Source organism: Misgurnus anguillicaudatus, chromosome 22, assembly GCF_027580225.2.
Source record: "Misgurnus anguillicaudatus chromosome 22, ASM2758022v2, whole genome shotgun sequence".
In the NCBI taxonomy this organism is placed as follows: Eukaryota; Metazoa; Chordata; class Actinopteri; order Cypriniformes; family Cobitidae; genus Misgurnus; species Misgurnus anguillicaudatus.
The window spans coordinates 14,961,091-15,105,269 of NC_073358.2; the positions used below are offsets into that span (position 1 = coordinate 14,961,091).

General features: G+C 40.7%; 5 long non-coding RNA genes across 29 annotated transcripts; 2 read left to right on the plus strand and 3 right to left on the minus strand.

The window, feature by feature from the left end:
* Positions 1–9,683: 9,683 nt before the first annotated feature.
* Positions 9,684–12,299, minus strand: LOC129434486 (uncharacterized). 2 transcript variants are annotated; one of them, XR_012365274.1, is made up of 5 exons: positions 11,595–12,299; positions 11,214–11,275; positions 10,908–10,970; positions 10,684–10,799; positions 9,684–9,854 (listed from the first exon to the last, which is right to left on the minus strand). It is a non-coding gene; the product is annotated as an uncharacterized lncRNA (long non-coding RNA). The 2 variants fall into 2 exon arrangements; XR_012365273.1 differs by having other exon boundaries at positions 11,214–12,297.
* Positions 12,300–16,368: 4,069 nt separating this feature from the next.
* LOC129451105 (uncharacterized) lies at positions 16,369–30,943 on the minus strand. Of its 3 annotated transcripts, XR_012365276.1 has the most exons (5): positions 30,533–30,943; positions 28,843–30,099; positions 27,326–28,253; positions 27,141–27,220; positions 16,369–16,549 (listed from the first exon to the last, which is right to left on the minus strand). It is a non-coding gene; the product is annotated as an uncharacterized lncRNA (long non-coding RNA). The 3 variants fall into 3 exon arrangements; XR_012365275.1 differs by lacking the exon at positions 30,533–30,943 and having other exon boundaries at positions 28,843–30,448; XR_012365277.1 differs by lacking the exons at positions 28,843–30,099; positions 30,533–30,943 and having other exon boundaries at positions 27,326–27,741; positions 28,088–28,226.
* On the minus strand, positions 17,023–25,996 carry LOC129441595 (uncharacterized). Of its 20 annotated transcripts, none has more exons than XR_012365617.1 (12): positions 22,107–22,457; positions 21,477–21,564; positions 21,000–21,031; positions 20,871–20,909; positions 20,685–20,768; positions 20,492–20,580; positions 19,576–19,662; positions 19,435–19,524; positions 19,113–19,170; positions 18,881–18,983; positions 18,678–18,799; positions 17,023–17,216 (listed from the first exon to the last, which is right to left on the minus strand). It is a non-coding gene; the product is annotated as an uncharacterized lncRNA (long non-coding RNA). The 20 variants fall into 20 exon arrangements; XR_012365614.1 differs by having other exon boundaries at positions 21,457–21,564; XR_012365619.1 differs by having other exon boundaries at positions 21,494–21,564; positions 22,218–22,456.
* LOC129440173 (uncharacterized) lies at positions 21,439–26,235 on the plus strand. 2 transcript variants are annotated; one of them, XR_008643048.2, is made up of 4 exons: positions 21,439–21,572; positions 22,488–22,629; positions 23,014–24,410; positions 25,886–26,235. It is a non-coding gene; the product is annotated as an uncharacterized lncRNA (long non-coding RNA). The 2 variants fall into 2 exon arrangements; XR_008643049.2 differs by having other exon boundaries at positions 25,889–26,235.
* A 26,044-nt stretch (positions 30,944–56,987) lies between the features above and the next one.
* On the plus strand, positions 56,988–106,262 carry LOC141358983 (uncharacterized). Of its 2 annotated transcripts, none has more exons than XR_012365578.1 (3): positions 56,988–57,498; positions 105,557–105,707; positions 105,817–106,262. It is a non-coding gene; the product is annotated as an uncharacterized lncRNA (long non-coding RNA). The 2 variants fall into 2 exon arrangements; XR_012365579.1 differs by having other exon boundaries at positions 105,557–105,697.
* The last annotated feature ends 37,917 nt before the right edge of the window (positions 106,263–144,179 follow it).

A 144,179-nucleotide genomic window follows, 5' to 3' on the forward strand; every position in this document is an offset into this window, starting at 1 on the left:
GGTGTGTTGACCTCCACGGCAGCCGGAACTGGTCTGTTTGTCTCAATGTCCTCGTGTTTGAGGACGAGACAGGGAGAGAGAAACAAAATCCTATTAGCGTAGGGGCCATTCACATATAATGCAAGTGTCACACAGTGTTGTGTTTTAATATCTGCTCGGTTCCAGACAGGCTAGCTATTGCGGCATTAGTAAATTACCCAGACGAGTTATGTGAATGCTTTGTTCCATACAAGCTAACTTTTGCGAGATAAGTATAATTTACTAGACAAATTATGTGAATGCTTTGTTAAAGAATAATTCCGGTATTAAACACTTTGAGTCTCATTTCTGGTTTGTTTTTGATGAACTACAGTGATGGTCACTGAAATTTTAACAATGGGTCGTGTCTTGACTTTTTGACTTGTTTAGAAGCGTCTCTTGACTGCTTCAGAATGGAAGTCAAGGGCCATGCACATGTCATTAAAACAACACTTAAAGGAATAGTCTACCCATTTGCCATACCAAACCATGTTACTACCCCAACTTAGACGAATCAATACATATCCATCTTTTTTCGGTGCGTGCACTGTGGAGCGCGTTGTGGATGTGTTGGCATTTGGCCTGGCCCCATTCATTCCTATGGTACCAAACAGGGAAGCCACCAAACACGTCCGTGTTTTCCCTATTTAAAGACTGTTACATGAGGAGTTATACCAGTAAGTATGGTGCCACAAAATAAAACTTTTTTTGGTACCATAGGAATGAATGGGTCTAGGCTAAATGCTAACACATTCACAACGCGCTGTACAGTGCACGTGTGGCACATGGTAAATTATAACACTGGTAAAGGGCAACCAGATTAGCTGCCCATTTAAGACCGACTACGCCACCCCAAGTTGGTTAAAGGGGATTTTACTCTCGACCAGAATAAAGCTCACAGGTTCAAATTGGTGGGGTCAGGTATGAGACACAAAGCTTATATAAAAAGATAATTTATTTAACATTAATAAAGCACAGATGCACTTCATAGCACATCACCAACACATTCACAAAAATAGATTTTAATTCAATTATAATAAACACACAAATTGGGGATCGGCATCCAGCTCCTCTCAGGAATAAGTCCACAACTCTCCTATCTGGAATAAAGAGAAAAGCCACAGCAAAATACACATCCACCACACGTGCACACAAGCACAGACACACTGCACCTCAAAATGGAGCACGGCAATCAGTGAGGAAGAGTACCACCACCGAGAGTGAAGGGAAACAACTCCTAATTTCTTCTGCTTTCTGCCGCCCCAATTCTAATAAAAAAAAAGAATACAATGTCAAAAACACCTTCATACACTTTATCAAACGGTAAAGCAGTAAAGCAAACAGTCCCGGCTGAAAGCAAACAGGAACTACAAATCTACCGCTTATCAGCCGGACAGTTTCACAATAAATACTCCGATGTGCATATACTCAAATACAACATGCACATTTACACACATCCTTAACCGACTGTAACCGTATCTGGTAAAGCACGCCACGTCGGGGACAAAGGGAACTTCAGCCCCGCTGGCAAATAATGCAGACAAGTGTATGAAGATACATACTTTAAACAAAACTCCAAACAAAAAGAAACTAAACAAATAGTAATGACTTAACTAAATATATACATTTAAAGGGCCATTTCACCGTTAGGAACATTAATCTTTATGGAAAGTGAGTCATATTTGTAGTCAAAATGTAACATAAATGTAGAATTTTGTGCCTATTTGACAGAGAAAAGACAAAATGTGACTTTAGAGCACATTTGTATGAAAAACTACAACTGCCACTATGCACCACAATGCACAGCTCTGCAAGCCACTCCCATTACTCGGAACACGGCTCAGACATGCTATTATGTACATAAATGCCACGTTAGTAAAACAAAGAAAATAGCCACCACCACTGTGTCTGACTGACACCAATCATGATTTACTTTTAAACGTGATGTTACATTGTGGTACACACAATAACACTCTGGCCTGGTGTGTAGCAAAGTCTTATTCAAACAGTAACGTGCGGTTTCAGATGCGCAGTACAAATGTCTTTCCAAGTACTTAAAAAAGTGTATGCATTTTAAATGTTTATTTAGTTTTACCAATTTTCTTTTTGTCTCTACTGTAATTACATTTGTGTTATTATTTGCCTCACTGCTCTCACAATATAGACATATAAAACACTGCTCAGATATGCTATTGTGTACATAAATGCCACGTTAGTATAACAAAGAAAATATAAACACTCACTTTAGTCAGACGTCCGTTTAACCCTCCATCCTCCTCCACACAAACGCGTCCCCTCCCTTACGAAAATTAACCATAGTTTTACTACAGTTAAGACCAAAAAACCATGGTTACTGTAGTAAAACCATGGTTACCACAAAATAACCATGGTTTTGACAACCATGGTTTTCAAAAACGATAGTTAAACCATGGTTAGTGTAGTAAAACCATGGTTTTGCTCATAGTAATCAATTGACCAAAAAACCATGGTTACTACACTTTTACCACAATAAAACCATGGTTAATTTTCGTAAGGGCTGCACAATATCTCCACAGACGCGCTGCCTCAGCTCTTTGAGCTTGTGCTCGTAAACCGAAACACGTCTTTGAAATAAGCACGCGACCAGAAACATTCACAAAACAAACGTCCATATCCTTATCTGATCCAGAAATCTTAAACCGAAAGCAAACGGCGCGAGTCCGTCCAAGCTTATATACTCCGCAGCGCGTCTGCTCGTAAACCGAAACATGTCCGTGAAATAAATGTTCCAAACGCGCGCAAAGTTCCTCTCTTGCATAGAAACCTTCACCAAACAAACGTCCATATCCTTATCTGATGCAGAAATGTTATAAAGAAGCCACACAGCGAGAGAACAGGCAAGCTTCTCTACGCAGCAGAGGCCGATGGTTGCTGCTTCTTCACCGGGCTCCTCTACCCAGCCGATGCCCAGGCTCCGGCCTACTCCTCGGGCTTCTGTTCCTCCATCTGCCTGAGCTCTTTGCAGTATTGTGGCTCATAAAGGTGCAATGTACAGCGGATTAGAGCATCACGCTTGTAAAATCACCCTCTTCCATGTAATATTGATTAACTTCCACTGTTATTGTAACATGAATTCTGGCTCGCTCCACAACTTCTGTTTAGCTTAGCTTAGCATAAAGATGGCGGCTGGTCGTTTTTTTTCGGTCTGTGTTCGTATATTTTCGTAAGTCCCACCCACTTATCTGTAATTGGTCTGAAGCGTGAGTGGGTCCCACCCATAGCCCCCACCTTGGAAAAATGAGGAATGAGTGTCTGTAGTCTTTCACACTCAATAGAGATACAGGATTTCCTTCTTTCAATGACGCAAAATGACGATTTTTACATCATTGAAAGAAGGAAGTGCCTCACGGAAATCAGTATTTCTCGCCTCTCAGGGGAAACTGAGGGAATGGTGCACGACCATTCAAAAACATGACTGGGGTTCTAACAGTACAAAGCTTAATGCAAATGGGTGAAGTTTCCCTTTAAACAACCAAAACAATTAAGAAAAAAAGAAAAGAAACTTTAAATCACAAAAATAAAGAAAAACATTTACAATTTCTCAAGAAAGTGGTTACTGAAAAGTAGACGGACGTCAATCGTATTATTTGGAGTAGAAATACACGTCCTGGATCGATACGGATCACAGTAATAATAATCAGCTTAGGCTGAAATTAACACAGACAGTCAGGGAGTGAAGAGTTGGTCCGGAAACAACAGGTAAACCGATCTATCCACAACCACAGGCAGTTGGAAGATCAGCAAAGGGGAATAACAGTGTAGGTATCTTAATCAAATCCAAACGGAGCAGCACAGGGTGGATAACGCACACGCATAGCGGGGGGAAAGAACCCAGCACAACCCGCAGCAGTATAAGCAATAAACCCAGTCCGTCAGCCCACCACAACACGCTCCAGGCGTCTAAAGAAACAAAGAAAGAAATAACTAACAAACACTTACCCCATACACAACGTGCTACAATTTAAAAGGCATACCTCCGTGAATGAGACCGCCGCACAGATTAACAACGTGCCAGCTGTTCACATGCCCTGCATTTCCTCAGTCCACTATAAAAAATAAGGCTTGTGTCATAAAACAGCCTAAAAGCCACCGTATCTTAGCAGCCTACAGCCTTACCTCTCAAGCCACGATACACCGGCAACCAAACAAAACTGCAGCGCTTAGATGACGCAGATCCGGGTGGCACACGGTCACCCTGAAACGGTAACGTTTAGATGACGCACATCCGGGTGGCACAAGTTCACCCCTTTTATCTCATACATAACGAGGCTCTCCCAGAGTTGCTAATTACCATTAACCCCTTATGTCAGCGTATACTGCCACACACGCATTGAAAAAAGATAGATATGTATTGATTCGTGAAGTTGAGGTAATAACATAGTTTAATATGGCAAATGGGTAGACTATTCCTTTAACATTCATTTTCAAAACTATGCTACTCACAGAGTGGTTTGTGGTGTTCATTGATGATTAAAAACAAATATATCAGAGCAATGTATGATTTCAATCCGTGTTATTTGCTATAGTGGATCTATTTTTTCAGACACCTCACAACCACCTATATACTTCCGCTCTATATTTGAGTCTGAAGCATTAGCACACTCTTGACCACTTGATGGCGACAACCACTTTGCCTTACAAGGATGCTGAACGGAACTTGGTGTCTAGCGTATAGACAGTCACAATCGAGCTCAACTTCAAACCTAAGGCTGGTCACTGAGCCATCAAATATGGGAAAAATTTGTGCCCTACTCCGAGGGCACAGTTGCTCTGCTCATGCTAGCATTCTGAGAGAAACCGAGCGAAAACACTACAACCAGATGTAAACAGACCCCTTTTCCATTTCTGGCGGTAGAGTGATATATCAGCGAGCAATGAGTCTTCCAAGAGAAGTCAATGGAATTTTACAAAATGCCAAATAAAACACGACAGAAACTGTATTTCGCTACACAATTTGTTTTTAATCATCAACGAACACCACGAACCACGAGTAGCACCCCTTACGAAAATTAACCATGGTTTTACTACAGTTAAGACCAAAAAAACATGGTTACTGTAGTAAAACCATGGCTACCACAAAATAACCATGGTTTTGACAACCACGGTTTTCAAAAACCATAGTTAAACCATGGTTAGTGTAGTAAAACCATGGTTTTGCTCATAGTAATCAATTGACCAAAAAAACATGGTTACTACACTTTTACCACAATAAAACCATGGTTAATTTTCGTAAGGGACAGTTTTGAAAATGAAGGTTAAGTGTTGTTTTAATGACATGTTTGTGCAAGACCCTTGACTTCCACTCTGAGGCAGTCAAGAGATGCTTCTAAATGAGTCAAAAAATTCAAGACACGACCCATTGGCAAAATTACAGTGTCCATCACTGTAATTCATCCAAAACAAACCAAAAATAAGACTCAAAGTGTTAAATATCAGAATTATCCTTTAATGGACCATTTCACCTGTAGAAACATTAATCTTTATTGAAAGTGTCTCATATTTGTAGTGGAAATGTAACATACATTTCGTATTTGGTGCCTATTTGACTAAAAAAGGGGTGTTTGTAGTCTCACCACCTCAACAATATTGGACTTCCTTCTTTGAATGATGCAAAATGATAATTTTTACATCATTGAAAGAAGGAAGTGCAACACTGAAATCTGTATTTCTCCTGTCTCAGGAAATGATGCATGACCATTCAAAAACATGACTGGGGTTCTTAAGATACAAAGCTTAATACAAATGGGTGAAGTGTCCCTTTAGATTTAAAGTGATTGACTGTGTCTGATTCACAGACATCAGTTGGCAAATCATTTCAGAGCTTAGCAGGGGTGGTAAAAGTACTCAAAAGTTATACTCGAGTAAAAGTATTTATACCCAAATAAAAAATGACTCCAGTAAAAGTAGAAAGTCCTCCAATCAAGCATCACTTGAGTAAAAGTACAAAAGTATCCAATTTAAAACGTACTTAAGTACCGAAAGTAAAAAGTAAATATTATAAAAAAAATGTATAGCAATAATTAGGCAGATCAATTGTTTTGGCAGCATGGATGGAGAACCAGTTGTGCTTACTAGCCTCCAAGCAAACACATACTGTTCCCCTAATGTTCAAATATGGTTCCCATTTGGTTATTTATGGGAACCAAATAAGAACGTTCCCAATCCCTGCAGGTTATTTTTAGGTTTAATTTTATAACCTAACGAGAACCTTCCCAAAACATTTCCTGTAGGTTAGACTATTTTTATTTTTTATAACCTAGAGAGAACGTTCCCTGTATGCTATTTTTTTGTATAACCTAGAGAGAAGTCCCACTGCTCCGTATGTATTCACTACTGCTGCTATCCACCCATTTTTTGGAAATTAAGTGAAAACATCATTAAATCCATTGTATTCTTTATTAGTGCGTAAGTCGTGCGCGCTCCACTACTCCAGCAAGCGCTTCTCTACTCTGTTCCTCCAGCATGCGCTTGCGAACGTAGTTTAATTTTACCTCAGAAACAAACATTATTTTACTGATTTCTTTTCTTTCTTTCGTCATTTAGTAACTTAAATATGAGAGAACAAATATATATTTTAGTGGTTTTCGATCGTAAAGTCTATATATGAGGAGAATATGATGTTAAAAGAAGCTTTTGATTGATGTGAAACGGGGATAGCTAAAGTTAAGCGGATAAACTGTGGTAAGATTTGTTAAAGTGAATGAAATCTTTTTGTCTCAGAGAATTAGCTAATTATTTTATCTTTTTCTTCATTTAGTGACGTTAACTTAAATATGTGTGGACAAAAATATATTTTAATGATTTCCAATTGATTTGACACGTATTATAAAGAGAATATGATGTTAAGGAAAAGCTTTGAACATTTTATCTAAAAACGGATTGGCGACTAACTGCAGTGGTAAGATCTGTAAAGTATTTATTTATCTGTGAATGAATATCTGTTTTAAGTCCTCTATATTGTGTTGAAGTTATAATTTATATATTTTATAAAATACAATGAATGTAATCTAAAAACAATATGTGATGCTGAGTTTTTTTATTATTAAAAATAAGCTCCAGTTCATGTTTTCTGAACAATAAACACTGTTTACATGATTTTTAGTCTAATTATTTGCATTAAGGCATATCATAATATTTGGTTAGGGGAACGGCAGCGAGAGCTGAACCTTCACCTGTTTCTGCGGTCATCTTCCACTTCGCAATGCGCGCCGAACTGACTGCTGAGCATATGCTGGCAAAGAGCTTGTGCGCGTTCTTTTTTTTTTCAAAAGAAAACCCAGTTTTTCATTGGTTTGGAAAGCCAGTGTAATAAATACTTGGAGCGGGCATGGGGAAATGTATCGGAGTAAAAAGTAAACTTTTTCTTTTTAATTGTAGTGGAGTAAGAGTAAAAGTAGATGCAAATAAAACATACTCAAGTAAAGTACAGATCCCCGAAAAAAGTACTTAAGTAAAGTAACGAAGTATTTTTACTTCGTTACTTACCACCACTGGAGCTTAGACACTTTTGATATTCTAGGGATAATTAAGAGACCAGAATTTTGCGACCGCAGTGTACGTGTCGGATTGTATTCTGATATTAATTCTCTAAGATACGAAGGTGCTGGGCCATTTAAGGTTTTATTGGTGATTAATAGTATTTTTAATTGTATGCGATATTTGACTGGTAGCCAGCATGACATGGGCATGAATTAAAACAATATTAAATTAAAAGATTAAACTTAACTTACATCATTTTTACACAGAAACCTCTTCAGCGTCAGCAAGGTCGACCACATGGTACATGACCTCTGTAAACACAAACATGGATAGACATCATATTAAAAAAGAAGACAATCATACAACTTTAAAATATATTTTGACTCCAAGCTTCTTTACAACAGCATATAACGTTAGTTTATCTTAAACTTAAAGTGAAGCTGGCTTGGTTACTAAACAGAATAAAGTTATTAAAACAGGCTTGCAAAATAAGCAGCATCTATCAGAACTAACTTACAGCAATGAGCTTTTAAACAACAGAAGATCGTCTATATCGTTTAAAATAGCAGAAAGAGCCATTTGCTACAGTTAGCAACACAATCTTCAACACAAGTAATCTTGCAGTTTTATTTTTAAAGTTTTAAACATCGAATTGATTCGTTTATCAGGTATTTTGCATGTAACTTTGCTCACTGAAAACCCGCATGTTTAAGTTCCTAACGTTACTATGTACAGTGTATAACTTACTCTTAATGTTTCCTGTGTGTGCTTTAAATTAAAACACTTCTCGCATAAAGACAAAAATAATCACAGTGAAGAACAAAATAGGAACAAATATGGAACATATATGCGCGATGTAAAGGAATGAAAGTCAAACTTACCTCAGCCGTACTGTTCAGCACGAAAACGAGTCAGGACTCAGTAGCGGTTTGAAATAATGCCGTTGATCCTGATTGGTGGGAATGAATGGGTGGGTGCAGGTGCATTCTGGGAATTTGAGTCTTTTGCCCTGGCGTTGGTACTGCTGTAGCATGCTGTTGTAGATGTATTTTGACTACAATTTCCAAGATGCATTGGATGTTTTTTTTCTCATTATTTTGGATCCTCTGCTGGCACTTTATGTACTTTTTATAATCTGCGTTTTCACACTGATTTGTTCTTTATACTTTATCAAAAATAAAAATATAAAATATTTTTATAAAATGTATAATGTTTACAAAACATGTTTAGTTGACAAACATGTTGACAGTTATTTTGAGTGATGCTCAGATTTTCTTAAATAAAAAAAACCTTTATCAATTGAATTACATTAGCATAATAATACATGTATTTAGTAAACACTTGTAGATATATAATGTTTTTATCCAGTTTTTATGTTATGTGCTGCCTTGAACCCCCCACCCAGCTTTGAAAACAGAGACAGCACCTCTGTCATTAACCCTTCACACCTCACAACCAGCACTCCTTATAACCAGCTGTGAGGATTCCTAGAAACTTCCACCAGTTCCTGTATACATCCATATACACAAGGTTTCTGGATGTTTCACGGGTTTACTTGTGAGTATTACGTTTCCAAGCACTCTGCCTCATTTATCTGGCAAACCTAAGGTTTAGCAGGGATTTCCCATCCGTATTTGTCCGGATACAGCTCTTTTCATGCAGTGTCCCAGGTAGCAAACAGACGTTGGCCCAACGTTTGTTGTTGTGTTGGGCCAACGTTGGGTGCTGACGTTGGCCCAACGTAATTTTGTCCGTTGGGCCAACGTTGGGCTAACCATGTTACTGGACGGCCGGCAGACCTTCTGCCAACCTAAAAAAAACCTTACCAACCTTCTGCCAACTTAAAAACCACTAAAACAACGTTGGGCCAACGTTAGGCCAACCATGTCATTGGACAGCCAGCTCCCAGCTAACAAAAAAAGGTCCCCAGGATGTCCCCTAAACGTCCTCTGCAAACGTCCCACGGACGTCATTGTGTAGGGTACCCGTTATGTCGAGCGGATGTCCGTGAGGACGCCTCCGGACTTTCACAGGGACGTTCGCAGGACGGTCAGCAGACTTTCGGGAGTTTTAGGGGACGTTCGCCTAAAGTCCTCAGCATGTCATTTTATTTCCCTGCTAACCAATGAAAACAGACACGAGAAACATTGTATACCACAAAGTACTTTTATTTTAATCCAACAGTTGTAATTATGCTGTGCTCCATGTTTGTGTGTGCGTGCACGGTGCCCGATCTCCCATGCGCCTCAGTCAAACTCGCTTCAGCTGCGTGTGTGTGCGTGTCTCTGCGATGTCAATTCTTTCCGCTGTCTTCTAACCTAAAACAACGAAATGAACACATTCAGAAGTTAACTAATTATTTTTGGATATGTTTAAAATGTCTTGCAAAAAATCCCTAGCAAAATGTTTAAAGGGAGCCAGAATTCTGTGCTTAAAATAGAAAGCATGCACAACTCTCTTTTACCTAATATTTTATGTTTATGGTATTATTGTTGGTGTGACAGTTCACTCAAAGTAAAGGTGGGTAAATTTGGACATATGGTACCCATTTTAGGTCTAAATGCAAATCAATCTCGATATGAATTCTGAAAACCAGCTAAAACCAGCACAAGCTGGTTGACTGGTTTTAAGCTGGTCTCTCAGTCTGGTATTAGCTGTTCAGGAATGTGTAGCAGGATTTGTTTTTTTTGGCCACTTTATAGCTGCAGGCTAGAAAACTAGCTGACCCACCAGCTTAAACCAGCTTGACTAAGCTGGTGGGCTGGTCTTAGCTGGTTCAAGATGGTCCTCCCACCCTGACCAGCTAAGACCAGCTACAAGTGAACATACACACCTTAGAGAGAGCATAGATCACACAGAGTACAAAAATATTTTACTGTTACGTAAAATAATGTAAGTTGTCTTATTTATTGATCTTTGATATTATTGTAGGTTTTGTTGTGGGTTCAGGGCATCTTGAAGTATACTATGAATAAGTGTCAGATAGATCTATGGTTATATTCCAAAGAATCAAACATGTATCTTGTTTTAAAAATAGACCATTAACTATTAACTTATTCTTATTTACAACATATTTACTTTCAAATATATATACAAAAACATTTGGGAAAAGTTAGCAGTGACGTGTAATGTTGTTATGACACATACCATCTTTTGAAAGTTAGCTTGGCTTGCTCATTGACTGATGTTTTTCCGACCACTGCTGTGATGTTGTCCTGAATTTGGTCTACTTTCAGAATGATTCTCCAATCCAAGATTTCTTTCTAGGATTTGTTTTGAAACAGTAAAACATTACTAACTACACAAGTACAATAAACAAACAGTAAGTCTGCCTATTAATATTTTAAGATAAAAATAACAAAATAGTGTACCTGATTCTTCGAATGGCAGAAATTGACTGGTGTGCTGCAGTTGTGATTGTGAAGGACATGGAACTGTGAACACAACCCAGATTAGAAAAAAATAAAAAATTGATGATGTAAGTATTGTAGTAAATGTTGTAAAATGTTGAATGCTCTATCATTTTTAAGTCACTTTAGGTGTATGCTAAATGAATAAATAATAGAAATAATGTAATCATCATTATACTACAAATACTGACTGAGACTAACTTATATGTTTTTAATTCCACAGAAGTATGACTATTTAAATGACTGTTAACATATAAATGTACTCACAATAAGGTGCCTCAGACAATATCATAGCATCTTTTTGCTTTGATGTACTGGTTGCTCCTCATCTAACTCAGAAAAAACAGGAGAAAAATCAGAATGAAATAATAATATGATAGTAAATCATATTGTGACCTTTTAGTTTTACCATGGCTCCTCAGCTGAAAAAAAAAATACTAAAAACATTAACATGGACCATGTACACTTTAGTTTAACGTTTAGCATTTAACAATCAAATATTCAACAGTTGGATCTTTTTTAAAGTTTTTACTTACACTTGTGCAATTGCTGTCAATAATGATTAATTCACATAATGATTAAAAATACACAATGATTCCCACTGTTTAAAATCATATGTAACAATGAATGCAATGACAATGATATCACCTTTAATAATGATTTCACCTTCAGATAATTTACTGTCCTGCTGACCGGTGAAAAAAAATGGATTTAAAGAAAATATGTATAGAAACATGCATTTTTCTTAATCATTCCAACTTTTTGTTTTGTGTACTGACAATGTTATCCAGGGCAGGACTTACCAGGGTGGTGTCACGTTCGGTTTAACACCGGATAGTGGAAAATAAAGAAGAACCCAATTGCAAAAGATGTACAAAAATAAACTCTGATTTATTATAAATAAACTGAAACACCCACGAGGGGGTAAAACGGAAAGGAACAAAACAATGTAATGGAACACAAATGACTGGAACAGATACACGGGAACCATAACACTGGGAATATACAATAACGCACGCACACCACACAGAGAACACAAGGGCAATATAAAGACACCACATCAATGGGGAACAGGTGAACATAATTAATCACTTAAGACATGATTACATAAGGGAGTAGGGTAAAAGTGACAAGACACTGGGAACACGTGTTACACATACATGATGTGAAACAACACGTATTCCCACATAAACACAATGCTGCCCTGGTCCTGCCCTCTGGATAATAACCAAGGTCAGGCAAGACCATGACAGCCACACCACACTGGGGAACACGTGTCACACAGAAATAATGTGAAACACACGTGTTCCCACAAAACACAATGCTGCCCTGACCTTGCCCTCAGAACATAGACCTGAAACAATACTAAGGTCTGGCAAGGTCACGACAGCAACAAGACACCGGGAACATGTGGAAGCCACACACAGAATGTGGTCCCACATGTCCCCACACAGAACATGATACTGCCACGGTCCTGTCAGATGCACTCAGACCTACATCTAGCACAGATGTCTGGCAGGACCGTGACAGTACCCCCCTCTTTAAAGGCGGATCCAAGACGCCATGAACAAAAAAAAAATAAAACATTAAACACGAGGAACGAAAGACTGCACAACAGAAGACAACCACGACAACATTACTACAAACAACAAAGGTAAACACGCATATGTGACAAACGGGTTGGGATGGTGTAACAAAAACAATACATGATGAAGGGGAGGCGGGGAAAAAACAGGGGGAACAAAATGTCCATGGGGAACATGATTATTAAAGTCCCGCGGCTGAAAAGCCGACTGATGACGTGTCCCCGGCTGCGCCGGCTGGTGACGTGTCCCCGGCTGCGCCGGCTGGTGACGTGTCCCCGGCTGCGCCGGCTGGTGACGTGTCCCCGGCTGCGCCGGCTGGTGACGTGTCCCCGGCTGCGCCGGCTGGTGACGTGTCCCCGGCTGCGCCGGCTGGTGACGTGTCCCCGGCTGCGCCGGCTGGTGACGTGTCCCCGGCTGCGCCGGCTGGTGACGTGTCCCCGGCTGCGCCGGCTGGTGACGTGTCCCCGGCTGCGCCGGCTGGTGACGTGTCCCCGGCTGCGCCGGCTGGTGACGTGTCCCCGGCTGCGCCGGCTGGTGACGTGTCCCCGGCTGCGCCGGCTGGTGACGTGTCCCCGGCTGCGCCGGCTGGTGACGTGTCCCCGGCTGCGCCGGCTGGTGACGTGTCCCCGGCTGCGCCGGCGGGTGACGTGTCCCCGGCTGCGCCGGCGGGTGACGTGTCCCCGGCTGCGCCGGCGGGTGACGTGTCCCCGGCTGCGCCGGCGGGTGACGTGTCCCCGGCTGCGCCGGCGGGTGACGTGTCCCCGGCTGCGCCGGCGGGTGACGTGTCCCCGGCTGCGCCGGCGGGTGACGTGTCCCCGGCTGCGCCGGCGGGTGACGTGTCCCCGGCTGCGCCGGCGGGTGACGTGTCTCCGGCTGCACCGGCGAGTAACGTGTCTCCGGGTGTGTCGGTTCCAAGGCCCTCTTCATCCTTCTCCTCCTCCCTTTTGACACAGGGAGTGCCGGTCCGAGACTGGCCCCGGGAGTAGTATCCAGCACCGAGGAGACGGGAGTCGATCTCCCCATCCTGACAGCTCCGGTCATCATGATCCTCATATTGGACTGAGTCTGGCGGGATCCATCCGATCCGATCGGTCGCCGCCTGGCATTACCTTCGGGCCCGCATACGAGTGGGTCATAACACTCGTAACCCGACTCGTATGCGGGGCGGGATCTCCTTCCCCGTATCGCCAGGCGGCTGCCAGCAAACATCCCTGCTGGGTTCAGTTGGGTGCGTGCGTTCTGTCACGTTCGGTTTAACACCGGATAGTGGAAAATAAAGAAGAACCCAATTGCAAAAGATGTACAAAAATAAACTCTGATTTATTATAAATAAACTGAAACACCCACGAGGGGGTAAAATGGAAAGGAACAAAACAATGTGATGGAACACAAATGACTGGAACAGATACACGGGAACCATAACACTGGGAATATACAATAACGCACGCACACCACACAGAGAACACAAGGGCAATATAAAGACACCACATCAATGGGGAACAGGTGAACATAATTAATCACAGGGAGTAGGGTAAAAGTGACAAGACACTGGGAACACGTGTTACACATACATGATGTGAAACAACACGTATTCCCACATAAACACAATGCTGCCCTGGTCCTGCCCTCTGGATAATAACCAAGGTCAGGCAAGACCATGACAGCCACACCACACTGGGGAACACGTGTCACACAGAAATAATGTGAAACACACGTGTTCCCACAAAACACAATGCTGCCCTGACCTTGCCCTAAGAACATAGACCTGAAACAATACTAAGGTCTGGCAAGATCACGACAGCAACAAGACACCGAGAACATGTGGAAGCCACACACAGAATGTGATCCCACATGTCCCCACACAGAACATGATACTGCCACGGTCCTGTCAGATGCACTCAGACCTACATCTAGCACAGATGTCCGACAGGACAGTGACAGGTGGAGGCCCCTGGGCTTGAATAAATTTTGGGCCCTACACTCTCAGAACAAAAGGTACAAAAGCTGTCACTGGGACGGTACCCTTTAAATGGGTCCTAATATTTACCATTTAGGTACAGATATAGGTTTGTACCCATTATATGCGCTCTTTAAGGTGTACTATTTGAAAGGGTACCACCGCAGTGACAGCTTGTGTAAATTATCTTCTGAGAGTGCACATACAGTAAACAACCTAAAATAAAAAATATATCATAGAACTATATTATAGGGAAGTTTCCTGACAGGGTTTAGATTAATCCAGCACTAGGCCTATTGCTAGGTTATATCAGATCATTCAAGTAGTTTTTACAAACAAACCATACAAAAACATTACTGGTGTGCATCTTGAGACAAAACAATGGCAATGATATATGTTAAGATATATCAGTGCAAGATGTGTTTAAATTAAGACAGATCAAACATGCATTTTAGTCTTGGACTAGGACTATATCTCTAAAGCAGAACATAAGCCCAGTCTAAAATTAAATCATGTATTTTTAGGGATGTCACAAATCCAAATTAATCATGCACATTAAAAAATACCCCATAACAACATTTAAAATCATTGTGTTAGACTTAGCTTAAGAAAAGAATAATAAGTCTTGATAAACATTCACCTTATTACACACCATATAATGTTATAAACATAATCAACAAGTGTATTTTTTGCAAATAGCGTGCAAGTAGAGCAGTGTTTAGAATGAAAAAGAAAAGATTTTAGGATGTTATTTAATAATTATGACAAGACCATTATGTAATATTAGACACCAAAAAACCAAAGTGGAGAAGATGATCATTCATTAATTTTTGCGTCTGATATGAACGTAATACATTAAAACCTTGAACGTAGATATAAAAATGAACACTTTTCAGAAGTTTAAACTGTGATTCTGTTAGCAAACATGGTGAAAGAGAAACTGCAGGTAGGCTAGCTAGTGGATTATATCAAAAATCATCAGGACATCAACATGGCCATGATTTTGTGTATCCTCACCTCCAGATGAAGTAATAAACTGGACTGATGATTTAAATGTTGACATGTGCGTTGTTAACTCTCCGGATTTTGTTATGTTTCGTAGCTCTGCTCCACTCGTTCACGTCTCCACAGGGACTGTTTGGTACAGTGTCGTTTGAGCTGCAGACTGCGAGCAGATTGGATTTCATTTGGCGCTACGCAGACCGCTTGGTGATGTCAAAGTACCGTGAGAGCGATTAGAAAGCAGACTTCTCCGTGTGATTTCCCGGATCGCTCTCGCGGTACTCTGATGTCATTCATCTGGCTGTTGTTGAACCACATGAATACACCCGTCTGCTTTACAGTCACTTTTGCGCCGTGATAATTTGATTTCATATGATGATCGGATCGCGCAGTGCCGCATGAAGTCAAATGCACCAAATACCAAATAGCCGACTGTATATGAGGTTCAACCCGCCAAAGTAGCAAAGTGGAGCATGCGAATGGTGAGTGATTCAGATGTCAATTTATGAATGAATGTGTGGTTTGTCACACACTGTTAAGTATCCTCACGCTTTTTTAAATGGGTATACGGAAATCCTTGACCATCCCTAGTGGATATACTGCGTATACACGGCGTATCACGTTAGATTTTCAAATAAACAAGAAAAAACAGAGTTACAAGACCATAGTCTACTCTAGTAATCTTTTTCATACTGACTCGCTTCATTTTCGCGTTGCTCTTTCTCGTTATCTGTACAGCTCATTCATGACTCCCATTTCGCGTATGCGCTATTATACTAGCATCTATGGGTTTCAAAAGCAGTAAACTCAGCGCGTCATATTCAGCACCAAGATGATTGACATATATATTAACGAATTAAATGCAGCACCAAACAATTCCGCACCAACCAATAGGCTGTAAAATACAAAATGAAAACGACTGAACAAATCAAACGAACGTAAGCAAGCACGGAGGCCCCTATTGGCCGGGGCCCCTGGGCTCAAGCCCAATCAAGCCCAATGGTAAGTCCGGCCATGATGTTATCTCTGTTGAGTCCTTTTGCCCTGGAATTCTCTTTCTGCAAACAAAAAAAAGTAAATTTAAGTTGTCTTTTAACACTAATAATGACTTTCAGTGTGAACCCAGCTAACAAAAAAAGGTCCCCAGGACGTCCCCTAAATGGCATCTGCGAACGTCCCCCGGACGTTATCGTGTAGGGTTCTTTTGACGTCCTGCGAACGTCCGCAAAAACGTCTTCCGGACGTTCAAAATGACGTTTTGGGGACTTTATTGACTTTTAGGGGACGTCATGGGGACCTTTTTTGTAAGCTAAATAACATGCTAAGCACTTTAGGCGAACGTCCCCCGAACGTCATCGTGTATGGTTCCCGTTACGTCGAGCGGACTTCGGCGAGGACGTCCTCCGGACTTTTGCGAGGACGTTCGCAGGACGGTCAGCGGACTTTCGGGACTCTTAGGGGACGTTCGCCTAAAGTCCTCAGCACGTCGTTTTATTTACTTCCTAACCAATGAAATCAGACACGCTAAACATTGTATACAACAAAGTTCTTTTATTTTTAATTAAACAGTTGTAATTATCCTGTGCTCCGTGTTTGTGTGAGCGTGCGCAAGCTCCCGTGCGCGTGCCGGATCTCCCGTACGCGTCACGCGCTTCAGCTGCGTGTGTGTGCGTGTCTCTGGCTGTCTGCTGGACTCCGATGTCAAATATTTCCGTGGTCTTCTAACTTAAAACAACGAAACGAACACATTCAAAAGTTAAGTAGTTATTATTTATTGGGGTGGTTTCCCAGACAAGGAGCTTAGGACTATGTCTCAGTTTAATTATGAAAATATAACTAGTTTTAACAAACATGCCTTCCTAAAAACATTACTTGTGTGCATTCTGATGTAAAACAAAGGGCACTGATGTATTTTAAGATATGTCAGCACAAAGATATGTCAGTTGTTTTTAGGTTGGACAGTTCTTTCATTTATTTTAGTCTAGGGCTAGTCTAATCCCTGCCCGGGAAACCACCCCAATATGTTTAAAATGTCTTGCAAAAAATCTGTAGCAAACATTTAAAAGGGAGACAGAATTCTTTGCTAAAACTAGAAAGCATCCACAACTCTCTTTTACCTTAGTATTTAATGTTTATGGCATTATAGTTGCTGTTACAGTTCACTCAAAGTAAAGGTGGCTAAATGTGGACATACAGTACTGTGCAAAAGTCTGCATGCCACCATTAGATTAGTTGTTTTTGCAGTTGTGTAGTGATCATATATTTATTTCTCAGTCTCTTTACTAGAATACAACCAGAAAATACAGGAAATGTGTATGTAGTATTAAAAACAGTATAAAAGTTTAAGCTGAAGTTTCAATTATTTAGGGTAAACTCCCTTTCAACTTGAGCAATAGCAGGCAACTGCAGGATCTCTTACACATAAATACAATTAAATCCTTTCTAATTCTAATCGAATGACTTCAGTCTCCTCAAAAAAGCTCAAGATGTGTTTTGTGCCAAAAGAATTCACTAAATACTGACTGATGTCTGAAGACGACATTTAGTTCTGAAAATTGTTTTGTTTTTAATTTTGTGTACATATTTCCTGTATTTTCTGTTTGTATCTCAATAAAAAGAGTGAAAAATAAATATGGATGGACATTAAAATTTTGCTAAAACAACAAAGCTGGTGATGGTGGCCTAAGACTTTTGCACAGTACTGTATGTTACCTATTTTATGTGTAAATGCAAATCGATATGAATATGAATACTCCCAGTATGGTTTCAGCTGGTCAGGCTGGTGTAGCAGGATTGTTTTACAGAGGTTTTGGCCACTTTGTAGCTGGTCAGGCGGGAAGACCAGCTGACCCACCAGCATATACCACCTTGGCTAAGTTGGTTGGCTGTCTTAGCTGGTTTAAGCTGGTTCTTCAACCTGGCAAAACTGGTACGTCAGATGGTCTTCCACCCTGACCAGCCACAAAGTGAACATACACATCTCAGAGAGAGAGCATAGGTCACACACACACACACACACACACACACACACACACACACACACACACACACACACACACACACACAGAGTATAAAAATATTTTACTATGACATAAAATAATATAAGTTGTCTTTGATATTATTGTAGTTTTTTGTGTTAAAGGCATATTGAAGTATAATATGTAGAGTATATTCACACAGACTCACTATAATTCATTGTTAGTTGCAAGTTTGAAACTGAGCTGCTGAAATTCGCCCTGTGTAACTGTAGCATCCTCCTAATTCCCATCTCCCAAACTGCCTCCCCTCTGAAGAAACAGATAACGAATCTACAAACAAAAACAATCCGTAGTAAACATGGGTAAAACGTCAGCAGTGACTAGTAATGTTGCATGTGTTATTGCACATACCATCTTTTGAAAGTCAGCTTGGCTTGCTGCATTTTTCCGACCACTGCTGTGATGTTGTCCTGGATTTGGTCTACTTTCAGAATGATTCTCCACTCCAAGATTTCTTTCAAGAAGGTGTTTTGAAACATTAATAACATTACTAACTACACCAGTAAAATAAATGAACAATATGTCTTTCTGGAAGAAAATCAATATCAATAATTTAAGATAAAAAAATAACAAAATAGTGTACCTTGATTCGCTGGTTGGAAGAAATTGATTGATGTGCTGCATTTGTGATTGTGCATAAACTGTAAACACATTCCAGATAAAAAAAAACAATAAAAACAATTAATTGGATTTTAAAATTGATGATGTAAGTATTGTAGTAAATGTTGTAAAATGTTGAATGCTCTATCATTTGTAAGTCACTCAAGGCATATGACAATTAATAAATTTAAATCAAGTAATCATCATTATACTACAAATACTGTAGACTGAGATGAAATATATTGTTTCTTAATTCCACAGAAGTATAACAATTTAAATCACTAATAACATTAAAATGTACTCACAATAAGGTGCCTCAAGCAAACATCAAAATATCTTTTTGTTTTTTCTTACTGGTTGCTCCTCATTTAACAAAAAAAATACAAGGAAAAAATCTGAAAAGAATGATAATATGAAAGTAAATCATAGTGCCCTTATAGTTTCACCTGGCTTTTCAGCTGAGAAATACTCCTAATTGCTGTTAATAATGATTCATTTTCTTCACTTTTAAACTGGAAATCTTATCTTCAGGTCTAGAAACAACAAGACAAAAAAGAACTATTTGATATTATTAAGAAACTTACACAATGATTCCCACTGTTTAAAATCATGTAACAATGAATGCAGTGACAATTAAATCACCTTCAATAATGATTTTACCCTTAGATAATTTACTGTCCTACTGAATTGTGAATAAATGTGCATTTAAAGAAAATATGGATAGACAACATGCATTTTTCTTGATCATTCCAACTCTTGGTCAATATACATTACTTTGCAAGTGTCTTAGGCCACCATCACTAGCTTTGTTGTTTTAGCAAAGTTTTAATGTCCATCCATATTTATTTTTCACTTTTTTTATTAAGATACAAACAGAAAATACAGGAAATATGTACACAAAATTAAAAATAATTTTTTTTTAGAACTAAAGGTCTTCTTCAGACATCAGTCAGTATTTAGTGTGACCTCTCTTGGCACAAAACACATCTTGAGCTTTTTTGAGGAGACTGAAGTCATTCGATTAGAATTAGGATTTAATTTTATTTAGGTTTAAGTGATCCTGCAGTTGCCTGCTATTGCTCAAGTGGAAGGGGAGTTTACCCTAAAAACTTGACACATCAGCTTAAACTTTTATACTGTTTTAATACTACATACACATTTCCTGTATTTTCAGGTTGTATCCTAATACAGAGACTGAGAAATATAGTGATATATGATCATTACACAATTGCAAAAACCACAAATTTAATGGTAGCATGCTGGCCTAAGACTTTTGGACAGTATCTCATACAAACATTGTATATTTGGCTTGACAGTATATGTTGAGGTTAAAAAGAAGTTTGGTATTACTTTGCACTTTACCTGTGTGAGAAAATAGGCTACTCTGACTGCATATATTGTCCACAGCTGTTTGTCCAGAATGGCACATTGTTTATTTTGGTCTCAATACACTTCAGATAAAAACAAGCATGTTTGATTATTTTTATTTTTTATATGTAGCTGACCATGTTGTTCATGTTTATTTTTATTTTATAAAACATGGATAAAATCTTACCACGTTCTTTCACTCTAACCACAAGGATGGTGCTACCTCAGCCTTATTTTGTTCAGTAAAATGGAGCAAAACAGCACAGGAAACCTGTAAGTAAAGTCCATATAAATCTGTAAGTTCAGCTTGCAGTCCACAAAGGCAATATACACAGTTAGCCTTAATAGAGGACCATTGGCTTTATTCTCAAACCTTAGGCTAAAATTGTTTTCCAATGTTTTTTCCCTTTTCCTGGAAATATGTAGGATGTTTAATCTTAGTTTTTCTCAAACCAGTATCAATATTACAGTATAAGATAAGCTGATCTGGTGCTGAACTTACCTTTTTGGAGGACATGTTTAGATGTTTAAAGGCTGAGAAAACAAAATAAAGAAAGTAAATATATATATATATATACACACATCAAAATATATAAAAGAATATAAAAAAATTAAGCTGCTTAAATGTTACCCAGATGTACCCCCAACCGTCCCAGAGATTTTATGTATTATTATAAGAGATTTGATTCGATTTAAGATTTGTATTCAATTGCTACCATCATAAGGTTTAACCATACACCAGATAAAGGTTTAAAAATAAAGTCCAAACCATATATTCATAGGCTACATGCATTCAGGCTGATTCATTATGCTGCACAGTTATTAAAAAAATTGAACCACATCTACAAACTTATTTTGGTGATTTAGCCCACAAGTTACTTGAACTGGCATGTCCATTGTTTTTACAATGAATTAAATGGCTATTTTTTTACTGCGTTTGGCACAGTATTCAATCCTACACGTTATTGTACTACAGTACAGTAGGTGGCGGTATACTGTAGTGTGCTGTTCATGTCCGCATCGTCATACGCGCCAGCACCGCTGAAAGACTGCAGGAACAGAAACCCCTGGAAAGGTAAGTTAGGCGTTTTAATTTAAACCTTAAAATGCTTTGCTTTGCCATTATTAAAGAATCAATTCAGACAGAATCTCGCGCACGCTCTTGTAGGCCGTTTCTCAAACGGAAGGCTGCATCCTCCGGAGGTCGAACATGCAGGCTGCATACCTCATCAAGCCTGATTTATTTATGTTAAATGAGCATTACATTCGCAAGACATACGCATATTACAACAATTTACGATTAACTAAGAATAATAGTCAGCTTTATAATTGTTAATATTCTTAAGTCTGACAGTCTTGATGACGTATACAGCCTACAAATGCTACCTCCAGTAGCCTTCGGATTGAGAAACGGCCGTAATGAGCTCGCGCAGTAACTTATATTAATTATTACTTTATAACATTTACTCAAACACTGAAACAAAGTAAGCGAGTAACTTAAATATGGCTACAAACCTCGAATAAGTTATTTACCATTTACAAACCTCGAATGAGTTATCAAACTGCCCTCTTGAACCAATATTTACTGTATATGGTAACGAAATCTTACCTTGTAACGAAAACTTGACGAAATTACTAACTTATCTAACAATTAACTACAAAATAAACAGGATGTGTATAAAAAATGACGAAATTTAAAGGAGCTTTTGCTTGTTCCTACCATCGAGACCGTTGTGTCAGTTGAAGTATGACGTGTGAGGCCTCGTGCCAGATAATTCAAATGTTCTCGCGTGCAGTCAGGGCCTATACTGGCACGTTTTAAAGAGATATGCTGTCATCTTTTCTTTTACAACACAAGTTGTTTCTATATTAGACACAACAATAAAATTAATAAAATTTGTGATTTTTTTTTTGTTTGTCTAAATCATAATTGCTGTGTGTTGTACAACTTGATAATTCATAAAAGTATAACAAGTGTTTGTTTTTGTAGATGAGTTCCCTATTAAAGAGAGGCTTGATGCTGTTTACTACACACTCTTAGGCTGATTTTGGATTATTTGTCTGTGAAGACACAGTAGTTCAGTTTCTGAATCCCATCAAGAATGAAGACCTGCAGGCCACCATATTGAGCTGTGAGTCAAAATTTATACTTTTATAACCATACCGGTATATGACATTTCAGTGTAGTGCCATTTAAGTTTCCCTGGCTAAAATAATTTAATTTGGTAATATTTGTTAATACGATTATTAATAAGTTATATTTTTATATTTGACTTGTATAGCAAGTTATATAGTTATATTTGTTTGAACAAATAAGGATATTGTTAATAACATGCTGAAATGGTGAGTTTTCTGGCTATGGTTTTACAGGATGTTTAAGAAGGGGAAAGAAATAATAGGTAGCTTGGTTAATTTCATTAACATGCATAGTTCATGGGGAAATTGTTCAGAGAAAGCATTCAAACACAACCGAACATCTGATGCTTTTTACTGTCTCATGCTTTTCTGTGTTCCAGGGTCTGATGTCATGATATGGCGCTTTTCCAATGTAGGGTACAACTTGGCTCGGCACGATGCAGCTCAGCTCGCTTTCGTTGCTTTTCCAGTACAGTTTAGTATCGCTTCAGAGTGGGTGAGATTATAGGCAGGGGTGCACATAAGGGTGTGTATGCGCGATTAGAAACAATTCCAGCGTACCAACGTCGCTGGAATTTTGTTACATAGTTAGCTAATTTACTGCGACATCTCGATCACTCCCCAGTGACTGGTCCCAGTATAGGTCATAAACCCCGCCTCCCCCATGTTATTCAATGGGACTTGAGACCTGTTAGATACAAAATAAACTTCAGTATGTAAAACGTTTTCTCTTTATTTATCCACCGATAACATCCGCTCCAACACGAGCACTAAAACAACAACCGGCTTTCCGCCCGGGCTTCATAATAAGAGTCACCTTTTAGCTTCCGTAAAAGGTCATGTGAAATAATAAACAATATTTAGCATAAAGCTATAATATACATAAACACATTTTTAATGTCTTAAACTTAACAAGACCAACTAAACAATTAAATTACACTTCAATTATCTTTTTTCCGAAGCTTGTTTTTGTCATTTACTGTAGGTTTTATCATGCTGATGTAAATTCAAGTGTTTGTTTTTAAAATAAGTTTGTTTTTAGTTAGTTAGTTAATGCTATAAAAACGGTGGTGTCACGTCATGATTGACAGCTGTGTATGCACATTCTGGGAGAGTGAGGGCGGGGCCTTGATTTCGCGGCTTTACTTCCTGCTCACTACTGCACAGGACTGGTCCCGAAATTGCTACTGCGCAGACTCAAAACCCAAGATGTCAGCGGCGACACTGGCGGCTTCACTTTTCACCAATGGAAGAGAGCAAGCTCTCCAGGTGCTCCTTTTAGAACTAGGACAAAAAAAAGTTATGTGCACCCCTGATTATAGGCTTATTGTTACAGTTGCGTCCCCTCTACTGCCGTAACATCATCGTAAATGCGATACAAACACACACACACACAACATGGAGCAACAGAGCATATTAATGGAATGTAGCCACAAAATCAAAATTGACAGCCACAACTACATTTTCCACTACCTCTCTCACATGACAGGTTCTGTACAAACACCCATGTCATCAGTACCTGCACTATGCGGACAGAACATTTAAGCCATGACGCCTATATTTTTGGTGCGTTTTGGATGCGGAGCCATGCGCAAAGTTACAAAAATGCCATGCAGACATAGGCATGGTGGTGTGCTCTGCATTTTTGTAACTTTACACATGACTTCACATCCGAAACCCATTACTCCTCACCCAAAAGTGAGCTGTGCTGAACTGGGTCATACTATGCAGTGGAAAGGCGCCAAAAGTGTCCTACTTCGTGGCTTGAAGGATTTAGGTAGGCAAATTTATTTGACACATCACAACCTAAAACTTTATAAAAAAAAGTTTAAATTTTTTCTTGCAGTGTAAACACGGCATTTTGATCTTAACATTTATTCACATTTAATGAGATATAGAGATTTTTATCTTTCACAGATGAATGCATTTGAGTGAGCCGTTTTTATGTCTAAACACCGCGGTCCACCATACATGAAAGTCACCATCATGTTTCTACAGTAGCCCAAGACGGACAAACTGTTCTACAGAGCGTGTTTTGTCCATACGTTGTCTCAAGGGCTCATTATAGCAAACATACATGCAGACCGCTGGTAGGCAGTTTCCACGCGTGTAACCACAGAAGCAGCTTGGCTAGTTTAACTCACAAATGAAGAAACAGCAGATTGTTGTGTATGTTTTGAGAAGACCAACAGCAGTGGCGGCCGGTGACTTCTTTTTTTGAGGGCACTCGATTCGAAGTTCATCACAACATGTATGTAGCCCGTCATGTGTGTGGTTTCTTTTTTCAAAATATGTGTTCTGCGCCCCGAGAGATCCTATGTGCATCACGTGTCACGTCAAAACAAGTGCCCGCTGCAGACGCATCCAAAGGGTCCATAATAAAAGAGACACTCACGATTGCCAGATACTCACATAATCTCATGCGTAATCAGAGTTTACTGTTTAGGGAGTGTCTTGCATGTATTTTGTGAACGTGAGTGTCTCTTTTTTATCACAAACGGTTTTGACGCGTGTGCAGCAGGCACCCACCATGACAAAACACGTGATGCACAGGATCTCTCAACACGCAGGACACATATTTTGAAAAAGGCACATGATACTCCGTACACTTATTTTGAATTAGCGCCCCTCGGATGAGGAGTAACGAACGCCACTGACCAGCAGTAATGGAAGTAAATAAACAGCGAATCGTTGCAGTTTAAGTAAAATCACTCCTCAACCTATCTTTGTTCTCACCATAGCAATTGGAAATTTCTATGATGCAGTTTTTTACCTGATGAGAGGGGTTCTAATGGACCAGTAACAGCGCTTGTAGTCCGCGTAGAACTGAAGCACTGTTAAAAATCAGACTACACAGAGCTACGCTCAGGCTAGGGATAACCTACGGTGTAGACCTTACGCACGCACTATAACATGGGCTTCAGACAATGACATTTTTGTCCTGTGGCAGCTACCATAGAATCTCATTGCGTTTAGAAATTGAGGTTGATTGCTGTTTGCAATTTCACCGCTAGATGCCACAACAAAATATAATACACATTTAACTTTTTGATTTTAAATATGGATTAGCAAATGCTGAAATTAACATGAACTAAGATTAATAAATATTGTAGAAGTATTGTTTATTGTTAGTTCATGGTAGCAAATGCTAACAAATACAAGCTTATTGTAAAGTGTTACCATTGCAATTTGATACTAAACCTAAAAATGTGTAAATGTCTTACCTGTATCTTTTTCACTGTTCTTTTCCAGCAGTTTCAGCGTTGGACTTGTAATTCTGCGTGTTTGGCCTCTTTAGCACTTGCTGTTTGAAAGTCATTGCTTGCAACAGATTGAGCGACTGTCATTCTGCATTTCTGTTTGCATTGGTTTGCTTGCATTTTGAATCCTTCGCAATAATAACTTCGCAAAAAGTTTTACATTTGAACTGTAGTTGTAGATTCAAGTTTGTTTTTCCTTGATATAATGTATTTATATAGATTTTTACAATTATTTATCATGCAGTGCTTCATATATGAGAAAGACAACGCTTGAAGAACCACACAACACTCATATTAATGTATGTGTCATATTAATAAAAATAAACAAGTCTTTGCACTTCATTTATATTTAATCGAGTGATATGTAACTTCACAATGGTGGATTCTTTAACTATTACATGAATATGTGCATTGTGATTTCGATTTATTGACCATAGTTATGTCTTAGGAATAGTGGGGAAAATCATTTACTAAAAAAGACAAGGTGCCAGATCTTTCATTTACTTAAATGCAATAAAATTATAGTACAATTGTAAGCAGCTTTAATGGAATCTATGTAATATAGTCAGTAAAGGGTCGATATAAAGGCCACGTTTTTAGCATATAGTTTATAAATTAAGAAAAAAATTCTTAATATTAGATACTATAAATTACGATTTTCATTAGTAAAGCCATACAGCATTTTTACTTTGATGTTGCATAAAAGGGTAACTCTAAGTGTAACTTTCTGCCTTATGGTTAAATGTGTAGTATGGGTTTATATTAAAGCTTCGAGTGGTTTCACGTCCCCGGAAGGTCCGCCAGCGAACGTTGTCTAGCGGACCATATGCGGACGTCACCGGAATGTCCGCCAGCGAACGTTATTTAGCGGACCTTATGCGGACGTTCCCGGAAGGTCCGCCAGCGAACGTTATTTAGCGGACCATATGCGGACGTCCCCGCAAGGTCCGCCAGCGAACGTTATTTAGCGGACCATATGAGGACGTCCCCGGAAGGTCCGCCAGCGAACGTTACAATGCGGACCAATTGAGGACCTTTTGCGGACCTAAGAGGACATTCGCGACGTCCGGGGGACGTCCCCTGTTTGCTGGGAAGAACCTCACTTTTTTTACAGCGTCAATATTTACAGCCTCAAAATAGAACAACTTTGGTCAATATATATCATATAAACATTGTATATTTTGCTTGCTATTATTTTATGACCTTGATTGTTAAAAAGAAGTTTGGTATTACTTTGCATACTTTACCTGTTTGAGAAAATACTCTGACTGCATATTTTGTCCACAGCTGTCTAGAGTGGCACATTGTTCATTTTGGTCTCAATACCCTTCAGATAGAAACAAGTGTCTTATTATTTTTTTTTTTTAATATATGTAGCTGACCTTGTTTTCATTTAGCATTTGTATTTTATAAAACATGAACAAAATCTTACCCCATTGTTCCACTCAAACCACAAGGATGGTGCTACCTCAGACTTATTTTGCTCCGTGAAATGGAGCAACATAGCACAGAAAACCTGTAAGTAAAGTCCATATAAATCGGTAAGTTCAGCTTGCAGTACACAAAGGAAATGTACCATTGTACCAAAATTTATAGAGGACCATTGGCTACATTATCTAACCTTAGGCTGAAAATTGTTTTCCAATGTTTTTTCATGTTGCACTGGAAACATTTGGTTGTTTAAATCTTAGTTTTTCTCAAACCAGTATCAATCTTACAAGGCAAGGCACGTTTATTTGTATAGCACATGTCATACACAGAGGTCATTACAGTATAACATAAGCGGATCTGGTGCTGAACTTACCTTTTTGTAGTACACATTTATCAGATGTTTAAAGGCTGAGAAAACTAAATAAAGATAAGTTAATATATATACACATCAAATTATGTAAAATAATATAAAAAGGAAGCTGCTTAAATGTTAAACTGTTACCCAGATGTACCCCCAATCCTCGCAGATAATTAAGAGCTTTTTTATTATTACAAGAGATTTGATTCAATTTAAGATTTTTATTCAATTGAACTGTATGCTACCATATAAGGGTTTAACCATATACCATATAAAAGCATATAAAGGTTTAAAAATAAAGTAAAAAATTCAGGCTGATTCATTATGCTGCATAGTTATGAAAAATTAATGAACCACATCTACAAACTTATTTTGGTGATTTAGCCAATTTTTACAATGACTTACAGGGCTATTTTTACTGCCTGTGCCACAGTATTCAATCATACACGTCATTTTACTACAGTACAGTAGGTGGCGGTATATTGTTTTTGTCCGTATCGTCATACGCGGCAAGCAAGTACACACACAGTACGACTGAAGTGTCACTGGAAGACTGCAGGAACAGAAACCCCTGGAAAGGTAGGAGTTTTAATTTAAACGTTAAAACGTGTTTAATCATCACGACAGTAAATGTTTGCTTTGCCATTATTGAAGAATCAATTCAGACAGAATTTCGTGCACGCTCGCCCTCGGTACACATGTAGGCCGTTTCTCAAACGGAAGGCTGCATCCTCCGGAGGTCGCATAGGCAGGCTGTATACGTCATCAAGCCTGGTTTATTAAGTTAACTGAGCATTACATTCGCAAGTCATAAGCATATTACAACAATTTACGATTAACTAAGAATAATAGTCAACTTTATACTTGTTAATATTCTGAAATAAGACATGCGACCTCCAGAGGCTGCAGCCTTCCGCTTGAGAAACGGCCGTATGAGCTTGCACACTTTACCCGCTGCGTATGGATGAAAGAGTATATTAATATTACTCTAAAACCTTATACATTTACTCTAATATTGAACTAAAGCGAAGCGTACATACGATACCAAAATGTACTAACTTAAATATGGCTAACAAATTTCCTGTACAAAGGAAATACAAACCTTATCAAACTGCACACTTGAACCAATATAAATACTGTATATGGTAAAGAAATCTTACCCTGTAACGAAAACTTGACGAAATTACGACCTTATCTAACAATTAACTACAAAATAAGTGGGATTTAGTATAAAAAAATTCGAAATTTAAAGGAGTTTTCCCCTCTTTTACCACCGTCTCCGTTGTGTCAGTTGAAATATGACGTGTGACCAGAGCCGGATTAACGCAAAGGCAAACTAGGCACGTGCCTAGGGCCAGATTTGCAGGATGGGGCCCAGACAGAGGGGGAATTTTTTTTTTTTACAAATGTCCCATCTACAATTTCGTCGCTGTCGGGCGGAATCCTATTATCTTTAAAACCATTATTTTTCAGGAAATTAAAAAAACGCCGTATTTTTAAGTTATTAAACATTGTATCGTTAAAGACGAGCTTTATGACTCGGGAGCAGGGAGATACGAACTTATGCTCTCATTGATAAGAATGGTACGGACACAGACGTCGCCGCTGCCAGCAGTGTTCAACAAATACTGCGGTCACATTGAGCCTTGTGACAAGAGACGATGCCTCAATAGTTAACCAAAGCTGACTTTAGTTGCATACAATCTTACTAAACTCGATTTTAAAGGTTTACGATCTATAAGTGATGCAATACAAAACACGATGAGCGGACTATGCTGTCTAATAAGTGGAAATTAATCTGCTCGCAAACTTACCTTCGTGGCTCACGGGCTTCCTTCTGCACAGAAGCATTACAGCTATCGAGTTTTAATAAATGTACTTAAACCTAACTATTTTCACTTGTTAGTGCCTAACAAACAGAAGTATTATATTAATTAAACAGCCATTTTATCTCCAATAAATAAAACCTTTACTTGTGTTTAACATGCACAAAATCATTTAATGGTGGTATGCAAAACATTCATTTTAATTTAAAATTGAATTCAATAAAAACATTGCTAATTGTGTTTTACACGCACAAAATAATTTAATGGTGGTATCCAAAACATTCAATTTAATTAAAGTATTATATTAGATACATTTTAAAACTTCAATGCATGTATGATAAGCCTATGATACGTAAATATTTAAAATACATCAATAACTGATATCATAGGTTAACACAGATAAAATCATAGTTAAGTCTTTCTTTATTAAGCCCATTACTGAGTGTATTTGTGTTTGTGAGTTTGCATGGGACTGTTGTTGTCTGAGGTGGTGACTCGGATGGGGACGACAGTCATCAGAATGGTTGATTTTCAAGTTCATCGTTCCACTCTGTACCTGACAGAGTTTCTTTAAGGACACAGACATGGTTGCTGCAAAAAATAAATAAATAAAGGACAAACGATCATTTCCCTACGTTATATAAGGCATGTTTACGTATAATAATGAGGCAAAAAAAAAAAAAAACAGTTAGCTTGCATAATAATTCATGACTGTAATGGCAGAACTAGCGGGGTCAAGATTTTTTTTCTTTAAGCCCCAGTAATCACGTTAGATATCTCACCAAACATGATAACAAAACCAATGGATAGTGGCTAACTAAGTCAAATGCAAGCAATATGTGCTTTAAATTCACTTCACAAACGTGAATAGCGTAAAGAAAAATCTAGCAGCCTCAGAAACGATACGTTAGACTTTAGTACTACCATTTCTTCGAGATAAAACTGTTATACATAATATAAAAACTGTTATTATATAATTCATATAACTGAAACATAAATAACCAGTGTTTTATGGGACATTTACCTCAGTGGACGTGTTGCTCGACGAGGATTTCGTTGCGATTCTCAATCTTGAAGAGAAATATGCAGCGAAGTTCTCCCGCGGATTACTGACACCTATTGGTTATTTACTGGTACTACTGCCTTAATAATGACACTCCCAATGGATAAGGTGAGGATAATCAATTTAATAGCATTTAATAGAGCCGTGTAATGACGTATAAATAATACATTTACCAAAAAATAGTCTGATAGACTGGTTAATATACAACACAAGACTTAATTTGGCATACAAACAATTTGTAACCAAATACTAGGCTATGTAAAATGTGAATTAACTTTTGGTAAGTTTCAGATTTCAATTCATAAATAACCTCGATGGGGGGGCCCCAAAAAATGCAGCCTGCCTAGTGTAGTCCATTTATTTAATCCGGCTCTGCGTGTGACGCCTCGTACCAGATAATTCAAATGTTGTCACTCGCTATAGACCCTTTGCAAACACGTGACCTAGACCACGTGACGACGCCACGCTGGACGGCAAAATCACTGACGCACTAGGTTGATTAGTAATAGACGAGCAGGATTTTTTATTAGTTTTAAACAGTTTAAATATATATTACACTGAAATACATGGCTTCTTATATTAAGGAAGTTGTTGTGCCGTTATCGGTCGAGGTAGGGCATTTGGTAGGTCCTCACAAAAAGCACTATTTAGAGAAGTTAGAGATAGCGGGACTGGATACCGACCCTTACCTTCTTCCTCCTTCAATTTTCACGGACCTCATTAAACGCCGAGTCTGCCCGACTTCAGCCCGCATGATTTTTACCACTATGTGGTAAACGGGATATCCCCACACACTGGTGCTGATCTTAAGGCTTTTAAAAGTCTGCAGAGCTGCCAACTTCTGAGTTCAGCTTGGAGTGAGATTTTTTTTGGGGGGTGGGGGTTTGTGGTAATAATTTTTTATATAAGTCCTAACCATTTGGCAATTGATAATAGTGTGGATTTTAGCTATTTCTGTGTTAAATAGTTGGGAAAGACTGAGTTAAAATGGTTCACAATACAAATCGAATCATATTTTAGAAATTAAATTGAAATAAAAGCTTTTACTGAATTTAAATGCCTGGGATTAGAGTCTTTACTATTATTTTATACACTTCTATTATGCTTTCCTTCTGATAAAAGTGCCAAAAAAGTTCAGTTAAAATCTAATGAATAGGCTACTGGTCTCTGTAAAATGTATAACTGCAGATAACAGCAGCTTTGATTCAGTTTATCCACTGAGAAAGAGAAGCGTAAAGTGATGATTTGTGATTGGTGATAGAGGGACTGTCACAATCAAATAAACCAAATGAGTAGTTTAATATTAAACTAAAGCAACAGATAATGTGTATGTCAAGACCATATAATTATATTTCGTATATATTATTGTTTATAGATGTCAAAAATCAATTGACTTTTTTCTCTTTTATTAAAACCTGTCACCGCAAACATCACGCAGGCTTGTACTGCTTGCAAACATGCACACGCGAGTGATGGTTGATTAAAATAGCTGTTTTCTGAGGGTATCTGCGTGCGTGGAATCCGGGCAGGTCTCTGCTTTTCATTCAGACCTTGACGCTTTGTGTGTTCGACTGGTGCGGAGCTGACTGATCGGCGTATGACATCAGAGTAACGCGAGAGCAAAGGTAAAGGCGGACCCTTTTGTAACATTTCGACTTGCTCTCGCGGTACTCTGATGTCCTCGCTGCCGAACTTCCTGCGCAGCGCCACATAAAGTGAAATACAAATACTCTTTGCAGCAAAGTACCAGCAACATGAGAAGGTGGCACGCAAAAGACAGTGAAGGTACGCTAAAATATAAAAGTGTCAGTACTGCGAGCACTGGTTTAGCTACTTACATCGTGAAAATGGATGTGTGGCGTGAAAATGGGGTCAATTGCGTGGGTCTCACGGTGAATGCGTAAGAGTTGGCAGCTATGAAATGTATGGTGTCACTGCAGCATTAAACAATAACATTCATGTAAAAATAATGTATTTATGCCACTTTTTTGTAATGGTAGGTGCATCATAGCAACACGAAATAACCATTTTATGACCCTAACGAACACAAACACGTACTTTTTCGGCTTGCCGTCCGTCTACAACATAGCACTTCCGCCGTCCATCATGGCGTCCATAATTCGCGCGAGTAGAGCGTGACGTCACGTGCAAGGGGTCTATAGACGGGTTGCACGGCGACGTCACTAACTGGTTGCGCGCACAACCGAGAGGCAGAAAGAAGAGACGTGCATTCAGCATTGTGTTGTATGCTAGTAGTGGTGTCTGTAAGTCAAAATGCCAAGAAATTGTTGTGTGGAAAAAGTACCAACAGAGTCAGTGCTGGGTGCCTGATGTTAACATACCAGTAGATGGGACTATTACGTTGCTAGCCTAACATTATAATTCATGCATGTATCACAGTAACACTGCAAAAATAAAGACAGAAAAACAGATCCAACTAAAATCAAGTTTTATTTATATACAAACAATAAAGAACGCTTCAATAATTAAGGTTGTTGCAGTAGCGGATCAGCTCACCAATCGGGCTTTCTGCCTCCTTGATGCGCGCGCACCCTGCAATGTTTGTAAACTTGCAACCCCTCTATAGATCTATCTGACACTTATTCATAGTGTACTTCAAGATGCCCTGAACCCACAACAAAACCTAAAATAATATCAAAGATCAATATATAAGACAACTTACATTATTTTACGTAATAGTAAAATATTTTTGTACTCTGTGTGAGGTGTGTATGTTCACTTTGTAGCTGGTCTTAGCTGGTCAGGGTGGGAGGGCCATCTTGAACCAGCTAAGACCAGCCAACCAGCTCAGTCAAGCTGGTTTAAGCTGGTGGGTCAGCTGGTTTTCTAGCCTGACCAGCTAGAAAGTGGCCAAAAAAAAAACAAATCCTGCTACACAATCCTGAACAGCTAATACCAGGCTGAGAGACCAGCTTAAAACCAGTCAACCAGCTTGGGCTGGTTTTAGCTGGTTTTCAGAATTCATATCGAGATTGATTTGCATTTAGACCTAAAATGGGTACCATATGTCCAAATTTACCCACCTTTACTTTGAGTGAACTGTCACACCAACAATAATACCAAAAACATAAAATATTAGGTAAAAGAGAGTTGTGCATGCTTTCTATTTTAAGCACAGAATTCTGTCTCCCTTATCTTTAAAAATTTTGCTAGGGATTTTTTGCAAGACATTTTAAACATATCCAAAAATAATTAGTTAACTTCTGAATGTGTTCATTTCATTGTTTTAGGTTAGAAGACAGCGGAAAGAATTGACATCGCAGTAAACCCAGCAGACAGCCAGAGACACACCAAGAGACACGCACACACACGCAGCTGAAGCGAGTTTGACTGACGCGCACGGGAGATCGGGCACGCGCAAGGGAAATCATGCACATGCACGGAAGGTCGTGCACGCACGCACAAACATGTAGCACAGCATAATTACAACAGTTGGATTAAAATAAAAGTACTTTGTGGTATACAATGTTTCTTGTGTCTATTTTCATGTTTTCATTGGTTAGCAGGGAAATAAATAACGTGCTGAGGACTTAGGCGAACGTCCCCTAAACGTCCCGAAAGTCCGCTGACCGTCCTGCGAACGTCCCTGTGAAAGTCCGGAAGACGTCCTCGCGACGTAACGGGTACCCTATACAATGACGTCCGGGGGACGTTTGCAGAGGACGTTTAGGGGACGTCCTGGGGACCTTTTTTTGTTAGCTGGGCTGGCTGTCCAATGGTTGGCCCAACGGACAAAATTACGTTGGGCTAAAGTCAGCACCCAACGTTGGCCCAACACAACAACAAACGTTGGGCCAACGTCTGTTTGCTACCTGATACTGGCACATGATAAAGAGGCTGTCATCTTTTCTTTTACAACAATGGAATTAATCTTGATCTTAATCCTGATTCTGATGCAATGTTGTATAACTTGACAATTCATTCCACATGTTTACTGGATAGAATGGTAAAACATGAAATGCTGCATGAGGGAAGTGGTGGGCAATTGCAGCTGACCATACCAACGTTGGCCCAACGTTGTATTTCAGTCAGATAGGTTGGGCCAACGTAACCAACCAATATTGACGTTGGCCCAACGTCTGTTTGCTACCTGGGGTATAGCCTACATTTTATTATTCTAACGTATTTTATGAAAGTACTCTGATATGCAACTAAAAATACACTTATTTTAGAGTGTACTGTATAAAGTGTACAGAAGTCACACTTCTAATGAAGTGAGATCATAGTACGCTAAAAAAGTAAATGAACAATTAATTTCCAAAAAATATACTTCCCATAAGTATATTGAATTGTCACTCTAAGTATGTCAAATTTAACACACTTAAAAAAAATAAACTTCTATACAATTTAAAATACATTGACAACAAAGTAAACTTTCAAAAAGTACATTTGAAAAATAATTTAATTACTGGAAAATTAGTATACTTATTTTTTGGACTCTTAAGTTGAAATAATTACATCTTTTTGGAAGTATACTTTCAAAAAGTACATTTAAAAGATAATTTAATTACTGGTAAATAAGTATACTTATTTTTTGGACTCTTAAGTTGAACTTAATTACATCTTTTTTGAAGTATACTTTCAAAAAGTACATTTAAAAGATAATTTAATTACTGGTAAATTAGTATACTTATTTTTTGGACTCTTAAGTTGAACTTAATTACATCTTTTTTGAAGTATACTTTCAAAAAGTACATTTAAAAGATAATTGAATTACTGGTAAATTAGTATACTTATTTTTTGGACTCTTAAGTTGAACTTAATTACATCTTTTTGGAAGTATACTTTCAAAAAGTACATTTAAAAGATAATTGAATTACTGGTAAATTAGTATACTTATTTTTTGGACTATTAAGTTGAACTTAATTACATCTTTTTGGAAGTATACTTTTAAAAAGTACATATTAAATACTCTTTAAATTAAGTACAACAAGTAGAAGCATACTTGTTTTATACTTCATGTACTTCAATTATATTTCTAATACACTAAAGTATAGTACTTTTTTACCTGGGTAAATAATAATAATAAGAAGAAGAACGCAAATAATTACTCAAAAAGTATAAATGCAAAACGAGTGACTAACAAACAGGGATAAACGGGCAGACTGACATAAAAAGAAAACAAATTAATATTAAAAAATGCTAAGCATTTTAAACTCTTTACATAGACATTGTATTTGATTAAATCAGTATTAAAATACACTCTTATAATTGATATATTATAATTGAATTATCTCTATAACTGTTATTAAATAAATGCTTATGTATCTGACTCAGAAAAGAAATATCATGAGATTCAATTACATTAACATTATAAACTGTTACACAACGTAGGCTACTTCTGAATCTGAAGACGCTTGAGGCATGAAGAATCATGAAACGATAAACTGATTGTTGTAAGATCCAACATTGCGGGAATTGCTCTCTTGATGCATCTGAAAGTCCAGCACCAGCAGACTCGCTAACAAATAGTGCAGTTGGCTTTATACTGTACTGTTTTCCACTGACAATTTCCAGCCTGTATTTGACTTTACCCACTTTCGTCGCTATCATCTCAGCTCTGAAACTTTCGGACGTGGACGCGAGCTGCCTCCAGCCTCCGCCATCGCATTAATTTAAAACCGGACGCGCTATTTTCTCAATTACTGGATGATTCTGTATTTTAAAGGACGAGTGTCAACCCTACTGATGGAATATTTGCGCAAACAGAGATGTATGTACGGAGTGCATGAATGTTAATAAAGTGCAAAGCCTTTATTGGTTTTTCAGGGTTCTTACACCTTTTCCAACATTAAATTCCAGCACTTTTTCAGCATTTTTCAAAGTGCATACTCATGATTTTTCAGCACTTTAAAACTGTGGTATATTACATGTTGACACATTTATGTACTTTGTTGTCACAAAGAAGGTCTCAGAGTCAAATGCAAGTTCACAATGTTTATTTAGAAAAGGAGAGATGTGCAGAGTAAAGTCAATGTTCAAGAAGACCACACACGACGATTACCCTCGACTCATTCTGGATGTAATCACTACTGCCGGTATGAAGCATACATGACAGTAGGAGAGAGTGAGCCGGCACTACAGGAATATAGTCCAGTTCAGATCTTGAAGAGAGAGAGCCAACCATGTCACAGTCGATGACAACCAGCTCGATCACCACACGCAGCAGAGGGTATGAATCACGCACAACTGAAGGTGGATGGCGGAGATGGAGATGTTAAATCCAACATGCAAAGACTGGAGATAATCCACTGCGGATGCAGATGTAGCTGACGCAACCCGGAAGTAGCCTGAATACGAAGCGAACCAGCTGTACCGGAAAACCATCAGAGATATTAGATAATAAAAGAGTCTTAGCTCTCCTCCAAGTGCGTCTGCACCTGCGCACGAAAGCTAACGCAGACGGAACCACTGCCTCGGGCTCCTGTGATGGAAACAGGGGAGATTGATAACCGATGGAAAGTTCAAACGGGGACATTAGTAGACGCAACGGGAAGAGAATTATGAGAATACTCAACCCACGGAAGCTGATCGCACCAGGAATTCGGATATTGTGACAACCGACAGCGAAGCGTTCTACCGAGATCCTGATTAGCCCGTTCGCATTGCCCATTGGTCTGCGGGTGATAACCAGAAGACAAGCTGGCCGTGGCACCAATCTGTCTACAAAACTCCTGCTAAAAACGAGAGACGAACTGAGGACCCCTATCTGACACTACGTCAGTCAGAATACCGTGTAACCAAAAGACCTGATTGATCAAAACCTGAGCCATCTCTTTGGCAAAAGGAAGTTTGGGTAAGGGAATAAAATGAACCGCCTTAGAAAAGCGATCCACCACAGTTAGAATAACAGTGTTACCATTAGATGCCGGTAAGCCGGTGACAAAATCAAGGGCTATATGAGACCAGGGGCGGGAGGGCACGGGCAAAGATTTAAGCAGACCAGCCGGAGGAAAAGTAGATGCTTTATTACGAGCCCAAACCGAACAGGCTAATACAAACTGTCTGACGTCCGCGGTCACAACGCTGCTCGTGCGACTCGTGACTAGGCTCCGTGTTTGATGTTTGTTTGTTTGCTTCTTATATCAAGTTTTTGATGTTTGTTTGTTTGCTTCTTATATCAAGTTTTTATATTTAGGGTTTTGTAGTTCTGTTTATTTATTTATTCATTCATACAAGATGGCTAACTTTTGGGTAATTCTGGGCCTCTTGGTGTTTACTTTTCAACCAATATTGGCTATGTGGACAATGCCGACAACGCAGACTGGAGCATCAACAGTGAAAAATCTGGTCTACTCACGTGGACTATTGCTGGATTTGCGCCCGCTTGCTGCATTGCCGACTATGGATTCAACACTTTTTAAAAATGTCCCGAAATGTCTCTTGGTTGACATCAATCGGAAGAATTTTAAAGTAAAACGGAGGAAAAGGGGTTCGAGAGGAGGATTACTCAAAAGGCTTCGGAGAAGAGGTAGTAGACTGCCCTTACCTGCTATCATATTATCCAATGTTAGATCCCTGAGAAATAAAACTGACGATCTTTCTGCGTTGATTACTTATGACGGAGATTATCGTCGCACAAGCCTCTTTTGCTTTACTGAGACATGGCTCTCCCAGGAAACAGTGGATTTTCACCTTGATGGATTTACTTTGATTCGGTTTGATCGAGACACTTTTAAAACTCAGAAAACTGTTGGTGGGGGCCTGTGTATGGCCGTGAATAACAGATGGGCAACAAACTTTACGCTGAGGGAAACCGACTGCTCTAAACATTATGAAATTATGATGGTTTCCTTCCGACCACATTATCTCCCTCGAGAATTTACTCAAATAACAGTGATTCTGGTGTACATCCCGGGACCTGATTTTATACTAGCTGCTGAATGCATTACAGATATTTTTAACAATACTGTAAATCGAGTTGGGGATCAGCCGGTGTTTTTGCTCGGTGATTTCAACCGATGTGACATCACTACACACCTGCCGCATTTGGAGCAATATGTAACGTGTGTTACCAGGCTTGACAAAACATTAGATTTGTGCTATGGAAACATACCTAGTGCTTATATCTCTAAGGCACGCCCGCCTCTTGGTCTTTCCGATCATAATGTTGTTTTGCTTCTACCTCGATATAAGCAAAAATTAAAAACTGAGAAAGTGCAAACAAGAACCGTCCAGGTATGGGACTTTGAATCCACTGAAAAACTAAGAGGATGCTTTGAAGCAACAGATTGGGATGTATTTGTTGAGGATTGTGGAAATGATGTAGATATGCTTAATGCTTCCATATCTGGGTATGTAGATTTCTGTGTTGACAGCGTCATTCCTGTAAAAAATGTGAGGTGTTACCCTAATAACAAGCCTTGGGTTACAAAGGATTTGAAACACTTTTTAAATCTCAAAAAAATAGCTTTTTTAAATGGAGACAGACATGGTTTTAATAAATTAGAGAAAGAGTTGAAGTTAAAAATTAAGCAGGCCAAACAGCAATATAAACACAAGGTAGAGGAAAAGTTTACAATGGGCAATGCACGGATGGCCTGGCAGGGTCTAAATACTATGATGGGAAGAAATCAGAAGCGACACAATATCCAATGCCCTGACTCTTCCACATTTGCTACTGAACTGAATCAATTTTATGCCCGTTTTAATGAAAATCAGAAATCAGAAGCGACACAATTTCCAATGCCCTGACTCTTCCACATTTGCTACTGAACTGAATCAATTTTATGCCCGTTTTAATGATAACTATATAGATGAGCCCTGGATTCCTACAGAGCACTCTAACTTTCTTCACATAAGAATTGAAGAACAAAATGTGGGAAAGGTTTTAATGACAGTTAAACCACAAAAGAAGTCAGGGCCAGATGGAATAAAAGGCAAGGTACTGAGGGAGTGTGCATCTCAGCTGAAGGGTGTACTGACACAACTTTTTCAGCTGTCTCTTGATTTTAATGTTGTACCACAGGCATGGAAGGAGAGTACCATCATTCCGTTACCGAAAAAAGCGCATGCTAAAGCGCTTGAGGACTATAGACCAGTGGCTTTGACATCAGTGCTCTGCAAATGCATGGAGAGAGTAGTTTGTCAGCAGCTCTCTCAGGCAATTGCCGACAAACTTGAACCTCTACAATTTGCTTACAGGGCTGGGCGCGGAGTAGAAGATGCCACCCTCACTTTGCTGGATAGGGCAGTAAAGCATTTGGACATGACAAACTCGTACATTAGGATTTTATTTATGGACTTCTCATCTGCTTTTAATACAGTAAATATAAATACACTTTTAAGGCGTTTAGAGGAGCTTCAGGTACATCAAACTCTTGTTTTATGGATTAATAATTTTTTACGGGACCGTCCCCAACATGTGATAGTAAATGGTAAAAATCAGAGAACGTAGTTTTAAAATCTGGTCTACCACAAGGATGTGTTTTATCCCCGATTCTTTTTTCCATTTATACAAATGAGATCACCTGTAATAATGAGAATCTGATGCTGATAAAATATGCAGATGATATGGCACTCTTGGGATGTATAAAAGATACTCAAACACTGGATATTTATTTTGATTTTGTCAATTTTATCACAGCTTGGACAAAGGATAGCTCTCTCCAGCTTAATATTAACAAAACCAAAGAAATGTGTTCCGGTGGAATTAACACACAATCACCTTTTAAACCTTTGATAATTAATGGAGAAGAAGTCGAGCAGGTGGGATCCTTTAAATATCTGGGTACAGAGATTGACTCCCAGTTTAAATTTGACAAGCACTCCGACAATGTCTTTAAGAATGCCTATCAACGTCTAGGCTTATTGAGGAAATTGAATAGCTTTAACATTGAAAAAGATATTCTGGTGGTGGTGTATAAATCTCTTATTGAATCTGTATTTACTTTCAACATTGTATCCTGGTACAATTCTCTCACTGTTAAATGTAAAAATAGACTTTCTAGGATTATAAATATAGCAGGCAAAATTATTGGTGTGAAACAGGTAATCCTGTCTGATCTTTACATTGTGGCAGTAAAAAGGAAAGCATCTGCTATTGTGACAGACTCTGCCCATCCTCTTAATAGTTCCTTTGATTTACTTCCGTCTGGCAGACGATACAAAGTACCTTTGGTGAAAAAGGCCAAATATAAGAACACTTTTATTCCAACGGCTATTAATATAGCTTGAGTGACCGGATGGAATTCAAGCGTAGTTCAGGCAGACCACTGATCGCTAACTACTCCAGCTGACGCTCAGCTGCTTAATCACTCTCACCTGCTTTAATCAACAGTATTTAAGCAGTCAATCAGACGCTCTGTAGCTACTCTGTCGCACAGACAATTTTACCGAGTCTGTAGCACAGACATTTGCATAGCAGATTGTAGACTGAGCCAGTACTCATGCGATCGATAGAATTTTATTCCTTACCCTTTTCGGCGTTACCATGGCTTGCTCGGAATCGGAAGATGTTGCAATACTCTCTGTGGAAGTGCCGGAAGACATCCATTCCGTACAGGTATTAAGATAATTTGTGCGTATATCTCCTGTCAAGCCCAAAGAACTTATGTTTCCGTGATCTTTGAACGCGCTTTTCAGTGCGTGAGCTTTGAGTTTGTGCACGTATGCGCACTGGAAAAAGTTCACTTTAGTATCTTTGTCGCTCAAATAGTCTAAAATCGCTATGTCACTGATAACTTTCTTATCAACAGTATAGCAGGATGTTCTATTAACAGCATTTCATGCAATATTTAGCAGTTTTACCATATTTACATTTACGTATTTACAGCAGTAGGCCAGTAACGTTAGACCAATGTGACTACAAGCAAGGAGTATGTCCGTCATTCGTTCCAATTCATTTCGATATAAATCGTTCAGGTCACCTTGTAGTGTCAGTGTATACATGTTGTTTTAATTGATTGCCTCAAAATTCGTCAGTTAAAGTTTTACAGCATTTCGTGTCTTACACTTGATTTAACGTCCCGAAGGCAGTCGCTCTACGCATCTTCAACAAGCATGTAAGCATAAGAAACCAGTGTTGCCAACTATTTTCAATGGAAAGTAGCTAAAGCTTGCTTGGAAAGTCGCTAAATGTCGCTAGATTACGTCATTGCGTCATTTGCATAACAGTGACGTCATCACGTCACATTTGCATTCTTACTACACTGGCTTACTACATTATTTCACGTTTCTCTTTCTCTCTGAACTGTCAAAAATGTTATTTTAAGACACATGAATGCTTGAAAATGTTTTCTCGTTTGTTTATCTGCTTATGTTCTCATAAAACGAATGTGTGTATGTTCATGTTTATATGGCCAAACAGTCCAGTTTCAAAACATACACTGATAAATGATGGAAAACGTTTACGTGCCCATTAACGCGTCAGCTCCGTACAGTTTGTCTGTTCTAAATGTGCTGCTGCTCAGCTCCCTCAAGTACATTTATTTTATGTACAGTGATTCATTTTATTCAAAGACCATTTTATATTTATATCTCGCATTAATGTAAGCCATCGCGGGATCCGCCTGCTCCGGCTTCCCGCATGCACGTTTATGCCGTCTGGACGCGGATAGATAACCACTTCTCCTGCCCTGATTGCAACTGGGAGAGACTCTGCTCTGCTGCGCAAGGACTAGACCGCCTGTGAATGCTTTGGGTCGGGGGTGGAGCCCACAGAAGCAGCGGTAGCTGCTCATTGAGAAGAGTGAATGTCACGTAAAAAGTCTCCAACAATGCCAAGATGTAAGAAACATCTTGCACGCGTTATCTTGTGTTGGGGGTCCGTTAATTAATGATTAACTAATGTCAACCTCAGCTGTCCTTCATTTTATTTCTCTCCTCTCAACCTGCCTGTTCCAAATCTGATGAATATCAGGGAACCGCGTTCCCTTTTGAGGTATGCTACCCAACATGCCAGGAGCCGCGTACTCCGAGACAAGCAGTCTCTAGAAGTTATGCACTCAACTACGTTGTTGTGTTTGGGGGATTCATGCAAAGGATGCATCTTAAAGGTGCAGTATGACAACCGAGCCCCTTGATTCCTCAGCCTTTGGCCAAATTCAGATATTTGTTATAATATATAAATATATTATTTAATTTTGGTATTCTTAAGTGGTCCTGACTGAAATATAGCTTGAGTGACCGGATGGAATTCAAGCGTAGTTCAGGCAGACCACTGATCGCTAACTACTCCAGCTGACGCTCAGCTGCTTAATCACTCTCACCTGCTTTAATCAACAGTATTTAAGCAGTCAATCAGACGCTCTGTAGCTACTCTGTCGCACAGACAATTTTACCCACCACCTCCCCTTCACCTCCAATATCTCAGTTTCACAACCATTGCACCCCTTTTAATTATTTTCACGTGTAGCATACTAAAATGTTGGTTATGACAGGCTGGGGGATTCATGCAAAGGATGCATCTTAAAGGTGCAGTATGACAACCGAGCCCCTTGATTCCTCAGCCTTTGGCCAAATTCAGATATTTGTTATAATATATAAATATATTATTTAATTTTGGTATTCTTAAGTGGTCCTGACTGAAATATTTTAAATAGAAAATAGGGGAGATGTTTATTTATTTTTTTAATTGTGTACTTTGTCTGCTGTATTGTGTGGTTGTTAGTTTGTTTGTTGAGCCTTTTGTCTAAAGTCAATTTTCTACCCCTGTGGGGATAGACAATAAAGTTATTTGAATTGAATTGAATTGAGTCATAGAAGGCCACCAAAAACGCTGACGGACGGCAGCCAACGTTCTCCGAATTCCCGGATGTCCAACAAATTTGGACTCGTGACCCCACCGGATGACATCAGAACGTAAATGCTCAGGAACCCATAAGCGACCCGCTGGGCACCCCTCCGGAACTTCCCCTCCCGGCCGGCCTCTCTCACACGTTGTTCGATTTCCCACACGAGGGCACCGACCACTCTCCCCTCCGGGAGGATGGTCTTAGTCCGCTCCGAATCAGACTTCTCGAACAGACGGGAGAGAGCATCAGGTTTCGTATTCTTCGATCCAGGCCGGTACGAGAGGGTGAAGTTAAAACGATCAAAGAAAAGTGCCCAACGAGCTTGCCTAGATGTTAGTCTTCTGGCCGAACAAATATACACAAGATTCTTGTGATCCGTCCAGACCAGAAACGGCTCCGAGGTTCCCTCCAACCAGTGACGCCACTCACCCAATGCGAGTCTAACCGCCTACAGCTCCCGATTCCCTATGTCGTCATTTTGTTCTGCTGGGTTTAACCAGTGAGAGCAAAAAAGCGCACGGATGCACTTTCCCGCCAACAGACGATCGCTGCGATAAAATGGCGCCTACCCCGACATCAGACGCATCTACTTCCACTATAAATTGTTTAGCCGGATCGGGAATAGAGAGGACAGGCGCAGAGATGAACCGGGACTTTAAATCATCAAAGGCCTCCTGTGCCTCCCTATTCCAACGGAAACACACATTAGGTGAAGTGAGAGCGGTAAGAGGTTTAGCGAAATCTGACCAAAATTTCTGATGAAACGCCAATAAAAATTGGCGAATCCCAGAAATCGCTGAAGTTCTTTCCGAGTGTCAGGTACTGGCCAATCAGCAACCGTCTTAACTTTAGCGGGATCGGGACGAATCTCTCCCTCTGCAATGACAAAACCCAGAAATAAAACTGACTCTTTGTGGAACTTGCACTTCTCCGCCTTAACAAAAAGCTGATTCTTTAAAAGCCGTTGCAAAACCATGCAAACATGCTGAGTGTGTATCTGCATGGAGGGAGAAAAGATGAGAATGTCATCGAGATACACAAAGACAAATCTGTTATTCATGTCACCCAGCACTTCATTGACCATGGTCTGGAAGACAGCCAGAGCGTTACAAAGCTCGAACGGCAGAATGGAATATTCCCAGTGTCCCGAAGGTGTATTAAAGGCTGTCTTCCACTCATCGCCCTCTTACGCAGATCTAACTTGGTAAATACGGGCGCTCCCTGTAACAACTCGAATGCTGATGACATTAATGGCAAGGGGTACTTATTCATAACAGTAATGTTATTCAGCCCTCGATAATCAATGCACGGACGAAAAGACCCGTCTTTCTTCTTAACAAAGAAAAATCCAGCACCGGCTGGAGACGAGGAGCGGCGAATGAGACCGGCTTTTAAAGCTTCACTAATGTACTTATCCATAGCCTCTCTTTCTGGTTTAGATAGGGAAAAAATACGACCCTTAGGCGGAGAAGTGTTGGGAAGGAGTTTGATTTCACAATCATACGACCGGTGAGGAAGCAGAGAAGTAGCCCGGGCTTTACTGAATACCTGATGCAGATCAGAGTAATCCGCCGGGACCCCTGAGAGATCGACAGCCGGAACCTGGGAAACAGAACAAGAGACAGGGGAAGGAGCAGGACCAAGACACGAAACATAACACGAAGATTTCCATGACAACACAACATTGTTCTGCCAATCAACGTGAGGATTATGTTTGGATAGCCAGTAATGACCTAAAATGAATAAAATTCAATCTCCTCACGATGATTGCCAGAAACAAACAAACTCACAGGGGGTGTGCGATGCGTGATCACAGCCATATGCTGACCCTTCAATGTCCAGGCAGACAGAGGAGAAGAAAGAGGAATAAATGGAATACCCCAGGTCTTGGCCAACCCAGCATCCAAGAGACAGGCCTCCGCACCGGAATCCAACAACGCCTGTGAATGGAAAGAATGGTTATAACTCACAATGACCGTTAAAGTGGTACTGCTTACGGTAGACTTAAATGACGATGCGCCCGCCGAGACTCCCAAACATCGGCGGGCGGAACCCTTTACCGGACATGTGGCTGCCATGTGCCCCGGCTTTCCACAATAAAGACATAGTCCATTTAACAGACGACGATTTCTCTCACCAGCAGTGATGCGGAACTTGCCCAGTTGCATGGGTTCCTCGGTGGGCATAACAGAAACAGACTCCTCTGGTTCAGAGGACAGATGACGAAAAAAACTGCGAAGATCTCTTTGACGATGACGAGTCTCGACCCTCAAGGTAGATGGCAGCCTCCAGTGACGTGGGTGGCTCCCAAAGTGCAATCTCGTCTTGAATGGCAGGAGTGAGACCCTCGAGAAATTGAGCCCTTAGTGCGGCATCGTTCCAGTTGCAGCTAATGGCAAGCGTCTTAAACTTGATAGCAAAGTCAGTAACAGAGGCATTACGCTGCCGTAATCTCACCAGTTCGGCCGCAGCCATGTCTCCCTTGAGTGAACGGTCAAACAGACTCAACATCTCCTCCTCAAGAGCCTCAATGAAAACGTAAATGGAGCCTTAGCCCCCCATGCAGCCATACCCCAGTCTCTCGCTCTCCCGGTGAGTAACGTCAGGACATATGCCACCTTGGACGTAGATGATGTAAAGCGACGAGGCTGGAGCGCAAAGACGAGAGAGCACCGTTGCAGAAAGGACTGGCAGGTGTTGGGATCGCCGTCATAGATAGGAGGTGTCGCCGTGTGTGGCTCCCGCTCAGTCGAGGCGGCTCCTCCAGAGGTAGAAGATGGAAGTTCACCGAGTGGGGTAACTCGGTCCAACCGCTTGCGTAGTTCAGTTAGTTGCTCAGACAGAAGATTGAAATCTCTGGCCGCTGCGTTCAGCAACGATAAATGCTGTTCGATGACCGCCCCCTGCTGGTTAAGGGCGCTCTGTACATCCAAACTCTCCGAACTCGCTGACTCCATAGGTGGCACGCTCATTCTGTTACAAAGAAGGTCTCAGAGTCAAATGCAAGTTCACAATGTTTATTTAGAAAAGGAGAGATGTGCAGAGTAAAGTCAATGTTCAAGAAGACCACACACGACGATCACCCTCGACTTACTCTGCATGTAATCACTACTGCCGGTATGAAGCATACACGACAGTAGGAGAGAGCGAGCCGGCACTACAGGAATATAGTCCAGTAGGGGTGTGCAGCGGAGTCAGTATTCTTATCTGTATTTGTATCTGTAACAGTCTCAAAATTATTTGTATCTGTATTTGTATTTGGATGGAACCGGAAGTGGGCAGGTCTTAAACCGGAAGTTTGTCATATTACATTAAAATGGCACTTTAAATGCATTTTTGCTTTTTATTATAATTATAACTTAAATAACTGTAAATATTTATTACAAATAATAATACAACATTTTTAACTTGATTCTCGTTAGTAATACTCATGGAAAGCAAACAACTCATTTTTAAAGCCTCATACAGCTTGTGCCTATGTGCTATGCATATTTGTATTGTAGCATTAAAATAACAAACTTGAAAGCACGTTGACAAAACTGTAAGCTACATCACCTTTAAATGTTTATTGTGCCTGTCAGCACAGTTCCATGAGACCCATTCTGTCTAAATGAGTGCGATGTTTTCAGAAAAAAATAAGTAGCCTACATTAATCCCTCATTTAGCGATTCAAATATAGTAATTAAACATCTAAAATGATCGTTATTTGTAAGTTTTCTAAAAGAGTGAAATATAACCTAATACTACTCATATATCAATGTCTGACATGAGTGACATCTTGGTTTCGGGTTTAAAAACATGCAGGAATTTGAAAATAAAATGCAGGACTTGCTTGATGTTTAAAGAGTTATTAAGGGGGATAAAGTTCGGGAACTGATTTATGTTAAAAAGTTATTAAGATCGACAAACTCGCGCTGACTGACAGATCCGAAATGCAATGCAGAGACACGCAAGTGGCGCAGTATATGCACAGAATAGTTAAAAAACATCTGTTTTGATAAGAATTTATGAAAGCATAATAAGCATTACAACAACGTTACAACGTACAACATTACGTTTGCGCGAATATAACGAATTGTTAAAAAAAACTTATAAATCTTTATCTAAATAAATAAATAATCAGATATTCGTTTAAATTTTCAAATAACAGTATGTTCTATTAAAAATCAGTTTTGACTTAGTTCAAAACCAGCAACATGATTTAAAACAATAATGTAATTAGAAAGATTTAATTCAAATGTTTCAGTTGTTATTTGCTTACTTTATTTTCATGTTAATTGCAATTCATGTCATAGTAATCTTCAGTTTAAATTTTGCTTTAAAATGTAACATTTTCATATTTTTATCTATTTACTTATTTATTTTATATTCACCTAGATTGACAATAAAGCTTGCTTCGACTAGAAGTAATTAAAAGATCATCTACCGGAGTCACACGGAGATACAGAGTTATTAACGAATATTTTATTATCAGAGTACATTTTATCAAGGTTTTCTGGTCTAATTAAATAAAACGGAAAAAAAAAACTAAAAGGGTCATTTTTACAGTTGGGTTAAAAGAAGTTTGATATTAGCAGCGTTTTTAAGATTTTAAACTAATTCCAAAACAGCTCGCGTTTCTAAATAAGGGTTGCGCCGAAAATGTCATTTTATAGATTGCACTCATTTACTTCACACACATATTATTCGTGCTTTAAGGGGTTTATAATTTAGAGCTGTTCCAGTAAACACGTGATAATGTCTGGCCGAATATTTTCTCTGTTATTCGGATGAATTCGGTATTCGTTTTGAAGCTATTATCCGTGCCCTTCCGAATAACGTATTCGGCTTCGTGCACAACCCTATAGTCCAGTTCAGATCTTGAAGAGAGAGAGCCAACCACGCTCACAGTCGATGACAACCAGCTCGATCACCACACGCAGCAGAGGGTATGAATCACGCACAACTGAAGGTGGATGAAAGGCGGAGATGAAGATGTTAAATCCAACGTGCAAATACTGGAGATAATCCACTGCGGATGCAGATGTAGCTGATGCAACCCGGAAGTAGCTGGTGTACCGCCTGAATACGAAGCGAACCAGCTGTACCGGAAAACCATCAGAGTTCAATAGAGTTCAAGTTCATTTAATCCACAATGTTCGATACCTGGAGATATCCACTCACGGGTGAAGGTGATAGCCGATGAAACCCAAAAGCAACTGGTGTACCGCCTGAATACGAAGCGAACCAGCTGTTCCGAGAAACAAACAGAGTCAATAGAGTTCAAGATCATATAATCCACAGGCGAGTAAATCCCGGACGAAGACGAGCCTCTGGATGCCGAAAACCAAACCTGGAGTAACTAGAGAGAAAGCACAGAAACGTCTGACAAGACAAGACAAGGCAAGGCAGCAAGACTGTGACCTATACAATGAGCGCGCAATGAGAGACAGGACGGCATGCAATGTAAAGAGAAATGTAAACAAGACACCACCGGTGAACAATTACCGAAATGAGCGGGCGGGGCTAGTGAACACATGAGGAACCGTCACCACAGGTAAATAAACAAACACATACCCCACACACAACCATCGATCACCCAGAAGTCATGACACTTTGTTACATTAAAATCTATTTTGCTATAACCTAAAATGACATTCCAACTTTAAGGAACACATGTTTAAAATCCATCACCTGTCTGTAAGTGCACATGGCATCCTATATAACCTAGATTAGTTGATAACAAATTACAAATAATAACTAGACAAATCACTTCAATTTCAATAAATGCTTTATTGAACATCCGTTTTCTGTCTTCTGTTTTTTCTGCTTTTAAACAAATGCCATAACACTATCAATAACTTAAATTGGCATTATAAGTGCCCTTTGAGGTGCTGAGTTGGAGAAAAATGGCAATGAATAACATAAGTGCAAAAACAGCTGTGAAAATAGTGCAAAAATTATACTGTAATACAGACAGTTCAAAATATGACTGCAATGAACAACAAAATTAGTAGTGCAAAAAATACATAGTTAGCTTGGCCAAAGGAAAGGCCAAACAGGTTAAGACCTATTAAGGACTGTCCTTCAGTTTTTCGTTTAGCTGTTTCTGCCATAACACTATCAATAACTTAAAATTGGCATTGTAAGTGCCCTTTAAGGTGTTGAGTTGGGAATAAACTGCAATGAACAACACAAGTGCAAAAAACTGCAATGAAAATTGTGCAAAAATGAAACTGCAATAAAGACAGTTCAAAACGAAACTGCAATGAACAACAAAATCAGTAGAGCAAAAAATATATAGTGGGTTTAACCAAGGTTATGCCAAACAGGGTAAGACCTGTAGTATTAAGGAGTGTCCTTTAGTTCTTTCAGTTTTTCGGTTAGCTGTTTTTATAAAGTCTCCAGACTTTTTTCCTTTTCCTTTGCTGCTCTTTGAAGACCATTGGACTGAAATTAAGCTTAGTTTTCCATGTGATTCAGCTTTCTCTGCATTGTCAATTGTCATCAGCAGACTTCAAGAGGACCCTCATATCCTCCTCTAGTCTCTTCTTTTTGGATTTTATTTCTGTTATCTCTGCCATTAGTCCTTTTCTCTTTTGTGCCTTCTGGTTATCTTGCTTTAGACGTCTTTGGTCATCAAGATACATGTGATATTTTTGACTGGCAGCAGCTGCAGAGAGGAGTAGTTCCTTTGTGTAGGCTATGTTGAGAAGCCCTCCAACACTCCGCACATGGTCATAAATAACTCTCTGGGAAGTCAATGAATGTTCTTTGAGGTTCTCCACCATCACCTCCTTGTTGACGGAAAACCCTCTCTCAACAGAGGCTTGGCCATGTGAAAGGATCAGAAGTTGTTTCACTACCTCCCATAGATGGTGAAACTCTGCATTGTTGGATAATTGTTCATGGTAGAATACATCCAAACTTCCACTTTCTGGGTTGAACTTTTTAAAGGAATCTGATGCTGTCATCAGGCTGTATTCATAGAAATTACCAAACTCCCTCAGAATGTCATCACAGCATTTCTCTTCAATGCGTTTTGTATCCACAAGGAGCCGCAGAACAGTGATGACTTTCTGGGTGCTTACCTCTTTGCTCTTGATGAACACCCTTGGATCCAGAACTGACAAGCTTCTTACAAGAGGATATTTGAGTAGAGCCTTTTCAAAAAGCATGGAGACCATCTTTAGCAAAAACAGCTTGCAGTTTGGCCTAAACTCCAGCCTAAGCCTCCCAGCATCTGGGTTCTTCTTGATGTGCTCCTCCAGGGCTTGCTCTGTGACAAATCCTACTTTTAGTTTGGTAACATCCATGTGGTTGACTGGGTCAGCATATTCAACTTGTAGAAGCTTTACTGGAGTAGTTGCATTCTTCATTACACTCGGCTTGATACATTTCTCCATTAGACTCCTAAGCATATTGGTAAGATCACCACTCGTGAATGGCAACATGGGTTTGTCTGTCTGGTATAACGTCAAAAATGGTTTTATTTTCTTAGCCACCATTAGAAAGAAGTTGAGCTTTGCTGGGAAGAGGTCATCTTGAACAATCTTCTGAGCAGTCCTAAATGATTTAGAAGTTGGTTCTGTTACAGTTCTTGCTTTAGCAGCTTGGATATACATTTTCAGAGAAGGCAAAATCTGAAGGGCACGCTCAGCCACCTCCACATTTTCCAGCCATCTATGATTACAGCAATCAAGAGGGAAGTATATGGAACCAGTCATTTCTGTATAGTCCTCCCTACGAGCTGGTACATCTTTTTGAATAGCCATTTGAGGCTTAAAAGAGCATTTCCCAGCTCCCAGTTTGTGGATGCACACCCTGCTCTGAAGGAATTGTTTAGTACATGCAAACCACAGCTTCCAACATTAACCATTTTCCTGCATGTTTGTTCTTCTATGTTTTGCTGGGCCATGGAGAAGAGCTTCCAGTTTACATTTGGGCCATCCATCGACAGCTGAATCAGAGTGTGGAAGCCAATATCTGAACATACTGTCTCAAGCTTGTCGTACATTTGTTCGGTAGTGTGGTGGCCCTAGAAAAAAGATGTCAGATACCTTGAGGTTACCCGATTATCATTCCAGAATCTCAAGTGAACGTCAAGCTGATTTTTTTCATTTCCCGATTTAAACTTTCATCAAATAGAAGAACATAACCAGACTCTTTCTTGGCATTGGTCTTCATCAGGGAGGAGAAATGAGGAGCTATCCCAAACACTGTGAGGTATGCTGCTTTATTTTCCCCACATTTGAACTGTTTTGCTATGGTACTGTCAGGAAACATGGCTTGGAAAATATACCCTATGTTCTCACATGATTTGTATGAATAGTGGCTTGTTACTACTTTTGTTGCTCATGCATATTTCTGCTTTCAGTGCCGGATTAGAGCTAACAAATGTTTTTATGATTCCTTGAGAGTTGCTAGTTGACTGCAGTGGATTAGATTAACCTGGGGGTGGTAGATGTGCAATTCCTATTGGTACCCCACTGGCTGCTTCCACTGCACTGGCTCTCCCTACACTGCTGCTTGGATGTGTAGATGTATCTGTGCTGCTTGATGAATTGCTTGTGTGCTGAAAAAATCCCCCAATGCAGGGCCTGGATGAAGGAGTCTTCTACTTAGAACTTAATATAATGATGCATGAATATAACTTAGTATGAAGATAAAAATACTGTTAATGTAGCATAGCTTTTTAAGTATATAAATCAAAAATAAGAATGAACAAGGAATTACTTACAGGGTAGTGCCACAGTATTACAAGAAATTTATTATTGTTGCTTATGGCTCTTGATATTGTAAAGATTATGCTTATATTTTACAATGAGGTTAATTTGGTACCACTAGCTAATGTATTAAATAACTAACTATAACCAATGCATTTGTTACAGTATTTATAAATCTCTGTTAATGTTACTTAATAAGAATTTAGCTGTTAAAGTGCCCATATTATGACTGCTTTTTCACAAGTTAAATAGGTGTATGAGTTCCATAAAGAATGTTTCAAAAGTTGTTTGCTCGAAATAGCTTATAGGAAAAGATTGTTACCCATCTCTAGTAGCCTCTGTTTCAGTGCATTTCAGATTGTGCCATTTTGAGCTAGTCATTACATATTTATGAGCTGCTGCTCCTTTGATCACGCCCCACTACTAACATTATGTGCCTGTGTGCGTGCTCAGTGGAATCGTGAGTGGTGCAGGCCATACTGTGTTATTATTAGGGGTCAAGCCCAGAATGGGCGAAGACCCCTATTGTATCTGTTAGTTTTCTTATTATTTATTCTTCTTTATTATTCTTCCTGTCACCTTGCGGTCTATGGCAGCCCATAGAACCGTACGTAGGAAAGTTATGAAATTTGGCACACTGATAGAGGACAGTCCAAATAATATCCACAGCAAATTTGGAGTCTCTATTTCAAACCCGCTAGCGCCACCAACAGTCCAAAGTTGCATTTACATTTTTGCTTATAACTTCTGACCCGTACGTCCTAGAAATTAAATTCTTGTTTCCTCTGATTCCTTGGCTCAAGACGATTCGACTGGACCCTATGACGTCATTTTCCGTCATAATAATTTTCCCGCCATTTTGAAATATTTATAAAACCTACTTTTGCGAACTCGTCCTAGAGTTTTTGCCGGATTGCCTTGAAAATCGGTATGCACCATCTAGAGACACTCAAGGCAAAAAGTTATTAAAAGAATTTCGATAAACCAATCCGTTGTCATATAGCGCGTCAACAAATTTTACATAGAGCGCAAAAAAACTGATTTGAGGCTGTATCTTCGCCAAACTTAAGCCTATTGACACGATACTTTGTATTTGTGATGCCAGTCAGGAACTAAGGACGCATGCAGAGTTTCGTCACAGCGCCACCTAGTGGTCAGACTTATGTTTTACACGCCTATAACTTTGGCTCCGATTGACGTATTTTCACGGGACTTGTTTCCTTGGAGTTCTGAATAGTTGCCGAGTCCAACGATACCAAACATACCAGAATTCGCCTTACGGTTAACCCTGCGCAATAAAATAGCGCCTAAAAAACATGCGTGAATATCTCCGCGAGCGTTATTCTGATCGACTCGAAAACACCATAGGAAGAAACTAACGTTACCTTCTGAACAAAAAGTTCTATAGGCATTATATTAAAATTTTCATCAGAAATGGCCGAAATTTGTGAAAAACGAAAAATTACCTTCAAATTTTGTGTTTTTTACACTTAAATGGTTATAACTCCGCAATGAAATGGAATTTTTTCACCAGATTTGATACGCTGATGTATGAGCAGAGTCTGAGGCCACACAATAAAATTGGTAGGCCTGCACCACTAGGTGGCCGTATAATTGAACAAAATCTTTCATATCTAGCAAGCCCTATGGTCAAACAAATATTTTATTGGTAATCTACAGTGTAGAGTCATAAAACTAGCTAGATGTAACACAGTCATGACCTGAGGTCGCATGCAAAATTCTGTCATTGTGCCACCTAGTGGTTTTGAGATAGAAAATGGCTATTTTTGCCTAAAACTACTGCAACAACACATCTACAACCATAAGTCTTCATGGATTATTCCTTCCATGGATTGAACAATAATCACTGGTGGATGTCCATTTACTCACTAGCAACCAATGGGAATACCTTATCAATAGTTTTTGCAAGAGATTTTTCTCTGCATCAGAACATCGTAAAGACATGGGGATGGTCTCTTTTGACTCATTTAACTTGTTATAACATGATGTGACCCATGTTTTACCACTGCAAACACCACTCACATGTCCTTCAGTGCTCTAATGTTCCATGATTGTCAATAACAGAAGGACGATTGCTGTAGACAAGAACTTAGATTATTTTTTGTTGATAACTTTTTTGTTTTTTCATCTAAAATTATTAGGTTTACCTAGGTTCTTCAATCTGCTTATCCAATCTCAATTTTACATCCTTTTGTGGCCTTTTCGGCTTGACCCCGGCATTGCTGCTTGCAGCTATATTTTTTATATATTATTGTTAACGGGTTATGTTGCCAACAGACAAATCAAGCAGAAAAGTATCACTAATAAGTACACTGTAGGAGAAGAAACTCATCATGACACACAATGATTCCAGAGTAAATTGTGATGTAGCAGTTCCAACAATACACTCGTTTTCCCTGGACAATGCTAACTTATTTCCGTTATAAAACATTTTCAAACGCATTATTTTTGCAAATGACAGAAATTTAGACCCGGCTGGGGATGTATACTGCTTGTGGGCCGCGTGCTAACTGCTAGAAGCTAGTGGGAGGTCCGGACCGTAAAGTCTTGGGGGTAAGTTGGCCTCGTCAGAAAAGCCGGGTCGGTAAGGCCCGGTCTCGGTAATTTTGCAAAACACTTTTAGTTTGGCAAAGCACTATTACTTAGTTCATGTAGAATTGTAAAATAAAGCCGTTAAATTTTTTTTAACTTTCGAAACCACACTGCAAACTCTTTAGCCTGCAAAAAATATCTATATAGCGTACTGTCTACAAACAATAACATATACATTTAAAAGGTATAATTTATGGCATTATCAATGTATGATCTCTGTTTTGAGATACAGATGCTCATAAATGTAACTTAGTATTTTGTGACAGAAGATGACAACATGCAAAATATAACGTGACTTCTTACCTTTTGTGTTGATATAGCGATCGCGAATCGAATCCAGTCTGTTTCAGATGTGTGAATAATCCATGAAAGTCCAATAAAATACATTCAATGACCATTTTTGTCCACAAATGTATATAATCCGTGAAAGCTAAGTACATAGTCTGTTGTTTACATCAGATTTCGCATGAACATCTTATCTCCTACAATCTAAGGAAAATTTGCGTCGTAACACACTGTATATGAGATACAATCCATAATATCCAAATACCGCTGTTATTTCCGTGAGACATGATAACAGTACAGAGGATATCAGCGAAGTGACTGCTCTGTGCTGTCTAGCTCCCTGGTGGGTGGAGACCTGCGAGTGGGGTGGTGGGCGGGAAAATTCAAACTGAATGTGACGAAACGGCTAGTTACGTTACAACGGAGCTGAGTTTGAACAATGTTTTGTTTTATTGCGACTGTATACAATTGAATGATGAATGATGTCCCATATGAACAAAATGACGAAGTATGTATTGTTTTTACGTTTCCATTGTTCAATCGCGCCCGCGCCTCTCTCTCTCACACACGCACGCACACACTCATATCACGTCTCTCTCTAACAGTAGTTGCGCATTACGTTTTATTTATTTTTATATCATGTATATTATATTAAAATGTCACGTGTCCTGCTACTACTGGCACTTACAGGACATCTTGCTGATGTGAAGTTAGCTCTGTCTGTCCCTCATCATGACCAGGCTGTGGATTCTCAGGCTCGATAATTCAGGCTTGCGAATACAAGAATCCGTGGACCAATCAGGTCTAGTAGCTAGTAGGCCGACTCTTCTTCCTCGCTTTTTTACACGTAGCATAAAATAAGTGATTGTATTAGTGCCCCTGCTGTTGGCTGTTCATATTGTGTTATTAAACTTTTTTGCCGACGGCCGGGCGACGGCCCTCCGTTGAACGGCCATTCTGGACTTTTCCAGAACGCACAGATTACCAATCCATTCCTGCAGTAGTCTGATGCTTCTTTGTCAATTTATATAATCTACAATGATCTAAATAATTGTTCATTAGGATCTATTAGCATTTCCTAAAAGACTGTATCCACAGTCTGTAACTAAAGCAAATAATTTTTTTTTTTTTTTGTAAAGTTGCCCGTCAGCATCTTTTGTGAGATCAGATTCAGAACTATTATCAAAGCATACATAGAGTTTAAAATTAGTAAACAATGTTTTGACTTCATTTTTTTCATAAATTGGGTAAGTCATCTAGTGGATAATTGCGTTTTTTATGCAAATGTTTTCTCTTAATTGTCAAGGGTGGGGAAAGAGTTAAAGCAATTAAAGCAATATTAAAGCAATCAAAAACATTACTGATAGAGAATCCAAATAATTAGCTGGTAGACAAACATGGTCTAGCAATAAGCAGCTACAAGCTGGACATATCAATTTAAATTTCAAGCCAACATGTTCGTTTCCACGAACACTCTATCAAATTCAGAATCTGAAACAGCTCAGATTTACTGCTTTTTTTACAAACCATTTTTATTCAACTGACAAAGCAACACTTGTCAAACTTGTGAAATTGTCCTCTGGTGTCTACCAGCCATAAGTTTCATGTGACATATATGTTCTGTCAGGAGATAGGTGGGAAGAGCGTTCAGTGTCAGTGGTCCTTTCTCTTCAATGCATGTATGTGTGCGTGTGTTTCAACCCATGATCGACATAATGTACAAGGGCAAGTTGCATTTACTGCTGAAATCAGCTCAGTCAAGCTGAAAGGCAGCTTTCATCTCCACATTTCTACTGTACATCCACATAGAGAAGGGATCATCAGAGTTGAAGCTCTAATGAATGGATAATGGCCTGTGATAAGCCCAACCTCATGTCTGCTCATTAACATGCAAGACGTTAAGAAATGAGGATGTTGGAACTCTCCGACACTCAAATTGAATTCTCTTCGTGATTGAATTACATATTTAGGTAATTTCTATTTAATGGTGTTTCATAGATGTGGTCAGACAGGGCCGGCCCTGCCCAGATAGCAGTCAGTTCCGGGCCGATTCTGGCTTTTTTCCGCCAGTGTCGGCTGAAAGCCGGACAGATTTTTAGTGTATGCGCCAGAACTGGCCCAGATGAGGAAATAGTATACCAGTAGTAAACACTATTTATAGCTTTTGGCCCGAGTGTAAGCATACTCAGCTGAAGTCCGGGTCTACTAAAGTAGTGTCTCAGTGTAATCGGGCCGAAGCTGGCATTGTGTAGTTGGACTGACTACATTGCATTGTGCCTGGACCGATTACGGTTTGATAAGATACTGCCAAGATGTGCATGATGTCAGAAATTCAGTATGTGGCCCGATGCCAGTGGAACTGACACATGCCGGTTGTAATGCTGTTTGGCGGCAATTTAAAAATGTTTATGCTTCAGACGGACAGTATACAGTACACGGCCCGATTCCGTGATGTGGCAATCAGCCCTCTAGCTGTTGAACGGCAACATCACGACTGCTGTTATGATTTGAATCAAGCAGAGCACAAAGCTGAGCTCCCGTTCGACACAGACACCATCATCAATAACTGGTAAGTCACTGATTAGGGCCCGAGCACCGAGGAGCAGGCCAGAATGGCCTGCACCGTGGGTGCAAAGCCCTATTGTTTTTGCTCCGTTTATTATTAGGGCCCAAGCACCGAGGAGCAGGCCAGAATGGCCTGCACCGTGGGTGCAAAGCCCTATTGTTTTTGCTCCGTTCATTAGGGCCCGAGCACCGAGGAGCAGGCCAGAATGGCCTGCACCGTGGGTGCAAAGCCCTATTGTTTTTGCTTCGTTTATTATTAGGGCCCGAGCACCGAGGAGCAGGCCAGAATGGCCTGCACCGTGGGTGCAAAGCCCTATTGTTTTTGCTCCGTTTATTATTAGGGCCCGAGCACCGAGGAGCAGGCCAGAATGGCCTGCACCGTGGGTGCAAAGCCCTATTGTTTTTGCTCCGTTTATTATTATTTTTCTTCTTCTTCTTCTTCTCCGAAATGGATCGCATTTTTGAGGGCCTAAACATACCCAAAAACTCATGAAAATTTGCACACGCGTCAGAAGTGGCGAAAATTTACATGTAGTATAGGCGTCAGAAGTGGGCGTGTAAAAATGGCTCGATAGCGCCACCTGCAAAATTTCAAGAGAACAGCCCCACCACTACGAAAAATGTACAGATACGAAATTTAGTGGGATCATCTATTACTCCAAGACCTACAAAAAAGTCTCTTGGAGCGAAGCTCTAAACCCCAGAGGAAGTCGGCCATTTTGAATTTTCTCTGTCATTTTTTGACATTTCCAAGCGTCGTACTTTAACGAACTCCTCCTAGAGATTTAATCCGATCATCATCATATTTGGTCAGTATCATCTTAAGCCCTTTGCAATGCTAAATTGCGGAGCTTTTGACTTTTCATTGGAGGGCGTGTCCGTGGCGACCTGGCAAAGTGTGATGTTTCGCCATGAAACAGGAAGCTGATGTAATTCAGGCATACATTGTCCGATCTGCCCCTGACTTCACACGTTTGATAAGGGTCTTGGCCTGAACACATCAACATGGCATAATTCAGTAACACTCATAGCGCCACCTAGAGGCAGCAGAAAATACCATGTTTTATGCTGTGACTTACTGCTCTTAGATATTTAACCATATCAACATCATATTTCACCAGTGTAATCTCAAGACCTTGTGTGATGATAAAAAGCAATGACCTTGACTTTTCATTAAAGGGCGTGTCCGTGGCGGCCTCGCAAAGTATCGCTTAATGAATCGCATTTTTGACAGGCTAAACAAGCTTAAAAAGTCATAAAACGTTGCACACATGTCAGAAGTGGCGAAAATTTACATGTGGCATAGGCGCCAGAAGTGGGCGTGTAGAAATGGCTCGATAGCGCCACCTGCAATATTTCAAAACAACAGCCCCCCACTACAAAAAGCATGCAGATACAAAATTTGGTAGGATCATCTAACACCTCAAGACTTCGCTGTGATTTCTGTGCAAATTTTGTCATTTCCAGGCTTCGTACTTTAACGAACTCCTCCTAGAGATTTAATCCGATCATCATCATATTTGGTCAGTATCATCTAAAGGCCTTTGCGATGTTAAATTGTGGAGCTTTTGACTTTTCGTTGGAGGGCGTGTCCGTGGCGGTCTGACAAATTTCAGCGTTTTCGCCATGAAAGAGGAAGTTGTTATAACTAAGGCATACAATGTTCAATCTGCCACACACTTCACACGTTTGATAAGAGTCTTGGCCTGAACACATTTCAATGCAAATATTCAGCTTCAGTCATAGCGCCACCTAGAGGTAGCAGGAAATGCCATGTTTTACGCTGTGATTTACTGCTCTTAGAGATTTAATAAAATCATCATCATATTTGGTCAGACTGATCTTAAGCCCTTTGTGATGATAAACTGCGAAGATCTTGACTTTTCGTTGAAGGGCGTGTCCGTGGCAGCCTGGCAAAGTGTGATGTTTCACCATGAAACAGGAAGCTGTTGTAATTTAGGCATACATTGTTTGATCTGCTTCAGACTTCACACGTTTGATAAGGGTCCCGGCCTGAACAAGTCAATATAACAATAATCAGGTACCGTCATAGCGCCACCTGCTGCACACAGGCGGTGTGGCACATCAATTTTTCTTAGAATATCCACCTATATTTACCCACTTTAATTCATATCCCCCTGGTTCACTGCATTACTAATGCCATAGGGTAGCGGTGCACATGCGTGCGAGGGCCCTTCCATCGCTGCTTGCAGCTTTAATTAGGGCCCGAGCACACCAGGGTGTGAGGACCCTATTGTTTTTGCTCCGTTTATTATTAGGGCCCGAGCACACCAGGGTGTGAGGACCCTATTGTTTTTGCTCCGTTTATTATTAGGGCCCGAGCACACCAGGGTGTGAGGACCCTATTGTTTTTGCTCCGTTTATTAGGGCCCGAGCACCGAGGAGCAGGCCAGAATGGCCTGCACCGTGGGTGCAAAGCCCTATTGTTTTTGCTTCGTTTATTATTATTATTATTATTATTTTACGAAATGAATCGCATTTTTGAAGGCCTAAACATGCTCAAAAACTCATGAAATTTTGCACACGCGTCAGAAGTGGTGAAAATTTACATGTGGTATAGGCATCAGAAGTGGGCGTGTAGAAATGGCTTGATAGCGCCACCTGCAAAATTTCAAAAGAACAGCCCCCCCACTACGAAAAACGTACAGATACGAAATTTTGTAGGATCATCTATCACCCCAAGACCTACAAAAAAGTCTCTTGGAACTAAGCTCTAAACCCCACAGGAAGTCAGCCATTTTGAATTTTCTCTGTCATTTTTTGACATTTCCAAGCGTCGTACTTTAACGAACTCCTCCCAGAGATTTAATCCGATCATCATCATATTTGGTCAGTATCATCTAAAGGCCTTTGCGATGCTAAATTGCGGAGCTTTTGACTTTTCATTGGAGGGTGTGTCTGTGGCGGCCTGACAAAGTTCGGCGTTTTCGCCATGAAACAGGAAGTTGTTATAACTAAGGCATACAATGTCCAATCTGCCCCACACTTCACACGTTTGATAAGAGTCTTGTCCTGACCACATTTCAATGCCAATATTCAGCTTCAGTCATAGCGCCACCTAGAGGTAGCAGGAAATGCCATGTTTTACGCTGTGATTTACTGCTCTTAGAGATTTAATAAAATCATCATCATATTTGGTCAGACTGATCTTAAGCCCTTTGCGATGATAAATTGCGAAGATCTTGACTTTTCGTTGAAGGGCGTGTCCATGGCAGCCTGGCAAAGTGTGATGTTTCACCATGAAACAGGAAGCTGTTGTAATTCAACATACATTGTTTGATCTGCTCCAGACTTCACACGTTTGATAAGGGTCTTGGCCTGAATACATCAACATGGCATAATTCAGTAACAGTCATAGCACCACCTAGAGGCAGCAGAAAATACCATGTTTTATGCTGTGACTTACTGCTTTTAGAGATTTAACTATATCAACATCATATTTCATCAGTCTAATCTCAAGACCTTGTGTGATGATAAATAGCAACGACCTTAACTTTTCGTTAAAGGGCGTGTCCGTTGCGGCCTCGCAAAATATCGCTAAATGAATCCCATTTTTGACAGCCTAAACGAGCTCAAAAAGTCATGAAACGTTGCACACGTGTCAAAAGTGGCGAATATTTTCATTTGATATAGGCTTCAGAACTTGGGGTGTTAAAATGGCTCTATAGCGCCACCTACAAAAATTCAATAGAGCAGCCCCCCCGCTACGTTAATCGCACAGATACGAAATGCTGTAGGATCATGTATCACCCCAAGACCTACAAAAAAGTCTCTTGGAGCAAAGCTCTAAACCCTACAGGAAGTCAGCCATTTTGAATTTTCTCTGTAATTTGAGTGCAAATTTTGCCATTTCTGGCCTTCGTATTTTAACAAACTCCTCCTATAAATTGAATCAGATAATCATCATGTTTGGTGAGTGTCATCTAAAGGGCTTTGCAATGCTAAATTGCGGAGATCTTGACATTTCAATGGAGGGTGTGTATCTAGCGGCTTGCCAAATTTCTGTGTTTCTCAATGAAACAGGAAGTTGTTCTAACTCAGGTTTAAAATGTCCAATCTGACCCACGCTTCACAAGTTTGATAATTGTCCTGTCTTGAACACATCAACATGGCAATATTCAGTAAAAGTTATAGCGCCACCTGCTGGAAGCAGGAAATGACATGTTTTACACTGTGATTTACTGCTCATTGAAATGTATTCAGATCATCATCATATTTGGTCAGTCTGAACTTAGGGACTTCACAATGATAAATTGTGAAGATATTGACATTTCGTTAAAGGGGCGTGTCCGTTGTGGCCTGTCAAAGTTTGATTTTTCGCCATGAGAAAGCTGTTGTAACTCAGACATGCAATGTCCGACCTGTCACAGACATCATACGTTTGACAAGGGTCCTGGCCTCAACACATCAATGTTACAACAATCAATTACAATCATAGCGCCACCTGCTGCATAAAGGAGTAGTGGCACTTCAAAGTTCCTTTGAATATCCACCTATATTTATCCACGAAAATTTCAATCCCCCTGGTTTATTGCTTTACTAAGGCCATAGAGTGGCGGTGCACATGAGTGCGAGGGCCCTTCCATCACTGCTTGCAGTTTTAATTATTATTATTATTTTTCTTCTTCTTCTTCTTCTTCTTCTCCGAAATGGATTGCATTTTTGAGGGCCTAAACATACCCGAAAACTCATGAAAATTTGCACACGCGTCAGAAGTGGCGAAAATTTACATGTAGTATAGGCGTCAGAAGTGGGCGTGTAGAAATGGCTCGATAGCGCCACCTGCAAAATTTCAAGAGAACAGCCCCCCCACTACGAAAAATTTACAGATACGAAATTTGGTAGGATCATCTAGCACCCCAAGACCTACAAAAAAGTCTCTTGGAGCTAAGCTCTAAACCCCACAGGAAGTCGGCCATTTTGAATTTTCTGTGTCATTTTTTGACATTTCCAAGCGTCGTACTTTAACGAACTCCTCCTAGCGATTTAATCCGATCATTATCATATTTGGTCAGTCTCATCTAAAGGCCTTTGCGATGTTAAATTGCGGAGATCTTGACTTTTCGTTGGAGGGTGTGTCCGTGGCGGCCTGACAAAGTTCAGCATTTTCGCCATGAAACAGGAAGTTGTTATAACTCAGGCATACAATGTCCAATCTGCTCCACACTTCACATGTTTGATAAGGGTCTTGACCTGAACACATTTTAATGCCAATATTCAACTTCAGTCATAGCGCCACCTAGAGGTAGCAGGAAATGCCATGTTTTATGCTGTGATTTACTGCTCTTAGAGATTTAATCAAATCATCATCATATTTGGTCAGATTGATGTTAAGCCCTTTGCCGTGATAAATTGCGAAGATCTTGACTTTTCGTTGAAGGGCGTGTCCATGGCAGCCTGGCAAAGTGTGATATTTCGCCATGAAACAGAAAGCTGTTGTAATTCAGGCATACATTGTCCGATCTGCCCTATACTTTACACTTTTGATAAGGGTCACGGCCTGAACACATCAATATAACAACAATCAGTTACAGTCACAGCGCCACCTGCTGCACACATGCGGTGTGGCACATCAAAGTTCCTTTAAATATCCACCTATATTTACCCATTTTAATTCATATCCCCCTGGTTCACTGCTTTACTAATGCCATAGGGTGGCGGTGCACATGCGTGCGAGGGCCCTTCCATCGCTGCTTGCAGCTTTAATTATTATTATTTTTCTTCTTCTTCTTCTTCTTCTTCTTCTTCTCCGAAATGGATCGCATTTTTGAGGGCCTAAACATACCCGAAAACTCATGAAAATTTGCACACGCGTCAGAAGTGGCGAAAATTTACATGTAGTATAGGCGTCAGAAGTGGCCGTGTAAAAATGGCTCGATAGCGCCACCTGCAAAATTTCAAGAGAACAACCTCCCCACTACGAAAAACGTACAGATACAAAATTTGGTAGGGTCATCTATCACCCCAAGACCTAAAAAAAAGTCTCTTGGAGCTAAGCTCTAAACGCCACAGGAAGTCTGCCATTTTGAATTTTCTCTGTCATTTTTTGACATTTACAAGCATCGTACTTTAACGAACTCCTCCTAGAGATTTAATCCGATTATTGTCATATTTGGTCAATCTCATCTAAAGGCCTTTGCGATGTTAAATTGCGGAGCTTTTGACTTTTCGTTGGAGGGTGTGTCCATGGCCGCCTGACAAAGTTCAGCGTTTTCGCCATGAAACAGGAAGTTGTTATAACTAAGGCATACAATGTCCAATCTGCCACACACTTCACACGTTTGAGAAGAGTCTTGGCCTGAACACATTTCAATGCCAATATTCAGCTTCAGTCATAGCGCCACCTAGAGGTAGCAGGAAATGCCATGTTTTATGCTGTGATTTACTGCTCTTAGAGATTTAATCAAATCATCGTCATATTTGGTCAGACTGATTTTAAGCCCTTTGCGGTGATAAATTGCGAAGATCTTGACTTTTCGTTGACGGGCGTGCCCGTGGCAGCCTGGCAAAATGTGATATTTCGCCATGAAACAGGAAGCTGTTGTAATTCAGGAATACATTATCCGATCTGCCCCCGACTTCACACGTTTGATAAGGGTCCCGGCCTGAAGACGTCAATATAACAATAATCAGGTACAGTCATAGCGCCACCTGCTGCACACAGGCGGTGTGGCACATCAGTTTCCCTTTGAATATCCACCTATATTTACCCACTTTAATTCTTATCCCCCTGGTTTACTGCTTTACTAATGCCATAGGGTAGCGGTGCACATGCGTGCGAGGGCCCTTCCATCGCTGCTTGCAGCTTTAATTATTATTATTATTTTCCGAAATGAATCGCATTTTTGAGGGCCTAAACATACCCGAAAACTCATGAAATTTTGCACACGCGTCAGAAGTGGCGAAAATTTACATGTAGTATAGGCGTCAGAAGTGGGCGTGTAGAAATGGCTCGATAGCGCCACCTGCAAAATTTCAAGAGAACAGCCCCCCCACTACGAAAAACGTACAGATACGAAATTTGGTAGGATCATCTATCAGCCCAAGACCTACAAAAAAGTCTCTTGGAGCTAAGCTCTAAACCCCACAGGAAGTCAGCCATTTTGAATTTTCTCTGTCATTTTTTGACATTTCCAAGCGTCGTACTTTAACGAACTCCTCCTAGAGATTTAATCCCATCATCATCATATTTGGTCAATCTCATCTAAAGGCCTTTGCGATGTTAAATTGCGGAGATCTTGACTTTTCGTTGGAGGGTGTGTCCGTGGCGGCCTGACAAAGTTCAGCGTTTTCGCCATGAAACAGGAAGTTGTTATAACTCAGGCATACAATGTCCAATTTGGCACACACTTCAAATGTTTGATAAGAGTCTCGACCTGAACACATTTCAATGCCAATATTCAGCTTCAGTCATAGCGCCACCTAGAGGTAGCAGGAAATGCCATGTTTTACGCTGTGATTTACTGCTCTTAGAGATTTAATCAAATCATCATCATATTTGGTCAGACTCATGTTAAGCCCTTTGCCGTGATAAATTGCGAAGATCTTGACTTTTCGTTAAAGGGCGTGTCCGTTGCGGCCTGGCAAAGTGTGATGTTTTGACATGAAACAGGAAGCTGTTGTAATTCAGGCATACATTGTTTGATCTACTCCAGACTTCACACGTTTGATAAGGGTCCCGGCCTGAACACGTCAATATAACAATAATCAGGTACCGTCATAGCGCCACCTGCTGCACACAGGCGGTGTGGCACATCAGTTTCCCTTTGAATATTCACCTGTATTTACCCAATTTAATTTATACCCCCCTGGTTTACTGCTTTACTAATGCCATAGGGTGGCGGTGCACATGCGTGCGAGGGCCCTTCCATCGCTGCTTGCAGCTTTAATTAGGGCCCGAGCACCGAGGAGCAGGCCAGAATGGCCTGCACCGTGGGTGCAAAGCCCTATTGTTTTTGCTCCGTTTATTATTATTTTTCTTCTTCTTCTTCTTCTTCTTCTTCTTCTTCTTCTTCTTCTTCTTCTCCGAAATGGATCGCATTTTTGAGGGCCTAAACATACCCGAAAACTCATGAAAATTTGCACACGCGTCAGAAGTGGCGAAAATTTACATGTAGTATAGGCGTCAGAAGTGGGCGTGTAAAAATGGCTCGATAGCGCCACCTGCAAAATTTCAAGAGAACAGCCCCCCCACTACGAAAAACGTACAGATACGAAATTTGGTAGGGTCATCTATCACCCCAAGACCTTCAAAAAAGTCTCTTGGAGCAAAGCTCTAAACCCCACAGGAAGTCGGCCATTTTGAATTTTCTCTATCATTTTTTGACATTTCGAAGCGTCGTACTTTAACGAACTCCTCCTAGAGATTTAATCCGATCATCATCATATTTGGTCAGTCTCATCTAAAGGCCTTTGCGATGGTAAATTGCGGAGCTTTTGACTTTTCGTTGGAGGGCGTGTCCGTGGCAGCCTGGCAAAATGTGATGTTTCGCCATGAAACAGGAAGCTGATGTAATTCAGGCATACATTGTCCGATCTGCCCCTGACTTCACAACTTTGATAAGGGTCCAGGCCTGAACACATCAACATGGCATAACTCAGTAACACTTATAGCGCCACCTAGAGGCAGCCGGAAATACCATGTTTTACGCTGTGACTTACTGCTCTTAGATATTTAACCATATCAACATCATATTTCACCAGTGTAATCTCAACACCTTGTGTGATGATAAAAGGCAACGACCTTGACTTTTCATTAAAGGGCGTGTCCATGGCAGCCTCTCAAAGTATCGCTAAATGAATAACATTTTTGACAGTATAAACAAGCTCAAAAAGTCATAAAACGTTGCACACATGTCAAATGTGGTGAATATTTTCATGTGATATAGGCTTCAGACCTGGGGGTGTAAAAATGGCTCTTTAGCGCCACCTACAAAAATTCAAGACAGCAGCCCTCCCACTATGTTAAATGTACAGATACGAAATGCAGTAGGATTATGTATCACTCCAAGACCTACAAAAAGTCTCTTGGAGTCATGCTGTAAACCACACAGGAAGTCAGCAATTTTGAATCTTCTCTGTAATTTGAGTGCAAATTTAGCTATTTCTGGGCTTCGTACTTTAACGAACTCTTCCTATAAATTTTATCACATCATCATCATATTTGGTCTGTGTCATCTAAAGGCCTTTGCGATCTTAAATTGCGGAGGTCTTGACATTTCGTTGGAGGGTGTGTCCGTGGCGGCCTGCCAAATTTCTGTGTTTCGCAATGAAACAGGAAGTTGTTCTAACTCAGGCTTAAAATGTCCAATCTGACTCACACTTCACAAATTTGATAAGTATCCTGACCTGAAAACATCAACATGGTAATATTCAGTTAAAGTTATAGCGCCACCTGCTGGCAGCAGGAAATGGCATGTTTTACACTGTGATTTACTGCTCATAGAAATGTATTCAGATCATCATCATATTTGGTTAGTCTGAACTTAAGGACGTCACAATGCTAAATTGTAAAGATCTTGACATTTAGTTAATTAGGCGTGTCTGTGGTGGCCTGGCAAAGTTTGATGTTTTGCCATGAGAAAGCTGTTGTCACTCAGGCAGGTGTGGCACATCAAAGTTCTTTTGAATATCCAGCTATATTTACCCACTTAAATTTAAACCCCCCTGGTTCACTGCTTTATTAAGGCCATAAGGTGGCGGTGCACATGCGTGCGAGGGCCCTTCCATCGCTGCTTGCAGCTTTAATTATTATTATTCTTCTTCTCCGAAATGGATCGCATTTTTGAGGGGCTAAACACACTCGAAAACTCATGAAATTTTGCACACACATCAGAAGTGGCGAAAATTTACATGTGGCATAGGCGCCAGAAGTGGGCGTGTAGAAATGGCTCGATAGCGCCACCTGCAAAATTTCAAAAGAACAGCCCCCCCACTACGAAAAACGTACAGATACGAAATTTGGTAGGATCATCTATCACCCCAAGACCTACAAAAAACTCTCTTGGAGCTGAGCTCTAAACCCCACAGGAAGTCGGGCATTTTGAATTTTTGCTGTGATTTCTGTGCAAATTTTGTCATTTCCAGGCTTCGTACTTTAACGAACTCCTCCTAGAGATTTTATCAGATCGTCATCATATTTGGTCAGTCTAATCTAAAGGCCTTTGCGATGTTAAATTGCGGAGCTTTTGACTTTTCGTTGGAGGGTGTGTCCGTGGCGGCCTGACAAAGTTCAGCGTTTTCGCCATGAAACAGGAAGTGGTTCTAACTCAGGCATTCAATGTCCAATCTGCCCCACACTTCACATGTTTGATAAGAGTCTTGGCCTGAACACATTTCAATGCCAATATTCAGCTTCAGTCATAGCGCCACCTAGAGGTAACAGGAAATGCCATGTTTTATGCTGTGATTTACTGCTCTTAGAGATTTCATAAAATCATCATCATATTTGGTCAGACTGATTTTAAGCCCTTTGGCGATTATAAATTGCGAAGATCTTGACTTTTCGTTGAAGTCCGTGGCAGCCTGGCAAAGTGTGATGTTTCGCCATGAAACAGGAAGCTGTTGTAATTCATACATACATGGTCCGATCTGCCCCTGACTTCACACGTTTCATAAGGGTCCCGGCCTGAACACGTCAATATAACAATAATCAGGTACAGTCATAGCGCCACCTACTGCACACAGGCGTTGTGGCACATAAATTTTCCTTTGAATATCCACCTATATTTACCCACTTTAATTCTTATCCCCCTGGTTCACTGCTTTACTAATGCCATAGGGTAGCGGTGCACATGCGTGCGAGGGCCCTTCCATCGCTGCTTGCAGCTTTAATTTTTTTTCTTCTTCTTCTTCTTCTCCGAAATGGATCGCATTTCTGAGGACCTAAACATACCCGAAAACTCATGAAAATTTGCACACGCGTCAGAAGTGGCGAAAATTTACATGTAGTATAGATGTCAGAAGTGGGCGTGTAAAAATGGCTCGATAGCGCCACCTGCAAAATTTCAAGAGAACAGCCCCCCCACTACGAAAAACTTACAGATACGAAATTTGGTAGGATCATCTATCACCCCAAGACCTACAAAAAAGTCTCTTGGAGCTAAGCTCTAAACCCCACAGGAAGTCGGCCATTTTGAATTTTCTCTGTCATTTTTTGACATTTCCAAGCGTTGTACTTTAACGAACTCCTCCTAGAGATTTAATCCGATCATCATCATATTTGGTAAGTATCACCTAAAGGCCTTTGCGATGGTAAATTGCAGAGATCTTGACTTTTCGTTGGAGGGTGTGTCCGTGGCGACCTGACAAAGTTCAGCGTTTTCGCCATGAAACAGGAAGTTGTTATAACTAAGGCATACAATGTCCAATCTGCCCCACACTTCACATGTTTGATAAGAGTCTTGGCCTGAACACATTTCAATGCCAATATTCAGCTTCAGTCATAGCGCCACCTAAAGGTAGCAGGAAATGCCATGTTGTACGCTGTGATTTACTGCTCTTAGAGATTTAATAAACTCATCATTATATTTGGTCAAAATGATTTTAAGCCCTTTGCGATAGTAAATTGCGAAGATCTTGACTTTTCGTTGAAGGGCGTGTCCGTGGCAGCCTGGCAAAGTGTGATGTTTCACCATGAAAAAGGAAGCTGTTGTAATTCAGGCATACATTGTTTGATCTGCCCTATACTTCACACGTTAGATAAGGGTCCCGGCTTGAACACGTCAATATAACAATAATCAGGTACCATCATAGCGCCACCTGCTGCACACAGGCGGTGTGGCACATCAGTTTACCTTTGAATATCCACCTGTATTTAGCCAGTTTAATTCATAACCCCCTGGTTTACTGCTTTACTAATGCCTTAGGGTAGCGGTGCACATGCGTGCGAGGGCCCTTCCATCGCTGCTTGCAGCTTTAATTAGGGCCCGAGCACCGAGGAGCAGGCCAGAATGGCCTGCACCGTAGGTGCAAAGCCCTATTGTTTTTGCTCAGTTTCTTCTGCTTTTTCTTCTCCGAAATGAATCGCATTTTTGAAGGCCTAAACATGCTCAAAAACTCATGAAACTTTGCACACGCGTCAGAAGTGGTGAAAATTTACATGTGGTATAGGCGTCAGAAGTGTGCGTGTAGAAATGGCTCGATAGCGCCACCTGCAAAATTTCAAAAGAACAACCCTCCCACTACGAAAAACGTACAGATACGAAATTTGGTAGGGTCATCTATCACCCCAAGACCTACAAAAAAGTCTCTTGGAACTAAGCTCTAAAACCCACAGGAAGTCGGCCATTTTGAAATTTCGCTGTGATTTGTGTGCAAATTTTGGCATTTCCAGGCTTCATACTTTAACAAACTCCTCCTAGAGATTTAATCCGACCATCATCTTGTTTGGTCAGTATCATTTAAAGGCCTTTGCGATGTTAAATTGCGGAGCTTTTGACTTTTCGTTGGAGGGTGTGTCCGTGGCGGTCTAACAAATTTCAGCGTTTTCGCCATGAAACAGGAAGTTCTTCTAACTCAGGCATACAATGTTCAATCTGCCCCACGATTCACATGTTTGATAAGGGTCTTGGCCTGAACACATTTCCATGCCAATATTCAGCTTCAGTCATAGCGCCACCTAGAGGTAGTAGAAAATACCATGTTTTACGCTGGGATTTACTGCTCTTAGAGATTTAATCAAATCATCATCATATCTGGTCAGACTGTTCTTAAGCCCTTTGCGAAGATCTTGACTTTTCGTTGAAGAGCGTGTCTGTGGCGGCCTGGCAAAGTGTGATGTTTCACCATGAAACAGGAAGCTGTTGTAATTCAGGCATACATTGTCCGATCTGCCCCATTCTTCACACGTTTGATAAAGGTCCTGGCCTGAACACATCAACATGGCAATATTCGGTTAACGTGATAGCGCCACCTAGAGGCAGCAGGAAATGCCATGTTTAACGCTGTGACTTAATGCTCTTAGAGATTTAACCATATCAACATCATATTTCATCAGTCTAATCTCAAGACCTTGTGTGATGATAAATAGCAACGACCTTGACTTTTCGTTAAAGGGCGTGTCCGTTGTGGCCTCGCAAAGTATCGCTAAATGAATCACATTTTTGACAGCCTAAATAAGCTCAAAAAGTCATGAAACGTTGCACACGTGTCAAAGGTGGTGAAAATTTTCATGTGAAATAGGCTTCAGAACTTGGGGTGTTAAAATGGCTCTATAGCGCCACCTACAAAAATTCAATAGAGCAGCCCCCCCGCTACGGTAAACATACAGATACAAAATGTGGTAGGAGCATGTATCACCCCAAGACCTACAAAAAAGTCTCTTGGAGCCAAGCTCTAAACCCCACAAGAAGTTGACCATTTTTAATTTGTAATTTGAGTGCAAATTTTGTCATTTCTGGCCTTCATACTTTAACAAACTCCTCCTAGAAATTTAATCAGATAATCATCATATTTGGTCTGTGTCATCTAAAGGGCTTTGCAATGCTAATTTGTGGAGATCTTGACATTTCAATGGAAAGTGTGTCCGTGGCGGCTTGCCAAATTTCTGTGTTTCTCAATGAAACTGGAAGTTGTTCTAACTCAGGTTTAAAATGTCCAATCTGACCCATGCTTCACAAGTTTGATAAGTGTCATGGCCTGAACACATCAACATGGCAATATTCAGTAAAAGTTATAGCGCCACCTGCTGGAACCAGGAAATTACATGTTTTACACTGTGATTTACTGCTCATAGAAATTTATTCAGATCATCATCATATTTATTCAGTCTGAACTTAAGGACATTACAATGATAAATTGTGAAGATCTTGACTTTTCGTTGAAGGGGTGTGTCTGTGGTGGCCTGGCAAAGTTTGATGTTTCACCATGAGAAAGCTGTTGTAACTCAGGCATGCAATGTCCGACCTGTCACAGACATCATACGTTTGACAAGGGTCCTGGCCTCAACACATCAATGTTACAACAGTCAATTACAATCATAGCGCCACCTGCTGCACAAAGACGGTGTGGCACTTCAAAGTTCCTTTGAATATCCACCTATATTTACCTCCTGAAATTTCAATCCCCCTGGTTTATTGCTTTACTAAGGCCATAGAGTGGCGGTGCACATGCGTGCGAGGGCCCTTCCATCACTGCTTGCAGTTTTAATTATTATTATTATTATTATTTTCCGAAATGAATCGCATTTTTGAAGGCCTAAACATGCTCAAAAACTCATGAAATTCTGCACACACGTCAGAAGTGGCGAAAATTTACATGTGGTATAGGCATCAGAAGTGGCCGTGTAGAAATGGCTCGATAGCGCCACCTGCAAAATTTCAAGAGAACAGCCCCCCCGCTACGAAAAACGTACAGATACGAAATTTGGTAGGATCATCTATCACCCCAAGACCTACAAAAAAGTCTCTTGGAACTAACCTCTAAACCCCACAGGAAGTCGGCCATTTTGAATTTTCTCTGTCATTTTTTGACATTTCCAAGTGTCGTACTTTAACAAACTCCTCCTACAGATTTTATCAGATCGTCATCATATTTGGTCAATCTCATCTAAAGGCCTTTGCGATGTTAAATTGCGGAGCTTTTGACTTTTCGTTGGAGGGTGTGTCCGTGGCGGCCTGACAAAGTTCTGCATTTTCGCCATGAGACAGGAAGTTGCTATAACTAAGGCACACAATGTCCAATCTGCCCCACACTTCACGTGTTTGATAAGGGTCCAGGCTTGAGCACATTTCAATGCCAATATTCAGCTTCAGTCATAGCGCCACCTAGAGGTAGCAGGAAATGCCTTGTTTTACGCTGTGATTTACTGCTCTTAGAGATTTAATAAAATCATCATCATATCTGGTCAGACTGATCTTAAGCCCTTTGCGATGATAATTAGTGAAGATCTTGACTTTTCGTTGAAGGGCGTGTCCGTGGCAGCCTGGCAAAGTGTGTGATAAATTGCGAAGATCTTGACTTTTCGTTAAAGGGCGTGTCCGTGGCAGCCTGGCAAAGTGTGATATTTCGCCATGAAACAGGAAGCTGTTGTAATTCAGACATACATTTTCCGATCTGCCCCTGACGTCACAAGTTTGATAAGGATCCCGGCCTGAACACGACAATATAACAATAATCAGGTACAGTCGTAGCGCCACCTGCTGCACACAAGCGGTGTGGCACATCAGTTTCCCTTTGAATATCCACCTATATTTACCCACTTTAATTCATATCCCCCTGGTTCACTGCTTTACTAATGCCATAGGGTAGCGGTGCACATGCGTGCGAGGGCCCTTCCATCGCTGCTTGCAGCTTTAATTATTATTATTATTATTATTCCGTTTCTTCTCCAAAGTGAATCTCATTTTTGAGGGCCTAAACATACTCGAAAACTCATGAAATTTTGCACACACGTCAGAAGTGGCGAAAATTTACATGTGGCATAGGCGCCAGAAGTGGGCGTGTAGAAATGGCTCAATAGCGCCACCTGCAAAATTTCAAAAGAACAGCCCCCCCACTACGAAAAACGTACAGATACGAAATTTGGTAGGATCATGTATCACCCCAAGACCTACAAAAAAGTCTCTTGGAGCGAAGCTCTAAACCCCACAGGAAGTCTGCCATTTTGATTTTTCGCTGTGATTTCTGTGCAAATTTTGTCATTTCCAGCCTTCGTACTTTAACGAACTCCTCCTAGAGATTTTATCAGATCGTCATCATATTTGGTCAATCTCATCTAAAGGCCTTTGCGATGTTAAATTGCGGAGCTTTTGACTTTTCGTTGGAGGGTGTGTCCGTGGCGGCCTGACAAAATTCAGCGTTTTCGCCATGAAACAGGAAGTTGTTATAACTAAGGCATACAATGTCCAATCTGCCCCACACTTCACATGTTTGATAAGAGTCTTGGCCTGAACACATTTCAATGCCAATATTCAGCTTCAGTCCTAGCGCCACCTAGAGGTAGCAGGAAATGCCTTGTTTTACGCTGTGATTTACTGCTCTTAGAGATTTAATAAAATCATCATCATATCTGGTCAGACTGATCTTAAGCCCTTTGCGATGATAATTAGCGAAGATCTTGACTTTTCGTTGAAGGGCGTGTCCGTGGCAGCCTGGCAAAGTGTGATGTTTCGCCATGAAACAGGAAGCTGTTGTAATTCATACATACATGGTCCGATCTGCCCCTGACTTCACACGTTTCATAAGGGTCCCGGCCTGAACATGTCAATATAACAATAATCAGGTACAGTCACAGCGCCACCTACTGCACACAGGCGTTGTGGCACATCAAATTTCCTTTGAATATCCACCTATATTTACCCACTTTAATTCTTATCCCCCTGGTTTACTGCTTTACTAATGCCATAGGGTTGCGGTGCACATGCGTGCGAGGGCCCTTCCATCGCTGCTTGCAGCTTTAATTATTATTTTTTTTTTTTTTTTTTTTTTTTTTCAACACTTTTGGACTTTTTGGGGGCCTTAACATACTCGAAAACTCTTGAAATTTGGCACAGACATCAGAGTCGTCCGTGATCGCCGAAAGCCAAAGGCTGGAACACGGGCGTGGCACGGGGGCTCTGTAGCGCCCCCTGTAATGCAAAAACAAACAGGAGTGCACAGATCGGGCAAACATGTACGCATATTTACGAAAGTTGGTACGCATATAGATCTCATCGACCCGAACAACTTTCGCCCTCTAACATTTTAGCTCCGCCCAACAGGAAGTCCGCCATTTTGGATTGTTTAAAAAATGCATGCGGTGAACTTTTGAATACTCCTCCTAGGGGATTCATGCAAATGACACCAAATGTGGTGATCATGATGTCAAGACATTGGACTTGCTAAATTGCGAAGGGATTTTTGATATCTCGAACGGTGTTGCCATGGCGAAGCGGCAAAGTCATGGTGAAATCAGAGAAACAGGAAGTGTCTAATATCTAAGGCAAAAAATGTCTTATAGTGATGACACGCGGGGTGTTTGTTCGTCTGAAGATTCCGATCGCATCGATGTGCCTATTGTAAGTCTCGGGTATAGCGCCACCACCAGGCGCCAGGAAGTGTTGCAGTCACAAAGGTTGATTTTTTTGACAGTTCCATGTGATGTTCTTTTAAATACTCGTCCTAGAATGTTTATGCGATTGACACCAAAAGTGGTCAACATGATGCCAAGACATAGTAGATGATAAATTGCGAAGGGATTTTTGATATCTCAAACGTTGTTCCCATGACAACGCGTCAAACTTTACTTTCATTTTAAAGGCATATTTAAGCCCATGCAGTAAACTTTTCAATACTCCTTCTAGGATATTCATGCGATTGACACCAAACGTGGTCAACATGATGCCGAGACATTGGAGATGATAAAAAAGTGAAGGGATTTTTGATATCTCAAACGCTGTTCCCATGGCAACGCGTCAAACTTTTTACTTTCATTTTAAAGGCTTATTTAAGCCTGACAGTCGCATGCAATGTTCTTTTTAATACTCCTTCTAGGGAAATAATGCAATTCACACCAGAAGTTGTCAACATGATGCTGAGACATTGTAGACGCTAAATTGCGAAGGAATTTTTGACATCTCTAACGCTGTTCCCATGGCAACGTGTCAAACTTTACTTTTATGTCAGGCATATTTAAGGCTCTTGGTGTGCTTAGATTAACTTTAAATTTGGCACACACATCAGATTTGTCGGCTGTTAAGTGTTGACAAAAACGTCAGATAAAGGCGTGTCTATTTAGTGGCTCACTAGCGCCCCCGTTTGTCTAAAATGTGGGGTTTCTTTTACCTACAGTCCCCAAATGGCTCAGTAACAACATTAAATAGCCCACTGATATTTACCCACTTGATGCCCTTGCCCACCGTGCATCGTTTTCTTGGACGCACCGTGTAGCGGTAAAAAAATGTGCGAGGGCCCGCCATTGCTGCTTGCAGCTATATTTATTATTATTATTTTCCGAAATGAATCGCATTTTTGAAGGCCTAAACATGCTCAAAAACTCATTAAATTTTGCACACGTGTCAGAAGTGGTGAAAATTTACATGTGGTATAGGCGTCAGAAGTGGGCGTGTAGAAATGGCTCGATAGCGCCACCTGCAAAATTTCAAGAGAACAGCCCCCCCGCTACGAAAAACGTACAGATACGAATTTTGGTAGGATCGTCTATCACCCCAAGACCTACAAAAAAGTCTCTTGGAGCTAAGCTCTAAACCCCACAGGAAGTCGGCCATTTTGAATTTTCTCTGTCATTTTTTCACATTTCCAAGCGTCGTACTTTAACGAACTCCTCCTAGAGATTTAATCCGATCATCATCATATTTGGTCAATCTCATCTAAAGGCCTTTGCGATGTTAAATTGCGGAGATCTTGACTTTTCGTTGGAGGGTGTGTCCGTGGCGGCCTGACAAAGTTCAGCGTTTTCGCCATGAAACAGGAAGTTGTTATAACTCAGGCATACAATGTCCAATCTGCCCCACACTTCACATGTTTGATAAGGGTCTTGACCTGAACTCATTCCAATGCCAATATTCAGCTTCAGTCATAGCACCACCAAGAGGTAGCAGGAAATGCCATGTTTTACGCTGTGATTTACCGCTCTTAGAGATTTAATCAAATCATCATCATATTTGGTCGGACTGATGGTAAGCCCTTTGCCGTGATAAATTGCGAAGATCTTGACTTTTCGTTGAAGGGCGTGTCCGTGGCAGCCTGGCAAAGTGTGATGTTTCACCATGAAACAGGAAGCTGTTGTAATTCAGACATACATTGTCCGATCTGCCCCAGACTTCACACATTTGATAAGGGTCCTGGCCTGAACACGTCAATATAACAATAATCAGGTACCGTCATAGCGCCACCTGCTGCACACAGGCGGTGTGGCACATCAGTTTCCCTTTGAATGTCCACCTATATTAACCCACTTTAATTCAAATCCCCCTGGTTCACTGCTTTACTAATGCCATAGGGTAGCGGTGCACATGCGTGCGAGGGCCCTTCCATCGCTGCTTGCAGCTTTAATTAGGGCCCGAGCACCGAGGAGCAGGCCAGAATGGCCTGCACCGTGGGTGCAAAGCCCTATTGTTTTTGCTTCGTTTATTATTATTATTATTATTATTATTATTATTATTATTATTATTATTTTCCGAAATGAATCGCATTTTTGAAGGCCTAAACAAGCTCAAAAACTCATGAAATTCTGCACACGTGTCAGAAGTGGTGAAAATTTACATGTGGTATAGGCGTCAGACGTGGGCGTGTAGAAATGGCTCGATAGCGCCACCTGCAAAATTTCAAGAGAACAGCCCCCCCGCTACAAAAACGTACAGATACGAATTTTGGTAGGATCGTCTATCACGCCAAGACCTACAAAAAAGTCTCTTGGAACTAAGCTCTAAACCCCACAGGAAGTCGGCCATTTTGAATTTTCTCTGTCATTTTTTCACATTGCCAAGCGTCGTACTTTAACGAACTCCTCCTACAGATTTTATCAGATCGTCATCATATTTGGTCAATCTCATCTAAAGGCCTTTGCGATGTTAAATTGCGGAGCTTTTGACTTTTCGTTGGAGGGTGTGTCCGTGGCGGCCTGACAAAGTTCAGCATTTTCGCCATGAAACAGGAAGTTGTTATAACTAAGGCATACAATGTCCAATCTGCCCCACACTTCACATGTTTGATAAGGGTCTTGACCTGAACTCATTCCAATGCCAATATTCAGCTTCAGTCATAGCGCCACCTAGAGGTAGCAGGAAATGCCTTGTTTTACGCTGTGATTTACTGCTCTTAGAGATTTAATCAAATCATCATCATATTTGGTCGGACTGATGGTAAGCCCTTTGCCGTGATAAATTGCGAAGATCTTGACTTTTCGTTGAAGGGCGTGTCCGTGGCAGCCTGGCAAAGTGTGATGTTTCGCCATGAAACAGGAAGCTGTTGTAATTCAGACATACATTGTCCGATCTGCCCCAGACTTCACACATTTGATAAGGGTCCCGGCCTGAACACGTCAATATAACAATAATCAGGTACCGTCATAGCGCCACCTGCTGCACACAGGCGGTGTGGCACATCAGTTTCCCTTTGAATATCCACCTATATTTACCCACTTTAATTCAAATCCCCCTGGTTCACTGCTTTACTAATGCCATAGGGTAGCGGTGCACATGCGTGCGAGGGCCCTTCCATCGCTGCTTGCAGCTTTAATTATTATTATTTTCCGAAATGAATCGCATTTTTGAAGGCCTAAACATACCCGAAAACTCATGAAAATTTGCACACTCGTCAGAAGTGGCGAACATTTACATGTAGTATATGCCTCAGAAGTGGGTGTGTAGAAATGACTCTATAGCGCCACCTGCAAAATTTCAAGAGAACAGCCCCCATGCTACAAAAAACGTACAGATAAGAAATTTGATAGGATCATCTATCACCTCAAGACTTAGAAAAAAATATCTTGGAACTAAGCTCTAAACCCCACAGGAAGTCGGCCATTTTGAATTTTCTCTGTCATTTTTTGACATTTCCAAGCATCGTACTTTAACGAACTCCTCCCAGAGATTTAATCCGATCATTATCATATTTGGTCAGTATCATCTAAAGGCCTTTGCGATGCTAAATTGCGGAGCTTTTGACTTTTCGTTGGAGGGTGTGTCCGTGGCAGCCTGACAAATTTCAGCGTTTTCACCATGAAACAGGAAGTTGTTCTAACTCAGACATACAATGTCCAATCTGCCCCACGCTTCACATGTTTGATAAGGGTCTTGACCTGAACACATTTCAATGCCAATATTCAGCTTCAGTCATAGCGCCACCTAGAGGTAGGAGAAAATACCATGTTTTACGCTGTGATTTACTGCTCTTAGAGATTTAATCAAATTATTATCATATTTGGTCAGACTGATGTTAAGCCCTTTGCCGTGATAAATTGCGAAGATCTTGACTTTTCGTTGGAAGGCGTGTCCGTGGCAGCCTGGCAAAGTGTGATATTTCGCCATGAAACAGGAAGCTGTTGTAATTCAGGCATACATTGTCCGATCTGGCCCCAACTTCACAAGTTTGATAAGGGTCCTGGCCTGAACACGTCAACATAACAATAATCAGGTATAGTCATAGCGCCACCTGCTGCCCGCAGCCGGTGTGGCACATACATTTTTCTTTGAATATCCACCTATATTTACCCACTTTAATTCATATCCCCCTGGTTCACTGCTTTACTAATGCCATAGGGTAGCGGTGCACATGCGTGCGAGGGCCCTTCCATCGCTGCTTGCAGCTTTAATTTTTCTTCTTCTTCTTCTTCTTCTTCTTCTTCTTCTTCTTCTTCTTCTTCTCCGAAATGGATTGCATTTTTGAGGGCCTAAACATACCCGAAAACTCATGAAAATTTGCACACGCGTCAGAAGTGGCGTAAATTTACATGTATTATAGGCGTCAGAAGTGGGCGTGTAGAAATGGCTCGATAGCGCCACCTGCAAAATTTCAAGAGAACAGCCCCCCCACTACAAAAAACGTACAGATACGAAATTTGGTAGGATCATCTAGCACCCCAAGACCTACAAAAAAGTCTCTTGGAGCTAAGCTCTAAACCTCACAGGAAGTCGGCCATTTTGAATTTTCTCTGTCATTTTTTGACATTTCCAAGCGTCGTACTTTAACGAACTCCTCCTAGCGATTTAATCCGATCATTATCATATTTGGTCAGTCTCATCTAAAGGCCTTTGCGATGTTAAATTGCGGAGCTTTTGACTTTTCGTTGGAGCGCGTGTCCGTGGCGGCCAGGCAAAATGTGATGTTTCGCCATGAAACAGGAAGCTGATGTAATTCAGGCATACATTGTCCGATCTGCCCCTGACTTCACAACTTTGATAAGGGTCCAGGCCTGAACACATCAACATGGCATAACTCAGTAACACTTATAGCGCCACCTAGAGGCAGCCGGAAATACCATGTTTTACGCTGTGACTTACTGCTCTTAGATATTTAACCATATCAACATCATATTTCACCAGTGTAATCTCAACACCTTGTGTGATGATAAAAAGCAACGACCTTGACTTTTCATTAAAGGGCGTGTCCGTGGCAGCCTCTCAAAGTATCGCTAAATGAATAACATTTTTGACAGTCTAAACAAGCTCAAAAAGTCATAAAACGTTGCACACATGTCAAATGTGGTGAATATTTTCATGTGATATAGGCTTCAGACCTGGGGGTGTAAAAATGGCTCTTTAGCGCCACCTACAAAAATTCAAGACAGCAGCCCTCCAACTATGTTAAATGTACAGATACGAAATGCAGTAGGATTATGTATCACTCCAAGACCTACAAAAAAGTCTCTTGGAGTCATGCTGTAAACCACACAGGAAGTCAGCCATTTTGAATTTTCTCTGTAATTTGAGTGCAAATTTAGCTATTTCTAAGCTTCGTACTTTAACGAACTCCTCCTATAAATTTTATCACATCATCATCATATTTGGTCTGTGTCATCTAAAGGCCTTTGTGATCTTAAATTGCGGAGATCTTGACATTTCAATGGAGGGTGTGTATGTGGCGGCTTGCCAAATTTCTGTGTTTCTTAATGAAACAGGAAGTTGTTCTAACTCAGGTTTAAAATGTCCAATCTGACCCACGCTTCACAAGTTTGATAATTGTCCTGTCCTGAACACATCAACATGGCAATATTCAGTAAAAGTTATAGCGCCACCTGCTGGAAGCAGGAAATTACATGTTTTACACTGTGATTTACTGCTCATTGAAATGTATTCAGATCATCATCATATTTGGTCAGTCTGAACTTAGGGACTTCACAATGATAAATTGTGAAGATCTTGACATTTCGTTAAAGGGGCGTGTCCGTTGTGGCCTGTCAAAGTTTGATTTTTCGTCATGAGAAAGCTGTTGTAACTCAGACATGCAATGTCCGACCTGTCACAGACATCATACGTTTGACAAGGGTCCTGGCCTCAACACATCAATGTTACAACAATCAATTACAATCATAGCGCCACCTGCTGCATAAAGGAGTAGTGGCACTTCAAAGTTCCTTTGAATATCCACCTATATTTATCCACGGAAATTTCAATCCCCCTTGTTTATTGCTTTACTAAGGCCATAGAGTGGCGGTGCACATGAGTGCGAGGGCCCTTCCATCACTGCTTGCAGTTTTAATTATTATTATTATTCCGTTTCTTCTCCAAAGTGAATCTCATTTTTGAGGGCCTAAACATACTCGAAAACTCATGAAATTTTGCACACACGTCAGAAGTGGCGAAAATTTACATGTGGCATAGGCGCCAGAAGTGGGCGTGTAGAAATGGCTCAATAGCGCCACCTGCAAAATTTCAAAAGAACAGCCCCCCCACTACGAAAAACGTACAGATACGAAATTTGGTAGGATCATGTATCACCCCAAGACCTACAAAAAAGTCTCTTGGAGCGAAGCTCTAAACCCCACAGGAAGTCTGCCATTTTGATTTTTCGCTGTGATTTCTGTGCAAATTTTGTCATTTCCAGCCTTCGTACTTTAACGAACTCCTCCTAGAGATTTTATCAGATCGTCATCATATTTGGTCAATCTGATCTAAAGGCCTTTGCGATGTTAAATTGCGGAGCTTTTGACTTTTCGTTGGAGGGTGTGTCCGTGGCGGCCTGACAAAATTCAGCGTTTTCGCCATGAAACAGGAAGTTGTTATAACTAAGGCATACAATGTTCAATCTGCCCCACACTTCACATGTTTGATAAGAGTCTCGGCCTGAACACATTTCAATGCCAATATTCAGCTTCAGTCCTAGCGCCACCTAGAGGTAGCAGGAAATGCCTTGTTTTACGCTGTGATTTACTGCTCTTAGAGATTTAATAAAATCATCATCATATCTGGTCAGACTGATCTTAAGCCCTTTGCGATGATAATTAGCGAAGATCTTGACTTTTCGTTGAAGGGCGTGTCCGTGGCAGCCTGGCAAAGTGTGATGTTTCGCCATGAAACAGGAAGCTGTTGTAATTCATACATACATGGTCCGATCTGCCCCTGACTTCACACGTTTCATAAGGGTCCCGGCCTGAACATGTCAATATAACAATAATCAGGTACAGTCACAGCGCCACCTACTGCACACAGGCGTTGTGGCACATCAAATTTCCTTTGAATATCCACCTATATTTACCCACTTTAATTCTTATCCCCCTGGTTTACTGCTTTACTAATGCCATAGGGTAGCGGTGCACATGCGTGCGAGGGCCCTTCCATCGCTGCTTGCAGCTTTAATTAGGGCCCGAGCACCGAGGAGCAGGCCAGAATGGCCTGCACCGAAAGGTGCGAAGCCCTATTGTTTTCCTTAGGATTATTATTTTTATTTTTTTTTTTTTTTTTTTTTTCAACACTTGACCTAATTTGGGTCCCTTAACATACTCGAAAACTCTTGAAATTTGGCACACATGTCAGAGTCCCGTACCACTAGGCTCATGCAAAGGCTGAAACACGGGCGTGGCACAGGGGCTCTGTACCGCCCCCTGTAATGCAAAAACAAACATTGGTGCACAGATCGGACAAACATGCACGCACATGTACGAAAGTTGGTACGCATATAGATCTCATCGACCCGAACAACTTTCGCCCTCTAACATTTTAGCTCCGCCCAACAGGAAGTCCGCCATTTTGGATTGTTTAAAAATGCATGCCGTGAACTTTTGAATACTCCTCCTAAGGGATTCATGCAAATGACACCAAAAGTGGTGATCATGATGTCAAGACATTGGACTTGCTAAATTGCGAAGGGATTTTTGATATCTCGAACGGTGTTGCCATGGCGAAGCGGCAAAGTCATGGCGAAATCAGAGAAACAGGAAGTGTCTAATATCTATGGCAAAAAATGTCTTATTGTAATGACAAGCGGGGTGTTTGTTCATCTGAAGATTCCGATCGCATCGATGCGCCTATTGTGACTCCCGGGTATAGCGCCACCACCAGGCGGCAGGAAGTGTGTCAGTTACAAAGCTGGATTTTTTTGACAGTTCCATGCAATGTTCTTTTAAATACTCCTTCTAGAAAAATCATGCAATTGACACCAAAAGTGGTCAACATGATGACGAGACATTGTAGATGATAAATTGCGAAGGGATTTTTGATATCTCGAACGCTGTTCCCATGGCAACGTGTCAAACTTTACTTTCATTTTAAAGGCATATTTAAGCCTTACAGTTTCATGCAGTGAACGTTTAAATACTCCTTCTAGGGTATTCATGCGATTGACACCAAAAGTGGTCAACATGATGCTGAGACATTGTAGATGATAAATTGCGAAGGGATTTTTGATATATCGAATGTTGTTCCTATGGCAACGCGACAAATTTTACTTTCATTTTAAAGGTTTATTTAAGCTTTACAGTTGCATGCGATGTTCTTTTAAATACTCATTCTAGGTAAATAATGTTATTGACACCAGATGTGGTCTACATGATGCTGAGACATTGTAGATGCTAAAATGCGAAGGAATTTTTGACATCTCGAACGCTGTTCCCATGGCAACACGTCAAACTTTACTTTTATTTCAGGCATATTTAAGGCTCTTGGCGTGCTTAGATTAAATTTAAATTTGGCAAACACATCAGAGTTGTCGGCTGTTAAGTGTTGACAAAAAGGTCAGAGAAAGGCGTGTCTATTTAGTGGCTCACTAGCGCCCCCGTTTGTCTAAAATGTGGGGTTTCTTTTACCTACAGTACCTAAATGGATCAGTAGCAACATGAAGTATTCCACTGATATTTACCCACTTGATGCACATGCCCACTGTGCATCGTTTTCTCTGAGGCACCGTGTAGCGGTAAAAAAAACGTGCGAGGGCCCGCCATCGCTGCTTGCAGCTATATTTATTATTATTATTTTCCGAAATGAATCGCATTTTTGAAGGCCTAAACATGCTCAAAAACTCATGAAATTTTGCACACGCGTCAGAAGTGGTGAAAATTTACATGTGGTATAGGCGTCAGAAGTGGGCGTGTAGAAATGGCTCGATAGCGCCACCTGCAAAATTTCAAGAGAACAGCCCCCCCCGCTACGAAAAACGTACAGATACGAATTTTGGTAGGATCATCTATCAGCCCAAGACCTACAAAAAAGTCTCTTGGAGCTAAGCTCTAAACCCCACAGGAAGTCAGCCATTTTGAATTTTCTCTGTCATTTTTTTACATTTCCAAGCGTCGTACTTTAACGAACTCCTCCTAGAGATTTAATCCCATCATCATCATATTTGGTCAATCTCATCTAAAGTTCTTTGCAATGTTAAATTGCGGAGATCTTGACTTTTCGTTGGAGGGTGTGTCCGTGGCGGCCTGACAAAGTTAGGCATTTTCGCGATGAAACAGGAAGTTGTTATAACTCAGGCATACAATGTTCAATCTGCCCCACGCTTCACATGTTTGATAAGAGTCTCGACCTGAACACATTTTATTGCCAATATTCAGCTTCAGTCATAGCGCCACCTAGAGGTAGCAGGAAATGCCATGTTTTACGCTGTGATTTACTGCTCTTAGAGATTTAATCAAATCATCATCATATTTGGTCAGACTCATGTTAAGCCCTTTGCCGTGATAAATTGCGAAGATCTTGACTTTTCATTGAAGTGCGTGTCCGTTGCGGCCTGGCAAAGTGTGATGTTTTGACATGAAACAGGAAGCTGTTGTAATTCAGGCATACATTATCCGATCTGCTCCAGACTTCACACGTTTGATAAGGGTCCCGGCCTGAACACGTCAATTTAACAATAATCAGGTACCATCATAGCGCCACCTGCTGCACACAGGCGGTGTGGCACATCAGTTTCCCTTTGAATATCCACCTGTATTTACCCACTTTAATTTATACCCCCCTGGTTTACTGCTTTACTAATGCCATAGGGTAGCGGTGCACATGCGTGCGAGGGCCCTTCCATCGCTGCTTGCAGCTTTAATTATTATTATTATTCCGTTTCTTCTCCAAAGTGAATCGCAATTTTTAGGGCCTAAACATACTCGAAAACTCATGAAATTCTGCACACACGTCAGAAGTGGCGAAAATTTACATTTGGCATAGGCGCCAGAAGTAGGCGTGTAGAAATGGCTCAATAGCGCCACCTGCAAAATTTCAAAAGAACAGCCCCCCCACTACGAAAAACGTACCGATACGAAATTTGGTAGGATCATGTATCACCCCAAGACCTACAAAAAAGTCTCTTGGAGCGAAGCTCTAAACCCCACAGGAAGTCGGCCATTTTGATTTTTCACTGTGATTTCTGTGCAAATTTGGTCATTTCCAGCCTTCGTACTTTAACGAACTCCTCCTAGAGATTTTATCAGATCGTCATCATATTTGGTCAATCTCATCTAAAGGCCTTTGCGATGTTAAATTGCGGAGCTTTTGACTTTTTGTTGGAGGATGTGTCCGTGGCGGCCTGACAAAGTTCAGCGTTTTCGCCATGAAACAGGAAGTTGTTATAACTAAGGCATACAATGTTCAATCTGCCACACACTTAACACGTTTGATAAGAGTCTTGGCCTGAACACATTTCAATGCCAATATTCAGCTTCAGTCATAGCGCCACCTAGAGGTAGCAGGAAATGCCATGTTTTACGCTGTGATTTACTGCTCTTAGAGATTTAATAAAATCATCATCATATTTGGTCAGACTGATCTTAAGCCCTTTGCGATGATAAATTGCGAAGATCTTAACTTTTCGTTGAAGGGCGTGTCTGTGGCAGCCTGGCAAAGTGTGATGTTTCACCATGAAACAGGAAGCTGTTGTAATTCAGGCATACATTGTTTGATCTGCTCCAGACTTCACACGTTTGATAAGGGTCCCGGCCTGAACACGTCAATATAACAATAATCAGGTACCGTCATAGCGCCGCCTGCTGCACACAGGCGGTGTGGAACATCAGTTTCCCTTTGCATATCCACCTGTATTTACCCACTTTAATTCATACCCCCCTGGTTTACTGCTTTACTAATGCCATAGGGTGGCGGTGCACATGCGTGCGAGGGCCCTTCCATCGCTGCTTGCAGCTTTAATTATTATTATTATTATTATTCCGCTTCTTCTCCAAAGTGAATCGCATTTTTGAGGGGCGAAACATGCTCGAAAACTCATGAAATTCTGCACACACGTCAGAAGTGGCGAAAATTTACATGTGGCATAGGCGCAAGAAGTGGGCGTGTAGAAATGGCTCGATAGCGCCACCTGCAAAATTTCAAGTGAACAGCCCCCCGCTACAAAAACGTACAGATACGAAATTTGGTAGGATCATCTATCACGCCAAGACCTACAAAAAAGTCTCTTGGAGCTAAGCTCTAAACCCCACAGGAAGTCGGCCATTTTGATTTTTTGCGGAGATTTCTGTGCAAATTTAGTCATTTCCAGGCTTCATACTTTAACAAACTCCTCCTAGAGATTTTATCAGATCGTCATCATATTTGGTCAATCTCATCTAAAGGCCTTTGCGATGTTAAATTGCGGAGCTTTTGACTTTTCGTTGGAGGGTGTGTCCGTGGCGGCCTGACAAAGTTCAGCATTTTCGCCATGAAACAGGAAGTTGTTATAACTAAGGCATACAATGTCCAATCTGCCCCACACTTCACATGTTTGATAAGAGTCTTGGCCTGAACACATTTCAATGCCAATATTCAGCTTCAGTCCTAGCGCCACCTAGAGGTAGCAGGAAATGCCTTGTTTTACGCTGTGATTTACTGCTCTTAGAGATTTAATAAAATCATCATCATATCTGGTCAGACTGATCTTAAGCCCTTTGCGATGATAATTAGTGAAGATCTTGACTTTTCGTTGAAGGGCGTGTCCGTGGCAGCCTGGCAAAGTGTGATGTTTCGCCATGAAACAGGAAGCTGTTGTAATTCATACATACATGGTCCGATCTGCCCCTGACTTCACAGGTTTCATAAGGGTCCCGGCCAGAACATGTCAATATAACAATAATCAGGTACAGTCACAGCCCCACCTACTGCACACAGGCGTTGTGGCACATCAAATTTCCTTTGAATATCCACCTATATTTACCCACTTTAATTCTTATCCCCCTGGTTCACTGCTTTACTAATGCCATAGGGTAGCGGTGCACATGCGTGCGAGGGCCCTTCCATCGCTGCTTGCAGCTTTAATTAGGGCCCGAGCACCGAGGAGCAGGCCAGAATGGCCTGCACTGTGGGTGCAAAGCCCTATTGTTTTTGCTCGGTTTATTATTATTATTATTATTATTAGGGCCCGAGCACCGAGGAGCAGGCCAGAATGGCCTGCACCGTGGGTGCAAAGCCCTATTGTTTTTGCTTCGTTTATTATTAGGGCCCGAGCACCGAGGAGCAGGCCAGAAAGGCCTGCACCGTGGGTGCAAAGCCCTATTGTTTTTGCTTCGTTTATTATTATTATTATTATTATTATTATTATTATTATTATTATTATTATATTCCGAAATGAATCGCATTTTTGAAGGCCTAAACATACCCGAAAACTCATGAAAATTTGCACACGCGTCAGAAGTGGCGAAAATTTACATGTAGTATAGGCGTCAGAAGTGGGCGTGTAGAAATGGCTCGATAGCGCCACCTGCAAAATTTCAAGAGAACAGCCCCCCCACTACGAAAAACATACAGATACGAAATTTGGTAGGATCATCAAGCACCCCAAGACCTACAAAAACCTCTCTTGGAGCTAAGATCTAAACGCCACAGGAAGTTGGCCATTTTGAATTTTCTCTGTCATTTTTTGACATTTCTAAGCGTCGTACTTTAACGAACTCCTCCTAGCGATTTAATCCGATCATTATCATATTTGGTCAGTCTCATCTAAAGGCCTTTGCGATGCTAAATTGCGGAGCTTTTGACTTTTCGTTGGAGGGTGTGTCCGTGACGGCCTGACAAAGTTCAGCATTTTCGCCATGAAACAGGAAGTTGTTCTATCTCAGGCATACAATGTCCAATCTGCCCCACGCTTCACATGTTTGATAAGGGTCTTGACTTGAACACATTTTGATGCCAATATTCAGCTTCAGTCATAGCGCCACCTAGAGGTAGCAGGAAATGCCTTGTTTTACGCTGTGATTTACTGCTCTTAGAGATTTAATCAAATAATCATCATATTTGGTCAGACTGATGTTAAGCCCTTTGCCGTGATAAATTGCGAAGATCTTGACTTTTCGTTAAAGGGCGTGTCCGTGGCAGCCTGGCAAAGTGTGATATTTCGCCATGAAACAGGAAGCTGTTGTAATTCAGACATACATTTTCCGATCTGCCCCCGACTTCACAAGTTTGATAAGGATCCCGGCCTGAACACGACAATATAACAATAATCAGGTACAGTCGTAGCGCCACCTGCTGCACACAAGCGGTGTGGCACATCAGTTTCCCTTTGAATATCCACCTATATTTACCCACTTTAATTCATATCCCCCTGGTTCACTGCTTTACTAATGCCATAGGGTAGCGGTGCACATGCGTGCGAGGGCCCTTCCATCGCTGCTTGCAGCTTTAATTAGGGCCCGAGCACACCAGGGTGTGAGGACCCTATTGTTTTTGCTCCGTTTATTATTATTATTATTTTTCTTCTTCTTCTTCTTCTTCTTCTTCTCCGAAATGGATTGCATTTTTGAGGGCCTAAACATACCCGAAAACTCATGAAAATTTGCACACGCGTCAGAAGTGGCGTAAATTTACATGTATTATAGGCGTCAGAAGTGGGCGTGTAGAAATGGCTCGATAGCGCCACCTGCAAAATTTCAAGAGAACAGCCCCCCCACTACAAAAAACGTACAGATACGAAATTTGGTAGGATCATCTAGCACCCCAAGACCTACAAAAAAGTCTCTTGGAGCTAAGCTCTAAACCTCACAGGAAGTCGGCCATTTTGAATTTTCTCTGTCATTTTTTGACATTTCCAAGCGTCGTACTTTAACGAACTCCTCCTAGCGATTTAATCCGATCATTATCATATTTGGTCAGTCTCATCTAAAGGCCTTTGCGATGTTAAATTGCGGAGCTTTTGACTTTTCGTTGGAGCGCGTGTCCGTGGCGGCCAGGCAAAATGTGATGTTTCGCCATGAAACAGGAAGCTGATGTAATTCAGGCATACATTGTCCGATCTGCCCCTGACTTCACAACTTTGATAAGGGTCCAGGCCTGAACACATCAACATGGCATAACTCAGTAACACTTATAGCGCCACCTAGAGGCAGCCGGAAATACCATGTTTTACGCTGTGACTTACTGCTCTTAGATATTTAACCATATCAACATCATATTTCACCAGTGTAATCTCAACACCTTGTGTAATGATAAAAAGCAACGACCTTGACTTTTCATTAAAGGGCGTGTCCGTGGCAGCCTCTCAAAGTATCGCTAAATGAATAACATTTTTGACAGTCTAAACAAGCTCAAAAAGTCATAAAACGTTGCACACATGTCAAATGTGGTGAATATTTTCATGTGATATAGGCTTCAGACCTGGGGGTGTAAAAATGGCTCTTTAGCGCCACCTACAAAAATTCAAGACAGCAGCCCTCCAACTATGTTAAATGTACAGATACGAAATGCAGTAGGATTATGTATCACTCCAAGACCTACAAAAAAGTCTCTTGGAGTCATGCTGTAACCCACACAGGAAGTCAGCCATTTTGAATTTTCTCTGTAATTTGAGTGCAAATTTAGCTATTTCTAAGCTTCGTACTTTAACGAACTCCTCCTATAAATTTTATCACATCATCATCATATTTGGTCTGTGTCATCTAAAGGCCTTTGTGATCTTAAATTGCGGGGTCTTGACATTTCAATGGAGGGTGTGTATGTGGCGGCTTGCCAAATTTCTGTGTTTCTTAATGAAACAGGAAGTTGTTCTAACTCAGGTTTAAAATGTCCAATCTGACCCACGCTTCACAAGTTTGATAATTGTCCTGTCCTGAACACATCAACATGGCAATATTCAGTAAAAGTTATAGCGCCACCTGCTGGAAGCAGGAAATTACATGTTTTACACTGTGATTTACTGCTCATTGAAATGTATTCAGATCATCATCATATTTGGTCAGTCTGAACTTAGGGACTTCACAATGATAAATTGTGAAGATCTTGACATTTCGTTAAAGGGGCGTGTCCGTTGTGGCCTGTCAAAGTTTGATTTTTCGTCATGAGAAAGCTGTTGTAACTCAGACATGCAATGTCCGACCTGTCACAGACATCATACGTTTGACAAGGGTCCTGGCCTCAACACATCAATGTTACAACAATCAATTACAATCATAGCGCCACCTGCTGCATAAAGGAGTAGTGGCACTTCAAAGTTCCTTTGAATATCCACCTATATTTATCCACGGAAATTTCAATCCCCCTTGTTTATTGCTTTACTAAGGCCATAGAGTGGCGGTGCACATGAGTGCGAGGGCCCTTCCATCACTGCTTGCAGTTTTAATTATTATTATTATTCCGTTTCTTCTCCAAAGTGAATCTCATTTTTGAGGGCCTAAACATACTCGAAAACTCATGAAATTTTGCACACACGTCAGAAGTGGCGAAAATTTACATGTGGCATAGGCGCCAGAAGTGGGCGTGTAGAAATGGCTCAATAGCGCCACCTGCAAAATTTCAAAAGAACAGCCCCCCCACTACGAAAAACGTACAGATACGAAATTTGGTAGGATCATGTATCACCCCAAGACCTACAAAAAAGTCTCTTGGAGCGAAGCTCTAAACCCCACAGGAAGTCTGCCATTTTGATTTTTCGCTGTGATTTCTGTGCAAATTTTGTCATTTCCAGCCTTCGTACTTTAACGAACTCCTCCTAGAGATTTTATCAGATCGTCATCATATTTGGTCAATCTGATCTAAAGGCCTTTGCGATGTTAAATTGCGGAGCTTTTGACTTTTCGTTGGAGGGTGTGTCCGTGGCGGCCTGACAAAATTCAGCGTTTTCGCCATGAAACAGGAAGTTGTTATAACTAAGGCATACAATGTTCAATCTGCCCCACACTTCACATGTTTGATAAGAGTCTCGGCCTGAACACATTTCAATGCCAATATTCAGCTTCAGTCCTAGCGCCACCTAGAGGTAGCAGGAAATGCCTTGTTTTACGCTGTGATTTACTGCTCTTAGAGATTTAATAAAATCATCATCATATCTGGTCAGACTGATCTTAAGCCCTTTGCGATGATAATTAGCGAAGATCTTGACTTTTCGTTGAAGGGCGTGTCCGTGGCAGCCTGGCAAAGTGTGATGTTTCGCCATGAAACAGGAAGCTGTTGTAATTCATACATACATGGTCCGATCTGCCCCTGACTTCACACGTTTCATAAGGGTCCCGGCCTGAACATGTCAATATAACAATAATCAGGTACAGTCACAGCGCCACCTACTGCACACAGGCGTTGTGGCACATCAAATTTCCTTTGAATATCCACCTATATTTACCCACTTTAATTCTTATCCCCCTGGTTTACTGCTTTACTAATGCCATAGGGTAGCGGTGCACATGCGTGCGAGGGCCCTTCCATCGCTGCTTGCAGCTTTAATTATTATTATTATTTTCCGAAATGAATCGCATTTTTGAAGGCCTAAACATGCTCAAAAACTCATGAAATTTTGCACACGCGTCAGAAGTGGTGAAAATTTACATGTGGTATAGGCGTCAGAAGTGGGCGTGTAGAAATGGCTCGATAGCGCCACCTGCAAAATTTCAAGAGAACAGCCCCCCCCCGCTACGAAAAACGTACAGATACGAATTTTGGTAGGATCATCTATCAGCCCAAGACCTACAAAAAAGTCTCTTGGAGCTAAGCTCTAAACCCCACAGGAAGTCAGCCATTTTGAATTTTCTCTGTCATTTTTTTACATTTCCAAGCGTCGTACTTTAACGAACTCCTCCTAGAGATTTAATCCCATCATCATCATATTTGGTCAATCTCATCTAAAGTTCTTTGCAATGTTAAATTGCGGAGATCTTGACTTTTCGTTGGAGGGTGTGTCCGTGGCGGCCTGACAAAGTTAGGCATTTTCGCGATGAAACAGGAAGTTGTTATAACTCAGGCATACAATGTTCAATCTGCCCCACGCTTCACATGTTTGATAAGAGTCTCGACCTGAACACATTTTATTGCCAATATTCAGCTTCAGTCATAGCGCCACCTAGAGGTAGCAGGAAATGCCATGTTTTACGCTGTGATTTACTGCTCTTAGAGATTTAATCAAATCATCATCATATTTGGTCAGACTCATGTTAAGCCCTTTGCCGTGATAAATTGCGAAGATCTTGACTTTTCATTGAAGTGCGTGTCCGTTGCGGCCTGGCAAAGTGTGATGTTTTGACATGAAACAGGAAGCTGTTGTAATTCAGGCATACATTATCCGATCTGCTCCAGACTTCACACGTTTGATAAGGGTCCCGGCCTGAACACGTCAATTTAACAATAATCAGGTACCATCATAGCGCCACCTGCTGCACACAGGCGGTGTGGCACATCAGTTTCCCTTTGAATATCCACCTGTATTTACCCACTTTAATTTATACCCCCCTGGTTTACTGCTTTACTAATGCCATAGGGTAGCGGTGCACATGCGTGCGAGGGCCCTTCCATCGCTGCTTGCAGCTTTAATTATTATTATTATTCCGTTTCTTCTCCAAAGTGAATCGCAATTTTTAGGGCCTAAACATACTCGAAAACTCATGAAATTCTGCACACACGTCAGAAGTGGCGAAAATTTACATTTGGCATAGGCGCCAGAAGTAGGCGTGTAGAAATGGCTCAATAGCGCCACCTGCAAAATTTCAAAAGAACAGCCCCCCCACTACGAAAAACGTACCGATACGAAATTTGGTAGGATCATGTATTGGAGCGAAGCTCTAAACCCCACAGGAAGTCGGCCATTTTGATTTTTCACTGTGATTTCTGTGCAAATTTGGTCATTTCCAGCCTTCGTACTTTAACGAACTCCTCCTAGAGATTTTATCAGATCGTCATCATATTTGGTCAATCTCATCTAAAGGCCTTTGCGATGTTAAATTGCGGAGCTTTTGATTTTTTGTTGGAGGATGTGTCCGTGGCGGCCTGACAAAGTTCAGCGTTTTCGCCATGAAACAGGAAGTTGTTATAACTAAGGCATACAATGTTCAATCTGCCACACACTTCACACGTTTGATGCGAGTCTTGGCCTGAACACATTTCAATGCCAATATTCAGCTTCAGTCATAGCGCCACCTAGAGGTAGCAGGAAATGCCATGTTTTACGCTGTGATTTACTGCTCTTAGAGATTTAATAAAATCATCATCATATTTGGTCAGACTGATCTTAATCACTTTGCGATGATAAATTGCGAAGATCTTAACTTTTCGTTGAAGGGCGTGTCTGTGGCAGCCTGGCAAAGTGTGATGTTTCACCATGAAACAGGAAGCTGTTGTAATTCAGGCATACATTGTTTGATCTGCTCCAGACTTCACACGTTTGATAAGGGTCCCGGCCTGAACACGTCAATATAACAATAATCAGGTACCGTCATAGCGCCGCATGCTGCACACAGGCGGTGTGGAACATCAGTTTCCCTTTGCATATCCACCTGTATTTACCCACTTTAATTCATACCCCCCTGGTTTACTGCTTTACTAATGCCATAGGGTGGCGGTGCACATGCGTGCGAGGGCCCTTCCATCGCTGCTTGCAGCTTTAATTATTATTATTATTATTATTCCGCTTCTTCTCCAAAGTGAATCGCATTTTTGAGGGGCGAAACATGCTCGAAAACTCATGAAATTCTGCACACACGTCAGAAGTGGCGAAAATTTACATGTGGCATAGGCGCAAGAAGTGGGCGTGTAGAAATGGCTCGATAGCGCCACCTGCAAAATTTCAAGTGAACAGCCCCCCGCTACAAAAACGTACAGATACGAAATTTGGTAGGATCATCTATCACGCCAAGACCTACAAAAAAGTCTCTTGGAGCTAAGCTCTAAACCCCACAGGAAGTTGGACATTTTGAATTTTTGCGGAGATTTTTTTGCAAATTTAGTCATTTCCAGGCTTCATACTTTAACGAACTCCTCCTAGAGATTTAATCCGATCACCATCATATTTGGTCAGTATCATCTAAAGGCCTTTGAGATGCTAAATTGCGGAGCTTTTGACTTTTCGCTGGAGGGTGTGTCCGTGAGGGCATGACAAATTTCGGAGTTTTCGCATGAAACAGGAAGTTGTTCTAACTCAGGCATACAATGTTCAATCTGCCCCACGCTTCACATGTTTGATAAGGGTCTTGGCCTGAACACATTTCAATGCCAATATTCAGCTTCAGTCATAGCGCCACCTAGAGGTAGCAGGAAATGCCATGTTTTACGCTGTAATTTACTGCTCTTAGAGATTTAATTAAATCATCATCATATCTGGTCAGACTGATCTTAAGTCCTTTGCGATAATAAATTGCGAAGATCTTGACTTTTCGTTGAAGGGTGTGTCCGTGGCAGCCTGGCAAAGTGTGATGTTTTGCCATGAAACAGGAAGCTGTTGTAATTCAGGCATACATTGTCCGATCTGCCCCCAACTTCACACGTTTGATAAGGGTCCTGGCATGAACACGTCAATATAACAAATATCAGGTATAATCATTGCGCCACCTGCTGCCCACAGCCGGTGTGGCACATACATTTTCCTTTGAATATCCACCTATATTTACCCACTTTAATTCATATCCCCCTGGTTCACTGCTTTAATAATGCCATAGGGTAGCGGTGCACATTCGTGCGAGGGCCCTTCCATCGCTGCTTGCAGCTTTAATTTAGTTTTTATATTTTAAAAATGCATGATAACAATAAAAAGGAATTGTTTGCTACATATTCAAAACCGTGAATTTTCCTGCACATTTAGCCAGCGATCACATTAGTTTAAATATTGTTGTTAGTAAGCTGAATCCATTTAGAAAGATGTAAATAACCAGTCGTCGTCCTCATGCAGGTTAACAGGTTTTTAATAATCAAGCAGAGAATTCAGACACACGTTCGTATCTTCATAAAAAGGAGCAGTACCAACCTGATCTCATGAATTTCCGTGGCATAGTCACGGAATTTTGTGCTACTTTTTCCATGGCACTCTCACGGATCTCCGCATTTCTCCGTGGCCCTGCTATGGACTGTAGCGGATTGGTTACTCAACTGTTTTGTCCGATTTTCTTACAATTTTCACTTCGGTTTAGAGTTAGATTTACATGAAATGACATCCCTACCCAAACCCAACTCTAACCCCAACGCCAGGCAACAATTGCTTAAAGTTTGGAAAATATAAAAGAATAAATCAGAAAAAATAGTATAAACCAATAGTTAAAGTGACATACTAACGCAAACACCAAATCTAACCCTAAACCGAAGCGAAAATGGTTTGAAAATAGGAAAAAGCAGTTGAGTAACCAATCTGTGAGAATGCCACGGAAAAAGACAGTCCGTAGCAGGGCCATGGAAAAATGCGGAGATCCGTGAGAATGCCACGGAAAAATGAGCACAAAATTCCATGACTATCCCACGGAACTTTGTGAGATCATGTTGAGCAGTACACACAACCTTATTTGAGCTAAAGTAGTTAAAAAAAAGAAGTTAAAGAGCACCCTGCTGAAAAATCCAGCATCAAACCAGCATGGGAATTATGCTGGTCTTTGCTGGTGGTCACCAGCATATAACAGCACTGTCATAGCGGTTAGATAATTACATATGTTGACTGACAACCAATGAGAGTGAGAGGGGGCGGGACTTGAATTCAGTAGTCTGAGACTGAGGCATTAAGACGGTGTCTGTAACGTTCTGTTAAATAAATAAGTTCTAAGCAATAAAGTCGTTGTAAGAGAGACTTATTTGACATGGTGTCAGAAGTTGTGGAGAAGTAGAGATGGCGAAATTTGCTCCACCCACGAACTTCACCTTTGATAGACCTCAGGAATGGGCCGCATGGTGACAGCGCTTCACGAGGTACAGGATAGCCTCGAAGCTAAAGGAGGAGGATGGCGAAGTACAAGTGAGTACCCTCATATATGCCATGGGACCTGAGGCAGAAAACATATTCAGCTCGTTCACGTTTGAGAGAGACGAGCAGAAAAAAGATTTTGACGCTGTGCTGAACAAGTTTAATGACTATTTCATCCCGAAAAAGAACATCATCCACGAGAGGGCGTGCTTTTACCAACGCATACAAAGGCCAGGGGAAAAGGCAAGAGGAAAGAAGGATAGAATGGCTGGGGGCGGATGGTGCGGAAAATGTGGAAAAACGAAGCATCACTACAAGGAAAAATGCGCCGCAGCAGAAAGTGAGTGTCGAAAATGTAAAAAGAAAGGACACTGGGAGCGTATGTGTTACTCAAGGACAGTTAATGAGGTAACAAGAGGAATACACACACAGCCAAGTGATGATGATGAGGCATATTACCTGGGAACGGTAAGCAAAACTAGTCAAGACGTCTCAGAGAACTGGTTTGTGAAATTGAACGTGCTAGGCTCACGAGTTAAATTTAAAATTGATACCGGAGCTGACGTGACAGTCATGAATGAGGAGACTTTTAATTCGCTTGGAAGTAAAGTGAAACTGAGTCAGACACATGCGAAATATGACAGCCCAGGTGGAAGGATAAATTGTTTAGGACAATTTGAAACGACCACGGAGTACAAAGATAAAAAGTTCAAGTTCACAATTCACGTCATGGAGGGCGACACCGTGAACAATCTGCTAAGCAGAGAACAAGCAGTTGAAATGGGCTTAGTTAAAAGAATCGAGCAAGTCAGCGCAGCTTTCGGTGAACAGGGAATAATGAGAACAGAACCTGTTAAAATAAATCTAAAAGAGAACGTAGAGCCTTACGCAGTTCACACCGCGAGAAGAGTGCCGTTACCATTACTCCCCAAAGTTAAAGCTGAACTTCAGAGAATGGAGGAGAATGGAGTCATTGAAAAGATTCAATTCAATTCAATTTTATTTATATAGCGCTTTTCACAAGTGTTAATTGTTGCAAAGCAGCTTTACATGAGAAGATGTAGAGGAGAACACAGAAAATCAATAGATAATATAAGAAGTAGAGAAACCGTACAAGCGAGCATATTAATAATGTAACGTATACTGTAAAGTGCTAAGTTAAGCCAAAGTTGGCTGACTCTCCCTGGGATTAAAAACCCTCTAGGAAAAAAAACCCAATGGGAAAAAGTACTAGAAGGACAAAAACCCTTGGGAGGAATTAATATATATTTATATATATATAGAAACGGTAGGGATAGGAGGCGGGTGAGCGAATTAAACTGGTTTAGCCGGTGGTCGTTGGTCGGGCATCGGCTGGTCATCACGTTGAAGGACAGCCAGTGGATCAGTGATGCAATGATCTTCACAGCAACCGGAACTGGGTCTGTTTGTCTCATGGTCCTCGTGGTTGAGGACGAGACAGGGAGAGATAACGAAACCTACGGACTGGTGCGCGCCGATGGTACCTGTGATGAAACCTAACGGTAAAGTGCGCATCTGTGTGGATTTGAAAAAGCTAAACGAAAATGTAAAAAGGGAGCGGTTCATCCTACCCACGACTGATGAAATTCTCGCCAAACTCGCCGGGTCCAAAATATTCTCTTCATTGGATGCCGCAAGCGGCTTTTGGCAAATTCCCCTCCACGATGAGAGCAGCCTTCTCACTACATTCATAACGCCGTTTGCAAGATATTGTTTCAAGCGCTTGCCCTTCGGCATTAGCATAGCGCCAGAAATATTTCAACGCAAAATGAACGAACTCCTAGGTGGCCTAGAAGGAGTCGCGGTCTACATGGACGATTTGATCGTTCACGGCGAAACCCAAGAACAGCATGACGAGCGTCTGAAGCGCGTTCTGGAGAGAGTCGAGCGGGCAGGGCTCAAGCTCAATAAAGATAAGTGTATCTTCAGACAGAAGGAGCTTTATTTTCTGGGGCACGTCATAGACGAGAGAGGAGTCAGGCCTGACCCGGGGAAAGTAAGAGCTATATCAGAGCTGCAAGCCCCACGAAAGGTGAGTGAATTGAAACGAGTCTTGGGAATGATAAATAACATGGGACGCTACATTCCAGACTTGGCCACAGTGGGCGGGCCTCTGTTTGATTTATTGAAAGGGACTGTCGCATGGACATGGGACCAGCCTCAAGAAAGCGCATTTCAAAAACTCAAAGAAACCCTAATCACTGCACCTGTTCTTGCGTACTACGATTCAGGGAAACCCACGGCGGTGTCAGCAGATGCGAGTAGCTACGGGCTGGGAGGAGTCCTACTACAGCAGCACGGAGATAGCTGGAAACCGGTGGCATATTGCTCGAGGAGGTTAAATGAGGCGGAAACCCGGTACACGCAGATTGAGAAAGAATGATTGGCCGGAGTCTGGGCGTGCGAAAGATTTGAGAAGTATCTCATAGGCTTGGACAGGTTTCGCCTTATTACGGACCACAAACCCCTTGTACCATTGATTAATAAAAAAGACTACAGCGGACGCGATAACCTGTTACGTTGATGCGGTTATAGCCAGCTTGCCCGTGTCACAGTCAAAGTTGAGCCAGATCGCAGAAGCGACGGAAAAAGATGAACAGTTACAACTAGTGAGTAAGTTCATAAAGCAGGGATGGCCAGAGCACATAAGAAAAGTACCGGAAGGTATTAGAGACTATTTATCAGTGAAAGATGCGCTGTCAATAAGTGAAGGACTGATAATTCTGGGCAGACGCATTTGTATTCCAAAGGAACTGAGACAGGACATCCTTGAGCGCATCCACGAAGGCCATCTAGGGTTGACTAAATGCAGGGAACCGCAGCTTCATCCGTATGGTGGCCTGGTATATCATCGGACATAAATCACAAAATTGACTTGTTTATGTTCTGTCGTGAAAACAGGAAGACGCAAAGAAAAGAGCCACTTAAGTCAACTCCGTTACCGGAGAGACCGTGGCAGCGCATGGCTATTGACATTTGCGAGAACAAGGGCCAGATGTATTTGATTGTTTTGGATTATTACTCACGGTTCATAGAGATCCTTCATCTGCCAAAGATTACGACGGCGCAGGTGATTAACAGACTGCAAGCTACATTTGCAAGATTTGGAATTCCCGAGCAGATCATGAGTGATAACGGTCCGCAGTTTACTAGTGCGGAATGGACTTTATTTAAAGAAAAATATGACTTTGAACATGTTACATCGAGCCTGCACAACCCGCAAGCAAACGGGCATGCCGAGCGCGCGGTCCAAGTTGCCAAACGCATCCTCAGACAGGACGACCCGCACCTTGCTTTGATGTGTTACCGCGCAACACCTCATTCATCTACAGGGGTAAGCCCCGCTGAATTGTTGATGGGCAGGAAAATCCGTACGACCCTGCCTATCTTAAAAAAAAACCTGCAGCCAAAGTGGCCAAATAGACTGTTGGTGAGAGAAAGAGATGCTTTGTCTAAAAGACAACAGGCCTTCAACTTTAATCGGAGACACGGGGTGCGTGACTTACCTGAGTTGCAGCCGGGTGATGCAGTGCTGATGAAACTGGACGGAGAAAAGTCGTGGAAAGGTCCAGTGCAGGTCAGAACGCAAGAGAGCACGCCACGCTCATTCGTGGTGGAAGCTCCAAAGGGGGAAGGTGAGATGAGGCGGAATCGCAGACACCTACAGAAAGTGCCTGCGGAATGTCTAAATGCTGATAATGACTGTGCAACGACGGCGAAGAGCCCGCTGAATGTTGAAAAACTGTACATCAGTAATGCGGATCAGCCAGTGTCGCAGACACCGTGTGAAACACAAGGAGTGACTGTGACCAGGTCCGGCAGAGTAATAAAACCTACTGTTAAACTGAATTTATAGTTAAGTAAATAGAAAATCTATGCATGTTTAATGTGTAGTGGATGTGAGTTATGCATCTTAAATGGCTGCTAAGTTAAGTGTTCATTTGAAAAAGGAAACTGTTAAATGTTGAAATGTTCATTATAGTTAAAATGAATAAGGGTAAGTGCTTGAACGTAAACAAAGAATTACAGTTACAATAATGTGTTTCTTTTGGAAACTTTAAAGGGGGAGGTGTCATAGCAGTTAGATAATTACATATGTTGACTGACAACCAATGAGAGTGAGAGGGGGCGGGACTTGAATTCAGTAGTCTGAGACTGAGGCATTAAGACGGTGTTTGTAACGTTCTGTTAAATAAATAAGTTCTAAGCAATAAAGTCGTTGTAAGAGAGACTTATTTGACAAGCACCAAAACACAACATTGTCACAGCACGGTCTGTCCAGCAGAGGGAGACAGAGAACACAAGGCCTTCCACCACTTACCTCTGATCATGATTATCCTATTGATATCACCTGTGCCTGTTAGTAATTGTGAGTTTATAAAAGACCAAGCTTTTGTGTGTGTCTTTGCTCAGTCTTGAAATCCTTTTGTTTGATGTAAACTCTGGTCTAAGATTTATTGAGAGACTTTTGCCCAGATACCTTGTGATCTACTTGTTTGGAAACTCTTTGTTATTGGAATACTTACCTGTTTCCAGTCTGTGAGGAACTACTTAATTTTGTTACCTTTTGAGACCTGTATTTTGAGTTTGTGTTTCAAGAGTTACCTCAAGTAAAGACTGTCTATTCCCTTCAAGTCCTGCCTCTTGTGAGTCTCTGCAACTTGGGTTCATACAGCTCCCTTAGTCTAGTGGTTAGTGTTGTTGAACCTTCAATGACACATCTCGGGTTCAAGGCCCACCTTTGACAGCAAGACTGAGCCAATAAAAGATGGACCCAGCGGAGACTGAGCAGATTCATGGAGCCATTTCCAAACAAGGAGCCTTGCTTGGGACACACGAGGCTCAGCTTCAGAGACTGACAGATGCTGTGCATCAGATTGGTGAGACATTACAACAACTTCGAGTACACTTGCCTCAAGAACCTGTGACGGTACCTACTTCCCAGGAACCTAAAATCCCAGCCCCCCAGCGTTATGATGGTAAGCCTGGAACCTGCAAGGGTTTCCTGACTCAAGTTTCTCTCATCTTTGAACTTCAACCTTCCACTTTTGCTTCTGATAAAGCCAAGATTGCCTACATAATTTCCTTGTTGAGTGATCGTGCCCTGGATTGGGCTTCAGCTCTTTGGAGACAACAGTCCCCCATCTGCTCGGATGTAAAACTGTTCACTGACACTCTTCAACAAGTCTTTGATCATCCAGTCACTGGCCGTGAAGCGGCAAGAAGGTTACTAGATCTACATCAGGGACATCATGCTGTGGCTGACTATGCAATTGAATTTCGTACCCTAGCATCTGAGAGCAAGTGGGATTCTGAGGCTCTTCTTTCAACCTTCTATCGTGGTCTTTCAGAGGAGGTAAAGGATGAACTAGCCAGTAGAGATTGGGGTTCAAGTTTGGAGGATCTTATAACCTTGGCTATTCGCATCGACAACCGTGTTCGTGAGAGAAGAAGGGAACGTCACACTCCTCAAGTTACGCCCATGTTATCACACCCAAACGCTCTGGATTCTTCATCTCTCACCCAGGCAACAGAGGAGGAACCTATGCAACTAGGAGGGACTCGCCTATCACCTAAGGAGCGAGAAAGACGCATGAGAGAAGGCCGTTGTTTCTACTGTGGAGTTTCTGGTCATATGCGCTCCTCATGTCCTCAACTAGCTTTAAAAACCAAAGCTCGCTAGGGGGTGAGGGGACCTTAGCGAGTGGAACTGCCCAGATTGACTCTCCTTACTCCCGTTTACTGTTGTCCGCTGCCCTTACTTGGTGGGATACCAAAGAGAGGGTAATTTCTTTGAAGGCATTTGTGGATTCAGGTGCAGCAGATAACTTTTTGGATATTGACTTGGCAAAGAAAATGTGTATTCCCTATGAGACTTGCCCTTCTTCCTGGAAAGTAGAAGCCTTGGATGGCAGGCCAATTGGATCTGGAATAATCAGCTTTAAAACTGTTCCACTGCATCTAACCATTGAATCTAACCACCACTAACTAATCTCTTTTTATCTTATTGAGTCCTCTAGAGAACCCCTGATCCTTGGTTATCCTTGGCTCCGGCTTCATAACCCCCAGTTTTCGTGGGCCTCAGGAACTCTTCTGAACTGGGGGGTTCCATGTAAAGACTCTTGCACCTCTACTGCTTTGGCCATACCTGAGAGCAAGGGGATCCTTGCTGCGGTTGAAGAGGTGAGTGACTATGTTTTGAATAATCCACTAGACCTGACTCTCATGCCGCCCGAATATCATGATTTGAAGGAAGTAGCTAGCAAACAACGAGCTACCAAGTTACCACCTCATAGGCGCTATGACTGTGCAATTGACCTTCTTCCTGGCACATTCCCTCCTAGAGGTCATTTATTTTCCCTCTCGGCCCCAGAAACTAAGGCAATGAGTGAATATGTTAAGGATGCTTTAAAGACTGGTTTCATTCGACCCTCAGTTTCACCAGCTAGCGCTGGCTTCTTTTTTGTGGCTAAGAAAGATGGTGGCCTTAGGCCATGCATAGATTACCGGGGACTCAATAAGATAACTGTTAAGAATCGTTACCCTCTTCCTCTCATGGCATCTGCTTTTGAACTGCTTTAGAAAGCTAAAGTCTTTTCAAAACTAGACCTGCGGAATGCATATAACTTGATACGTGTAAGGGAGGGAGACGAGTGGAAGACAGCCTTCAGTACCCCAACTGGCCACTGGGAATACCAAGTCATGCCCTTTGGATTAGCAAATGCTCCAGCTGTATTTCAGGCCTTCATCAATGATGTCTTAAGGGAGATGTTGAACCGTTTTGTGTTTGTATATTTGGATGACATTCTAATCTTCTCCAATTCTCTACAGGAACATGTTTACCATGTCAGACAAGTTCTAAAGAAGCTGCTTGAGAACCACCTATTCGTAAAACTTGAGAAGTGTGAGTTTCATGTGTCCCAAGTCTCCTTTCTAGGTTATGTTATCTCCCAAAAAGGCATCCAGATGGAACCAAGGAAGGTATCTGCCATTACTGACTGGCCCCTGCCTAAAACCCTCAAGCAGGTACAAAGGTTCCTTGGCTTTGCTAATTTTTATAGGAAGTTTATCCGAAACTTTAGCACAATTGCAGCTCCTATATGTGCACTCACTAAAGGCACACCCACTCACATTCACTGGACAACTGAGGCTATAAGTTCATTTCACAGACTAAAGAGGCTATTCTCTTCCGCCCCAATCTTGGTACACCCAGACCCTGAAATACCATTTATTGTAGAGGTGGATGCGTCTGAAGTGGGCGTAGGAGCAGTGCTCTCCCAGAGATCTGTTGCTGATAATAGGGTTCATCCATGTTCCTTCTTTTCCAGAAGATTGTCTGCAGCTGAGAGAAATTATGATGTGGGAAACCGAGAGCTCTTAGCCGTCAAACTTGCACTGGAGGAGTGGCGCCACTGGCTTGAGGGGTCTAAGCACCCTTTTGTTGTATGGACAGATCACAAGAACCTGTCCTACCTACAGCAGGCAAAGCGACTTAACCCCCGCCAGGCAAGATGGTCTCTCTTTTTTACCCGTTTTAATTTTGTGATCTCTTATAAACCTGGATCAAAGAATGTTAAGGCTGACGCCTTGTCACGTCAGTATGATTGTTCCCAGATTGACCGTCTCCCTGAGTTTGTCATCCCCAGAGACCACATTCTTGCACCTGTTTGCCGGTCCATTGAGGATACAGTACGAGAGGCACTTCACGGTACACAGATTCCTGATGATGTTCCAACGGGTTGTTTGTTTGTTCCCAAGGAAACTAGGTCTGAGGTCCTGCAGTGGGGGCATGCCTCTGCCCTCGCTGGACATTCAGGAGCAGAGAGAACATTGGACTTTATTCAGCGACGTTTTTGGTGGCCAGAAATATCAAAAGAGGTCCGATCTTTTGTTCAAGCCTGTCCGGTCTGTGCACAACAAAAATCATCTAACCAGCGGCCTTCCGGTCTTCTACACCCATTGCCCATCCCAAAACGCCCCTGGTCCCACATATCCATGGATTTTATCACCGGTTTGCCAGTGTCAGAAGGTAACACTGTTGTTTTAGTGGTGGTGGATCGCTTCTCTAAGGCAGCACACTTCATTCCTTTACCTAAACTTACCTCTGCTAAAGAGACAGCTGTCATAGTCCTTCAGAATGTTGTAAGGATCCACGGAATTCCAGTGGACATTGTTAGTGACCGTGGTCCCCAGTTTATGTCTCGTTATTGGAAAGCATTCTGGTCACTATTTGGCTCTTCTGTTAGTCTTTCATCAGGTTTCCACCCCCAATCTAATGGCCAGACCGAACGAGTAAACCAGCAATTGGAGAAGTACCTTCGCTGCTTCACATCCCATCAACCATCCTCCTGGAGTCGGTTCCTGGTCTGGGCAGAACTGGCACACAATACATTGCGCAGCTCCTCCACTGGTTTATCTCCATTTAAGTGTCAATTCGGTTTTGAACCACCATTGTTCTTCAGCCAAGAAACAGAGGTAGGAGTCCCTAGTGCTGAAAAGTTTGTTGAGCGGTGTAAAAGGACATGGGATAGGGCTTATCTAGCCTTGAAGCATGCTTCAACCCTGTATAAAAGTCATGCAGACAAGAAAAGGAGGGCTGCTCCCCATTACCGAATTGGACAAAGGGTCTGGTTGTCAGCTAAAGATTTGCCCTTAAGAGTGGAATCTAAAAAACTTGCACCAAGATTTGTTGGCCCATTCAGAATTGTCAGACGAATCAACCCAGTCACATTCCAGCTTGCCCTACCCAGATCAATGAGAGTAAGACCTACCTTTCATGTGTCTCAATTGAAACCTCTAATAACCTCTCCTTTGTCTCCTCCAGTGCCTGCTCCTCCTCCCCCTCGCATCATAGAAGGTGGGCCCACATATACAGTGAGAAGGTTGTTAGATTCAAGACGCCGTGGTCGTGGTTTTCAATACCTTGTTGATTGGGAGGGATATGGGCCTGAAGAGCGCACTTGGATACCAGCCCGACACATCTTGGACTCAGATCTGATCCAAACTTTTCATCGCCTGCATCCAGACCGTCCTGGGCCGTCAGGAGCCGGCCGTAAAAGGGGAGGCCCTGTCACAGCACGGTCTGTCCAGCAGAGGGAGACAGAGAACACAAGGCCTTCCACCACTTACCTCTGATCATGATTATCCTATTGATATCACCTGTGCCTGTTAGTAATTGTGAGTTTATAAAAGACCAAGCTTTTGTGTGTGTCTTTGCTCAGTCTTGAAATCCTTTTGTTTGATGTAAACTCTGGTCTAAGATTTATTGAGAGACTTTTGCCCAGATACCTTGTGATCTACTTGTTTGGAAACTCTTTGTTATTGGAATACTTACCTGTTTCCAGTCTGTGAGGAACTACTTAATTTTGTTACCTTTTGAGACCTGTATTTTGAGTTTGTGTTTCAAGAGTTACCTCAAGTAAAGACTGTCTATTCCCTTCAAGTCCTGCCTCTTGTGAGTCTCTGCAACTTGGGTTCATACAGCTCCCATAGTCTAGTGGTTAGTGTTGTTGAACCTTCAATGACACATCTCGGGTTCAAGGCCCACCTTTGACAAACATATGCTGTGGCTTGCTGGTATGACCAGCATGGGATGCTAGTGCTAATGCTGGTTTGGTGATGGTGCTGGTTTGAGGCTGTTTTAGCTGGTGTTCACTAGCAAACCAGCACCAAAACACAACATATGCTGTGGCTTGCTGGTATGACCAGCATGGGATGCTAGTGCTAATGCTGGTTTGGTGATGGTGCTGGTTTGAGGCTGTTTTAGCTGGTGTTCACTAGCAAACCAGCACCAAAACACAACATATGCTGGTGTTGCTAGTTGCCAGTAATACCCAGTAATACTGTAATTTCTACAGAATTTTTTTACAGTGTTAGTAAACAATGACGCCAGTTATCATCTTCAACTTAAATCTCTTTTCTTGGACTACAACAAACACACAACAGTTTACTTCCATGGATTGCACACAACTTTTCTTAAATTAGCACACAAGAAATAGCATGCATCACCTCTTTGATATAAGCAATCAACTACTGTATGACCTGTGTCCTGTATGAAACTATGACCAACTATTAAGACTATAAATCTGTTTCAGGTTAACTGGTTGGGGCTTATTGGCGGGACAGATGTACGAGACTGCACATGGAATATATTGAAGAGGGCGACCAACAACACCCTGGCTTAAAACCTCAACTGGATGGAAAATACTTTATTTGCCACCCTCCAACTCAGAGAGGTAGTGATTGGTAAATATATCTGTTAATTATTTGTTAATAAAAATTAGACATTTCTTTTTAATATGCTCATTAAATGTTAAAGATTTCACAATGACAATATGGATTATTTATTTTAAAGATGCAGTTCGGAGAAGGTCCCTTACAGTTGTGGAGGGGACAATGAAGAGGTGGCTCGATCGAGAGGGTAAGTGCAAGAGACAACTTTAGCAAAAGAAAAGCAGTTAGTGTTAGCGCCTGTGTTTGTCTGCAAAGGAGAATGTTTTGTTCTGTAAAAAGAGTGGTGGTGTTTTGGTTAAACGTGTTTAACTTGTTTTAATTACTTGGCTTGTGTGTGAGAGGTGTGTGTGCGTGTGGGTTGGTATATGAGATTTATGTGGAATAGTGTATAATGACATGTTTAATATGCTATAAACATGCTTTACAGGGACACAATACTAAGTGGTACTTTTTCATAGATTAAAGACTTCCATCAGATTTTTGTTATGGTTGGGGTTAGGGACTGGGGTAAGTTAAGGCAATAGAATATAGAGTTTGTTCAGTATAAAATACATTGTGTCTATGGAATTGTCCTCGTAAACCATGTATGCCAATGTGTGTGTGAGAGAGAATTTTTTTCTTTAAATGTTAATTAATTTGTTTTACATGTTAGTAATTGCTTAAGGGGATAGTTCACCCCAAAATTGCAATTTCATCATAAATCAATTCCCCTCTGTTGTTCTAAATCAACAAGTGCTTAGATTGTCTTTAGAACACGTTTTTAGATATTTTTTTATGAAAACTGGGAGGCTTCTGTCCGTCCCATTGATTTTAGTTAGTTTTACAATCTGTTTCACAGAAAGAATGAAAGACATTGCCAAAAAGTTCAGTGTTCCATCAGTATTTCAATGAAATTTTTTTTCAACAGTTTGTTCTTCTCCTTGGTCGTTCAAAGCCTGTTAACGACCAGACTACGGCGCATCCTGCTGACGTCACCTGCTGCTGACGTCACCTGCTGACGTAGTTGCCAGTGTACAGACAGAATATGCTGCCAAGTAATTTGTACATTTATTTGGGCTGTTTAAGTATTGTTACAATGTTTGCATTATGCTTTAAAAAAAGAGTGTAGAAAAAAAAAAACATTGGTAACCACATCAGCAAGTGACGTGAGCTGCAGGTGATGTCAGCAGCATCGCCGTAGTCTGGTCTTGAATACACTTTCAACAACTAAGGAGGAGAACAAATTGTTGAAATCGTTCTTGTCACTTCATAATATTATTATTAAACTACTAATGGAACATGGACCTTTTTGGCGATGTCTTTCATTCTGTTCTGGGAAACGGATTGTGAGACTAACTTAAGTCAATGGTACAGACAAAAGCCTCCCGGTTTTCAAAAAAAAATTCTAAAAATGTATTCTGAAGACAATCAGAGCACTTGGTGGTTTAGAACGACACAGGGGTAAGTGATTTATGAGAAAATTATAATTTTAAGGGTGAACTATCCCTTTAAAATAGTTTATAAAGTGGGTTATGTGCTTGTAAAATGTGTTGTGTAAGAGATATATGTCTGTTTGTATTTGTTGGGTTTTTGTAAAGTGTACTGAATTTGTTAAGAATTAATATGTTCAAAATTACAATGTATTTGGTTAATTGTTGGTATATATTAAAACATGTTCATATTTATGTATTTGTTAACTGTTAATTCACATTAATGTGATGTGTGTATTTTTTTAAATAAAAGGCTCTTAATCTTCTTAAATGGGTGTATTTTTCTTGAAAAATAAAAAATATACAATATTTACCAGTTTCTGGGCCATATCTGGCCCAGGGACCATGCAGATGTTGTCGGCCACATAAAACAAAGGGTCTGGGCCAGACCTGGGCCAAATAAGCAATTTAAGTCACTTTACAGTGTGCTAGCCAGACCTGGGCCAAATAAACAATTTAGGTCACTTTACAGTGTGCTGGCCAAATCTGGGCCAAGTCAGTAAGATCTATTTTACTGGGTGTGGGCCACAACTGGCCCAGATTTAATAGTTTGATCCAATTTTTAGTGTGTGGACCAGTTTTGGTCCGGGGACCCAGCCAGAACTGGGCCAGAACTCAAGCAAATATGTGGCCCAGTGGTGGGCCATGCAGATTTTGCTATCTGGGTGGGCATAGGCGGAATAGGCAAATGCTAAGGGCGCCGCCGACCCCTTGGGGCGTCCATGCCCCCAAATTATTATTATTTTTTAATCTATGAATATTAATATATGAATATAAACATTTAACTATAAATATTTAATTTTGCACAAGAAAACAGCATTTATTAATGAATTATTAGTAGCATAGTATCTCGGAAGATCGTGCTTGTTAGCTCTGTCTGTGACTATACTGAACTGAAGCGGCAGTTTAAAATATAAACCCAGAATTCAGCGAACGTCAAGAACAAAAAAACGGAAACAACAATCAGACAGAGACGCGGAATTTACATAATGTTACACAGACCATGCTTAAATTTCAATGTTTCTGCACAGAAATACCAACTTGTTCACTTTGTTTGGGATTAATAAGCTGCGCATTGGAGTGCTGGCCGTCGTGCTGAAGACGCGCTCGGACGGAGTACTGGTGGCAGCACAGATATTTACGTGCACTGCAACCTATTGGAAACTATTATTCGTTATTATCTCTTTCCCCGCCATTGACGAGATATCTCGTCAATCAAGAGAAAACGCTTCCCCGCCAATGACGAGTCTTTCCGCAATACCGTTATTATCCACTAGGTGGCTTCCGCAACTTTTTAAAACTGGAAGTATTGCCCTATGGCAAGCTGCTGCATGTCCGTGTCTGTTTTAAAGATCGCTCTGAATGGGATCTCTATGAAAAGTCTGTCACAAAAATGGAATTATCTCTGCTTTTTGCTCAAAATGTGGTGTTTTTGCAGAAACCTACCCATGTTCAAAAGCTGATTACAAAAGAACTACTGAAGGTAGGATGAAACGGGTTTTTTTGTTTGAAAGCAGAGGGTCTGTTCTTTCATTTGGTATATTGTATGTTTATATATTTGAAGAAGAACATTTTCTGGAAGGCATTAAACTTTTGTTTAAATCATGAAAAGCGCTGGCGCTGGCAGGCAACTTTTTTAAAAAACGCTGGCGGTGAAAGAGTTAAATAATTATTATTCGTTATTTTACTTTATTATTTACACTTAAGAAGAGTTCTGCACTTTTTATTTCAATATTTCTCTTTATATAAATACTATTTTGTACTTGAATCTATAATTTCATTATTTTACTAACCCAACTAACTCATCTGCGCTTTCCGATAGGTTGCACGTAAGGGGAAAAGTATAGCTTTCTTCCCCTTGAGAAGAGTTGTGCACTTTTAAACTTTTTTTTAAATATCTCTTTAAAAAAATCTTTATTTTACTAACCCAACTAATGACTCCTCCGCTTTCCAATAGATTGTAAATATGTGTGCATATGTGCCATCAGTACTCTGTCAGAACGCATCTTCAGCACCGCGGGGAGCAGCCAGCACTCCAATGTGCAGCTTATTAATACCAGACAAAGTGGTATTTCTGTCCAGAAACATTGAAATTTAAACACGGTCCACGATAACTTTATGTAAATCACGTGTCTCGGTCTGATTGTTGTTTCTGTTTTCTTGTTCTTGACGTTCGCTGAATTCTGGGTTTATATATTAAATTGCCACTTCAGTGCAGTATAGCCACGAAGCTATTTAACAATGAGCGCAATCTCCCGAGACACTACAACATGCTACTAATAATTCATTAATAACAGCTGTTTTCTTGTACAAAATTAAATATTTTAAGTTAAATGTACATTGTTAAAACATGTAAAAAAGACAAGATTTTAACAATGTCAAGATCAAATGCCTGAGTGACAGGGTATTGTGTGTTTGTGTGTGTTTCCAAAATAAAGAAAAAAAGACAAAGCTGTGCAGTTTATTTCTGTGTAAGTTTATGAACAAAATGATTGTAACACAATTGTGATTCTGTGATTCTAAAGGGCACCAGGTGAAATCTTGCCTAGGGCAGCAATTTGGCCAGGGTCGGCCCTGTGGTCAGAGGTGGAAAAAGTACTAAAATATCGTACTCAAGTAAAAGTAAAGTTACTTTAATAATATTTTACTTAAGTAAAAGTAAAGTTACTGTTCTAAAAATCTACTCAAGTAAAAGTAAAAAGTAAATCATTTTAACTTTACTCAGAGTAAAAGTTACTTTTTTACAGCGGGGAGAGGTGGAGGATTTTAGTATAGTTCAAAAACGCCAAGGGAATATACATCTCAACCTAGTTGTTTTTAATTGTAGGAACATCTTTACAATTAAAGTGCAATAACAAAAAGTTAATAAAATAAAAAGCTTTTGTCACGGAGTGACCAGACGGGGCGGAACCAAAATGAGAGAGAAGCGGTTCCGCCCGGACCGGTTTGTACAAACACCGGCACTTCCGGGTTTCCCGGGAATCCCCGTAATCACAGAAATAAGACACAGCTGCATAGACGACGTGGCGAACGGTGATTGGGGGAGTCACGCTGGGGAGGAGGATATAAAAAGGGCAACCATAAGAGACAGTTTGTTGTTCGGTTGCGTTGGACAGGCGCTGTGAGTATCTGCTGGGTTGAGACTTTGAGTACAGGAATACAGCATTGATCGAACGCTCGGAAATCTGTGGAAAGAGAAAACAGTCCAAAGTCACATAAGGGTGAGCACTGGATTTGTAAGAACGCATTGATATTTCTGTTACTGTTGTGTCTACACGAAGGTATGGGCGAGTCGCATCAAAGGAGCTGTTTGCATTGGAAGACGCCCTGGAGGAGGAGGAAGTGGAAAGAGAGATCGATTAGAGACATTCCAGTCGTGAGTAGCAGAAATTACTGGTGTACTCACATTGTTAAAGGAGAGTGTATTCTGTTTATGAGCGGCCCCACCAGGTGTGTGTGTTAAGTGGGTGAGCCGGAAGACGTGTGTTGTGTTGACGCTGGACAGCGAGGCCTTCAAGCTCGGTTGGGACACCGCTCGGCGTAGCGATTCAAACCTTTCTCCCTTACCCAGAGCTGGTCCCGCCAGGAGAGGAGTATGTACCTTAAACTATTCACTGGAGTGTGTGCTGTGCAACGTGTGAGTGATCTATTTGACGTGAGTACACCAAAGCTTTGTAGTGTTGTGCCGTGTCCTTGTCGTTTGTACTCACCTCAGGAAGGATCAGGCCTCTGTGGAGACCATCGGGAGCCGCCACGACGGTGCACACCCAGCCAAATCAAGCACGCCACGTGATTGTGTCCAGCAGGAGTCAAACGGAGCTACTAAGTGAGGTACTGTGAGGAATACAGTAGTTTTACTCGACCACCTAGCGGCAGAGGAGTTGTTAAGGGGTATAGAGGATCCGGGCGCCTGCATATACGCTGTGTGTGACAAGTGCATGTTAAAAGCGCTAATTCAACAGGCAAATTACACCACACCGCACCTGCATTATAAACTTTAACTATCACTTGCATTTAAAAATTAATGAAAAGCACGCTGTGATGGTGCTTTGTGCAAGATTCATAGTCAGTCGGAAATCCGCCACTTAAAAAGTTGCCCCAAAGAGATGTGTTCAGACTCGTTGCATGTTGTTCTCCTGAGTCTGATATGATGCTCTGCAGTAAATAAACCTGCGTTACTCAAACTCGTGACAATGATGAGCCACGAGAAAGGCAACAAACCTCTGAATTATAAAGTAGCACAACCTCTATCCCCACCAGAATAGAGTCTTTGTGCCATTCACCATGATGATCAGTCATCTTTATCAACTGAAAGTCCAGGTTCAGGTGTAATTGTCCATTTTACAGTAAAATTAAAATGTATTAATCTGCAAATAACTTAATTTAAACTAAATCTACTTGTTAGAATCGAATTCTAAGCAGGTCCAGAGGTATGAGATTTTGTTGAATCTGTAGTAGAGAGACGTGGTCTAAGATGAGCAGCAGAAAATTCTGATATATATCAGGGGTTATGAAAGACACTGACACCGAGATGCAGTTCAAACAAAGTTTATTAGACAGACTTCAGATTATATAGGGTAGCCTACAGAAAGGAAATACTAGTCACCTGTTAGACAATATGTAATGTCTGGAACATATTTTGCGATCAGCACATTGACTTAATTCATCGCGACAGAACAATCCCGTGATCAATATCCCCAAGGGCGTAGGTTTGCTCCTGGCATTGGTGGGGACATAAATAAAATGGTCGCATTGCAAAAACTGTTTATCACCGTTTACTTGACATAAACAACATACAACTTAGTATGCACTTTACTCAGTGACATCTGACTCGCCACCCCGGTGCCATCCCAAATTTAATGTACTATAATAAACAATTCGTTATGTCCTAGAGCCTAATAAACAGTAACTGTTTATAAACAGTAAAAATCAAATTGTAACATATATGAATCCATATTTACTTTATAACATTGAAGAATATGCAATTAATATTTAATTCTTAATTTAATTTTGCCAAAAAAAATCCTAGTGTTGAAGTTGGTATGTATATCATGCTGTTTCCTGAACAACGTTTATTAACGTTTCTGTAGTTCACATTAAATCTTCTTTTCATGAACAGACAGTTAATCAGTGTGAAAAAAATAGTTTAAGTTTAAAATGCAACCTTACATTATGTCTACATCTGTGCAAGTAATGACCACAGTGCAGTAATGTAAAGTATTCAGCAATCATGGCATGAATTCATGTTTTTACCATGTTGGGGTTATTTTCTTTCATGGATTAGGGACCCCCTAAATAACCTTGCCACCCCATTTATAAAAGGTTGACACAAGTTTAGAACTCCTCAGGTTAACATGGGATTGTCATGTATTGGTGAAAACACTGTCCTTGAATCATTATGTGACACAACTTGTCCCGTATTTTGTGCATGAAACAGTGGGTATAATAATACTTTCTTCCTCACTTACCTGTAGCCCGAATAATCACAAGTGTCTTGTTGAGTAAACTTTGGCGCGTTGTACAAAGTGAAACCATCCTATCACACGTAGCGAGTAAAGAGTGATGTGAGTTAGAGAGGCGTGACTAAAGAAATGCAAAGCCAATCATATTAGCAATGTGAGTTAGAGACGCGGGACTAAAGAAATGCAAAGCCAATCATATTAGCGATGTGAGTTACGGAGGCGGGCACTGCAGAGAACGAAAGCTGTTAACCGTTTGTGTACCACATAGAGCGTTATTTTTACAGAACGGGATTGCAAAAGATTTCTAATCTCATTTAAATGATTCCTGAAAAAAAAAATACCGTAAAACTTCAAATAATAGCCCGGGCTTTTATTTTCCCAAACCTATCGTCACACCAGGCGTCTAAAAGAGACAGGCGTCTATAAGAGACAGGCTTTTAATTTAATTGTTCCAGCATGACAGCAGGAGGTTACCACATATTACGTTTTATTTATAATTTGAATGTGTTCAACAAATTAGTTAGTGTAAGAACAACAGTCTTAAATTATTAGCAGTATAAATAAAGCAAACAAGGATATGTTTTTTTTTATTGGTTTTTGCTTGAAATCTTACCCAGATACAACAGTGCTATTTTCTGATTGGCTATTGTGTAGCCTCTTTCTTTTTTTTGTATTGGCTCGCTCGACTAGAACTCTAGGGAAGACGGGCTTGATAGAGAGAGAGCAGTGCGGCCAGATACATTTTGGGCGCTGCAGCATATTAAATATGATAAATAGTGTTTCCGCGTGAGAAATACAATGTGTGGCGGGAGTGCATGCATGAAAAAAGACTGAAAGTCCGGCTATTATCAGCGGCCTCAAAAAACTACCGGCCCACCAGGAAAAGTCCTGACTCTCCCGATTGCCACTTCGCTACTGTCATCATCACCTCAATTCTGACGACGAACCTTGACTGCGTCTGTCACGTGACTTCTACCGGTAATCAAAAAAAAAAAAACTTTAGCGTGTTCAATCTGCACCATAGAACTGGCTTAAACAGACGATCTGACGGGTTTTAGAAGATTAAATACAACCCGAAATAAAAAAACAGACCAGGCCTTTATTTGAGACAGGCGTTAATTTACCCAAACCTGTCATCACACCAGGCGTCTAAAAGAGACAGGCGTCCATTTGGGACTCGGCTATTATTTGAAGTTTTACGGTAATAAGTAAAAAATAGAAAACACAAGAATAAGACGGACATCAGTGGTTATATAATGGCATTTATTTCTAGACAGATATGGGTGCACATTTGTGACCTGTCACGGAATCCAGTGACACAAATCGGCAGCACAAGTTTCGAGATAATGAGAAACAAAGTTTTTTTTCAAAAATTGTGATTTTCGTTTTATTGCAGAATCTGTTAGTTGAGATCACGAAGAAAGCCATTCCATGTTTGAGATAGCAATTTTTGTACATTTAAAAGCGTATGTTTTTTGTTTTTTTTGTGCATACATAAGTGACAGGTATTATAAGATTTTCTTCTTCCTATTTCTTTTCTTTTCGTTCATGTATGATATGAATGAATGAGATGAAATAATAAAGTATATTTTGCGGTTGAAATCGGCTTGTTTTTCCGGAGATTCTAGCGTGCAGCGGGGAGCGTCATTGTCTGTGTGTATTTATATACTGTATAAGTGGCTTGTGTTTTCGCCCCCGCCCCCAAAGGGAACAGTGTGACTAGTAAATAAGGATAGTTCGCCCAAAAATGAAAATAATGTCGTTAATGACTCACCCACAGTGGTGGCTGGTGACTGCTTATTTGATAAAAGAGATGCTCACATTCACAAAATACACGCAAGACACTCCCTTAACAGTAAACTCTGATTGCGCATGAGATTATGCGAGTATCTGGCAAACGCGATCATCTCTTTTATCATAAACCCTTTAGACGTGTTTGCAGCATGCACTTATTTTGGCAGGACACGTGATGCACACACGATCTCTCAAAGCACAGAACACATATTTTTAAATGACGAACCACACACATGATGGGCTACATACATGTTGTGACGAACTTCGCATCGTGCGCCCTCAAAAAAAGAAGTCACCATCCGCCACTGCTCACCTAGCCTGGCTCCGCCCTCCGACGTGCTTCCACTTAACTCATTCACCGCCATTGACGAGTTATCTCGTCATTTATGAGTTCATATTTAACTAATAAGTATGCCTTTCTGGACGAATTTCAAAGTGAAAGTGTAATACCGCTTTTATCCACCAGATGTCGCCAAAACGAATTTATCAAAAACGGAAGTTAAAAAAATATAACGTTTTATTTTAACTCTCTTTATGTTTGATAGTCATTCTGAGTCTGATCTCTAACATAAATTTCTTTACAAAAACGCATTTTTTTAAGCTTTTTGCTCAAAATGTTGTATTTTTGAAGAGAAATATCCATATTTCAGTGGTTAAATTAAGTAGAAAAAGTAAATATATAATGAAACGTTTTTTCCCCATTTTGTTTGTTTGTTTGTTTGTTTATTGCTTGTTTGAAAGCAGAGTGTGTGTTCTTTAATTTGATATAATTTGTATGTTTATATATTTATAGAAAATAATTTTTCCTGCAAGGAATTTTGTGAAAATTTTGTTAAAATCACAAAAATGCAGGTGGGCAACTTTTCTCAAAAAGGCTGGCGGTGAATGAGTTAATTTTCATTTCGCTTCAGCAATACGTCTGGGATTGCTCTGTAGAGTTTCGTTTTCTCCTGCAAAAATCAGCAGGACCAAACAGCGAACACAAGGGGGTGGCTAAGAACGATGACGTTGAGGTTGTGCGTCAGTTTGAGTTGTAGTTCAGTAATGGCAGCGGAGAAAGACGTGAGAAAAGCTATTCGGTCCGTTGTTGCAAAACTGCCGAATATTCAGAAGTTAAAGCCGGAGCAAGAACCAGGTTTGCTAAGTTTTGTTTGTCTGATTATTCTGACTTGTTGTTTCCGGACGGTTTCGGTGCATGATATACGTCACGACCACACGTTAGCGATTGGCTTTGGCAGATCCTGAGTGACTCTGGGCAGATCCAATAGTTTTAAACTTCAGCAATGGACCCTCCTTAACGGAAGTAACGCTTTGCAATGGAGAGTGGCCAGACTCTCTGTACAAATGAACTGAATGTACGAGAGTCTGGTTGGACCAGGCTACTGCTCACCCATATGTTGTTCTAAACTCAGAAGACCTCCGTTCATCTTTGGAACACAGTTTAAGATGTTATAACGTTAGATTTAGTTTGAGAGCTTTCTGTCTCCTCCAACTGGGCTAGAACATGTCCTTAGATGCACTCAATGACCTAATCACAAACACTCTGCAGAAGGGCTAAAAGAATATGTCACAATACCTTTCCCGACATGGCATATGCAAGCTAAAACAAATGAAAGTTATCATTGCTTTTTAATCACACAAGAATAACAATAAAGAATATACAGGGTTATATGAAAAGATATCAAATATATAAATGTGGGGATTGGAGGAACAATCCTAAAATTCTAACACTACTTTAACAAAAAAATATGCATGTACAACCACAACATAATAGTGCTAATGTACTGTTTAATATAGTATGGCTGTGTGACAACATGGTTTTAATTGTTTCTATTTATAAAACAGTTCCAGTCCTTGATTCTGATTGGTCAATAGTTGTACTTTGCATTGTGCTTAATACGAAAAGGCAGCCTCTCATACCTTACTGCTTACTTAAATATCTCTGTTTTAGGTCCAGACGGCCTAATCGGGCATGTGGGAAGCTGGAGCTGGCTGATCCCGCGATGCCTTACAGTTATGGCAGGATGTAAATGTTAAATGAATAGAAAAATCACTTTACACAAATAAATGTATTTGAGTAAGCTGAGCAGCAGCACATTTAGAACAGACAAACTGTTCGGAGCTGACACGTTAATGAGCTATGTACCTTCAAAATAATGTTTCTAATCATTTATCAGCGTATCTTCATATGTTTTGAAACTGGACTGTTTGAACATATAAACATTAACATACACACGTTTCGTTTATAAGAACAGCAGATAAACGAATGAAAAAAAAAACATTTTAGGCATTCATGTGTATGCAAATTAAATTTGTGACAGTTTAAAGAGAAACGTGAAACAGCCAATATAGTAAGAATGCAAATACAGCGTGATGACATAATCTAGCAACATTTAGCGACTTTCCAAGCGAGCTTTAGCTACTTTCCATTAAAAATAGTTGGTAAAGCTGGAATTTTTATTGCCAACATTAAAAGGTTGTGTTACACACACAGAAAAGAGAGATTTCTTGTGTCACATAAAGCAGTTTTATTTTTGTTGTCACAGCTGTAGAAACAATAAACAAATAGGCAAAACTGTGAGTTGTTGTATGTTTCTATAATGCTGGCAGTGTGACTTCTTCATATGTTCTGTATGTTTCACTAATTACAAACTGAATTCACAAATTATAGATAAAGTAAAAACAAAAACATTTGTATTTTCACTAAAAGTATGAATATGCCACATACTATTATAATGTTGCTTGCTACATAGCCTCCAACTCAAACCCATTAAACAATGGTTGCATAATATTTAGGGGTCAAGCACCGAAGGTGCTGAGACACCTATTGGAATTGTCAGTATTATTATTATTATTTTTCCGCAATGGGAGTCTATGGCAGCCCTATGAACCGTACATAGGAAAATGATGAAATTTGGCACAGTTGTAGAGGTGGTACTGAAAAGTCAAGTGACCAAAAATGGGGTCTCTAGCACTAACTCTATAGCGCCACCAGCAGTGCAAAAATTCAATGTTCAAATGGTTATAACTGCTGATCCGCTTGATCTATGAAAATTCTACTTAGTACACGTGATTGCTCTCATCCCACTTATTGAATTTGATACTTTACAGTAGAACTCCACCCATTACAGTAGCGGCCATTTTGAAATGTACAGTATTTCGTTTTTTCGCTACTCCTCCTTCAAATGAGGTTCAATTCTTATCAGATTTGGCACAGATGATCTTTGGAGTGAGCCGCACAGAAATGACCGAACAGAATTTTGATATTTATCTTTGTTCAAAAGTAGTAAATGCGCAAAGTTAACGAGGTTGACGCAAAAATGGTTCTGAAGCTGTAGCTCAGTCATTCTTTGATCAATTCAAATGAAATTTGGTACACTTCATGTGGACCATGAACTTGGGGTCCATGCCAAATTTGGTGACAGCGCCACCTATGGGTCATGAGATAATAAAATAGGCTATTTTTGCCCATAACTTCTGAACTGTTTGTCAGAAAATTATGATCTTGATGTCTATGGATTGCTTACCTCATGCCGCATCTGTCGATGTGTATTATGCCGGGTTTGACCGAACCGCCTGTCCGCCATTTTGAAATTTCACATAATTCGTTATATTTTTTTAACTATTGGACATATCCGCGCAAAAATTAGTAAGGAGCTTCGACATGATGTCCTGAAGGTACCTGGGAAGTCAGAGTACAGCGCCACCTAGGGGTTATAAACTATAACAGTTCTTATGGAACTGCTTATAACTTCTGAATACTTTGTCTGATATTAATTTCTTTGTGAAATTGTATTCACTGGTTTATGCCGATTGCAACGATACCTCGTTTGTCATTTTCCAACATTCTGTTCATGTGTTATTGTAAAGCATTTGGAACATGATTTTTTCGCTACTCCTTTTACAAATTTTGTTTTATTTATGCCAGGTGCTGCTCGTATAATGTTTGGAGCAATCCGCACAGAAATGACCGAACAGATTTTTGATATTCTGTTCTCTTTCTTAGAAATACCACTCCAAAGTTGACTGTGCCTGTGCCGTTGTCTATTTGTCATAGTAAATTAATGTGACTGTATGTTACATTGTATAGCATTACTATACAGAATGATCTTCTTGTCTTCAATCTCACTTGATCTTTTTGATTCTCATATACATTGTATTTCTGTTAGTTCTGCTCTGCACTGTCAGTTCTGCATCTGTGTTGATTGGCATATGTCAATCCTTGCAGCACCTAAGCTGTTTTTTGCTGCCCTTTGGGCTGTGTTAACTGAGTTGCGCATCTGGTTAACCAGATGCCATGAGATCCTGAGGTCATGGGTTCGAATCCCATGTACAGTAATATTTTGTCTTAACTTTTTTCTCACTTAAGTTTATTGATTTTCATACAATACATTGTATTTCAGTTATTTGTGCTCTCTGTTGTCATTTCTGCACTTTTGGTAATTGCTGGATATAAATGTTTACAGCTCTATATCTCTATTCCATAGGTTGGACACACCAAGTCAGTGGTTAAATCGTTTACTCAGTGGCGTATGCGGTAACTGCTGTGCCTTGGGAACCTGAGTTCATGAGTTCGAATCCCATGTGCAGTGGTTTTTGTCTTAACTTTTTTTTCTCACTTAAGTTTTGTGATTTTCATACAATACATTGTATTTCAGTTATTTGTGCTCTCTGTTGTCATTTCTGCACTTTTGGTAATTGCTGGATATCAATGTTTACAGCTCTATATCTCTATTCTATAGCTTGGACAAACCAACTCAGTGGTTTAACCGTTTACTCAGTGGCGCATGCGTTAACTGCTATGCTTTGGGAACCTGAGGTCATGGGTTTGAATCCCAGCTCTCACTTTCACTTATTGAGATTTCCTTTTGCGTTTCCTTTAACACGTTCTTCTCGACCTGTCTGGTTTTCCACACGTGTTATATTTTTGCCATCTTTACTGTTGTTACTCCGCACTGCAGTGATCCTGCTCTGCATTTGCTTTGCTTCGGGTTCGGGCTCTGTATTGCGTGCTTTCTGCGCTTTGCACATTTGCTGCGTCGTGTGGTTTTTGCTGTGCTTTGGGTGCTCATTGCGCTGAAGGTGCTTGACCCCGCAATTGCTGCTTGCAGCTATATTTCTTCTTAATCTTCTTCCCCAATGGGAGTCTATGGCAGCCCTATGAACCGTATGTAGGAAAATGATGAAATTTGGCACAGTTGTAGTGGTGGTCATAAATAGTCATTTGGCCAAAAATGGGGTCTCTAGCAGTAACTCTATAGCGCCACCATCATCTCAAAAATTCAATGTTCAAATGGTTATAACTCGTGATCCATTAGATCTATGAGAATTCTACTTAGTACACGTGATTGCTCTCATCCCGCTTATTGCATTTGATACTTTACAGTAAGACTCCTCCCATTACAGTATCGGCCATTTTGAAATGTACAGTATTTCGTTTTTTTGCTACTCCTCCTTCAAATTTGGTTCAATTCTTATGAGATTTGGCACATGTGATCTTTGGAGTGAGCCGCATAGAAATGACTGAACAGAATTTTGATATTTTTCTTTATTCAAAAGTAATTAATGCGTGAACTTAACGAGATTGACGCAAAATTGGTTCTGAAGCTGTATCTCGGTCATTCTTTGATCAATCGAGATGAAATTTGGTACGCTTCATGTCGATCATGAAATGGGGGTCCATGTCAAATCTGGTGACAGCGCCACCTATGGGTCATGAGATATGAAAAAAGGCTATTTTTGCCCATAATTACTGAATTGTTTGTCAGAAAATTATGATTGTTGTGTCTACGTATTCCTTGGCTCATGCCGCATCTGTGGATGTGTATTATGCCGCGATTGACCGGACCGCTTGTCTGCCATTTTGAAATGAGTCACAATTGCTATAACTTTTGAAGTATTGGCTATATCGGCGAAAAAATAGGTAGGGAGCTTCGGCATGATGTCCTGAAGGTACCTGGGAAGTCAGAGTACGGCGCCACCTAGGGGTTATAAACAATAACAGTTCTTATAGAACTGCCTATAACTTCTGAATACTTTGTCTAATATTAATTTTCTTTGTGAAATTAAATTCACTGGTTTATGCCGATTGCAACGATACCTCATTTGTTATTTTCCAACATTCTATTAATGTGTTATTGTAAGGCATATGGTAAATTATCTTTTCGCTACTCCTTTTACAAATTTTGTTTATTTTATGCCAGGTTCTGCTCGTAGGTTCTTTGGAGCAATCCTCACAGAAATGACTGAACAGATTTTTCTGGCACCTAGGCATTTTTTTAAGAAATACCTCTGTAAAGTTGATCGTGCCTGTGATGTTGTCTATTTGTCATAGTTCATTACTGTATATTACATTTTATAGCGTTGCTCTACAGAATGTTTTTCTTGTCTTCAATCTCACTTGAGCTTTTTGATTCTCATATACATTATATTTCTGTTATTTCTGCTCTGCAGTGTCATTTCTACATCTTTGGTAATTGGCATATGTCAATCCTTGCATCTCTGTAATTTCTTTTCTGCTGTTCCTTGAACTGTGTCAACTGAATGGCGTGGCGGGTAAGGCACGCGCAATGAGATTCTGAGTTCTTGGGTTCGAATCCCGCCTGAGGCAAGTGTTCATCGCTTCTATTACATTTTGTTCTTTCTCACCTATTCTTCTCGACCTGTCTGTAGTTCACATATGTTCAGTTTTTGCCATGTTTTCGGTTGCTTCTTGGCACTGCGGTGGTTCAGCTCTGTGATTGCTACGCTTTGGGTTCTTTGCAGCGCCTTGTGTTCTTGATGCACCTTGGGTGCTCAATGCGCCCTGGGTGATTGATACATTGTATGTTTCTTGCTGTGCTTTGGGTGCTTAATGTTCTTTGTGTGCTTGCTGTGCTTTGAGTACTTGCTGTGCTTTGTGTGCTTGCTGTGCTTTGTGTGCTTTCTGTGCTTTGTGAGCTTGCTGTGCATTGTGACATTGCTGTGCTTTGTGTGCTTGCTGTGCTGTGTTTGCGTTTGCATTGCGCTGATGGTGCTTGGCCCCGTATCGCTGCTTGCAGCTATATTTATTCTTCTTCTTCTTAATCTTAATCTTCCCCAATGGGAGTCTATGGCAGCCCTATGAACCGTATGTAAGAAATTTTGATATTTTTCTTTATTCAAAATTAATTAATGCGTGAACTTAACGAGGTTGACGCAAAAATGGTTCTGAAGCTGTAGCTCAGTCATTCTTTGATCAATTGCAATGAAATTTGGTACACTTCATGTGGACCATGAACTTGGGGTCCGTGCCAAATTTGGTGACAGCGCCACCTATGGGTCATGAGATAATAAAATAGGCTATTTTTGCCCATAACTTCTGAACTGTTTGTCAGAAAATTATGATCTTGATGTCTATGGATTGCTCACTTCATGCCGCATCTGTCGATGTGAATTATGCCGTGTTTGACCAAACCGCCTGTCCGCCATTTTGAAATTTCAAATAAATTGTTATATTTTTTGAACTATTGGACATATCCGCGCAAAAAATGGTAAGGACCTTCGACATGATATCCTGAAGGTACCTGGGAAGTCAGAGTACAGCGCCACCTAGGGGTTATAAACTATAACAGTTCTTATTGAACTGCTTATAACTTCTGAATACATTGTCTGATATACATTTTCTTTGTGAAATTTATTCACTGTTTTATGCTGATCGCAACGATACCTTGTTTGTCATTTTCCAACATTATGTTCAGGTGTTATTGTAAGGCATATGGTAAATGATTTTTTCGCTACTCCTTTTACAAATTTTGTGTATGTTATGTCAGGTTCTGCTCGTATAATGTTTGGAGCAATCCGCACAGATGTGACCGAACAGATTTTTGATATTCTGTTCTCTTTCTTAGAAATACCACTCTAAAGTTTACCGTGCCTGTGACGTTGTCTATTTGTCATAGTAATAAATTAATGTGACTGTATATTACATTGTATAGCATCACTATACATAATGGTCTGCTTGTCTTCAATTTCACTTGAACTCATGTACATTGTATTTCTGTTATTTCTACTTCTGCTGTGTCAATTCTGCATCTTTGGTGATTGACATGTTAATCCTTTCAGCTCTCTAATCTCTTGTCTGCTGCCTCATGAACTGTGTCAACTGAGTGGCGCATCTAGTTAAACCACATGCATTGAGATTCTGAGTTCCTGGGTTCGAATCCCACCTGAGTCATGACGTTTTGTTCTTCCTCATCAATTCTTCTCAACCTGTCTGTAGTTCACATGTGTTCTATTTTTCCATGTGTGCTGTTGTTGCTCTGCATTGTGGTGCTTCTGCTGTGTCTTTCCTGCATCTTTGGTGATTGACATATGTTGATCCTTTCAGCTCTCTAATCTCTTGTCTGCTGCCTCATAAACTGTGTCAACTGAGTGGCGCATCTAGTTAAACCACATGCATTGAGATTCTGAGTTCCTGGGTTCGAATCCCACCTGAGTCATGACGTTTTGTTCTTCCTCATCAATTCTTCTCAACCTGTCTGTAGTTCACATGTGTTCTATTTTTCCATGTTTGCTGTTGTTGCTCTGCATTATGGTGGTTCTTGCTGTGCTTTGTGAGCTTGCTGTGCTTTGTGTGCTTGCTGTGCTTTGTGAGCTTGCTATGCTTTTTGTGCTTGCTGTGCTTTGTGTGCTTTGTGAGCTTGCTGTGCTTTGTGTGCCTGCTGTGATTTGTGTAATTGCTGTGCTTGCTGTGCTTGCTGTGCTTTGTGTGCTTGCTGTGCTTTGTGTGCTTGCTGTGCTTTGTGAGCTTGCTGTGCTTTGTGTGCCGGCTGTGATTTGTGTAATTGCTGTGCTTTGTGTTCTTGCTATGCTTTGTGTGCTTGTTGTGCTTTGTGTGCTTGCTGTGCTTTGTGTGCTTGCTGTGCTTTGTGAGCTTGCTGTGCTTTGTGTGCCTGCTGTGATTTGTGTAATTGCTGTGCTTTGTGTGCTTGCTGTGCATTGTGAGCTTGCTGTGCTTTGTGTGCTTGCTGTGCTTTGTGTGCTTGCTGTGCTTTGTGAGCTTGCTGTGCTTTGTGTGCCTGCTGTGATTTGTGTAATTGCTGTGCTTTGTGTGCTTGCTGTGCTGTGTGTTCATTGCGCCGAAGGTGCTTGAACCCGCAATTGCTGCTTGCAGCTATATTTATTAGGGGTCAAGCACCGAAGGTGCTGAGACACCTATTGGAATTGTCAGTATTATTATTATTCTGCTGTTTCTTCTTCTTCTTAGCCATAGGCGTCTATGGCAGCCCTATGAACCGTGCATAGGAAAATGATGAAATTTGGCACAGTTGTAGTGGTGGTCTTAAAAAGTCACGTGACCAAAAATGGGGTCTCTAGTACTAACTCTATAGCGCCACCAGCAGTGCAAAAATTCAATGTTCAAATGGTTATAACTGCTGATCCGCTTGATCCATGAAAATTCTACTTAGTACACGTGATTGCTCTCCTCATGCTTGTTGTTTTTAATACCTTACATGAAAACTCCACCCATTACAGTAGGCCATTTTGAAATGTACAGTATTTCGTTTATTCGCTACTCCTCCTTTAAATTTGGTTAAATTGTTATGAAATTTGGCACAGGTGAACTTTGGAGTGAGCCGCACAGAAATGACCGAACAGAATTTTGATATTTATCTTTGTTCAAAAGTAATAAATGAGCAAACTTAACGAGGTTGACGCAAAAATGGTTCTGAAGCTGTATCTCGGTCATTCTTTGATCAATTGAAATGAAATTTGGTACACTTCATGTGGACCATGAACTTGGGGTTCATGCAAAATTTGGTGACAGCGCCACCTATGGGTCATGAGATATGAAAAATGGCTTTTTTTGCCCATAACTACTGAATTGTTTGTCAGAAAATTATGATGTTGGTGTTTACGGATTCCTTGGCTCATGCCGCATCTGTCGATATGTATTATGTCGGGTTTGACCACACCACCTGTCTGCCATTTTGAAATTGATCATAAATTGTTATATCTTTTGAACTATTGAACATATTCGTACAAAAATAGTCAGGGAGCTTCGGCATGATGTCTTGAAGGTACCTGGGAAGTCAGAGTACAGCGCCACCTAGGGGTTATAAACTATAACAGTTCTTATAGAACTGCTTATATCTTCAGAATACTTTGTCTGATATACATTTTCTTTGTGAAATTTTATTTACTGGTTTTTGCCGATCGCAACAATACCTTGTTTGTCATTTTCCATCATTCTGTTCATGTGTTATTGTAAGGCATATGGTAAATGATTTTTCGCTACTCCTTTTACAAATTTTGTTTATTTTATGCCAGGGTCTGCTTGTATAATGTTTGGAGCAATCCGCACAGACGTGACTGAACAGATTTTTCTGCTGAGTGTCAAATTTTTGAGAAATACCTCTGTAAAGCGGACCATGCCTGTCATGCTGTCCCTTTGTCATATTAAAAAGAATCTGACAAAATTTGCCCATGTTGTTCATTATTGTACAAAATGTTCTTCACGAATTCAGTGCCATTTAAGTTATCTGATTGCCCTACACTTTGTATTTCTGTTTATTTTTGCTTTGTTGTGTTATTTCTGCCTTTTCAGTGATTGGCATGTCAATGTTTGCAGTTTTGAAGCCTCTTTTCCACAGCCTTTCAACCCATGATTCCTCAGTGGCGCATGCGGTTAGTGCTGTGCTTTGAGAACCTGAGTTCATGGGTTCAAATCCCATGTGAAGTGGTTTTTTGTCTTAACTTTTTTTCTCACTTAAGTTTTGTGATTTTCATACTATACATTGTATTTCAGTTATTTGTGCTCTTTGTTATCATTTCTACACTTTTGGTAATTGCTGGATATCAATGTTTATAGCTGTAAAGCTGTATTCTATAGCTTGGACACACCAACTCAGTGGTTTAATCGGTTACTCAGTGGCGCATGTGTTTAGTGCTGTGCTTTGGGAACATGAGGTCATGGGTTCAAATCCCAGCTCTTACTTTCACTTATTGAGATTTCCTTTTGTGTTCCCTTTAACACGTTCTTCTCGACCTGTCTGGTTTTCCACACGTTATATTTTTGAAATCTTTTCTGTTGTTGCTCCGCACTGCAGTGGTTCTGCTCTGCATTTGCTTTGCTTCGGGTTCGAGCTCTGTATTGCACGCTTTCTGTGCTTTGCGCATTTGCTGCGTCGTGTGGTTTTTGCTGTGCTTTGGTTGCTCATTGCGCTGAAGGTGCTTGACCCCGCAATTGCTGCTTGCAGCTATATTTAGGGGTCAAGCACCGAAGGTGCTGTGACACCTATTGGAATTGTTAGTATTATTATTATTATTCTGCGTCTTCTTCTTCTTAGCCATAGGCGTCTATGGCAGCCCTATGAACCGTACATAGGAAAATGATGAAATTTGGCACAGTTGTAGTGGTGGTCGTAAAAAGTCACGTGACCAAAAATGGGGTCTCTAGTACTAACTCTATAGCGCCACCAGCAGTGCAAATATTCAATGTTCAAATGGTTATAACTGCTGATCCGCTTGATCTATGAAAATTCTACTTAGTACACGTGATTGCTCTCCTCATGCTTGTTGTTTTTAATACCTTACAGTAAAACTCCACCCATTACAGTAGTGGCCATTTTGAAATGTACAGTATTCTGTTTATTCGCTACTCCTCCTTCAAATTTGGTTCAATTGTTATGAAATTTGGCACAGGTGAACCTTGGAGTGAGCCGCACAGAAATGACCAAACAGAATTTTGATATTTATCTTTGTTCAAAAGTAATAAATGCGCAAACTTAACGAGGTTGACGCAAAAATGGTTCTGAAGCTGTAGCTCGGTCATTCTTTGATCAATTGAAATGAAATTTCGTAGACTTCATGTGGACCATGAACTTGGGGTTCATGCCAAATTTGGTGACAACGCCACCTATGGGTCATGATATTTGAAAATAGGCTATTTTTTCCCATAACTTCTGAACTGTTTGTCAGAAAATTATGATCTTGATGTCTATGGATTGCTTACCTCATGCCGCATCTGTCGATGTGTATTATGCCGGGTTTGACCGAACCGCTTGTCCGCCATTTTGAAATTTCACATAATTTGTTCTATTTTTTAACTATTGGACATATCCGCGCAAAAATTAGTAAGGAGCTTCGACATGATGTCCTGAAGGTACCTGGGAAGTCAGAGCACAGCGCCACCTAGGGGTTATAAACTATAAAAGTTCTTATGGAACTTCTTATAACTTCTGAATACTTAGTCTGATATAAATTTTCTTTGTGAAATTAGATTCACTGTTTTATGCCGATCGCAACGATACCTCGTTTGTCATTTTCCAACATTCTGTTCATGTGTTATTGTAAGGCATATGGTAAATGATTTTTTCGCTACTCCTTTTACAAATTTTGTTTTTTTTTATGTCAGGTTCTGCTCGTATAATGTTTGGAGCAATCCGCACAGATGTGACCGCACAGATTTTTGATATTCTGTTCTCTTTCTTAGAAATACCACTCTAAAGTTTACCGTGCCTGTGACGTTGTCTATTTGTCATAGTAATAAATTAATGTGACTGTATATTACATTGTATAGCATCACTATACAGAATGATCTGCTTGTCTTCAATCTCACTTGAGCTTTTTGATTCTCACATACATTGTATTTCTGTTAGTTCTGCTCTGCACTGTCAGTTCTGCATCTGTGTTGATTGGCACATGTCAATCCTTGCAGCACCTAAGCTGTTTTTTGCTGCCCTTTGAGCTGTGTTAACTGAGTTGCGCATCTGGTTAACCATATGCCATGAGTTTCTGAGGTCCTGGGTTCAAATCCCATGTGCAGTGGTTTTTGTCTTAACTTTTTTTCTCACTTAAGTTTTGTGATTTTCATACAATACATTGTATTTCAGTTATTTGTGCTGTCTCTTGTCATTTCTGCACTTTTGATAATTGCTGGATATCAATGTTTACAGTTCTGAATCTCTATTCTATAGCTTGGACACACCAACTCAGTGGTTTAATCGTTTACTCAGTGGTGCATGTGGTTAGTGCTGTGCTTTGGGAACCTGAGGTCATGGGTTCGAAGCCCAGCTCTTACTTTCACTTATTGAGATTTCCTTTTGTGTTCCCTTTAACACGTTCTTCTCGACCTGTCTGGTTTTCCACACGTGTTATATTTTTGCCATCTTTACTGTTGTTGCTCCGCACTGCAGTGGTTCTGCTCTGCATTTGCTTTGCTTCGGGTTCGGGCTCTGTATTGCGCGCTTTCTGCGCTTTGCGCATTTGCTGCGTCGTGTGGTTTTTGCTGTGCTTTGGGTGCTCATTGCGCTGAAGGTGCTTGACCCCGCAATTGCTGCTTGCAGCTATATTTAGGGGTCAAGCACCGAAGGTGCTGTGACACCTATTGGAATTGTTAGTATTATTAGGGGTCAAGCACCGAAGGTGCTGAGACACCTATTGCAATTGTTAGTATTATTAGGGGCCAAGCACCTATGGTGCTGTGGCACCTATTGTTTCTGTTAGTATTATTATTATTATTATTATTATTATTTTTCTTAATCTTCTTCCCCAATGGGAGTCTATGGCAGCCCTATGAACCGTATATAGGAAAATGATGAAATTTGGCACAGTTGTAGTGGTGGTCATAAATAGTCATTTGGCCAAAAATGGGGTCTCTAGCAGTAACTCTATAGCGCCACCATCATCTCAAAAATTCAATGTTCAAATGGTTATAACTGGTGATTCATTTGCTCTATGAAAATTCTACTTAGTACACGTGATTGCTCTCCTCATGCTTATTGTTTTTAATACCTTACAGTAAGACTCCACCCATTACAGTATCGGCCATTTTGAAATGTACAGTATTTCGTTTTTTCGCTACTTCTCCTTCAAATTTGGTTCAATTCTTATGAGATTTGGCACATGTGATCTTTGGAGTGAGCCGCATAGAAATGACTGAACAGAATTTTGATATTTTTCTTTATTCAAAAGTAATTAATGCGTGAACTTAACGAGATTGACGCAAAATTGGTTCTGAGGCTGTATCTCGGTCATTCTTTGATCAATCGAGATGAAATTTGGTACGCTTCATGTCGACCATGAAATGGGGGTCCATGCCAAATTTGGTGACAGCGCCACCTATGGGTCATGAGATAGGAAAAAAGGCTATTTTTGCGCATAACTTCTGAATCGTTTGTCAGAAAATTATGATCTTGGTGTCTACGGATTCCTTGGCTCATGCCGCATCTGCCGATATGTATTATGCCGGGATTGACCGAACCGCCTGTCCGCCATTTTGAAATCTGTGATAAATTGCTATAACTTTTGAAGTATCGGATATATCGGCGCAAAAATCGGTAGGGAGCTTCGGCATGACGTCCTGAGGAAATCAGAGAACAGCGCCACCTAGGGGTATAAACTATAACAGTTCTTATAGAACTGCTTATAACTTCTGAATTCTTTGTATGGCATGTAAGCTCTTTTCTGCTGCCCCTTGAGCTGTGTCTACTGAGTGGCGCATCTGTTAAGTCATTTGCATAGAGATCCTGAGTTCATGGGTTCGAATCCCACCTGAGGCAGGTGTTATTTTCTTCTATTAAAGTTTTGTTCTTTCCCACCTATTCTTCTCGACCTGTCTGTAGTTCACATATGTTCTATTTTTGCCATGTTTTCTGTTGCTGCTCTGCACTGCGGTGGTTCTGCTCTGTCATTGCTACGCTTTGGGTTCTTTGCTGAGCCTTGTGTTCTTGATGCACCTTGGGTGCTCAATGCGCCCTGGGTCATTGATACGTTGTATGTTTCTTGCTGTGCTTTGGGTGCTCATTGCGCTGAAGGTGCTTGGCCCCGAATCGCTGCTTGCAGCTATATTTATTATTATTATTATTCTTACTCTTGTCCAATGGGAGTCTATGGCAGCCCTATGAACCATAAGTAATAGAATGATGAAATTTGGCACAATTGTAGTGGTGGTCCTAAATAGTCATGTGACCAATAATGGGGTCTCTAGCAGTAACTCTATAGCGCCACCAGCAGATCAAAAATTCAATGTTCGAACTGTTATAACTAATGATACATTTGAACTATGAAAATTCTACTTAGTACACGTGATTGCCCTTCTCACATTAATTGATTTTAATACCTTACAGTAAGACTCCTCCCATTACAGTAGTGGCCATTTTGAAATGTACAGTTGTTTGTTTTTTCGCTACTCCTCATTCAAATTTGGTTCAATTGTTATGAAGTTTGACACAGATGATCTTTTTAGTGAGCTGCATAGAAATGACCGAACAGAATTTTTATATTTATCTTTATGCAAAAGCAATAAATGCGTGAACTTAACGAGGTTGATGCAATAATGGTTCTGAAGCTGTACCTCGGTCATTCTTTGATCAATTGAAATGAAATTTGGTACACTTCACGTTGACCATAAACTGGGGGTCCATATCAAATTTGGTGACAGCGCCACCTATGGGTCATAAGATATGAAAATAGGCTATTTTTGCCCATAACTTCTGAACTGTTTGTCAGAAAATTATGATCTTGATGTCTATGGATTGCTTGGCTCATGCCGCATCTGTCGATGTGTATTATGTCGGGTTTGACCAAACCGCCTGTCCGCCATTTTGAAATTTCACATGAATTGTTATATTTTTTGAACTATTGCACATATCCGTGCAAAAAGTGGTAAGGAGCTTTGACATGATGTCCTGAAGGTACCTGGGAAGTCAGAGTACAGCACCACCTAGGGGTAATAAACTATAACCGTTCTTATGGAACTGCTTATAACTTCGGAATACTTTGTCTGATATGAATTTCTTTCTGAAATTGTATTCACTGGTTTATGCCGGTTGCAATGATACCTAATTTGTCATTTTCCAAAATTCTGTTCATGTATTATTGTAAAGCATTTGGTAGATGATTTTTCCGCTACTCCTTTTACAAATTTTGTTTATTTTTTGCCAGGTTCTGCTCGTATAATGTTTGGAGCAATCCGCACAGAAATGACTGAACAGATTTTTGATTTCTGTTCTCTTTCTTAGAAATACCACTCCAAAGTTGACCGTGCCTGTGACGTTGTCTATTTGCCATAGTAAATAAATATGACTGTATATTACATTGTATAGCATTACTATACATAATGATCTGCTTGTCTTCAATTTCACTTGAACTCATGTACATTGTATTTATGTTATTTCTACTTCTGCTGTGTCAATTCTGCATCTTTGGTGATTGACATATGTCAATCCTTGCAGATATCTAATCTTTTTCTGCTGCCTCATGAACTGTGTCAACCGAGTGGCGCATCTAGTTAAACCACATGCATTGAGATTCTGAGTTCCTGGGTTTGAATCCCACCTGAGTCATGATGTTTTGTTCTTCCTCATCAATTCTTCTCAACCTGTCTGTAGTTCAAATGTGTTCTATTTTTCCATGTTTGCTGTTGTTGCTCTGCATTGTGGGGCTTCTGCTGTGTCTTTCCTGCATCTTTGGTGACTGACATATGTTAATCCTTTCAGCTCTCTAATCTCTTGTCTGCTGCCTCATGAACTGTGTCAACTGAGTGGCGCATCTAGTAAAACCACCTGCATTGAGATTCTGAGTTCCTGGGTTCGAATCCCACCTGAGTCATGATGTTTTGTTCTTCCTCATCAATTCTTCTCAACCTGTCTGTAGTTCACATGTGTTCTATTTTTCCATGTTTGCTGTTGTTGCTCTGCATTGTACTGGTTCTTGCTGTGCTTTGTGTGCTTGCTGTGCTTTGTGTGCTTGCTGTGTTTTGTGTGCTTGCTGTGCTTTGTGTGATTGCTGTGCTTTGTGCGCTTGCTGTGCTTTGTGAGCTTGCTGTGCTTTGTGTGCCTGCTGTGCTTTGTGTGCTTGCTGTGCTTTGTGTGATTGCTGTGCTTTGTGCGCTTGCTGTGCTTTGTGAGCTTGCTGTGCTTTGTGTGCCTGCTGTGCTTTGTGTGCTTGCTGTGCTTTGTGTTCTTGCTGTGCTTTGTGTGCTTTGTGTGCTTTGTGTGCTTGCTGTGCTTTGTGTGCTTGCTGTGCTTTGTGAGCTTGCTGTGATTTGTGTGCTTGCTCTGCTTGGTGTGCTGGTTGTGCTTTGTGAGCTTGCTGTGCTTTGTGAGCTTGCTGTGCTTTGTGTGCCTGCTGTGATTTGTGTGCTTGCTGTGCTTTGTGTGCTTGCTGTGCTTTGTGAGCTTGCTGTGATTTGTGAGCTTGCTGTGTTTTGTGTGCTTGCTGTGCTTGCTTTGGGTGCTCATTATTGCGCTGAAGGTGCTTGGCCCTGAGTTGCTGCTTGCAGCTATATTTATTATTAGGGGTCAAGCACCGAAGGTGCTGAGACACCTATTGGAATTGTACTTTTTTCTTCTTCTTAGCCATTGGTGTCTATGGCAGCCCTATGAACCGTATGTAGGAAAATGATGAAATTTGGCACAGTTGTAGTGGAGGTCATAAATAGTCAGGTGGTCAAAAATGGGGTCTCTAGTACTAACTCTATAGCGCCACCAGCAGTGCAAAAATTCAATGTTCAAATGGTTATAACTGCAGATCCATTTGATCTATGAAAATTCTACTTAGTACACGTGATTGCTCTTTTCATGCTTATTGTTTTTAATACCTTACAGTAAGACTCCACCCATTACAGTAGCAGCCATTTTGAAATGTACAGTATTTAGTTTTTTCGCTACTCCTCCTTCAAATTTGGTGCAATTGTTATGAAATTTGTCACAGGTGATCTTTGTAGTGAGCCGCACAGAAATGACCGAACAGAATTTTGATATTTATCTTTTTTCAAAAGTAATAAATGCGCAAACTTAACGAGGTTGACGCAAAAATGGTTCTGAAGCTGTAGCTCGGTCATTCTTTGATCAATTGAAATGAAATTTGGTACACTTAATGTGGACCATGAACTTGGGGTTCATGCCAAATTTGGTGACAGCGCCTAATATGGGTCATGAGATATGAAAATATGCTATTTTTGCCCATAACTTCTTAACTGTTTGTCAGAAAATTATGGTCTTGATGTCTATGGATTGCTTACATCATGCCGCATCTGTCGATGTGTATTATGCCGGGTTTGACCGAACCGCCTGTCCGCCATTTTGAAATTTCACATAATTTGTTATATTTTTTGACCAATTGGACATATCCGCGCAAAAATTAGTAAGGAGCTTCGACATGATGTCCTGAAGGTACCTGGGAAGTCAGAGTACAGCGCCACCTAGGGGTTATAAACTATAACAGTTCTTATGGAACTGCTTATAACTTCTGAATACTTTGTCTGATATTAATTTCTTTGTGAAATTGTATTCACTGGTTTATGCCGATTGCAACGATACCTCATTTGTCATTTTCCAACATTCTATTCATGTGTTATTGTAAGGCATATGGTAAATGATCTTTTCATTACTCCTTTTACAAATTTTGTTTATTTTATGCCAGGTTCTGCTGGTATAATGTTTGGAGCAATCCGCACAGGAATGACTGAACAGATTTTTCTGGCACCTAGGCAGTTTTTTGAGAAATACCTCTGTAAAGTTGATCGTGGCTGTGATGTTGTCTATATGTCATAGTTAATTACTGTATATTACATTTTATAGCGTTGCTCTACAGAATGTTTTTCTTGTCTTCAATCTCACTTGAGCTTTTTGATTCTCATATACATTGTATTTCTGTTATTTCTGCTCTGTGGTGTCATTTCTACATCTTTGGTAATTGGCATATATCAATCCTGCATCTCTATAATCTCTTTTCTGCTTTCCCTTGAACTGTGTCAACTGAGTGGCGCGGCGAGTAAGGCAACCGCTTAGAGATTCTGAGTTCTTGGGTTCGAATCCTGCCTGAGTCATGATGTTTTGTTCTTCCTCATCAATTCTTCTCAACCTGTCTGTAGTTCACATGTGTTCTATTTTTCCATGTTTGCTGTTGTTGCTCTGCATTGTGGTGCTTCTGCTGTGTCTTTCCTGCATCTTTGGTGATTGACATATGTTAATCCTTTCAGCTCTCTAATCTCTTGTCTGCTGCCTCATGAACTTTGTCAACTGAGTGGCGCATCTAGTTAACCAGATCCATTGAGATTCTGAGTTCCTGGGTTAGAATCCCACCTGAGTCATGACGTTTTGTTCTTCCTCATCAATTCTTCTCAACCTGTCTGTAGTTCACATGTGTTCTATTTTTCCATGTTTGCTGTTGTTGCTCTGCATTGTGGTGGTTCTTGCTGTGCTTTGTGTGCTTGCTGTGCTTTGGGAGTTTGCTGTGCTTTGTGTGCTGGTTGTGCTTTGTGAGCTTGCTGTGCTTTGTGAGCTTGCTGTGCTTTGTGTGCTTGCTGTGCTTTGTGTGCTTGCTGTGCATTGTGAGCTTGCTGTGCTTTGTGTGCTTGCTGTGCTTTGTGTGCTTGCTGTGCTTTTTGTGCTTGCTGTGCTTTGTGTGCTTGCTGTGCATTGTGAGCTTGCTGTGCTTTGTGTGCTTGCTGTGCTTTGTGTGCATTGCGCCGAAGGTGCTTGACCCCGTGTTGCTGCTTGCAGCTATATTTATTATTAGGGGTCAAGCACCGAAGGTGCTGAGACACCTATTGGAATTGTCAGTATTATTATTATTATTTTTCCGCAATGGGAGTCTATGGCAGCCCTATGAACCGTACATAGGAAAATTATGAAATTTGGCACAGTTGTAGAGGTGGTACTGAAAAGTCAAGTGACCAAAAATGGGGTCTCTAGCACTAACTCTATAGCGCCACCAGCAGTGCAAAAATTCAATGTTCAAATGGTTATAACTGGTGATCCGCTTGATCTATGAAAATTCTACTTAGTACACGTGATTGCTCTCATACCGCTTATTGAATTTGATACTTTACAGTAAAACTCCACCCATTACAGTAGCGGCCATTTTGAAATGTACAGTATTTCGTTTTTTCGCTACTCCTCCTTCAAATGTGGTTCAATTCTTATGAGATTTGGCACAGATGATCTTTGGAGTGAGCCGCACAGAAATGACCGAACAGAATTTTGATATTTATCTTTGTTCAAAAGTAGTAAATGCGCAAAGTTAACGAGGTTGACGCAAAACTGGTTCTGAAGCTGTAGCTCAGTCATTCTTTGATCAATTCAAATGAAATTTGGTACACTTCATGTGGACCATGAACTTGGGGTCCATGCCAAATTTGGTGACAGCGCCACCTATGGGTCATGAGATAATAAAAAGGCTATTTTTGCCCATAACTTCTGAACTGTTTGTCAGAAAATTATGATCTTGATGTCTATGGATTGCTTACCTCATGCCGCATCTGTCGATGTGTATTATGCCGGGTTTGACCGAACCGCCTGTCCGCCATTTTGAAATTTCACATAATTTGTTATTTTTTTTAACTATTGGACATATCCGCGCAAAAATTAGTAAGGAGCTTCGACATGATGTCCTGAAGGTACCTGGGAAGTCAGAGTACAGCGCCACCTAGGGGTTATAAACTATAACAGTTCTTATTGAACTGCTTATAACTTCTGAATACATTGTCTGATATACATTTTCTTTGTGAAATTGTATTCACTGTTTTATGCCGATCGCAAAGATACCTTGTTTGTCATTTTCCAACATTATGTTCAGGTGCTATTGTAAGGCATATGGTAAATGATTTTTTCGCTACTCCTTTTACAAATTTTGTGTATTTTATGTCAGGTTCTGCTCGTATAATGTTTGGAGCTATCCGCACAGATGTGACCGAACAGATTTTTGATATTCTGTTCTCTTTCTTAGAAATACCACTCCAAAGTTGACTGTGCCTGTGCCGTTGTCTATTTGTCATAGTAAATTAATGTGACTGTATGTTACATTGTATAGCATTACTATACAGAATGATCTTCTTGTCTTCAATCTCACTTGATCTTTTTGATTCTCATATACATTGTATTTCTGTTAGTTCTGCTCTGCACTGTCAGTTCTGCATCTGTGTTGATTGGCATATGTCAATCCTTGCAGCACCTAAGCTGTTTTTTGCTGCCCTTTGGGCTGTGTTAACTGAGTTGCGCATCTGGTTAACCAGATGCCACGAGATCCTGAGGTCATGGGTTCGAATCCCATGTACAGTGATATTCTGTCTTAACTTTTTTCTCACTTAAGTTTATTGATTTTCATACAATACATTGTATTTCAGTTATTTGTGCTCTCTGTTGTCATTTCTGCACTTTTGGTAATTGCTGGATATCAATGTTTACAGCTCTATATCTCTATTCTATAGCTTGGACACACCTAGTCAGTGGTTTAATCGTTTACTCAGTGGCGTATGCGGTAACTGCTGTGCCTTGGGAACCTGAGTTCATGGGTTCAAACCCATGTGCAGTGGTTTATGTCTTAAATTTTTTTTCTCACTTAAGTTTTGTGATTTCCATACAATACATTGTATTTTAGTTATTTGTGCTCTTTGTTGTCATTTCTGCACTTTTGGTAATTGCTGGATATCAATGTTTACAGCTCTATATCTCTATTCTATAGCTTGGACACACCAACTCAGTGGTTTAACCGTTTACTCAGTGGCGCATGCGTTAACTGCTATGCTTTGGGAACCTGAGGTCATGGGTTCGAATCCCAACTCTCACTTTCACTTATTGAGATTTCCTTTTGCGTTTCCTTTAACACGTTCTTCTCGACCTGTCTGGTTTTCCACACGTGTTATATTTTTGCCATCTTTACTGTTGTTGCTCCACACTGCAGTGATCCTGCTCTGCATTTGCTTTGCTTCGGGTTCGGGCTCTGTATTGCGCGCTTTCTGTGCTTTGCGCATTTGCTGCATCGTGTGGTTTTTGCTGTGCTTTGGGTGCTCATTGCGCTGAAGGTGCTTGACCCCGCAATTGCTGCTTGCAGCTATATTTATTATTCTGCTTCCTCTTCTTAGCCATAGGCGTCTATGGCAGCCCTATGAACCGTACATAGGAAAATGATGAAATTTGGCACAGTTGTAGTGGTGGTGTTAAAAAGTCATGTGACCAAAAATGGGGTCTCTAGTACTAACTCTATAGCGCCACCAGCAGTGCAAAAATTCAATGTTCAAATGGTTATAACTGCTGATCCGCTTGATCTATGAAAATTCTACTTAGTACACGTGATTGCTCTCCTCATGCTTGTTGTTTTTAATACCTTACAGTAAAACTCCACCCATTACAGTAGTGGCCATTTTGAAATGTACAGTATTCAATTTATTCGCTACACTTCCTTCAAGTTTGGTTCAATTGTTATGAAATTTGGCACAGGTGAACTTTGGAGTGAGCCGCACAGAAATGACCAAACAGAATTTTGATATTTATCTTTGTTCAAAAGTAATAAATGCGCAAACTTAACGAGGTTGACACAAAAATAGTTCTGAGGCTGTATCTCTGTCATTCTTTCATCAATCGAAATGAAATTTCGTACACGTCATGTCGACCATAAACTGGGGGTCCATGCCAAATTTGGTGACAGCGCCACCTATGGGTCATGAGATATGGAAAATGGCTTTTTTTGCCCATAACTACTGAAATGTTTGTCAGAAAATTATGATCTTGGTGTTTACTGATTCCTTGGCTCATGCCGAATCTGTCGATATGTATTATGTCGGGTTTGACCACACCACCTATCCGCCATTTTGAAATTGGTCATAAATTGTTATATCTTTTGAACTATTGGACATATTCGTGCAAAAATATTTAGGGAGCTTCGGCATGATGTCCTGAAGTTACCTGGGAAGTCAGAGTACAGCGCCACCTAGGGGTTATAAACTATAACAGTTCTTATAGAACTGCTTATATCTTCAGAATACTTTGACTGATATACATTTTCTTTGTGACATTTTATTCACTGGTTTTTGCCAATCGCAACAATACCTTGTTTGGCATTTTCCATCATTCTGTTCATGTGTTATTGTAAAGCATATGGTAAATGATTTTTTCGCTACTCCTTTTACAAATTTTGTTTATTTTATGCCAGGTTCTGCTTGTATAATGTTTGGAGCAATCCGCACAGACGTGACTGAAAAGATTTTTCTGCTGAGTGTCAAATGTTTGAGAAATACCTCTGTAAAGCGGACCATGCCTGTCATGCTGTCCCTTTGTCATATTAAAAAGACTCTGACAATATTTGCCCATGTTGTTCATTATTGTGCAAAATGTTCTTCACGAATTCAGTGCCATTTAAGTTATCTGATTGCCCTACACTTTGTATTTCTGTTTATTTTTGCTTTGTTGTGTTATTTGTGCCCTTTCAGTGATTGGCATGTCAATGTTTGCAGCTTTGAAGCCTCTTTTCCACAGCCTTTCAACCCATGATTCCTCAGTGGCACATGCGGTTAGTGCTGTGCTTTGAAAACCTGAGTTCATGGGTTCAAATCCCATGTGCAGTGGTTTTTTGTCTTAACTTTTTTTCTCACTTAAGTTTTGTGATTTTCATACTATACATTGTATTTCAGTTATTTGTGCTCTCTGTTGTCATTTCTACACTTTTGGTAATTGCTGGATATCAATGTTTATAGCTGTAAAGCTGTATTCTATACCTTGGACACACCAACTCAGTGGTTTAATCATTTACTCAGTGGCGCATGCGGTTAGTGCTGTGCTTTGGGAACATGAGGTCATGGGTTTGAATCCCAGCTCTTACTTTCACTTATCGAGATTTCCTTTTGTGTTCCCTTTAACACGTTCTTCTCGACCTGTCTGGTTTTCCACACGTGTTATATTTTTGAAATCTTTTCTGTTGTTGCTCCGCACTGCAGTTGTTCTGCTCTGCATTTGCTGTGCTTCGGGTTCGGGCTCTGTATTGCGCGCTTTCTGCGCTTTGCGCATTTGCTGCGTCGTGTGGTTTTTGCTGTGCTTTGGGTGCTCATTGCGCTGAAGGTGCTTGACCCCGCGTTGCTGCTTGCAGCTATATTTATTCTTGTATTTCTGTTATTTCCCCAATGGGAGTCTATGGCAGCCCTATGAACCGTATATAGGAAAATGATGAAATTTGGCACAGTTGTAGTGGTGGTCATAAATAGTAATCCTTTGGCCAAAAATGGGGTCTCTAGCAGTAACTCTATAGCGCCACCATCATCTCAAAAATTCAATGTTCAAATGGTTATAACTGGTGATCCATTAGATCTATGAGAATTCTACTTAGTACACGTGATTGCTCTCATCCCACCTGTCATGATGTTTTGTTCTTCCTCAGTAAGACTCCTCCCATTACAGTAGTTCGGCCATTTTGAAATGTACAGTATTTCGTTTTTTCGCTACTCCTCCTTCAAATTTGGTGCTTCTTATGAGATTTTCCATGTGATCTTTGGAGTGAGCCGCATAGAAATGACTTTCAGAATTTTGATATTTTTCTTTATTTAAAACTGTGTAATTAATGCGTGCACTTAACGAGATTGACGCAAAATTGGTTCTGAGGCTGTATCTCGGTCATTCTTTGATCATGACATTTGGTACGCTTCATGTCGACCATGAAATGGGGGTCCATGCCAAATTTGGTGACAGCGCCACCTATGGGTCATGAGATAGGAAAAAAGGCTATTTTTGCGCATAACTTCTGAATCGTTTGCTCAGAAAATTATGATCTTGGTGTCTACGGATTCCTTGGCTCATGCCGCATCTGCCGATATGTATTATGCCGGGATTGACCGAACCGCCTGTCCGCCATTTTGAAATCTGTGATAAATTGCTATAACTTTTGAAGTATCGGATATATCGGCGCAAAAATCGGTAGGGAGCTTCGGCATGACGTCCTGAGGAAATCAGAGAACAGCGCCACCTAGGGGTATAAACTATAACAGTTCTTATAGAACTGCTTATAACTTCTGAATTCTTTGTATGGCATGTAAGCTCTTTTCTGCTGCCCCTTGAGCTGTGTCTACTGAGTGGCGCATCTGTTAAGTCGTATGCATTGAGATCATGTGTTTGTGGGTTCAAATCCAACCTGAGCCAGGTGTTAATTGCTGTGCTATTAAAGTTGCTTGCTGTGCTTTGTGTGCTTGCTGTGCTGTCTGTAGTTCACATATGTTCTATTTTTGCCATGTTTTCTGTAATTGCTGCTCTGCACTGCGGTGGTTCTGCTCTGTCATTGCTACGCTTTGGGTTCTTTGCTGTGCCTTGTGTTCTTGATGCACCTTGGGTGCTCAATGCGCCCGAAGGTGCTTGACCCCGTGTATCTTTGCTTGCAGCTATATTTAGGTGGTCAAGCACCGAAGGTGCTGAGACACCTATTGCAATTGTTAGTATTATTATTATTATTATTATTCTTACTCTTGTCCAATGGGAGTCTATGGCAGCCCTATGAACCATAAGTAGTAGAATGATGAAATTTGGCACAATTGTAGTGGTGGTCCTAAATAGTCATGTGACCAATAATGGGGTCTCTAGCAGTAACTCTATAGCGCCACCAGCAGATCAAAAATTCAATGTTCGAACTGTTATAACTAATAACACATTTGAACTATGAAAATTCTACTTAGTACACGTGATTGCCCTTCTCACATTAATTGATTTTAATACCTTACAGTAAGACTCCTCCCATTACAGTAGTGGCCATTTTGAAATGTACAGTTGTTTGTTTTTCGCTACTCCTCATTCAAATTTGGTTCAATTGTTATGAAGTTTGTCACAGATGATCTTTGTAGTGAGCTGCATAGAAATGACTGAACAGAATTTTGATATTTATCTTTATGCAAAAGTAATAAATGCGCAAACTTAACGAGGTTGATGCAAAAATGGTTCTGAAGCTGTACCTCGGTCATTCTTTGATCAATTGAAATGAAATTTGGTACACTTCATGTTGACCATGAATTGGGGGTCCATATCAATTTTGGTGACAGCGCCACCTATGGGTCATGAGATATGAAAATAGGCTATTTTTGCCCATAACTTCTGAACTGTTTGTCAGAAATTTATGATCTTGATGTCTGTGGATTGCTTACATCATGCCGCATCTGTCGATGTGTATTATGCCGGGTTTGACCAAACCGCCTTTCCGCCATTTTGAAATTTCAGATAAATTGTTATATTTTTTGAACTATTGGACATATCCGCGCAAAAAGTGGTAAGGAGCTTTGACATGATGTCCTGAAGGTACCTGGGAAGTCAGAGTATAGCGCCACCTAGGGGTAATAAACTATAACAGTTCTTATGGAACCCTTTATAACTTTGGAATACTTTGTCTGATATCAATTTCTTTCTGAAATTGTATTCACTGGTTTATGCCGGTTGCAACGATACCTCATTTGACATTTTCCAACATTCTGTTCATGTATTATTGTAAAGCCTTTGGTAGATGATTTTTCCGCTACTCCTTTTACAAATTTTGTTTATTTTTTGCCAGGTTCTGCTCGTATAATGTTTGGAGCAATCCGCACAGAAATGACTGAACAGATTTTTGATATTCTGTTCTCTTTCTTAGAAATACCACTCCAAAGTTGACCGTGCCTGTGACGTTGTCTATTTGCCATAGTAAATTAATATGACTGTATATTACATTGTATAGCATTACTATACATAATGATCTGCTTGTCTTCAATTTCACTTGAACTCATGTACATTGTATTTATGTTATTTCTACTTCTGCTGTGTCAATTCTGCATCTTTGGTGATTGACATATGTCAATCCTTGCAGATATCTAATCTTTTTCTGCTGCCCCATGAACTGTGTCAACTGAGTGGCGCATCCAGGAAAGCACATGCATTGAGATTCTGAGTTCTTGGGTTCGAATCCCACCTGAGTCGTATATTAGGTTTTTCTATTAATGTTTTGTTCTTTCTCATCAATTCTTCTCAACCTGTCTGTAGTTCACATGTGTTCTATTTTTCCATGTCTGCTGTTGTTGCTCTGCATTGTGGTGGTTCTTGCTGTGCTTTGTGTGCTTGCTGTGCTTTGTGTGCTTGCTGTGCTTTGGGAGTTTGCTGTGCTTTGTGTGCTGGTTGTGCTTTGTGAGCTTGCTGTGCTTTGTGAGCTTGCTGTGCTTTGTGTGCCTGCTGTGATTTGTGTGCTTGCTGTGCTTTGTGTGCTTGCTGTGCTTTTTGTGCTTGCTGTGCTTTGTGTGCTTGCTGTGCATTGTGAGCTTGCTGTGCTTTGTGTGCTTGCTGTGCTTTGTGTGCATTGCGCCGAAGGTGCTTGACCCCGTGTTGCTGCTTGCAGCTATATTTAGGGGCCAAGCACCTATGGTGCTGTGGCACCTATTGTTTCTGTTAGTATTATTATTATTCTTCTTAATCTTCTTAATCTTAATCTTCCCCAATGGGAGTCTATGGCAGCCCTATGAACCGTATATAGGAAAATGATGAAATTTGGCACAGTTGTAGTGGTGGTCATAAATAGTCATTTGTCCAAAAATGGGGTCTCTAGCAGTAACTCTATAGCGCCACCATCATCTCAAAAATTCAATGTTCAAATGGTTATAACTCGTGATCCATTTGCTCTATGAAAATTCTACTTAGTACACGTGATTGCTCTCCTCATGCTTATTGTTTTTAATACCTTACAGTAAGACTCCACCCATTACAGTATCGGCCATTTTGAAATGTACAGTATTTCGTTTTTTCGCTACTCCTCCTTCAAATTTGGTTCAATTCTTATGAGATTTGGCACATGTGATCTTTGGAGTGAGCCGCATAGAAATGACTGAACAGAATTTTGATATTTTTCTTTATTCAGAAGTAATTAATGCGCGAACTTAACGAGATTGACGCAAAATTGGTTCTGAGGCTGTATCTCGGTCATTCTTTGATCAATCGAGATGAAATTTGGTACGCTTCATGTCGACCATGAAATGGGGGTCCAAGCCAAATTTGTTGACAGCGCCACCTATGGGTCATGAGATAGGAAAAAAGGCTATTTTTGCGCATAACTTCTGAATCGTTTGTCAGAAAATTATGATCTTGGTGTCTACGGATTCCTTGGCTCATGCCGCATCTGCAGATATGTATTATGCCGGGATTGACCGAACCGCCTGTCCGCCATTTTGAAATCTGTGATAAATTGCTATAACTTTTGAAGTATCGGATATATCGGCGCAAAAATCGGTAGGGAGCTTCGGCATGAAGTCCTGAGGAAATCAGAGAACAGCGCCACCTAGGGTTTATAAACTATAACAGTTCTTATAGAACTGATTATAACTTCTGAATTCTTTGTATGGCATGTATGCTCTTTTCTGCTGCCCCTTGAGCTGTGTCTACTGAGTGGCGCATCTGTCAAGTCGTATGCATAGAGATCCTGAGTTCTTGGGTTCGAATCCCGCCTGAGGCAGATGTAAATTTCTTCTATTAAAGTTTTGTTCTTTCCCACCTATTCTTCTTGACCTGTCTGTAGTTCACATATGTTCTATTTTTGCCATGTTTTCTGTTGCTGCCCTGCACTGCGGTGGTTCTGCTCTGTCATTGCTACGCTTTGGGTTCTTTGCTGAGCCTTGTGTTCTTGATGCACCTTGGGTGCTCAATGCGCCCTGAGTGATTGATAAGTTGTATCTTTCTTGCTGTGCTTTGGGAGCTCATTGCGCTGATTGTGCTTGGCCCCGTATCGCTGCTTGCAGCTATTTAGGGGTCAAGCACCGAAGGTGCTGAGACACCTATTGGAATTGTACTTTTTTCTTCTTCTTAGCCATTGGTGTCTATGGCAGCCCTATGAACCGTATGTAGGAAAATGATGAAATTTGGCACAGTTGTAGTGGAGGTCATAAATAGTCAGGTGGTCAAAAATGGGGTCTCTAGCGGTAACTCTATAGCGCCACCAGCAGTGCAAAAATTCAATGTTCAAATGGTTATAACTGCAGATCCGTTTGATCTATGAAAATTCTACTTAGTACACGTGATTGCTCTCCTCATGCTTATTGTTTTTAATACCTTACAGTAAGACTCCACCCATTACAGTAGCAGCCATTTTGAAATGTACAGTATTTAGTTTTTTCGCTACTCTTCCTTCAAATTTGGGGCAATTGTTATGAAATTTGTCACAGGTGATCTTTGTAGTGAGCCGCACAGAAATGACCGAACAGAATTTTGATATTTAACTTTTTTCAAAAGTAATAAATGCGCAAACTTAACGAGGTTGACGCAAAAATGGTTCTGAAGCTGTACCTCGGTCATTCTTTGATCAATTGAAATGAAATTTGGTACACTTAATGTGGACCATGAACTTGGGGTTCATGCCAAATTTGGTGACAGCGCCACCTATGGGTCATGAGATATGAAAATAGGCTATTTTTGCCCATAACTTCTTAACTGTTTGTCAGAAAATGATGGTCTTGATGTCTATGGATTGCTTACATCATGCCGCATCTGTTGATGTGTATTATGCCGGGTTTGACCGAACCGCCTGTCCGCCATTTTGAAATTTCACATAATTTGTTATATTTTTTGAACTATTGGACATATCCGCGCAAAAATTAATAAGGAGCTTCGACATGATGTCCTGAAGGTACCTGGGAAGTCAGAGTACAGCGCCACCTAGGGGTTATAAACTATAACAGTTCTTATGGAACTGCTTATAACTTCTGAATACTTTGTCTGATATTAATTTCTTTGTGAAATTGTATTCACTGGTTTATGCCGATTGCAACGATACCTCATTTGTCATTTTCCAACATTCTATTCATGTGTTATTGTAAGGCATATGGTAAATGATCTTTTCGCTACTCCTTTTACAAATTTTGTTTATTTTATGCCAGGTTCTGGTGGTATAATGTTTGGAGCAATCCGCACAGGAATGACTGAACAGATTTTTCTGGCACCTAGGCAGTTTTTTGAGAAATACCTCTGTAAAGTTGATCGTGCCTGTGATGTTGTCTATTTGTCATAGTTAATTACTGTATATTACATTTTATAGCGTTG